Raw genomic sequence first — 128,386 nt, 5'->3', positions numbered from 1 at the left:
CCACGGTGGGTGGGTGGTGATCACTGGTAGGTAGGAGGGGGTGAAACATTGGGACACTGAGGTGGAAATGAAGGGGTTTGGTGAATGTTCATCCTTTAAACATCTTAACAGAAAAAAAATGTGATTCCATCATACATTCATACATTCACACATATGCTTGCAGCCTCTCTGAACATTATGCACTTCTACAGCAACAGGTTGGCAATTTCAGCTTGCTCGGTTGCCCCTGACGACATCTATTCTTGAGCTGAAACCCTAGAGGTTTGTGCGTCTAACCACCCAGGGTGCATGGTGCAATAAACACTTAAACCATTTCAACACCACCACCCCCTCCCCCCCCTCTCCCCGCTCATTTTAACCACTAACACTCAGCTGCAAAAAAGAAATGCGCCATGCCTCTTCTCCCTCCGTTCATATTTGAGTGATAATTATGAGCAGTATTACAGGTTGTGAGCCTGTAATAACTGTTGTGAGGTGGGCCCCTAGTGAGTAAGGGGTCAGTGTGTTTACAAAGCACATGGTATAGCACAAGATAAAAACTAATTATAGTGCAATCTTAACTTATCTGCCAAATGTTGCGAATGGAATTCATGAAAACGAGTCAGGAAAATCAGGGAAAAAAATAGAGATGACACCGCCTCGCTGGGCAGTGCCTGTTTACGAAACATGCGCACTCTCCTTCAGAAACTACACTGTCGTTTTGAGAGTTTGGTCACCTTATTAACCAGCATGTGACAATGGAATCAGCACCAAAATGTGTATGTATTCTCGGTGTAATGAACTCTGGCTGGTGTGCATGCTAACAGTTGAATATATAGCATGTTGCTAACTGCATAATTACTGTCATAATAATGTCCTGCAGGGTATTTGTAAAAGATACATAACATCAGAGATAGAAAAATGCTATTTGGATTTCTTAAGATTTGGTAAGTAGGTATCCTCCTATATAAGTTGTTGCTTAAACAGGAGGTGAGCAAACCGCGGAAGACTTTGATCCGGTGATTTGTGATGGACTTAATGAAATCGATTCCGTTTACAGAGATGGATTTCCATACACGATTAAAAACCAATACCAAGTTTGGTTTGGTAAAAATCTTCATATTTTGGATAATATTCTCCACAGGTTTACTTTGATGAAAAAATATCAATTTGCGAATATAATTCAAAATACAGACTTGTTTATGATAATAAACCTTGAACTGCATCAGAAAACATTTATAATTTACATGTAATTGATGTCTCTTGTTAGTCCGTTTTTAATAAAATTTTATTTTTTTATTTTGGTAGCTAAGCAATGAGTGTTTACAATATTGTTTGAGTTTTTAATGTCTTGTATATTGTGTTTGGTGTACGTCTTGACTCAATCCATTGTTTGTTGACATCAGAATGTCTTTTTCAAGAGAGCCCTGTGCACAGGTAAACTTATACTATTCAGAAAAAAATAAATACAAGTAGCATTCAAAATGATAATGATATAATATTTAAAAAAAAAATTTGCAAGAAAAGATTACATTTTCAAACTTTTTTGTGAGGATTGCATTGTATTCAAAAGCTGCTCTGTTTAAAGAGTCTCCGTTTAAAGTTAGTTCAAATGTCATGTGACCTGACATTATAATCGCTGCACATGCACCAACTAAAAGTATCCGCAGGGAGAAATGTGATGCTGGTTCTCTTGTAATGTTTTTGGGTAACACTTTACTTGAAGGTATCTACATAAGAGTGACATGACACTGTCATTACACAGTCATGACACATGAACCCTAACCCTAACTTGTCATGACAAAAACCGAATGACACTTACTATAAGAAGTGTTATGTCATAAACGTTTATGACTTGTTTATAAACGTTTATGACACGTTCATGACAGTGTCATATCACTCTTATGTAGATACCTTCAAGTAAAGTGTAACCTGTTTTTGTTCAAGCGATTCGAGCGACCAAACTCCCATGAAGTCAGTGTAGTCCTTGAACTCCTACCTTTAACATTGTGATATACAGTAGTTCTCCCATTGTGTAACGGCTGGAACTGTGATGAGAGACGCCACCCACCCACGTTTACGCTGGTTTTGGGAAAACAAGCGCCACCAGCTTTGTTGAACCATCATTCGGCCTCCATATCACAGCATTGAACAATAAAGCAAGCGAGCGAGCTTATGCCATTATTTTTGTTTATTTTCTTATTTTTTTTGCTCCTTTTCGTAGTCATTCACGACACAAAGCCTAACATTTCAGCCAGTGACTGTGTGCTGTGGTATTGTCTTATATAAACGCTTCCACACTTAACCACACAGCGGAGCCGCACTCAACTAAGCTTGTCATCCTGACCCAGGGTCAAAGGTCATGTCCGCTCAGCACTGCTGTCTGTGGTGGCGTTGTGAACGCAGCCCCTGGACTATAAATACATAAGTGTAAGAGACTTGCAACAGTAATATACAGTATATTATCTGTCTCTTTTCAGTATAGGTTTGGCTAATCCTCAGTATGAGCTGATTGGACTGTAGTGTTTTTATAATGTGTTTTTTTTTTCTTTTTAAAATGTGCTGCAGTGAGTTGTTCACTTTGGTTTGTTTTAGGGTTTTATACTCAAGGGCCAGGATCCAGGTGCCGGGTAAAGCAGTTTAACTTGTGTTAGAGAAGCCAGTTAAAGGATGATTCTGATTTTATTTAGTTTTTACCAGATACACCTGCTCCTAACCGCCTAAATATCCCATAAAAAAAATCAGGATTCAAACTGCATTTAATGCCAGATTTATGCATTTCTTCATGCTAAATCAGTCTGTTTAAATTTTAAAATCAGATCTGATTGATTTTTGAAGGTCTTTTGTTTTTGGTGCCACAACTTGGCAGCAAAGCATTCTGGGAAGTGTAGTGCTGCTACTCAACAATTTGATGGCTCCGCAATGTACATTTTCCCTCGGCTGAGTGATACGAGACACAATTGCCTCCTTTTTTAATGTGAAAGATATTCACCGATACGGTTTCATTTTTGGACTTTAGCGATGGTTTCTATTTGTCCATTTATGTTAACTTAAGATAATTTAATCTCCTCGTGAAGCAACCCTGTCTCCTAAGGAATTACATTCTCGTACAACAAAACAACATTCTGAATTATGTTTCTAGGGAAACATATTTTCCAGCGACCGGCACACATAGTGAAATGGTCGCTGGAAACACGTGGTTAACGATGTGAATTGAAACAAAACTACTTGGTAAGGTTTAGAAAAAGATGATGGTTTGGGTTAAAGCTTTAGTGCGCAACTTTTTGATATTAATGAACGTCTGTTACATTCAATCCGTTGCCAAATGAGTTGCTACAAAGCTAATTAAGACTATCAGCTCCACACAACTCTCTCTGTATTTCTCAGTATGACTATGTTCAGAAAATGGTGTTGTCCGGCGACTTTCCCGCGCAGAAACTCGAGTGAAGATAATCACCTCTTCTGAAGAACCCATCATGTTTTTTTAATCCTCCGAGTCCTGCTTGGTTACAAGTAACTCTGTGGAGCAGGGGTGGGAGTGGTGCGCGATCACGGAAGGCTTGTATCATGTGGATGCAACAACAGAGTTGTTGTCATTACTTAGAATTCCTCATGGGGGCGACAGAAACTACGCACTATAGCTTTAAAATAAGTGTGTTTGTTATGTAATTTAAGTACGTTGACGACGTACCCGACGGAGGTTAAGTATCTTGCGTAAACAAGTCAACGTTAACTGGTTTCACGCTGGACACAAACACTTTAGGAGACTGGGCTGCATGAAGAGGATCTGGGCAATTGTGGGAACCCAGTCCTACTGAAAAGTTTGATTATAAAGTGAACTTTTTGCCGCCAGTCTTGGCCAGGACTCCCTGGGAGAAGAGTTACTGTAACTCAGTGGGACTTCTCCTGGTTAAATAAAGGTTGAATGAATGAATATTAGCACTTAAATAATCACGAAAACAACAAAATGCTGTTGAAACAAAAAAAATTTAACCAAGTTTGGCACAATTGAACCTTGAACATCTAGATGTCTTTTGACCTCCAAATCAGTGTTAACTGGTAATCTGAGACTGTTTTGAATGCATAGTTGTTGCACAGGTTTGAGGCTTTTACCATATTGATTCGTTACAGAAAGCATTACGATTTTGAAAGGGATATGGCTCAAAAGTAGTTCTTTTGTTGTATATAAATGCCACGATAGATAGATAGACGATAGTTGAGGCAAGGGTTCACTCTGTTGAGGAATAATGGATGGATGGATTATCGATGGTTGTTCTCCCTGATTGTTTGGTATAGAATTGATGGACATTATTATTGAAGGGGAAAAAAAAGCACAGTCCTGGGTCAAATTTAACAAGATGTTATTTTTGGATCCAAGCACTTTGTAGTGTTTCCGTGTCCTAGAATATAAAGCTGTGACTGTTTTGTTGGATCTGCTATAAAACGCTGGTTCCAAATTCTCATTCACAATTTCCTAATTTGGGAGACAAATCGCATCAAAGTCTTATATTTTTTACCAGAGTCACAAAAGGCCAAGATTTTAAATCAACCTTGTGGATCTATGGCTACTGGCTTGTGAGAATACTTCATTTTGTGTTGAAAATGTGAGAAATGAATCATGTTGTATAGAATTTTGGCAGGGCAGCCTGTAAAGTAAAAATAAATTTGGGGTAATGTAACATAGACAATGAAACAAAATAAAACTGTGTATTGCACACTAAAACCAACTGTAAGCAAGTATGCATGTAACTATAGACAATAAATGGTGAACAAAATGTTTATCCTGTTTCCTCTTTTTTTTACTTCTACTGTACATTCAATGTATTAGTTATATTTTTCCCCCGTTCTTGTGGCGTTGATATTGGCAAACTGCTGAATCCTTATTTCCTTTCACACTGAGGTTGTTGAACAATAGTTGCTGTACACCCCCTAATCTGTGATACACATACACCTATAAAACATATATAATGAATACTGTATGTACAGTGGTGATGCCATATTTCTATTGATCTATATTCAAAAATTATATAATTTGTGACCCTCAAAAGATTTATAAGCTCATTTGATTGCAGCAATTTGTACAATTTCAAATATGTTGGCTGGAGACTGGTGCAAGACTCTATCTTCTCTGATTCGTAGTTTAATGAAAGAATTAGACACACTTCTTGCCCATGTCATTACATCATGTGAACTGATGCCAAGAGAAAATGCATGTTTATTTATATTAGTCTTATTTATTGACGCATTTTAAATCCAATAAAGTGTCCGTAGATTCATTCAGCAGTGTCAGTCATCTCATAACGATGACGTAAATCCAGCGATCATCACTCCATTTTCTCAGCGTTGCAACACGTCCGTCGGTGTTAACATGGTTCATTCCAGCGCCGTGCTGTTCTGGGCCTTGGCAGGGTGGAGGAAGGACCAATGGGTGCTGTTTCGGAGAGAGGAGTCATTTTGGGGCACAGATGGTGACACAGCAGAGAGAAAGAGAGAGGTCAGTGGAAAATACAAAAAAAAGAAAAACACCACATACCAATAAAGTGTTGAGAAAACATGTTCCCTAAAGTGTATTAATCAGAAAAACGCAGACGACTCAGTTTAAAAATCCAAGAGTCCAAAATATTTCAGGCTTCAGATTAGCTTTAGATGTACTTTTTTAATCTGACGTAAAGGATGCAACCAATTTTCATGATGACTCGCACATGTTTGAATTCAGATGTTTGATCCTTTTTCCTCTGGAGAGAGAAATGACGTTCACCACTGACTAAAATGTCACCTACTTTTATAAATTGATATGACTGCACAAACCTAAAGCCAGTTAATTGTGACATGACTCACTGTTGGCAAAATAATTGCATAGTACAGACTGGATCCAGAGTTTGAGAGACACTGAATAATTATAAGATTAAGATCATAACACTGGCTTGACATGGCTTAACTTAGTATATAAAATGTTTGTTTTTTTAATGACTGCTAACCCTTTTACAGTACACAAATTCATTTCCTAGCTACATTATGCAAATTAATCTGTAGAGACCTGTTACAAGCTTTGGGTGTGTAATCTATCACAGTAAACATTAATTAACCCTTTTTTTTTCAAATCCCCAGTACAGTCCCTTAACTAATGTTTTTTCACCTTAAAGGGATAGTTCGTATTTTATTTAGTATCAGCTATTACTACCTACAGGAGATGGCGATCGGCACACCCCCAGTTTAGAGAGGCAGACAGGAGAACCGACACAGAAGCTAAGCAATGTTCTGCTGTGGACGGAGGCAGCACCTAAACATATTTTAAACACCTAAAAAAGAATCTATGTAAGTTTACGTGTATGCTATATTTAGAATATTCACAGCTTTACATTGCGGTCAGACAGCCCTTTCCGACAGGGAACTAAAGCTGTTATTTATGGTCTCTTCAAAGCCACCACACTCCTTTGACAAAAACAGTAATTTTACGTCGCAGAACACGGGAGTTGCTGGTCTATTAATGCTTCGATCGGTTAGTTTGTGTTATTGTGTGACTTTGAATGAGTGAATCCGAACCCTTTTAAAACAGCAGTCACACATTAACACAAACCAACTAACTGAACTATCCTTTAATGAGAGATTTAAATTACAAATCCACCTTTGGACTTTTTAACAGTACTCCTTAACAGTATTTAAAATGGCTACTTTTGTTTGCTACCTTTTGTTGCAATGAATCCCGCAGGTAAAAAGGACTGACCTGTTGAAGATTGTACGGCTGATGAAATGTGAGTTTACATGCCATCAGTAGATCCACTATTATGACACACCTGCTGAAGTGACACCTCCCCCCCCCATGTGCTGTATACCTACCTCAAGGACTTGTTTTGTAGTGTAAGTAGGTCCAGCACGACATTTGTACCAAAGACGAGATGGTGGAGAACGTGTTGCTAAAGCATTATCTCAATGTGTTGTTTCCAGAAGTGAAAGCTTGGGTGAAATGACCCAGAGAAGGCTGCAGAGGTGGCACTTATTGGTGGACATTTGCTGTGACTACTCACTAGGAACCAGGATCCTTCCTTTATGCAGGGTAACTCAAGATCACAGGGAGGTAAGTCAAAAAGGTTGACTCGGGTTAAGATTTGAGTTCATGATTGCACTAAGATTTGACTTTTTTTTTTTTTTTTTCTTAAGACAAATTATCAAGATGAGTTACTCTTGGTGATAGAGCAACGTCATTTGCATAATTATGATTGTAAAGTTAATTCTTTTGCACAATTTGGCTTAATAGAAGCATGTAAAGGCTAAATAAAAGAAGGCCAAACATTGAGCCCTGAGGAACTCCACATCATGTTTTTTCACTTGGACATAGGGCTGGGTAAAAAGGCCAAAATCTTCCCAATAAAGCTCATTTCATATCTTAATAATGATATAGATAATGATATGTTTTCTAATAATTCAAAAAATAAAGTCTACATGAAATAATTACATGGTAAAGGCTATTTGTTAGACTCCTGTCTAAATTAAATACTTGACAAATGAAAAGTACTAAGTATTTTCTCATTTCATGAAGAACTTTAGTATGTAACGTAAAGCGTCTTCCAAATGACATAAAAATTGCTGTTACACAGTTTGGCCGTTGGTTTTTCAACATCGCGATAGTTACGATATAGAAAAATATATGACAGACATCTTTATATCCTTTTGACGATATATATTGTCATATCGCCAAGCCCTACTTGAATACATACTGTGTAGTAGATGCCGAATTGTTGCCTTATGGATTGGAAAGTTACCAAAAGAACTTTCTGTCTAGTATTGTATGATCAGCCATGTCAAAGGCAGCACAAAGATCCAATTGAACAAGGACTAAAATCCTGCCTGAATCAGGTTCTAAATATTCAAGTGAGTAAGTAAGAGCACTCTCTTTTCAAAGTAACCATTTGTGTTTACTTACAAAGACAGGGCTCAGTATAGGTCTGTAGGTGCTTATCACAGATGTTCGGTGAGGCTTGATGGCTGCGCTTGTCAAAACATTAGGCAAATTACATAATGGTTGGAGACCATGGTTAACTAATTGCAGCAAGTCTGTTGCCAAACAGCTGAACATGCTTTTAAAGAAGCTTGTTGGCAGAGCATCAAGGCAGCAGGTGGATGGCTAAAGATGCTGTTCAATTTCTCAAAGAACTCTGTAGTACATACTGAGGTTGTGTATTTCAGTATTGTTAACCATGTCATGTGTACTAAATCCCTTCATGTGATTTCTGAAGGGGACCTTTTTATATGGCAAAGTAGCCTCAATAAACAAGAATGAATTTTATCCATGAATTTTGATTTTGCACTAAGTAAAGGTCGGATTTTGTATTAATTGTTACTTCCAGTAGCTACCAGCTCTATCCATCTTCCTATAAAACTAACAGCTGGAAGTCTCTTAATGGGTTGTCAAGGGAAATGTAGGACATCACATTACTGTCACTCGACAACATTCAAAATAGCTCCTGGAAAAGTGTTGTCGCATGGATGATGTGTAAATAATGTCCGGTTCACATTAAGTGCGCTCATGGATCATTTCCTTGCCACATGGAGGGAAATAATCTTCACAATCAAATGTTGATTAACATTTTAGATCAGGGTGAAGAGGAGGAGGACAACAGATGCAGGAATATCACCACCTTCTGTGCAATTTATTTTTTTTGCACGTACACGGAGGTGATTTGCAGCATCCTGCAGCAGATTGTAGAGAGAGCCTTCTGACTCATAGAGAGAGAGAGAGGGAGACCGACAGGAGGGGTGGGAGAGCGATAGAGTGGGTATATGGGTGAGGTAGAGGAAGATAGAGATGGTAAGGTTGGAAAAGGGGAGAGAGGGTTGGCTTCGTGCTTCTTTTGAGGGAGCTGCTGTAATGACGTAAAAGAAGTGAGGTGGGTGTGGGTGGATGCTGCGTCTTTCCCCCCCCCCCCCTCATCTGTCTTTGCAGTACTTACTTCTGGCCATATGGTGGAGCTCTTCCCCTCCATGTAGAGACCACATAGAGGGGAGTCAAGGAGTCGAACACACACCCATGCAGCCTCGCGAGCTCATGTAGTTCACACTTTCATTGACACACAAGCAGATTTGATTGATTAAAGGTTAAAATGCTTTCTCCCACACACTCACCTGCGTCACAGATTTGGATGACTGAAATCTCCTGCTGCATTGTTAATTATTTATTAAGAGGCTTTAGTGTTAGTGTGGGCCCCAGTACCCCACCCTCACACATACCCACAGACACACTGTAGCACCCTTTTGGTAAACATACATGCACTCACATACATGGCTAACAATTGTGTGTTTGTGTGTGTGTTTGCAGGCTTCTTTGTGAAAATACAACCTGTCACTAGAGAAACACACTTTCCCTCTTCCTCTGGGCTTCATTTTTTTTACTTTACATTAATGTCATATGGATGTGTGTGTGTGTGTGTGTGTGTGTGTGTGTGTGTGTGTGTGTGTGTGTGTGTGTGTGTGTGTGTTCCTGTTTGTGTGTGTTCTTCTCTGATTGGATTCTCCCTCTTTCTCTTCTTCACCTCTCGCTCTTCCTCTTCTCACTCACTCACTCTCTCCGTTTTCTGCTGTTATGCAAGCAGGGAGTGGTTCAATAATTCAGAGGCATCTTTTTATACTCGCAAGCTTTCCTTAACACTACAATGACCTGCGATATTCACTCACACACTCACTCCCAATCTCCACACACACTCGTAAAAACACCCACACAGAGACAATGTCACGCAAACGGCCACAAAAACACACACACACACACACACACACACACACTGACATCACTGGATCGACTCCATTCCAGCACACAGAAAAACACACACTGTTACAACTTTCTTCTTTTGTTCTTCTCCGTTTATTTGGCAAATGATCCTCCACTTTTTTTTGCAGTCTTTTTTTTCTTTCTCTTCTCATTTATGTACAATAGTAAAAAATAAATCTTTCTCTTCAAGGTTTTACATTCGACATTTACAAGTGCAATGTGTAACATGTCCACCTTATAAAGTGCATTTGTACTTTTTATCGTAACCGACTGTTTCACGACACAAAAAGAGGAGAAATGAAAGGAAATACAGTAGAAATTAAAAAAAAAAAAAAAAAAAACATGATCAGGTCTATGACATCACAGTATCATTACCCAATAACACCGTCACCATGAGGATTTAATACAAGTGATGCTCGTGCACACGTGCTGCTTCCTCGTCCAGACCAACAATATAGATGCATAAAACAATGTGTTTTCTATGAAGGCCATACTCGGTCCGATAGAAAATTAGCTCTGTAATGGTTTTTTTTTTATTGACAATCTCTGCTTGCCTGAAGTTTTGCCAGGTTATAAGTTACAGAGGGAAAACGTTAGCCTAGCCTGACTGACGGTTGGGGGGGGGGGGGTCCTGCTTATTTGCTGGAGGCACTCGCCCAGGTCCCTGCTTTTAAAAACCCTTGTGTTAATACTTGTGCTCAGGAGAAACAAAAAAAGAGAAAGGGATTCAATAGGATGGATAAGGAGGTGTACAAAAAGAAGGTGAATGCATGCTTGTGCAAAGAAGATGAGACTTGAGAGGGAAAGAGAAAAAAAGGAAGAGGATGAAGCGAATGTTTCTGTCTACAGAGCAAAGGTTTGCTTCTGCGCTCAGGGAGGGAGGGTCGATTTCTTCTCCTTTGCTACCTCCCTTTCCTCCCTTTCGTTTTTTCTGCTGTTCTTTTTTTTTCGTTCTTTTTATCTGCTTTCAGGGTAACTATTTTTAGACGGAGCCTGGCCGACTCGCTTCCTGCAGGCCAAGGATAGCAAAAATGTTAGACGAGAGGAAGAGACGAGGGAGGGGAGAAGAGCTATATTAAAAAAAAAAAGAGAGAGAGAGATTCGGGAGATGAAGGTGTAGAGTCTGGCAAAAGATGTCCCGAGGGAATGACTTGAAAGAGAGAAATGACATGAGAGAGAAGAGTGAAGGGAGTAAAAAAAAAAACATGAGGATAAAGTGATGGTAAAAAGAGAGGCATGTGCTTGAAACGATGGGAAGAATGAGAAGAAAAGGGAATGGGAACGAACATGTTTGAAACGGAAAAGAAGACGGGGGAGTTGTCTGCAAGATTGAAGAGGAAAAAAAAAGTAGTTAAAAGGATGATGAGAGGGAGGAAAAAGTGAGAGGGATTTTTGTGAAAGACTGGAGAGGAAAAGAGAGGCATGTCTTTGAAACGACCTGCTCTCTGAGACACGACTCAGACAAAAATGACGTCACTGGAGACCTGTGACGTACAACGCTGCCACGCACCGTCCCTCTCTGACTGTCTCTCTGTCGTTGAGTCGTTTTATGGGAAGAAAACGGTTCAGATTACTGCAATTTAACAACGTTATCATCTCTCATGTTGCTGCTGCAAAGCCGACGTTACAGAAGAAAATATAGAGTTTGGATTGGTGAAATTTGTCTTTTTTTCTGTTGTATAGTGATATAGTCTCAGTATAGTGATCTATAATATCAAGGTCAAGTACTTTTACATAACCTTTTTTCCCTTCTTTATCCTGCTGCTCATAGTTGCTGTTTTTGACCATGCATTTTTTTGTGTTTGTTTACAGATTTACTGACTCAGACTTCAGACTCCACGATGAGAATCACCCCTCTGATAAACGTGTATGTACACAAACCAAAACAAATAAGACACTAGAAAGTCGAAAAATATGGCACTTTTTCAGCATATCTGACACACAACTCTTTTTTTTTTTTTCCAAAGAAACTTTAGACATTTGTTTATAGGAAGAACACAGAAGAAGAGGAAAAAAACACACACATACACACACACTCACAACAAACTCATGCTCACAGCAGCGACCATGTCTTGTAACTCATGCCCTGATGAACATTACAAAAATATACATTTCTGTACAGCATTGCATAATAAAAATAACACACACACACACACACACACACACATACACACACACACTCACTTGTACAATATTTCTTTTTTTTTTCTTCATTTAAATTGAATTATAGTCCTGTATAGCGGCTGACAAAACCATTCTGCGTGTGTTTGTGTTTACAGTGAGAGTTGGTTAAATTATGGTTCATTACAATTGGCTATGATCCCGGGGGGAGAACACACACACACACACACACACACACACACAGTGAGTGGTCGATCCACTCCTGCCCCAGGAATAGTTGAGTGAGTCGTGGCATATTCACAGATGAGTATTATTAATTGTTAAAACAATCACTACGTAGTTGGATGTGCCAGATGGGACCGTCAGAGACGATGTTTGAAATACAGCTGTGTAATGCTGCTGGAGTTAACACTGACTTCAGATCAGCTGTTCAGTCACTCCAGTTCCAGCTGAGCAATGCTGGATTTCACATTTCAGTCAGCGAACTCGTAAAAAGGCTGATTTGTGGTTTTTACTTTGGGGCTCATGATTCCCTCCAGACTTGGATCAAATAGAGTTTATTACCTGAAAGAAAAATCCAAATAGTTGGCATTTTACTGGACAAAAAATAGTCCCAAAATGGCCCAAAACATTTATTTTTAAGTTTATTCTCAGCAGGTTTTAAAAGGAAGACTAGAAGTCGAACATTTTTCTCATCCCACAGAGGAGTATATTATCCATTGATCAAAAGTCAGAAAACTGACTTCAACTTTAAAGGCCATTTCACACCCGAAAGTGTTACAACCAAATATTTAAGTATTTGGTTCTAGACACATGGTGAGCTAACTGCTAACTCGCAAGCTAGCCGACAACATGCTAGCGCTCGCTGTTCACAATAAAGGGCCGTCCACACCAAGAATGATCTAAAAATATATCCTTTTTTAAAATGGTTTAACCACAACACAACTATGACGACAACGGCAGCGGTGAACGATGTCGTTGAGTTCACTTTCGGAGCGATTGGATGAACAATAGAAACACTGACAGCCAATCAAAATCCATCCGAATGTACTGATGTCCTCTTTGATGATTGCCAGGATACCAACCATCACGTTGATGTTGACTCATCCAAAAGTAGGGTTGGGCATCGTTTTGATTTTAACAATTCCGATTCCATTTCCGATTGTTCCTTTCGATTGTGGTTCTTATCTACTCTCGATTACAACTCTTTGAGGGGTGGAGTAGAAACTGGTCACATGCCTATTTCACAGATTAGAGGGAAACATTTTTTTTTAAATTCAATGGTGATTTACAGTTTCACCGGGCTTTTTCAACGTAAAATAAAGCCACACTAGAGCGCCGTTTACTGTGCTCCATGGCTGCAACGCAACAAACGCCAGGAAGTACGCTGGCCGCTACGAAAACTTGCCCGTGTTAAATTTGGAACCGATAATGCGATTCTAAACCAAATTTTCCGAACGATTCCAATAAAAAAAAAAAACTAAAAAAAAAACGCTTCCATTGGAATTATGATTTTTGAAACGATTCGAAGATGGCACTGGTTCACAATGCCCAATCCTATCAGAAATCATAAATACGATTTGTCAAAAGACGACTGTAGTAACAGTAGCGTGTTGGTTTTCCCTAATTTCTCTCGCCTTTGAAGAATTTCGTGAACCCAAACCCTTCTGCTTTTCTTTTCCTTTCTCTGCACAATATACAGCAGTTACATGTCATCAATATCCATTCTGGAGCTCCGACACAGCTGGTGCGTGCAGTGAGTACTCGACGCCACTGTTTACAGAACGTTATCGTTTATCAGTGTGGATGCTCACATCTTTATTGTTTTCATTACAGTTATCATTCATGGTGTGGACGGCCCTCTTTTTCTTGTCTTTTGGATTGTACGTCATTTCATTCAATAGAGTTATTATAAAAAAGGCTTGTTAACTCTGTTTATGCTCTAACAGAGGAGAGTTAATTAAAAGTGAATGGTGCAGCAATCCTTATGAGGGAATACTCTGATCGTGCTGATTCCATTGAAATAAATAGATTTTGCTGGGATATTTTTCCATTTTAAGAGTTTGTGTGACTGAGCTTTAACTGCAGCCAAAAGCTGATGACTTCCCATGACTAAAACCTTTGACATTTGTCATTGAGATACGCTGTAAGGCACAGCCATCTGTCGCAGACAGAGGCTAAAACGAACCACGAAAATACATTTCTGTTTAATCCAAGTCTGATTCACGATCCTAATTGAATCTGAGTTTGATCAATTTTTAATAGGGAGGTAAAACAGAGGGACAGCTTGAATAGCATTAGCCAAGCTAGTGCAGATTCTCCATCAGTGTTACATGGCTGTTTTATAGAAACTGTGCCGGATGTGACACTAACCTCGTCTAAAATGTAATCTGTGTGTCCCATCTAGCATCTCCAAACACAGGTGACTAAGCAAGTGTCACACGTCATTGTGCGTACAGGAGGAGAACTGTGTGCCATCTGCATCAGATTCCTATGTGAAATGGATTTAATTATCTCTCTGGGATCGAGTAGTTTGGTGAGTCATGTCACCCACAGTGCTGCAGTTCACCAAGCTTGCCAAAAGTAGCAAACTCCATCCATCTCATGTTTTCAGCCTCAGAGTAATTGAAAGTATTTCACTTAATAATTGATGCAAGTCTTTTACCGTTAGGCAGTTCCGTCAATGCATTGATTGAGCAAAAAGAGAGAGCGAGAGAGGGATGTGGTCGACTTGTTTAACAGCTGACTTTCAGATGTGTTTTTTGTAACTCTTATATTATAAAATGAGACATCTAACACTAATGAAGCTACTGCGAACATGAAAATAAAGCTAATTTTAGTGAGGAAAAAAAGTATTGCAAGATCTCTGTATGCAAAACACCATCTATAAATGGAAATGGAGCATTTGCTTCATATTTAGGTTTGTCCTACTTCCATGATTCGCTCCTGCTGAAATGTCTTTTGGAGGATAAAAAACAGCCAGCCAGTCAGCCAGGCCACATTCCCATTAAATACAGTACAATGTGCTATTTGTTGCTTTGAAATACTGACTTTGAGTTATTCTGCAAACCATTCAGAGCCCACCACCTCCGTCTTTCTTTCTCTCTTTTTTCTACATTGTGGCTTTTTGTACACAGCAAAATAAAGTTGGACATTATTGCAAAGGAGTTTTTGTTCCAATAAGGTCAAAAAAACAAAGAAGACACAAGAGAGTCTGCCTTTTCAAATAAAAACATTGACAGAGTAAGTGTAACTGTTGTTCTGCCAACAAAACAACAACTGATTGTTTGCTGCTGCCCGAGGAAAATAGAAAACAATTCTACTCTAAGTTTTAATTTACACTATAGAAAAAATCTTAATACCTGCTTCTCCTGAGAGCCATTTTTAAAGTGTGTTCTTTGCTGTTGACTATTGTTGTGGTTTATTTGGTAGAAAGCGTTGAATTTTGAAGTGACTCTCTGTCAACGTGTATTTTCTTTTTCTAGTATTGAGTTGAGTGACTTTTATAGATTGAAACTATACAGTTTCTATGAACTATTTTCCCAAAGCCAGAACACCTCCCACTCATGTATATTGGCAGCATGCCAACAGCTTAGTCATGGTTCCTCTCTGTGAGGTTGTGCAGAGGAACGCAAGTGAAAACTATCTCCGTAGATCATTTCAATGCAGATAGAGGTTGGCAATAAATCCCCTCTCCTGTTCATCCTCACTACATCCTCTGTACATTAGGCCAATTCCCGGCGCCATTATTACCGAGTTGTTATTAACATTAGCTGGATTTAACTTACATGATGCCCTTTCAGTGGGAAATGACTTCATCCTGATTGGGTGTGTGGTGGACGTGACCTGAGGTTAAGCTAAAGCGCGTCTCGCCTGGCGTTTTTATTTCACGCCACGTCACCTCGCCTCTCTCGCTTCTCATTAACCTGCCGAGCCTTTAGAAGGGCCCCGGGGCAGAGCTGCACTGCTTATTCGTGTGTGTGTGTGTGTGTGTGTGTGTGTGTGTGTGTGTGTGTGTGTGTGTGTGTGTGTGTGTGTGTGTGTGTGTGTGTGTGTGTGTGTGTGTGTGTGTGTGTGTGTGTGTGTGTGTGCGCGCGCGCGCGCGATTATCCAGCTACTGCCAGTAGGGAAGTGAAAATGGAAGGCGTAAAGCACAAGCCAGAGGAATTTAGACCATCTGATGCTCATGTTTTACAGCATTATTATAGATTTTTGAATTCATGCTGTTCATATCGACTTTTGCCATTTCCCCTTAATATTCCTTATAATGTGACTAAAGTACTGAATGTGTTTTTTTTTATTTCATAGCAATGGAAAAACTATCCAGTCTAGAGTTTTTTGCAGAACTATGGTAGTATCCAAGTACAACTTGAATGTACTCTAGGCAACCAAAGCCGTCTACATGAAAAATGACCTATTCAATATGGATTGTGCTCAGCTCTTCCTCTAGCTAATGAATAATCAATCGGGCAATGGAGTTATAATGCTGTCTCTAAATTTAGAGCTGAAAAGGCGTTCTGCAGATGCAGATAAACGTCCAGGTCCCCTTTGCGTCTGAAAAACATCAGCTGCTTTCACCTTGCATATGTCGGAAGGCTTGCTTTACTGGCACTCCTGGGGCCATACATTGCTTTTCTCATGCATAATTTGTGCTGCTGAGATACAAGAGAGGCCAGAGAACGATGGAGGATAGAGAGAACCGAGTCGTAGTCGCGCTATAGGACCTCAAGAGGATATTTAAGGATAATTTGAGCATGACTGGAGGCATTTTCTGTAGTCCCTTGCTTTTTTAAACGTCATTGTAGAATGATTTTCAGTGTTTTATTGCCTTCATTGGAACTGTTTTATTAGTAAAATATCTTTTAAAGAAAATATGAACCACTATTGTGTAAAATGAGGTGCTACCATTTCATTTCACATAATAGCTGGGGAAAGCATTTTGATTTGTCTTGATTGACTGTTGTTTGACGTTAGCTACTCTTTGATATCGTTCCCGGTGGCCTTGCTTACAAGCAGAAACTGGAAGCTGCTCTCTGAGTCACAGTGATAGACTAGCTTTATGGCCAAATCAGACACATCATGATGTTTTGTTTGTCTTTTCAGGACTGAATCAGGTGAATTATGCAGTTCTAGCAAAAAAGGATTTCAAAATACCTTAAGCCATCATGTATGCATGAAAACAAAAGTCAATTGACACTGAATGTATTGCAAATGAGCAATCAAACTCCACTGGAATGGCCCTTTAAAACCCATCTCACATTCCCTATCAAGATGGTGTAGAGCACAGTGTAGCCTACTTTCCAGCGCTCTTCCCCCCCCCGCCGCAGAGAGCATTCCCAGGGTAGCAGACTGCGCTCTGCAGTGGCGCTGTCCTTGGTGCTGAATTCAGCTCTCTCTGCTTCACAGTCACGGCTTCACAGTCACGGCACACTGGCTGGCTGAGAAAACCGTTTTTCTTAGACGGGGGAGCATATTTGATTTCATCAAATCAAGGAAAGACACGGTGGCCCAAATTTGGAAACCCCTCTCTAGGTTTTGCAAACTAGCAGTGTTATCTATGCATTAGGAGCCGCGTAGATTAGATTTAATTTTAGGGGGTGTGATGAGGAGCTGTTTCTCTCAATTGTGACAGATTTTTCGCCAACTTCATGCACACAAAATGTGTTTGACAAGATGCAGATTGTGCTGTTGGCGTTGGGAAAATGGGCCCAGTAGACTATCAATGTCAATGAACACCATCTAATTTCAATCTCAGCACATAAGAATGAATTATTGTTGCACTCTCTATAAACTCACTAATTACTGAATCTGCATCAGATCAAGGGGAACATCGTTGTTACAATATGTTCAAGGGAGGAAATATTCTTGTTTTTTTTTTTTTTCCTGTCAGGAGATGCCTGCAAAGATAGCTCATTGAGAATACTCAAGGTCATTCGTTGTCTATATTTAGCTCATTGTATTTTTATCCACACGCCACTTTTCAAACACATCAGTTAAAACACATACAGTATTTTAAGACTGCTTCCCTCCTTCTGATTGCATAACCATGCAGTGTTGCCCAAGTTTAGGTCCTATTGAGATTTGAGGACATTTCTTCCTAAACCCCTCCGTCACCTATATGCTACTCTTGAGAAGTAGGCCTTACTCCTCTCAGTTAAAAAAGTCAAAAGACGCACCCCAGCCTCTCCTACAATCACCATGAGGAAACCTCAATCAGGTTTTTTGCAGTTGGTTTCACGTCACATCCATCCCTCTGTTGGTTTTCTCCAAGCCACACAATCTGTATTAGCTCTATCTTTTTTTTTTTTGACCATGCACTGTCCTCGCTTCTACATGTCCCACTGCCACTTTCACTGTGGCCAGCCGTGCGTTCGCCATCAGCCTACCAGCCCTGATATGAAGAGTAGAGGAAATCTCTTTCCTCAGCCATTACCTTCCACCTCCTGATCTCTTGTTCCCAGTTCGTCCTCTCCCTCCTACAACCCTGATTCAGCAGTCGAGCATCATGCCAGACAGAAACCAACCTTTCCCTGCTACACATCACTGGAGGTCCTGGGTCTGAGCGAGAGGTTGGACGGGACGCATCCGCAACAGGCCATCCACAGCGACTTCTGGATGTCCGGGTTTCGGAACGCATAGATGATGGGGTTGATCACAGAGCAGCAGGTGGCTGGGAGGACTGTGGCGTAGGTGTATATTATGGGGTAGCTGGAGTCGGCCACGATGGAGTACATGGCAAACGGCAGCCAGCACGCCCCGAAGGCACACAGGATGGCCGACAGTGTGGAAACACCTTTGGTGGTGGAGATGGCCACAAACTGGTGCTGCACGGCGATCTGCTGCGCATGGCGGAAGGCGATCTTGCAGATTTGCAGGTAGAGCTGCATCATCAGGGCAAAGACGAGCAGGAAGGTGACGGCGAGCACCACGGCGTTTATTTTTGTGACGGGCCAGCAGATGCTGCACGTGTACTCGTCCCGCAGACAGTTCCAACCGAATGCTGGCAGCAAGCCGAGCGTGAGGCACAGCACCCAGATGAGGGCAACCATCACGTAGGTGTAGGTGACTGTCCGTTCAGTGTGGTAGGTCAGGGCGTTGTACAGCGACAGGTAGCGGTCCACCGTGATGGCGAGAATGTTGAGGATAGATGCCGAGAACGCCGAGATGAGCAGTCCGACCGACAGCAGTGTCACAAACTCCACCGAGCTGTCGACCAAATAGGTGAAGACAAAGTTCAAGATGAGGCCCAGGCCGGCCAGAAGATCTGCCACCGCCAGTGATCCAATCAAGATGAACATGGGAGCGCGGAGCGTCGGCGTGTAGAACAGCACAGCGATCACCAGAGCGTTCTCGCAGGAGATGAGAGTTCCAGTCACGCAAAGCGCGATATCCCAGGGGTTGACTTCCTGGACGGCGACAGCGGTGGTCGCTGGCTGGAGGTCAGGGGTCAGAGTTCGCACAACGGGTTCAGAGGAGGAGTTGGAGGGGTCCTCGGCTAGGCTCCAGGAGGTGGAGGAGTCGAAGGGGTCGAGGGGGGAGGAGGAGTTGAGGCTGCTGCCGCTGCCGCTACTCATGGCTGCTACTGCGGCCAGGGAGAGAATCATAGCTGGAGACACAAGAGAGAAAGGGAAGTGGGGGGGGGGAGAAAATGAGGAAAGTAGAAGGTAAAAGGGAAGGTGGGGAGGAGGAAAGAAGCGAGTCAAGGAGTGGAAGAATAAGTAAGTTCAGAGGAAAAAGAAGGAGTAATTTATCAAAGTTTGAAGAAGGAGGAGAAAAGATAAGCGGTATAAATAAAAAATAAAAAATGGATGGAAAACAGACAAGAGTAAGAGGAGAGGAAATGGAGGTAGCAAGGAGGGAAGGGAGAGGAGAAATGAAAGAGGAAGTTGCAGTCAATAATGTGTAGAACAGGGAAATGTTCCGAGAAGGAGGAATGATAAGATATACGTACAACAGAAAGCCAGAAGAAACAGAAAATAAAGATGAAGTAAGAGCAAAATGGTTGAAGGAGGAGGAAGAGAGATGCCAAGTTTTTTATATATATAAAAATTGGGTGGGGGGGAAGGGGGAGAGTGGAGATGAAGAAGATGGGAAGAGGAGGTTGTAGAAAGAAAGAATGAAAAAGAAAGTAGAGAGAGGAAGAGAGAGTGAGTGAAGGGGGAGAACGAAACAGGATGGGGGGGCAAGAGTCGAGGACAAAACAAAGAAGGGATACAGGGACGAGAAAGACAAGGAAAAGGAGGGTGTTAAAATCGAACCCCCTTTTGATAAAGGGGCAAAAAAAACCAAAAAAAAATTGTTCATCCATCCATCCACCCGCCCATTCATTCATGCATTCATGAAAACAACTATGCTCTTGACCCCAAGCACGCACGTCACCAGCAGCTCCCACGCACCACGCTGACAGGTAATTAGCAGCAGCAAAATAGCAGGTGTGAACACGCACACAAAAAGGGGAAAAGAAATCCATAAATGACTGTAATATTCCTTCCATTTTGGCTTTTAAAACAACGTAACAGACCGAGCATCCTCAACACACAAAATAAAAAACGCAATTAAAGAATCCAACAAAGCTTCAATCTGGTACATTCCTACCTAAAAGATGCCGGATACAGAAGATGTTCAATTTCATCACAGTCAAAACCATCATCAACAAATTCTATTTTTAGAACATCTCTAAAAGTGGTGCATGACGTCCTGGGGCACGGCGCGGTGGTAGCTGCTGTCCTATTCACCGGTAGCGTGTATGAGCGCGTGCCCAGACATGCGTGCGTGAGTGCGTGCGTTGAGTTTAGACCCTCGTTAATTCGGATTCTGATCCACATATGCTGCTGCCGCTTGCCGCACGCAGACAGAAAAATCCGGCACGAGGCTAATTTTAGCTCAGCCAGCCAAGCTGCCAGCGCGCGCTCGCGCCAAAAAGGATGTGGAGCTCCATTCACAAAAAAAAAAGTCTCCCCTCTCACACCTCCCACCTCAATCTCCCCACACACCCTTCCTGGCTTCACCTCCCGCCCCCTTTATTTTTCATCTCTATCTCGTTCATGCGCCATGTGCACGCACAAACACGCAGACACACACACCGCCAATGACTGCAAACGGCCAGAGAAGGTCATCACCACCACAACCCGAACCAAAAGCCCCGCAGCTCAGGGGCTCACATCCCTGCGGTAACGGGAGCTCGTGCAGCCAGGAACATCCACTTTTTTTCAAACCACCAGCAGCGCTCTGTGTGTGTGTGTGTGTGTGTGTGTGTGTGTGTGTGTGTGTGTGTGTGTGTGTGTGTGTGTGTGTGTGTGTGTGTGTGTGTGTGTGTGTGTTGGTTTTTTTTAGCGATAGAGAGAACAATAAATACCTGACTCGGTTTCATTCAGCTGCAGCAGTGCAGTCCCTGAGCCAGCGAGAGCGATAAGGAGGGAGGGAGGGAGGGAGGGAGAAGAGAGGGAAGGAAGGGAGACCACGCCACAGAAACAAAAAAAAAAGAAGAATTACCAGCGCCTTGTCTTCTTCTTCTTCCCCCTGCAGGAGACCAGGATACCTCTCTTGTCCTTTGTCTTTCACTTCATGTGTATATATATATATATATATATATATTTTTTTTAAATATATTTCTTCTTTTAGGGTTTCCCCCCCTCTCTTTCTCCCCAGTCAGCGGCGCGCGCTATATTCCTCGGTTGGCATGGTTATTAGCCTTTCTGTCGGCAGCTCCGTCCTCGCGCTGCACATCCTCGGCCTCTCATTGGACGCGCTTGTCATTCTCCTCGTCTGACGTAAGAAGTCTCCGCTCCTCCAGTCCCCGTCATCATGGTCGGTGTGTGAATCACAGAGAGAGAGGCAGAATTAATTAATAAATTCACCTTCAGTAAAGGAAACGTATGCATGTTTATAATTTAGTTGTGTTATTTTTTATGTATATGTCGTTTGTATTAGGCCTATTATTATTGTTATTATTACTATTATTAGCCTCTTATTACTGAGGTTAGAGGTGAATATATGGTAGTATTTTCATCCCACCTCACGCATGCACAAGGTCGGAGGACTGGACGTACAGCGCATCAAACTGTGACTGATTACCCACTCAAAAGCAGCTCCTGACAGACTTTGTCCTCCCCCTAAAATATTGCATCACAAGGTGAGAGGAAAAAGAACAGCTGTAAAGCGTATTTCCTAAAATGTCTGATTGATGCTGCATCTTTCAAGTGTATGTTTGCTTATTGTCCGCAGCCAGTCAAACCAGCTATATGGCTGGATGGTGGTTATGCAATCTGGCAGCGCTGCTGGGTATCCCACTGCATTACTCACGCGGGGCACACGTGCACGCGCACACACATACATCTAGCACCGGCTGGGCCCATATGTGTCGCCATGCATGAAGAAGGCTGTAGCCTATATGGAGCCGACCACCAGCTTTTTTCAGACAGCAGTGGCTTTGCTGCAGGCTGCTTTACATCGTCTGTGGCCTACATACAAAAATGTGCTGACTGGCTGAATGTTGACGGTATAATGATTTAAATGTTGGATTGACTGGATAGACTCAGAAGTGTGTGTTGCAATACATTTCGTGTTGTTTGATTCAAAATAAACCCACATAACACAAGGATAATCACATGCAAAAGCAACATTTCTATTAATATGATATTGATACTTTAAGCTAGGCTTATTATGATGGTACGTTTCAATTTATTTTATCATTACATATAATTCTAGGAAAGATGAATGGTCTTACTGTGATACCCATTAGTGTTTTTTATTTTTATCAATAACGTATAATCTCAACTGAGAACTACAGTGTCTCCATAGTGAGTAGATAATTTATGGTAAGATCTACCACATATAGGCCATATATTAATCACAATTATTTAATAACCAAATTTAAAGGCCCTGCACACCAGTAGTACATCTGCACAGGTGATTTCAATTATCTCAGCTGATCTGATGTCACCTCTGGACTGTATGGACTTTCTACTGAGATTATTTATTTTACCATTAACATATATACTCCCTGATGTAGTTACAGCATACAACAGTGGCCCCACAATCCAACATTTCCCATTCCAAACTTTTATGAAAGTTAACTTTGAGCCGCCTTTATTTTTTCAAAACTGCAACAGGAGGCAGCATGTTGTGGTGTGGTGTTATATGGTGTTCTTATGTGTTGGCTTATATTTTAACCCATTATTTTATGCCTTCGTGATTATTTGGGTATGGGTGTCTGTTTTATACTTCGTCTAATGTATTATTTGCTCTATGAGTGAGTGGCTTTACTAGTTGTGTCTCTCTGTCTTTAAGTGAGCTCACTAAGACAAATTCCAATCAATCATTTTGATATGGCAATATAGTATTGAATCTTGAATATCCTGCACCTTGTCGGCCCCTTGCACTCACTCTATCAACAACTTTTCAGCAGTAGACCTTTATTAGATTAAATTAACTTCGTAAATTCAATTCAGGTTAAAATTATTCCAGGTGAAGGTGCACAAACTGTTGATAATGTGACTAAAAGTGACAGTGTGCAGGATTTCTGGTTCCTTGGTGCCAAAAGTGCAATTTTGTTTGGAATAATTCAGGCAGAAAAACTTCCATTTTGTTTTCTTTCTTTCAAATATTTTAAGTGCAGTTTTAAATTACATTAAAAAACGTTATTGCCTTTTATACATGTACATTTATATTACATATAACAGGGCAACTCCATGTGCTGAGGAAGATCATGTCATACAGTCGAAAGCTCCAGAACTGCTCCTTAATGGACCTCATGGTGAGATTGTCTTGCTAAGGTAAATAATTAACTTTCTATCTCGATAGTTTTTTAGTCAAAAAAATAGTCAATGCCAATCATACATGCCTTATTAATATAACTATTGTGGACATGAAAAAACAGCAGGTTCAAGAGGTGGAGGTGGTCAAATTCTCTTTAAATTCCCCCAAGACTCTTGGCCTGGCTCTGCTGTTAATGATCTGCTGCTGTACTTGGATATGAGAATGGCCTCCTCTATGAGATAAATTTATTTTTCAGTTAAACGGGTGCGTGACACTCTGGCTGGCTGCCGTGATGCGAACCTTCCTTGTGTGAAAAAAAGAAGCTGATGTTTCTCTGCCGGCTATTTCTCTCTCTCTCTCTTCAGAGCCAGCTCAATTACATCATCACACCTTTAGTGCAGGAACCTCCCGAGCCGGCCCACACGCTCTGCCCTCCGCCAACCTTTCTTTTCTTTCTTCCTTCTTATTTAGCTCTCCTCACGTCTTTTCATCTCTCTTCATTCATTGTTAAGCCCACAAGCCAAATAAATAAATAGAAAAGGAAAGAAGCTTTTCATTTTATTTAATGCACAACAAACACACACACACACACACACACACACACACACACAATCTCTCTCTCTTACTCCCTTCAGTTAAAGCATCTTTATTTTTGTGGACAGCGTTATGTATGAATCACTCTACATGCTATGAATACAGATGAAATGCGAGTGCGTCTTCATTGACATCCTCTCCATGTCCGACTTCATTCATCTTTCCAGCAAAGCACCATGGGTAATTGAGAGCTATTACATCATCTTGCTGTTTCTGTATGCTTTGTAGCAGAAAGCTGGACCCGACTCATTCGTTTCCCTCCTTCTTTTACATTCCTACTACTACTACACACACACACACACACACACACACACAATTTCTCTCTCTTTTATACAGTGATGACAAAGCATGCCAATGTCAAACTGTATTACATCACTAATGCATTTCCAACACGAGGCTCTGTTCGTTTCCTCCTCTGCAATGAAAGTCACAAGAGGACATTGAGGAGATTGAATTGTGTAACTCCTTTGTATTTAGGGCAGTGGTGGATGCTTTCGCCTTATGAACACAGTCATGATGTAGTGTTATCTAATGTGAAAATCGACTCCTCGTACAGAGAAAAAATGTGCAAGGAAATGAGAAAATATACGAGGTGTTGATGGTGCTGTAAAAACAGGATAAGCAGGTTTCTGCTGGGTTAAATCCCCATACACACATTGGCTGGGAATATCTCAGCAGTGAAAGTGGATGACTAATACTACTCCACCCCCTCCTCTCCTCTCCCCTCGCACTCATACACACCTACACATTCCTTCGTGAAACAACCACTGGGTTTCCCTTGAGTATGATGCTTAAAGGAAAATCTACCTAAAAAATGCTGGGACTTGTGTTAATATTGCAACACATTCTCACTCCCAACTTGTCACATATACGGTAGCTGGGTCAGGACCCCATGGCGTCACGTTTTTTTAACGCTCTGGGTACCCCTTGGGCGTAATTTTTCAATGTGCAGGGTGGGGTTAGATTTAGGCAATGAAACAACTTCGTTAGGTTTCAGAAAAGATCGTGGTTTGGGTTAAAATGAGTATGTTTGTTACATAATTAAAGCTACGTATTTAAGTTAAGTATGTTACTTACGTGACAGTGGTTTGCTTTTGGTTTCACATGGTTTTGGTAGCGAGGGACATGAACAGTGGTCTCTTGGGTGAAAGTCCTGTGTTTGTTTGACCCATCAGACCTCCTCCCTTGGCAGACTTTGATTAGAAACATATTTGTGATGCATCAAAGACAAATGTAATCCAGGACAAAATACGTTGCCCTGATAACGTCATTGAGAATGAAGTTTAATTGTATGAGAACCTAATTTTTAGGAGACAGGGCTGTATTTCACACATTCTTCTTCCTTGTCAAAGAATAGCGACTAGATTACCCACAATGCAACTTGACTGCTGTTAAAGCTTTAGTGCGTAACTTTTTGATATTAATGAATATCCATTACATTCAAACGATTGCCAAATGAGTTGCTACAAAGCTAATTAAGACTATTGGCTCCACAAAACTCTCTCTGTTTTTCTCAGTATAGCTGTGTTCAGAAGATTGTGTCATCCAGCGACTTTCGCGCTGAAGAGTCCATCATGTTTTTTTAATCCTCCATGTCCTCCTTGGCTACCAGCAACTGCATGGAGGAGGGGTGGGGGCGGTGCGCGGTCACGGAAGGCTTGTGTCATGTGGATGTGCCTACAGTTTTGTCGTCATTACTTAGAATTCCTCATGGGGGAGACAGAAACTACACACTATAGCTTTAAAATTGTTAAAATAGGTCAGTGTTGACTTTTGGTTTCACACAGGACACGGACAGCGGTCTCCTGGGTGAAAGTCCTGTCCTGTGTTTGATCATGGTTTGGGTTCAAATAAGTATGTTTGTTAAATTAGTCAAGTATGTTATGTAGGCTACGTAACATAACTTGGTTACGTACATAACATAAGTTAAAATAAGTCAATGTTGACTTTTGTTTGTTTAAACTTTGAAAGTCTATAACTGCTGCATCACCAGATTTGCTGAACCAGAGCAGTGACGCATCTTGACGCTGAACTTGTCGCACTGAGGGGTTCCTGCATCATTCACAGAGTGCGACACATTTTCCTCATTTCCTCTTGTTTCAACAGAACTCAGGTCTTAAGAAGCTGTGTTTGAGATTGAATCACACTACTGAATCACGAGCGGCGCTGTAGTCTCTTTCCCATCGGAGAACAACATGCATTATTCAGCGCGCTGCTGTAGAATTAAGAGGAGGACACCGACTTTTTAGACCCACTAAATCCCCGCAGCACTGTCAGGATGTGTGATTCGATAGTTAGCGATGGCTCTGGGGAGCCATAGCTCGGCTTTGATTAAAGGTCTCAATAAAAGGTCAAGAGGGAGAGGGAGGCAGAAAGAGAGCAGGAGAGCAAATTGAGGGACTACAGAGAGCCTTTGGTTGATGGAAATGTAAAATGTCCCTCGTCTCTGTCGAAGCAAAGCTTGAAATAAGTGTGTGTACTGCTGTGATGATGATGAGTTGGACTGACTGTGCTGTAAAAAACATGGGCGGGCGTGATGGCGTGTGGGTGAGCGTGTGCAGACAGTATGTGATAAAATGTGTGTGACATCTACTGTTTTATTGATGGGGATTCTGCACTTGTTTTCTCACTGATGTTCAAAACTGACACTAAATTGTATTTGTGTCAATGAATGACAACTTTTTTCAAAAAATTTTTTGAAAATCAAACAAGTGTGTACGCATACTTACGTTTATACAGCGGTTTGCAGAGGTTAGGCAGTAGAAGTAGTAGTAGTAGTAGTAGTAGTAGTAGTAGTAGTAGTGGTAGCTTGGGTGGATATACAGTAGTTTCTGTTCAAACTGTATTTTTTTGACACTTTAACTGGGGGATGTCAAAGTTGTACATTTTCAAATTCTAAACATAGTTTCTTTAATCGCAATAATTAACCGTATCAGTGTAATAAGTCAACACTAAATCACTTTGGAGAAAATATCACCATACATTGTTGAAACAATTGTTGAGGAGATGAGTAAATTTGTTGCTACAACAGCTGTAAATATAACCTTTAAACAGCTGTGCTCCTGCAATGAGCAAAGCAATCAATAGCCTCACTTTAATCTCCTGTTAGGATTTTCATTTGTTAGTCTAACCCTCGTCTTATTGAGATGGTATATACATACCTGACTAAGAGTCCACCTGCAGGAGTAGGAGTGAGTACGCTTGTGTACACAGGCAGGTCATGATACCACCATGGTGTGTTGTTGCAGGAGAGTGGTCTTCAAATGGGCTTAGTAATGATGACAACAGTATCCACGCCATGAAACTGCCCTGGAATGATTCAGAGAGAGAGAGAGAGAGAGAGAGAGAGAGAGAGAGAGAGAGAAAGGTAAAGCGATCTAGTGCATGAGAGGAAAAAGAAGAGGGGAAACAGGAAAACTAGAATCAGCTTCAATGTCATCATTTTTTATTTTATCTCTTCTTATCTCTACATTATAAAATTGTTTTTTGAAATAATAAATGCCAAATGTGCCCAACGTTTAGTTGATTAAACAATAATACAATAGCATCTTTCCTCTTACAAATAAAAAGTTAAATTCCAAAACACACTTTTCCTTATTTCAATACACTCTGCTGTTGCAGTAAAGCCTTATTTGGTCTGGTATGGCTATTCGCTTGTGGTGGCTAATGTTAGCTAATGTTAGCAAACTGTTTTAAGAGTACAGACTTCAAATTAAAATTATCCAAATGTGTGGCTTCTACATTTTAACAAAGTTGTAAGACACCGTCACCGAAGACACTGGTGGTGGCCCACCTGACGTATTTTTTCACATCTCCTTCGGAAATTGTCCAAATCTGACCATTATATTACATATTTTTTTTATATATATATATATAGGGAGAGAGAGAGAGAGAGAGAGAGAGAGAGAGAGAGAGAGAGAGAAAGAGAAAGAATACTAAATTAAAGAGAATTAATAAAGAAATCATCAATTTACTGTATCTCTCTCTGAATTCATCACACTGTCTATTTTACCCAAGCCTTAAAAAAAGTGCAGTAATACTTTCATATCTTGGCTTTGTCTTCCCTTCCTCACTCCTTATGGCCATCTGTCCACAAAGTGCAACATGCCCTGTGATCCTGGCTTCTCTTCTTTTTTTCCTGGCCACTCTTTTTCTTTCCACCAACTATATCCATCCATCCGTCCATACTTTAGTCACAGCAGCTGGACTCAGACCCAGGCATTTCAGTGATTTCCCTCCAGTTTCTGGCTGAGGTCCTCTGGATGTTGCCCAGGCGGCCAGAGTGACCAGATGCTGGCCAGCTGTTGTAGCTCTTGTCTGGGCCACACAGTCAACAGATGGCCTCTCACCTCTGGACCCATCTGAATTGTCCTCATCATTCTCCCTGTCTGGCTGGGAAAGCCATCAGTCCATCAATCCAGAACTTTTTTTTGGTCTCCCTTGTTTGCTCACACAATGAGTACAACACAAACCTTCTGTTGTTATTTTGCCATTTTTTAAGAATTAATGAAAGCTTGCACAAATTGTTGATTTTTCTCAGGTAGCATCAACAGGTCCGTGCTGATGTGTCTATAGGAAAAAGGGGCTGGAAAGAGGAGGAAGTCATGTCATAATTACATCATAGCCATGAGCCATAAACACAGAACAATTGTGGGATGTTAAAACTATTGTTAAAGATAAACATAGTTATTCAACACATCATCATCCAGAGGTAGAATACAGATTAATTATTGGGAGACTACACAATACATATATACAAATACATACATATACAGTAGGCATGTTGCATATGTGGTTTTAATGAAACATGAAATATCCATCTCATTCAATTAGGCCTGCAACTGACAATTACAGTATTTTCATTATTGATTAGTCTTCCAATTATTTCTGTGAGTACTTGTTTAGTCTATTAAATGTCCCAAAAATATTCAATTTATTATCACTTGAGACAAAGAAAAGCAGCAAATGGTCACAACTGCAAAGCAGAAACTTGGGAATGTTTGACATTTTTGTTTGGAAAAAATGACTTAAACCATTATTTATTTATCCAAATATTATATTAATTATATAATATTATATACAGATTATTTTTTAGGCAATTAATTGACAAATTGTTTCAGGTTGATATTTAACCCTTGGGGAGAAACCGTGTTAAATATCCACTTGGCCTCCAGTTGTAAATGCTTTTATGACCTTTTCTGATATTGTCAGTGTTTCCTTTGTTTGTAAGATCCCTTTGTCTATGTATTAAGTAAAGAATAAATTCACCCTGAAATCTTACAGATTTGTACACACTCTAAAGAAAGATTGCCCGTGAATTTCATAGAGCCTTGAGGAGGAACTCATGTGCTGTTGGCTTATTCTGTGCTGTGATTCATTACAGTGATGACTGCTGATGACATATTTATTTAATAAAATGGAAAATGTACAATAATAATGGGAAGTATCAGTAAAGGTTATATTGTCTGCAGTGCACTAATGAGAGAAAAGGACTAGACGAGCAGCCAGCTGAGGTGGCAGCCATCCCACTGACCAGTCAGCACTAAAGGGCTGTGAGCATTAAGACACACACACACACACACACACACACACACACACACACACACACACACACACACACAGCCTTTAGTCTATTCACTCACAGCTTTATTTTGTCGAGAGATTTAAGACTGTGAAGTCAGAAAGAGGTACTCACGCAAAGCCCAGTGATATACTGTACACACACACACACTCATGTCTTCTTGCCTCGAGGTACTACTATTCCAGTCAGTTCCTGTTGAGACATGTAGCAAGATTGAGTGTGTGCGTGTGTGTGTGTGGCCCCTGTTGTGAGGGATGTGTCTGAAGGAGTTTCCAACAGAGAGCTGCAGTGGTGTTTTGTCACCAGTCGTGATGCAGCAAGGAAACCCTACTGTGTGTGTGTGTGTGTGTGTGTGTGTGTGTGTGTGTGAGAAGAGTTATTGAGAACAATATTGCTCTAAGAGATAAAATAAAAAGTTCAGGATAAAAATGGACCGAGACATAAAGAGCTATAAATAAAGGATGAGAGAGGCATCATACAATAATGCCTTTCTGAAAATACAATAAAGACAATATAACGCCGATAAATAAAAGGGGAGACCTACTCACCACTTACAGACAGCAAACCGTAACTGCCAGAATACTCATCTTTTTCCTACAGAAACAGACAGGGTGCAAAGTAATGGTTTTCACTGCACGAAATGTAACCATATCAGAGAAATATGTTTCCTGATATTGGTTGAAACAATACTGAACTAAGCTGTAAGAATCAATTTTGCATCCTGCTTTGTGAAAATTGAGAATCAAGATAGGCCTAAGTGCAAGTACATCCTAGCCTTCTATCATGCTGCAGGTGAAATGCACAGTAGGAATTAACAATAAAAGAAACGTTGGCACTGAATGTTCATTGTCAATCATTGTCAGTGATCCAGCAGCAAGTGACAGAATAGGTTGTTTGACTTCCAAAACTATATATATATATATATATATATATATATATATATATATATATATATATATATATATATATATATATATATATATATTACTGGTACAAAAGGCCTTATATATGGGCGTTTTCTGATCTACCACTTTTGTTAAGGTTTCATTTCGTTTAGGCAACTAAAACTACTTGGTTAAAGTTTAGGGAAATGTATGATCATTGTCAAAAGAAACCGGGACAGTTAAAAAATGGGAAACTAGTCAATTATTAGTTATTATTCAAAGGACGACAAAAGATCATTTGTCAGAAAACATAAACACAGGTCTTTTTAAGCATTAGACAAACAGCTTTTAAATCCAGAGTTGTACAGAATCATACAAAAATCAATGTTCTACATAGGTTTGGTGTTGTTGTTTTTTTGTTTTTTTAGCTGTTTTTATATTTTTAACTGTTTATAACTGCTCTTTAATGTTGTATGTAGCCTAAATCCCTTTGAATTGCCTTGTTGCTGAAATGTGCTATGCAAATATAGCTGCCTTGCCTTCAAGTCACTTGTTAGGCTACAATTGAGTGGTGTAACTGTGTTCTTAAAAGCAGTAGCCTATTAATAGATTTGTTTTGGCCACTTGGGGGCAGCAGACGTGATATAAACAGTCCACTATTTACACATGAAGCAGGCATTGGACAACGTTAACAACATTGCCACATGAGGAATGTAAGTCCAATATTTACTCGTGTTTTAGCTCTGGTTTGGTGTTCACAAACTCCTGTATGCGATATCTAGCTAGCTGTTTTAGCTGCTAAATGTTCCGCTTTGTTCACATGCTAGTCGCTAACTTTGTCTGCTAGTTGATGCCATTGATTGTTGCTGGGCAGTGGTAGCGTACAGTGGGTTTTTTTCGGCAAAACATCGGCCTGCTATGGCTGGAAAGTGATGAGGTTTAATGAGAGCGGTGAGACTGAGCCAAAACAAAAGCTGCAGCCATAAAACCAAAACAATATCAGATAAATAAGATGCTAAATAGATGCAGAGTTGGGGATAAATCTCTGTTAGCGACACCTTTCACACTACACACCATTGTTGACATGAAGATATTGATTAAGTGCAGCATTGAATGTGCTTGTGTAGTTAGCGAGCTACAGTAACTAGCTTGTTAGCACACTAGCAAGATATTCATCTAACTAACTTAACTGCTTATGCCTGTAATCGAAGGAAATGTTCAAATGAAAATTGAAGTGTGTGCGCGCGCGTAGGTTGGTCAGAGAGAAACAGTGATGCAGTCGGACAGGCTGTTGTCACTGTGAGCAGCTATGGGTTAGGACCCCACTGTGCCACACCACTGCTGTCTGACAGACACACACACACACACACACACACACACACACACACACACACACATACACATACACATACACATACACATACACATACACATACACACACACACACACACACACACACACACACACACCTGTCAGTCCACATTACTGTTAACATGGGTGACTTGAGAGCCACACTGGGGTGTCATATAAAAATAGCACACTCTTCTTATTCATAGAATGAACAGCTTTGATGCTGATCAGAGAGGACAGTGTGTGTATGTGGTAGTGTGTGTGTGTGTGTGTGTGTGTGTCTCTCTATTTCCTAAAAATCAAAGCTACGTGTCAGTTGACATAAATGTGGGCTACTTGGGGTCTGGCTCGTGCAAGCTATGAATGTCCTGAAACGATTGGCATTTCATACTCAAGTATATATATATATATATATATTTGCCCGACATTTAAACATACAGCAGCTGCTATTATAAAGTCATTGATCTCTAAAGGTCATAGAGTTACATTCATACTGTATCAGTATGGTACTGTATATACTGTACCATCCTCAGCAGAGGACCATGTTATAGGTAACAAAAATCTCACTGATTCATATCATTGACATTTCTATGACAACATGACAGAATAGCTGGGTCCAAAATCATTAACTATTCACTGTATATATAGCTAGATAGATGGATTAACAAAATATTGGACTTTAATCCCTGTTTTTAACGATGTTTTCTTATAACCGTGATCATTCCCAAACCTAATAACCCAGTTTATTATTGTAACAATGGTGACGAAGGTCCCCTAACCTTAATGAAGTAGTATTTCAACCCACACCAAGATGTTTTTCTAACACAAAAAGTAGTGTACAATGGCCGCTAATGCCTGGATGACTTGCACAGAGACAACAAAATGTAAATCTAGATAATTACTGGATATAAAGAGTGACATGTACAGTCTGAAATAGTTTTGTGACTCATTATACAGTCTGCTACATAGACTTTCCTTTTACAGTGACACTTTCTTGTTTGAGATTCATGTGCATTAGAGCTGTCCATCTTCCTCTCTAATACCATTTCAATTTTCATTTATTTTTATTATTTAATGCTCAAATGCAGCCTGTTATTAATATGTACTTTCTCACTCCGCTAATTGGTGTGTGACATGTGGACGTACACACACATACAAACACACACACACACACACACACACACACACACACACACACACACACACACACACACACACATACATGCACACCCCACTGATCATGGTTACATAACACAGATGCATCAGCCATACAGTACACCTACTGTACTGTGCTTTGGAACTTGTATAACACTAAACAACTAATCATCCACATAAAATCCACATAGCTGGTGGATTTATTAATATTCCATTATAAGTTCTTCTTTTCTCTGAGTGTGGGTGTTAAGTATTCAAATGCTGAAATGCTTTTTCTGTTATATGAGAAGGACTTCCAGTTCATTCCTTTTTAGAAACAGGCTTAAAGGCTTTCCATCTGATTTTGGCTGCAGGGATTTGCTCCCATTCAGCCACAAGAGCATTAGTGAGGTCCGACACTGATGTTGGGCGATGAGGTCTGTCTCACAGTCTGCATTCCAGTTCATCCAAAAGGTGTTGGATGGGGTCGAGGTCAGACATCTGTGCAGGCCAGTCAAGTTCCTACACACCTCGTCACGCATTGCCAGACATATATCCACAGCGCCATGTCAACGCTGGAGTATGGTCTGGCTACACTGCCTATCTATTCAGGGATAAGGGAAAAAATTTTTGTAATCTATAGTATCCTACCCCATTTCTTGTGTAAATTAATACAATTTTAACTTGTGTCCGAATTAATTCCTTAGATCCACAGACGATATATCCTACTGAAGTGCTAAAGTGGCCCGGTGATGGAGAAGATAATCCTTATTTTCAAACTGTACATCCTAAAAGATTCACTCAAGTGCCCTTGCACATGATTCTTCAGTCCCAGTAGCTTCAGGGCTGCTGTTCAGTCTCTATCAGCTGACTGTGTCTGTGTGAAGAGTGTGTAGTTATTAACCCAACAGCATTTACTGAATACAACTGGGACTGCGACTGTGCCGCAAACCCAACTGCCCCACGGGGACAATAAAGTTATCTACTACTACAAATCATAATGTATGTCAGTCTTATCCTGTAGCACTCAAGCAACATGCATTAGTCGGCTGGCACTCGTTGCATATCCAGCGCTTAACTCACTGGTACCAACTCATTTACAAGACCTGACTAGGCAAAGCCCCGCTGTACCTAAGCTTACTGATTACTATAGCTCTACCTACCCCGCAGCGTGCGCTCAAGCAGATACAGTATATCTCTTTATTCACCCCAAAAGCCCACTCCTCCTTTGGCCGCCATTCTTTCCAGTTTCTAGCTGCCAATGATTGGAATGAATTACAAAAAAGCCTAAAACTTGAAACACTTAGCCTATTCCATTCGTTCATTTTAAAGTACTGCTGTCTGGGCTTTTGTCCGACCGCTGCACGTGTTAACTCTCTTCTATCATTCATGCATGTATTGCACACGTTGACTTTATTGTCTCTTATGCACCAATGCACAGTGGCACAATCTTACCTGTACTGCTGTCACATTTGTTTAATATCCGTTTAACGTTTCATGCACTATTCCATTTGCACAAACTGTATACAGATTCTGTACTACACTCTGTATTTAAATTTGACCCATATTTTTTCGTAGACTCTTTGTTTTATTTTGTGTGTTCATATTTTTGCGTATTTAATGTGCAACTCTGTGTTGTCTCGCACGTTTTATGCCTTGTCTTGGCCAGGTTGTCAGTGCAAAAATGAAAAAAAACAAAAAACGTTCAGAACCTTTGAACGTTTGGTCAATATGTCTGGTTTTGATGTTTTTTTAATTCTGTTTTCCATCTCGCAATTTGTAAAGTAACTTCAATTTCCATTGTGCATAAGCCTGCCGTGTGCTTTAGTGTTATTTCGTGTGCTGTTACTGTCTGGATGCTGATTGTTTAACCACTGACACATCTGATTGTTTGGCGTTTAGATGAATGTAGTTTACCGACACTGTCACAGTTTCACAATACTACAAAGTTATCTTGATTTTTACAATAAAACTAAGATCAAACAAAAAAAAAAAAATCAATTATTGATTAGATTTTTATAATAAGGCTTTATGTTTTTCATGTTTCATTCAGACCAGCTAACACAATTATGCTGCAATGATGTTAGTATTGTAAAAAGGAAAGCTGACAAACGTAGAGAATGCAGGCAGAGCATGTGTGAGTTAAAAGTTGTCATTTTCTGCAAATGTAATGACGTTTCAGAGGAGAGATTGGGATGGACCGTCGGATTCCCATTTCTTATTAATGCCACTGACTGTGGTGCACTGCTGCTCAGACTTTTTCTAAAACCATTTATTGTATCATTTGGTTAATGAATTTCCAACAAGAGGTTTAGTAAACCACTACAACTCTTTGAGGTTAACACCTCTGTGCTTATCTTGCAACCACTGCAAGTACGTCTTCTAACTCCCGTTTCAGTACTCTCATTGGTTCACTGTGTTGTTCTCATTGAGAAAAAAAAAAACAGATTTGTTTTCTCACCAAAACACATCTTTAGAAATATGAAAATGTTAGTTTATGCAACTTGGATGTTCAATGTTTTCTAAATGATGTTAACAAAACCTTAATCTTCTAACTTTTTGTTTTGCTTTTGGTTTCACAGGGCTTTGGTTTCTTGTATCTAGTCTATGCACAGGACACAAACAGTGGTCTACCCTAACCCTAACCCATGGGTGAAAGTCCTGTGTTTGTTTGACCCATCCATCCTTCCCGACCTCCTCCCTTGGCAGACTTTGATTAGAAAGACATTTGTGATACGTTGAGAACAAACGTAACCCAGGAAGAAATATGTTTCCCTCTAAACATAATTGAGAATGCAGTTTCATTGTATGGGAACGTAATTTATAGGAGACAGGGCTGTATATAGATATATTATTTTTTTGGGGCATTTTAGGCGTTTATTAGACAGGACAGCCGAAGACAGGAAAGGGGGAGAGAGAGAGAGGGGAAATGACATGCAACAAAGGGCCACAGGTCAGAATCAAACCCTGCGGTAAGGACTGAGCCTCTGTACATGGGGCGCACGCTCAACCAGGTGAGCTACCCAGGCGCCCCAGATATCGTATTTTTTGTATTTCTTACATTCGTCTTCCACGTAAAAACCTATCGCCTACATTACCCACAATGCAACTCGACCGCTGACAGGATGGATGGTCAGAGATCCGGGTGTGTTAGTGGCAATTTATTTAATTTGATGCAGCACTCCAGTAGGATGAAATAGTGCTCTCTTGCTGGTTGCAACCAATACTACTAGTACTACTACTTCAAGTATACCTTTCCTTCTCATATAGTACAGTGTATTTGCTTGTGTGTGTGTGTGTGTGTGTGTGTGTGTGTCTTTGTAAACTGTCATTGCAGCATGTGGCTTCATTAGCAGCTCTGTGTTTGCGCTGCGTGTATACAGCCTGGTTGTAAAAGCTAACAGGATGTGTTGCTGTGGCTCTTTGAGGTTACCACCTGTTCGCTCACTCCGTCTTGTGTTCTCATGGAAACCAATATGGTGAAACGCCGGGCCAATCAAACACACAATGGCCTCTTTGTGTTTTCCCACTTGTGTGCTTCTCCATACTGTGTTGTGTCCATCTCAAACTCACTTTTTTTTTTTTTTTACCTCCTTGGCTCCATCACGCAGTGCACTCGCCTCATTTTTCCTCCCTGAGTTCACCTGTAATATTCCATCAAAGCTATTAAAGTTTGACGTGCAGTCTGGCACTTGAGGCTGTTCAAAGCAAGCCTCCTGCATTAGGCTAGACTTCAAATGGCAGATGACTCAAATGTTCCTGATCTATGTATTCCAGAAAGGTATTTATAGCTTCAATAGATTGCAGAAGTGTGGAGGCACTCATTTTTTTATCCTCTTTCTTTGTCTCTCTATATACTGTACAACCATTTCTCTGTTTCTTTTCTCTTTCTCCTGCTTTTTCCAATATGTGTAATCATTCATGCTTTCTCCCCCTCTTCCTCGTTTTTGTCTTCTTTCTCCTCTTTTCTCTACAGAGTAAGGACTGTCTCACCTCAAGGTCCAATAAGTAGCCGTTCTGGAGCTTTCAATTAGGCTATACGCATGCTGTGTCTCAATTCGGATACTTCCACGTAGTACACTGGGTACACATGTACTTACTTGCGTAACTGAAACTGAGTTTTGACAGGGTAAGTGTTCTGAAATTGCACATGGCCGTATCACTTACATTTTCTTTAAAAACAACTGCATAGTGGTACTTTGTGAGAAGAAACACATGTATAATTTGTACATTTCGGTGTTCCCAGAAACGACTGCGACCGCTGCAGCTTCCTCGACTGCTATTTTTCACACTATTCCTTTAACCCATCAGTTGGTTATCTCCATTTTTCAATACAAAACCCCAAATTCTGGACTCTTCCAACGATAAAAAAATAACACTATATTAAGATTGAATAACAGCTGATGGATCTTCCAGCTCAAATTGTTCAAATTGATTATACAGTACATCAGAAAAAAACACTTTATGTGTCATCAGGTCTTTAAATTTGAGCATTTCAATGCAAGAATGTTCAAATCCTTAATAATTTGTTTGTTACCCATATGATATTCAGGTTTTCAGATAGGTTAACCAATAGAAAGATCTTGCAAATCACTCACAGACAGACGTCATGACACTGAATAATTAAAGAATAATTGTCACCATCCTCTCCTTTAATCTCTCTGTCTCACCCTTTTTTCTCTGAGGCACTTTATCTCTCTCTCTCTCTCTCTCTCACCCCCATTGAAGTGTTTCTTTCCCCCTTGTTCTCGCGTGCTGCTCTATAACTCTCTTTTCCAACCCTCCTCCCATCCCACGCCTTATCAGCGTTACCAGTAATTATCCGGTCTCATTGATCAAAGGGGAAGTCGCAGACTATGCTTAATAATTGATGCTCTTAAACAGCTTATCATTTGAGTTCACCACTGTTTATGATGCCTCCAATAACTGGTCTTCCTTTTCATTTTTTTTTTTTTTTACATAATTTTTTTTAATGGACGAATAAATCACTAGGTGGCAGCATAGTAACACACGGTGCATACATTGACAGAGGAGGAGATTGGTATATAAACTAAACAGACTGGGCTGCTGATAGTTAAAGTCACAGAACTGAGTGGGACAGGCTTGATCCCTGATTGGTGGCAATGTGGGAGAATTGCTGCACTGTTCATCTTTTCATTTATTGCCCCAACTCCTCTAATTACCCGATCGATAAGCCCCAGGTCGATTCCAGATCAACTGAAATAATGTTCCCCTGACCCATTAGCGACCTTTTACAACCTTTTAAAAGCACATAGGTTCTATTGCCAAGTCTGTGAACCTTCAGTGTCTCACGGTTAATAACTAGGGCACTTCCAAAACAATTACTGAAGTCACATTTAGTCATCCTTTTTTTGTATTCAGAAATGTTTTTTTTAAATGTATTGTTGATAGTTTTTTTTATTATCAAAAGGCAAGAAACAAGTCAGTAATATCTGAAAGGGTCAATATCAGAAAGAATTCTGAAATATTAGCTGTATTTAGGCTATTATTATCAATGCAATTTCAATTAGAGTTGATTGTCAATTCAAATTACCTGCTATTTTAACCAACAGCCACCTCAATATTTGGGCTTTGTTCTTTGTTATTTGGGATGGCATGCAGTTGAATCCTCTCTCAACCTAAAAAAAAAAGTATACATCATTTAAAAAGAACAAAGCTTCACAATTCTTTTTGTGTAAACCATTGTAAGATCCCCAAATCACTGCAACAACAGTTGCTTATTTTGTAACAAGCTTGCTTAAAAAAACAGAACAATAACAAAAAAAACCTTACATTTTACCATGTCTATGCCTCAGTAAATTTGTTTGGCTTTTTGGTAGTAAAATCCAAAGAGTTTTCTTTCAGAAGAGTCAAGAATCGTGACTGTAAACAAAAGGGCGCAAGTGCAGTGACAATTGTATTTTGGGGTATTTCAAATATATAATTTTCATGCTTTTGTACAAAAAAGGAAATGCTGTTCTCTTTTAATTTTGAGCAAAAACTGATGGGATTAAAAATCTACCCAATATGTCACTAATAGAAAAAGAGATTTAATGATTGTGTGAATGTAAGGATAGTTTTTTTGCACAAATAGCTGCTAACCGACATCTGTGAATGCACTTAAATGACTCCTTTTCTATATTTGTGTGTAGGCTCATTTTAAGATGTGATGTAACCATTCCTTGTGCTGTTTCAGGCTGTGTGTGTGTGTGTGTGTGTGTGTGTGTGTGTGTGTGTGTGTGTGTGTGAGAGAGGTGTGTAGGAGCCTGGTTTGGTTGTGGGTGGTGAGAACATGAATGCCATTAGTGGAATTAGTGGAATTAGGACTGGGATTCGGGCATTTCCCATCTGATGTGTGTCACTAAGTTTGTCTCATAACACCAAATAAGCCTGTCTGATAATATAGTTTATCATAGTGATGATTTGGGCAGAGAATATAAAGGAATAGTTTGACATTTGCCGAGAGTTCGATGAGAAGAATGATACCACTCTCATGTTTGTATGGTCGACATGAAGCTGCCGCTAGCTATCTTAGCTTGCACAAAGACTAGACAACATGTTGTTTTTACACTTTTTTCGTATTGATTAAACAAACAGTATATAACATGTTAATTAGTGAGTTTAAGAGTTGGTAGTAGGTGGCTTTTGTCACCTTTGGACAGAGCCAGGCTAGCAGTTTTCCCCTGTTCACAGTTATGCTAAGCAGCTAGCTAAATATGAAGATACAGCTAGTAGCATTAAGACTTCTACTATTAGGGGAAAACAGCTAGTTTGACTCTGTCCAAAGGTGACAACATCTGCCTAATAGCAATTCTTAAACTCACTAAATAACATACTCCTGTTTGTTGAATCCATACAAAAAACACAGTGTCTTTGTGCCAAGCTAAGCTAACTAGCTGGTAGCAATAGCTTCATATTTACCACACAGTACTCTAAAGCAAATAAGCATACTTCCCAAAAATGAACAATAACAGTATATATGCCTATGGCCATTTAAGCGGCATGTAGTGGTTGCTGGAAATTAATCGGATGGATTTAATGAAGACAAAAGAGGTTTATGAACACCTACATGTAACCAGAAATTCCAAAATACATAATGAGCGAAGAGGGTCCACAGTAGAAAATTAGAACGAAGAACTATTAAATAATGTGTATTTTCCCTGCAAACAGCAGCAGCAACAAGTGTATGAATATAAAGCAGAAGCTTTTTCTACATTGTGTTAGCTGCACATAATTAAAGAGATAAATATGGCGGGTACGAGGATAACTGCTTGTGAAAGATTAGTACAGGATGTGCGACAGTATGTTCGTATTTGCATGATGATAATGACGGCGCAGTAATTTGCCCTCTGTTTGATATGTAACACGGAGCCGTTAATTATCTCATTGTTGTTAGTTTCTTTTATTGCTCAGCTCCGATTGTGGCACCTGCTGTGCTTGGATGGGGAAGAGAGGAAATTTGACAACCTGTGAGAAGCTCCCTGGGAGAGCTTGGAGGTGTGTGTGTGTGTGTGTGTGTGTGTGTGTGTGTGTGTGTGTGTGTGTGCTTCCCTTTCCGGATTTGAGTTATATAATGTAATTTATTTTGTTTTGTGGGGCAAAATAAATGGAAAGAAAATCACAGTCATCTTGCAATTTAATAAAGAAAACAATTGATAGAAATATAACTTGTCGTGAGAAAATATACCTTAAAAACTGTGTGCGACTCTGTTGTTAGAACATACTACACACAGGCCTGAAATACACACACAGGCTCAGGTCTTCAACATGCACAAATGGAGATATGTCAGAGTGAGGGGGCTGTGACTGCTGGACAGGTGCCCTGAGCAGTTGGGGGTTCGGTAATTGAGCTATTTTTCAAGCAAAAATGCAAAATATTCAGATTCCAGCTTTTTTTGGTGAGGATTTGCTGCTGTTCTCTGTTTTACATCGTTTTATATCGTCATTTTTGTGAGAAACAAAGTTACCTGAAGACATCATTTTGAATTCTGGGTAACCAGGATGACATTTTTCAAAATAATTGACATTTCATGGGCAATTTAACAAGAAAATAATCAACAGATTAGTTGGAAAATAACCTTTAGATGCAGCCCTATATATGTCATTTTTTACAAAGTGTATTTATGTATAATTTTCACCCATGGTCATCTTCCTCCCTCCCTCCTTGTGCTCCATCCCCTAGCCCATACCTCCGACCGTTGTCAAGGGCAACCAAAGGAAAAAGAGACGAATACAGTAACACTATCACCTGATCGGTGGGGGAATCCAGCAGGTGTGTGTGCACGCCTGTTATTGTGCACGTGTCTGCCTTTTCCATGCCACGGGCCGACAGTTATGACCTCACAGAGAACACACAAATACAGGAGGATACACACACACACACACAGTGTAAATGAAGTGACTGTTGGCAGGCTCACAGCTAATTCAGCATGAATATTTAATCAACTGTAAACAAATTACTATTGCACTGAGCGGTGCCAGTGTGTGTGCGCTATGTTAGTGCATATGTCTGTCTCTCTGCCCTTGTTTCTGTGTCAGTGTGCACTCTCTTTCTCCTTTATTAATGTGGATGTCTCTCTCCCTGTCCAACAGAGCTCTATCTCTCTGTTAGGTGTGGACTTTCCTTAACATCTTCTAGTACAGTAAGTGAGCTATAATCTGAACATAAGTCAAACTTCAGGTTACGATTTAAGAGTGCAGAAGTACAGATTCATAAGTATGAAAAACAAGCTTTGAGATCATGTCTGCACAAAAGTTTGAGATGTAATATTGCCAGCAAGAGGAATGTTGTGTCACTAGATCTGAGCCAGCAGCAGGGCTTCGTCTTCAGTTCATATCCCTCACATGCAGAATCAAACTATAAAAAGCCATCAGATTTGAATCCCCCTTCTCTCCAATTGGCCCTTAAGATGCTTAATTCATTTAAAAGTGTGTTATGGCCTGTGATCCCAAACTCAATCTCATTTGAATTCTTCCCAAAAAGTTAGTTCTACAAATGTAAAATATAACTGAACAGATTAAGTCAACAATAACAAGAAAGAATTCTGACTTTTTTCTCAGAATTCTGACTTTAAACTCATGAGTTTCACATGTGGCCCTAATCCTCTTCCGTAACTGTCTGTATTAACATATTTGTTAGCATCTTGGTGTTAATTGGTGTTAATATTATAGGCCTGTGTGTCTCTCTCGCGCTCTCTTGCGTGCGCGCGAGCGTTATTTGCTCTCCGTTTAACCTCAGAACAGCGATTCGAGGCGACTCAACACGGCCGCTTTCAAATCTCTCTCTGTCTCACTCTGTCTCTCCTCGCCCCTGCTCCCTCCCTCCTTCTTTCTACCTGATTCAGATCCGCTCCGACGCTATGCGTATGACCGCGTCTCTCTCTGCAAGGCGAGCACCACCGGAGAGACCCGCACGCTGCTGCTGCTGCTGCTGACCGCGAGCACCTAAACGCCGGCTGACGAGCGACCCAGGCCGGGCAACAGGAGCGGGAGACGCCGCCGCTGATTAACCTCCGGCGGAGGAGAAGGTGGACGAAATTAACGTACGAAGGTAAACACTAGCCACATTTCATCGACACATAAAAGCACATAGGGGGTGTATTTGTGCAGAGGAGGTGACCGTGCGGTAACGGTGGCCGTCCAGGTCACTCATAAATGTTTTCGCGTTTGTGACAGCTGAGCCGACTGAGCCCATTTGACGAATATGCACGAGTTACATTGAACATTGAGATTTATTTTGTAGCTATAACAGCGATATGGACGGAATGGATGAGCAAGCTGGCTGAAGCGCGCGGCAGCCTGTTGTGCATCGGTTTCTGTTTATAATTATTTATTTATTTATTTTTTTTTAGACCTGAAAGCCACACAAACATAATTCAACAGAGTGAAAACCTATCTGTGCATGCAGTGTTTTTTTTAGTTTTTTTTTTTTTTTTTTTTTTTTAAATTCTGGTCTGTTTTCAACATTCAGTGTTCAAGTTTGGTGTCAACGGGGGCGGCAGTGAAGTGAGATGCAGACAGTTTTTTTTGAATAACGTGTCCACATCGTATTCAAAGAAACGGACACACACACGTGCGCGCCCGCCTGCACACATGTACAACCTACACATCGTCACTTTTTGAGTGTCGATACTGCTGCATGCTCAGTCAAATAATATATCATGAGAGAACGCATGTGAGAGATGGTCCTATATCTGGTGTTATTGCATGTAAAATGTCATCATGATCATCATCATTACCATCATCCACTGTATTTGCCCTTGTCACCTCATCATCTTCACCATGGTTTTAGCTATGTGTTTGTGTCAGGTGACTACCGGGCTCTATTTAAAAACACACAGGGCTAAACTGTAAAACCTTTAAGTGTTTTCTCACAAGCCCAGGAAGTAAAAGAGGAACAGAGAAAGAGAAGTAGCCTTTATTGTCTCTCTGAACTGAACTGAAAGATTGCGATGGAGGAAGAGGAATAGAAATGAATAATAGTAGTAGACAAAGAGTTTGAAAAGTTGTTCCAGCGAGGGAGCTACACCCCCCCCCCCCACACACACACACACACACATAAAAAAATAAAAATAAAACCCCAGGGAGATTTTCTCTCCTAATCAATAATTCATTCCTTCATCTTTTTCAGAGTTGGCGCTGGATAGAGAGATCGGCAAGAGGACGAGTGTGGCGTCCCGAAGCCTGCTGTCCCATTCATCATCCTCTCCTCTCTTCCTCTTCTTAGCCAAGCTTTTACCTCGCCAAACTCCACTCTTTCATCTCTTCTTCCCCTCTTTTATTCCTCCTACTCTGCAACTGGCAAACTTTCCATTCACACCTGTGCCTTCTCTCTTTCTCTCTGTCCTTTTTTTCCCCATCTTCCATCTATTCTTCCCTCTCTCTTCCTTTGCTTTTGACTGGGAGCTCGTCATGGCCTCTAAACTGAACCCCAACGTCCTGTATGTGGCGGAGCACGGCGAGTCTCTGGGCTCACCCCAAGCGGACTCTGAAAACACTCACATTGTAAGTACTGCTCAATCTATGTTTACAGCTGATTTAAAATATGGGATATGTGAAAACTCTACTGTGCAATTTACACTTCTAAAAAAATGCATGTTAATTGCACAACGTAAACCCTGCAGAATCAGAAAAAGAATCCTTCATGCTTAATAAAATCACTTTTGTTGCATTTTTTAAGAGCTTAATTTGACCTGAAGTCTAAGGAGAGGGGTAGCAAACTGAGGATTCACAAGACTTGTTTATTTCTATTTGACATCATCTTAACATTGGAAATCTAAATCTTCAACACATGTGGCCCAATTTATATAATAACTTAAATTTTGTAAGAGTCAGTTTGAGTTTTTGACTATAGGCCTACAACTGTGCAAGACTGTTTTTTGAATCCCACACCTGCATGTTCCTACATCTAAACTCAACTCATCCTGCAGGTGAAATAAGACACGTACTGTAAAGCCCTTACGGGATGTCAGCTGCAAAAACATTTTTAGAATAAGTTATTTGAAATGCATTTGAAATAAAACGGCTTCATCTTGAGCAGCATCAGCAGGTACTATCAAAGTATGGACTCGAATCTTCTCAGCACACAGGAAGTGATGAATCAAAACGTAACCCATGTGTGCAGATCACTAAACAGATCAAGCTGGTTAAATCGCTCACAGTCATCGGAATAGCAGCCCATCAAGCGAATCACATGCGGTTTTAACATGGAGAGAGAGTATGCGACAAAAATCAATCATTGTTTAAAAGTAGGACATTTAGGTCAATAATGTCCTCTGTCCTGGGTAGCAAAGAACTCAAAATTCAGTAAATGTGTGCTTTAAATTGCTCCAGTTGTTGTATTCTAGTAATATGTGACATTTATCCAACATCAATTTTCAGCAATTATTCTTTTTTTCCCCACTCTCTTCTTCCAGACTGGAGAAGCTGGAGAAGAGTCATCAGACAGCGACGGGGAACAAGAAGAGACGTCGCACAAGTTGATCCGCAAAGTGTCGACCTCGGGACAGATAAGGGCCAAGGTAGGAAAAGACAGAGTCAAAGGGAATATGTGTATGTGTGTGTGTTTGTGGAGGTGGGATAAATAGCCTCGGCAGAAATTGTATTTGTTATACAGGGTCTCCAGTGAAGTGTCGTGTCATATCAGGACATTTTACAACTTAATCTTTAACTTTTCATACTTCTTGTGTTATAGATGTTGGTTTTCAACATATTTTGAGAGTTTTTTTTTTTTTTTTTTTTAGCTTCATACATATTAAAACAGGACTTCTTCAAGGTGAAAACCAACATTAGCAAACCAGGGAGTGCTCTTAACTTAGTTTGGGAAAGTCATGGAAAAGTCATGGAATTTTTCATCAGGGCCACGCTGGGAACCCTGATTAAACATTTGAGCTGCTCATTTATTTAAGAGGTAATATTAAGATTTAAACATCTCACCACACTTTTTTGACTTTTCTCACTTTTATGTGACGCATTACTCTCCTGTCACATACACTTTTTTAAAGAGGATTTAACTTGTTTTCTGCGTCAGTTGAAGTGTCTTTTCTGTGTTCAGTTGTCTCTCTCTAGTGTAACTTTATCAACACTTACATCAGACTTTTATCTTATCCGACGTGTCTGTGTCTGCTGAGGTCAACTGACTTCCTGCTCAGGCCTTGCTCACTTCCTGCTGTGCTGTTTTCCTCTCTTACTGCCACCATGATGACAAGTTATGTTCAAATCTCTGATTGCCGATCTGACGCAATCACACAGTAACAACTCTCTCTCTCTTTTTGGACTTGTGATAGCTGCTTATTGGCCTTCTGCACTGTGTTTTACAGGAAGATATTGATGGTTTGATATTAGCCTCTTACTGGGAAATACACTCACACACACCCAAACACACAAATCTGCCTCATTAGTTATTGATGAACTAATATCTGCAATGAAAAAAGCTTTATTTTCACTGCAAACACACAGATGACAACTGTCCCAATTATTATTATACGTGTGTGTGTGTGTGTGTGTGTGTGTGTGTGTGTGTTAAAATTGTTATCCATCGCCAGCGTTGACCGTCAACTGTAAATCATGCGCCGATCAATAGGAAACACAGGATAACCGGCAACCCCTGTTGTCATGGGGACGGCATCCCATAATGCCATGTTTGTTCCTGGAGCAGATAATGGTATTGGATATCAGTCTGGTATTGATCGCCTAATCTCATCGGACACCGCTGTAATGTGGCGTTGAGGGTGATGTGCACGCCCGTATAAGGGCATAGGAACACCATAGAGGGTTGCCATGGTTTCAGGGTCTCGGGGAGGAAGTGGGGGAAGAGATTTATAGAGAAAAGCTGTGACCACATAGTAATATTAGTAGTAGTATAGACAAAGTAATAATTATACCTTTTTTGTGTGTCACCTGTGTATTTTTTTCTGTGTTTATATCAAGTCACCCAGTAGATTATGACTTGATTTAAAAAAAACGAAAACTTTATTAATCTACACAAATGCATTGTTTTCAATTTGTTAAACTGTGTTATCTACAAAAAAGTAATAGAACTATAGAATAATAATCATTTAATAACATAAAAATATATAAATTATATAAATGTCACGAAAATTGACAGACAATAATGAATAGAAAAAATAAATAGAAAGTATTTAAAAAAAATGTAGTTATAACATTTAATTGTGTCTATAGCTTTTTGTAAACAGAAATGATGAGGGAAAAGAGTAAACAGGTTGTTTCTTCTAGACATTTTTTATTAAAGTAAATTCCCATTAACATCATCTCATTTATAATAAAATCAATTTACACTGAACATGTATTGTGACCTCTTCAACAGAAAGTTTACAGTTGTATTCTATATATGTCTTGTTGAAAATGACCACTAAAGTCCGACCAAAATTTCGCAGTAAATTGATTCGTTTTTATTTCTACAAAAAGTACAGCTGACGTCAAACATCAAACATGACACGAAACCATAAGTGCCATCATATGTTATGTAGGATTTTGAAATATATTTCTCAAGCCTTTTTGGCTATACAGAATACTGTATATGTGGAGGACAGACCATTTGGGATAGCTTTAAAAACAGAAGCGAGTCTGGATATGTGACAGGAAAGTTTCTGTAAAATGAGAATTCAGTCCTCGGTTTCACTGCGAGGAAGTCATCATGCAGCTCTTTTCCCATTGGCCGAAAGAGGCTGCTGCTTGTGGTTGCTAAGGATCTTGCATTCACCATCTGTCAATTAAATTTGACAGTGCTATGGGGTGTGTGTGTGCGTGCGTGCGTGCGTTGATTAGACTGTACCTTCAAGTCATGTGACTTAGATTAAGCTAGTCATCGACTCCAGGATTACGCTGTATTGACAACAATGGTCTGAGAAGATTAGTGTGTTTGTGCATCCATTTGTTTGTTTGGGTACATGTGGGTGAGCTCATTGGTGTATTGATGTGTGTATGAGAGTGTATTTTGGGTTCATTAATATGTCCCCGCAGTGCCTCCCCTCATTTTGGCTCCCGCCTGTTACCGTTCATAATATCGCAGCAGTCTGTTGGCACACTTATTAAGAAGGTGCTAATTCTTAACAACTGTGACATGACATCCTGATACCGTTGGATTAATTCAGTCCCTCGGTCATAAGTCCCTAAATAATTGCACAGATGCAATGATAGCCCTTGGTAGACGAGGCGTTTCATTTCCATGTCACTCTGGAGACGCTCGTGTTGGCTGTAATTAAATATCTTTGGGTTTAGATAAAAGCTTTTTGATACTGGGGCATCAGCAGAGCAAAATATCTCACTCCTCGTAGTTAATTATTTTAGATTCAAGAAAAATAGCCATGATTTCAGACTAAATATTTATTTTTTGGGTTTGATTGGATTTCTTGATGCACATGTACATGAAACGTTTTTGATTTTTTTTGCTGTGTCATGTTAAGCCGTCAGGAAATGACTCACCTACCCTGCCAGGTGTATGTGGTAGGCAAATGATCACACCGTGAAAGTTTTGTTGCTGCCGTTTTGTAATCAAAGTGAATGGGACCTTGGAAATTTGCTAATTGGCTGACTGCAAACGTCAGCCTGCAGACTCTACTGACTGAATTGGATTTTAAGACTGATGGCGATTGATTTGCTGTATGTGTGTGTTCTTTTTTTGTTATTTTTTGTGAGAATTAGTTTGTGTTGTTGACCACGAGGTCTTAAACTGTGTATGACTAGTTTCTTATAGTCTTGCACCAGCCTGTTTGTGCAGAGATTGTAAGAACTCAACCCAACCCATCCTGCAGGGAAATACACATAGTATAGCCCTTATGTTTCGTGCCCACTGCCATAAATCCAAAGAACATATAACAGCCAATCAATAGCATACATTACATCCAGATATATGACACGTTAGTGTAGTAGAACACAGCATAAATCACAGTCCAGTGCAGGTAATCAATACCAAGTAATGCATTGGATCTTGAAAAACCGATTTGTTTTGTCCATATGTATTAACTTAATCCATTTTAGTTAACCATCAATTAACATTCCAAAAGGATTTACACATTAAATCTATGACATTTGCATGTAGAGCCATGGACTTGGAAGTCAGATGAGTTGGTTTACAGAACAGAGCAGGAACCTTTCTTACTTGATCTCAGTTAGTACACCATGCTACGTCACATTATCTCAGTCAGACATTCACTGCTTTCTATGCAACTACTGTATTTACTGAGCAATTTTGCTTTCTTAAAGATTTAAGACCTAAAATGTCAAAGTTTGTTCGACATCTTCGACTCATCTTAGACATTCTTTCCACATTAGGACTCAAAGCTAATGAACAACGCACCGAAGTCGGAGGAACGACTTCCCAACTTGGCAAACGGGACCATCCGAGTAGCGCGTGAATGCACCATTGGCCATGGCCGAGGTCTGCGCTCTCCAAGTGCTATTTTACGTTCAAAATATCAACATCAGACCGATCAAAGCTTGTCGCACACCAAAAACTTGGTTCTAGACCAACTTAAAACTTCAAATATGAAGAAGTTGTAAGTTGGTCCGGAGTTGAGTCGTTTGTGTGTTTCAAGCTTTCTTGCCATTTTAAATAATTTTGTATGTTAGCTATCTTGGCAGGTTCAATTCAGTGTTGTTTATAATGTCAAATCATAACAGCAGTTATCTCAGGACACTTTACAAATGGAGTAGGTCTACACCACACTCTGATTTTACAGAGACCCAACAATTCCCACAAGAGCATGCATTTGGTGCGATTGGTTGTAAGTTGGTCCCTAATGGTAGACTACAATAAGTTCACACACTCCTGTCTCTTAACTGTCTGCAAACCATTTCTCTTTTGTTGAGCAGTTCATACTTCGAAGGGCTAGGCAGCTAAAAAAGCCACGACAGCTCCATTTCCTCTGCCTCCCCGCTTGTCAAAGTTCACGACAGTTGAACTTGCCGTTTAAATACTGGTGTGACTCTGCTTTTGTACTGTCATCCATGGACTTCTGAGTTTCTAATTGATTTGTATGGCTGATCGACAGCCAAAACTGAGTGTGGTGTTTTTTTCATATCTGTCAAGCAGCAGCAGCAGCAGCAGCATCTTGTTTGCCGCCGGAAGCAGTTGGCAATGAGAAATTTGAGAAACAAAAATTGCTGCACAGAGTAGCTTTTATGTTTTGTGCACTCAGTCATTTTAAAAGTGAAATTACCATCTTTGTCACAAACTGTAACCAAGGTCTGGAGTTATGTCTATAACTGTATGTCCTTTTTAATAAGCGACCTGTGACCTCCTCTGATTTTGTCTTTCCTTCTCTTTGTCGTTCTACCCCCAGGCTCAGTTACATAAGGTTTCCCACTCTTTCTTCTTCCTCTTTTTTTCTCATCCTCCTCTTCACCTCCTCCTCCTGTTTGCCTTGCTCATATTTACTGTGTGGAAAATAAAGGAGACACCAGGAAGAGAATGAGGCGGAAGAGCAAACAGCTCCTGTGAATTGTGTGTGATTATGATTTGTGTGTGGCTTTGAGTAGGCCGATCATGCAAGCTGTAATGGATGTGCACATAACACACAAACACAAAAAAGGGCAGTCTCTTCATCATGTTTATTTCCATGTATACAAGACATCTCCTGTGCCTTCTTTCTTTACATTTCTATCTCCATCTCTCCTCCAGGCTCATTCCTATTATTCCCCTCAAACCTCTTCTTCCCTCCTCCTGTTTGTTTTCTTTCTTGGATGCTGCCCTGCACTCTTTTCTCAATTTATTTTTTTCATTTCATTTTTTCTTTTTCTCAGGAGGACCCTCCAACAGACTTATTTCTTCCAATTAAAAATATAAATTTAAAATAAACACCAGCAAGCTATTCTCTATTATACTCAACCTTCTTTTCCTATTTCTTTCTTATTATGTTTCCTGTTTCCTATTACTTTTTTACATTATTTTTCCTGTTACCATTTTTTTTGGAGCATCTGCACCTTGATGTCTGTTTTAGACATGTGCATGCAATAAATCTGAACATTTCTCTGCCTCCTAAACAAACCTTCCTAAAATAGCAGCACCACTTCACTTTATATAACCAGTCGTATTTCTGTCGTTTTGAGTGGTGACCAATAGGTAACCACTTTTTTCTTTTTCCATTCCTATGGATTTCCTGCACGGTGCTTTGGAATCAAACCCCCACTATATTTGTTCTTTTTTATCTGCATCTCGCTCCCAGTGCAGAAATCTGTGTGGGTGTTCACTGCAATAGAGACGAGGACACGTGTGTGTGTGTGTGTGTGTGTGTGTGAGTGAGTGGGACGGTTAACTGAAATGGGCTTGAGGAGAGTGCATGAGTGTGTGGGATGGCCAGTGATGTGTGTGCGCTGTGATTTATGCCGTTGGCTTGATGTGATGCAGCTGCAATAGTGTGTGGGTCAATACTGAGAGAGATGGAGAGAGAGATATAGGTAGACAAAAGGGAGAAAATTAGTAAGTGGAAGAGAGATGGAGGCAGAGTGAAAAGTAGCAGAGAGAGGCAGATCCAGAGTCAGTTATATAAGACGTCCACACAGCGAGCAGCAGGCTCTAATACCCATATTTACCATCACAACAGGTTGACTGTAGAGGAGGCGGCCTGACTATTTAGGACGTGTTGTTCAGTTGCTGGTACAAAGATTGCATAAAACACATTGTTTGTATCCTTAAGGTGGAACAAACGAGCTTGGTAAACCATTTGAGAAGCCATTTTTGTGAAGGTTTTGAATTGTTTAAAATTGCTTTCTTTCTTCCTCTCCTGTTTTATTGGTGCATTACAGCCTTTTACAGTACTTTACTGCAGCAACTTGCTGATATGTGGAGTCAAACCAAATTGATTCTTTAATGTTTGGATCTCCATTAGATTCCACAGAGTGGATGCTAGTGTTCCTGGGGTCCACACAAAATGATAAGCAAACACTTTTTGAAATTCAGACAGTATCAATGATACAAGAAAAGGTAGACCACCACATAGATAAAAACAAATGCATGAACTAATTTAACATTTGAGAAGGTCAAAACAATGTACACCGAAAACAAATTGTCAGAATAACCGGCGTGGGAGCTAAAGTAGCCATGCAGATGAATATTTAAAGATCAAAAGGTGTAAACAAATTCCCCAGTAAATTCTCAACACAGCTCCTCAAAACACTACGCAGATGAATCGTTCTGTTCACTCTGAAGCTGCCAAAGAAATCGTGTATCTGCACGTAGAACAGAAGATACAAACAATATGGGAACCACTTATCAAAACATTGCACCTTGAAACGTTTTGTAAAGTTTAGTGTCACATGTTGGTAAAATAACAGGTTAAGCTTTGAAAACCCCAGTTATCTGCAGTCTTTGGTCTTTTGACTGTTTGATGTGTGACTATGAGCTTATCATCTAAAATAAACAGTAATGCTCTTTCAACCAGGCTCCTGATTGGCTGCCAGTTTATAGAAAGCGGTGTGACCTAAATTAATGTTATCTTAAACTTAATTGTGTTCCTGTGTGGGGAGTCTTTTTATTATGACCTGGATATGCTATATATCATGTAAAAAATTATGTTTTATGATTAGTGTCTATTGATTATAGTTCTGGTTTGAAAATGCCTTGCAAATATGTAGCCGTGAATGTAGCATGAAAAAAATCACAGTTCCAGATCATCTCCAAATCAAATTTTACTTTTCATTATTCATTCACAAAAAAAAATTGGTGTCCTTAAAAGGTCAGATTGTTCCTCATTTTTTTAATTAAGGCATTAAGATCAATTTCCAAAAGATGATTTTTTTTATTCCTCTTTTTAGTCAGCTTTAGCATGGGTATGAATACTTATGAGCAGCACTGTATATATCTGTCTTTCTGTTGACTTATTCTGTACATAGAGTAGGTTTGTGATAGTACTTAAAAAAGCTTGTTGATTAAAAATGTTTCTTGGCAGGTACAGTAGCTTTGGCAAGTGAGCCAAAAGGTTAATTTTGATTTCTCAAAGTGTATAAGTACAAACCTCCAAGCAGCATTTAAAACTGTAGCTGCTGCTTTTGGGGAAATATGATCGTCTATTGCCATTGTAGTTTTCTTCAACACTTAAATAAAAATATAATATTTGCAGTTCTACACGTTCACCTTATTCAAACCAGCGTGTCCCCACCTCCAGTATCACTGCTTGTACATTATAGGTAATCTATGGTAAAGCAGCTAACTTGCCATGATCCACAATGAACACAGCGTATATTATTGATTTGCTATAATGAATGTACATAAGTACATAAGCTGTTAATCATACATGAGTATATTCAGCCATGCACATCGACACACAGTCTAAATGCTGAGTTGCTCTGTCTCCCTGACAGTCAGACTGGTGTTTGTTAACTGGAGCCGTCCTACTCAGTTTCTATTGATTTGACCTCATGTTCCCCCGAGACGTCAGACCATCCATCAAGGGGATTCTTTACAGTCAAAGAAAAGCAGGAAGTCCTCGAACTCCACTTTACATACAAGGAAAGGAGGAAGTCCTTAAAAAGCTCTGAAGAAAAGAGATTCTGGGAGAAAAAACATTCAGATTCTCAGAAATTCTTTCAAAATGTGTTTCCTTGACCAAAACAACCAACAATTTCTTAAAAACTTTAATTTTGTGATAAGGAACATTTTCTCAGACATGGTATCATTTTCAAATCATGAATATCACATTTTGGAAGAGAAAGTCACTATAATATAGGAAATTTTAGATTGAATCTTTTCTCTGATACAAAAAGTAAAATGCCAGTGTAGATGATAAACCACAACTGAAACAGGGTTTATATACTAAATTAGCGCTGACTCTGAGAAAACTGGATCTATTAGAAATCATTTGTATAGATAAATGTTCAAATAATTTTTTGTCCATCAGGGTTGAGAAGTTTGTCAAAAACATGGATAGAAACTGCAGAAAAAGGTTCGATTTTAAAAGTAAAATGTCCTTATTTGGAGCATAGATTGTATATAAAGATGGACAATAAGTCTCCACTTCCTCCCACTGTACAAAAGTGAAACCAAAATATCCTGGATACGAGTGCTGCCATCTTGTAATTTTGGAGCCAGAGTCTGCGCAGTAGTGAGTCAAGAACAGTTGTCCGTAATGACGTTTCACCCCGTTTTTATAGAATAACAAATAACTAATAAAACCCAGGGCTCCAGACTAACTTTTTTCACTAGGAGCACAGTGGCCCCCAACTGAAAATTTTAGGGATGCAACCAGAAAATTTAGGGGCACACACCGTAAATCAACATGCTAACCAAATATTCACATTTCTACAAATTTCCACTGTATTACTAATAAATACTTTGATAATAGATGCAGAAATTACAATGTGCTGTTTCAAATTCAGTGTCACTTTTGAAGATGCAACATAGAAGGTTAATCGACAGCACCATCGCTGTCTTGGGGAAAAAAAAAAAAAAAAATATATATATATATATATATATATATATATATATATTTAATTATATTTTATGTATTTATTTCAACTTAAAATTAAACATGCATTGTTTAGGCTACTACTGAACCAATATTGGTACCGATACCTGAAATTCTTTTTTTTGGTACTTTCCCCCTATAATTACAAAACAATTATTTCAGTTGTAAAAATGATTGTCAAACCTATTTATCCTATGTACTTAGAACATTGTTATTTTATTAGAATATGTTACACTCTAAATAAATTAAACAAAAATAAAAATAAAACCCCTCCCTCTCTCCTCCCAAACCCATCCCTACAACCTATTAAATTGAATAATTATTAATTTCTTACTCACTGTAACTTTTATTCTTGTATTTGTATATTCTTTTTTAGTCTGTTTTATTTTCATGACCGTTTTTAATTGCTCTTTAATGTTTCATGTAAAGCACTTTGAATTGCCTTGTTGCTGAAAGGTGCTGTAGAAATAAAGTTGCCTTTCCTTACAACCTCAGCCTGTCAGTCATTCACCAGGGCACAGAAACCACTGTTGTGCCTGCTTAGGAAGTGTAACGTCAACAGCACCCCGACCGCTTTCGCTTCTCCATTAATATCATATCACAGCAAACGCTATCTGCGTGAAGTTTTGAAAAACTGTAACCACACTTGAAACCACTTTATCGGCATTTCCGTGACTCACTGTGACTTCAACAAAACTGCAGAACCGACGTAGTTTGCACCGTCCGCAGCTATGCGTGTGTGTGCGAGTGTGTGTGTTTGTGTCAGAGCTCCGCTCTCAGTCAATTTTCAGAGAGGACAGATAAGCTTGAGCTTACGCGCTCTCATGTACCGAAATTTCGACGTTTAACGTGTAAAAAAGGGGGCAAATTTACTGGTCGCACATGTGCGACTGGATGTAAAATTCAGTCGCATACTCTCAAATTTTGGTCGCAAATTGCGACCATTTGGTCGCAGTCTGGAGCCCTGAAAACCAAACTTATCAGAAGAAAGGAACACTTGAACAAACATCGGATAAGAACTACCTAAAATGACAGAAACCATCTTTAAGAAAAAATGATTTGACGGGGTACTTAGATTTTTTTTGTTTGGCCCATGTCCCATCCGCTAACTTGGAGGGGCGGGATTCATGAACTAAACTGCAGCCAGCCATCAGGTGGCCATCAAGATGTATCGGCTTCCCTTTTGGGGAGCTGTCAAGCTGTCCATCTTTATAGACAGTCTATGTTTTGAAGCCTTGGAGTATTATTTCTTTCAAAACGGAACATGGTTTCACTCCTCACTTCACTTCCCGTCTCTATTTTTTTTACTCTCTTTTCAGTGTTTTTTCTTTTGTGACCTGTCTTATTTCAATTCCTCGCTTTCATGGCTGCCACCTGGTTGTGCTTTATTCCTCCTGCCTTGATCTCGACATGCTCCCCCTCTCTCTCTTCTCTGACCTCCATTGTTCTTCATCCCATCCTTCCTTCCTTTCTTTTCATCCTGTCATCCCTTCATCTATCTACTCTGTTGCTCAATACCTTTCTTATTTCCTTCTCAGCGGCCATCTCTGGGCCTTCTATAAGTCTATAAACACAGAAACGAACTCCCTTGATTAGCTGCTGTAGCTAACTGCATCGCTAACAGGACTAACTGCCTATTGTAAAGTTAGTATGATCTATTATCAAAATGGACTCTATTAAGAGACTAATATCTGTATTTATGATTATAGTCAACTTTGTGTTTGTATTGAGGTACTAATGGTTAGACCTGTACCTTCTATCTATTCGTAGTATGTATTACAGATAAAACGGGTAAAAAATAGCCAACAACAGCAGATCATTATCAAATACAATACAACCACATTTGCAAAAAAAATACTAATAAGCCCCAAAATGCAGTTTAAATAGTTAGGTGTGTAAAGGTGAGTTGACTTCACATCCTTGTATTGATCTCGCTCCATCTCAACATTACTCTAGTTTTCCCCTCTGCGGTGTTTACGTTTTTCTCCCTTTCTTTTTTTCTTCCTCTTCCAGTCTGAACGTCCCTGTCTTAGCCCTCTCCATCTTGCCCTGTCATTCCTCCTCCCTCAGTGGCCTGCTGCAGACTGAAGGAAAGTGTGTGTGTGTGTGTGTGTGTGTGTGTGTGTGTGTGTGTGTGTGTGTGTGTGTGTGTGTGTGTGTGTGTGTGTGTGTGTGTGTGTGTGTGTGTGTGTGTGTGTGTGACGAAGTTGATGAGTTATCTAAAGCGGCTGTGTCTAACATAGTGACACTCACTTTGGAAATGTGCTAATGATGAGGAGACAACAATATTTTGTGTGTGTGTGTGTGTACTCGCTAATGAACTAATGTGCGCTCTCAATCAGTAACAGCTGTGTTTGTGTTATCTCTAATGAGCGATCACGTTTCAGTCTTGACAGGTGTGCATTGTCTGCTTCTGTGTGTGTGTGTGTGTGTGTGTGTGTGTGTGTGTGTGTGTGTGTGTGTGTGTGTGTCTCCATAGGCATGTACTGTTCATCACTTGACTGTCTCTTTCTCTGCAGTCTGCTGGCTAAAGGAGACAACAGAAAGCATGAGTTCTGGTGTGTTTGTCTCATGGATCTGAACTGATATCTTTTCTGTGTCAGAGTGATGCCATTCACTCAGCTGGTTCAGTAAGTGTCACGGCACTCACACTCGTTCTTTTCTCTACTTTTGTTTTTCTTCTTTCCCAGTTTTTCTTTGTTTTGTTTTTAAACCTCTTTGCACCTCTTGTTTTTTCTTTTTTTAACCCTGCTTATCTCTTCATCTTTCTTTCTTTCTCAGTGGCCAAAAATAGACTCACTCATGGTTTTTGTCAGCCTCCTTTGCTTTAACAGGAAGCAAGAGACAGTCACCACAACACAAAACGCTCATGTAAATACACACACACACACACACACACACACACACACACACACACACACACACACACACACACACACACACACACACACACACACACACACACACAAACATGCTGCTTCTGCAATAATGCTGTCCTGAGAAAACATTTTATGATTCAGTTTATTCTTTTTGACTGCAGCTTGCAAAATTGTGTGTGTGTGTGTGTGTGTGTGTGTGTGTGTGTGTGTGTGTGTGTGTGTGTGTGTGTGTGTGTGTCTGTGTGTGTGTGTGTGTGTGTGTGTGTGTGTGTGTGTGTATGTTCGTTTTGTCACAACCCCTGACTTGGAGTACAGCATGAAGAGTAACAGTCTGAGTCAGCAGCATGAAAAAAAACCCACATCTGTTAATGACACTTGTAGAGACTGCACTGTGTTCACACCAGCTCTATTCAGTACACTTCCGCTAGTATATTTCCTGCAATTAGAGTTATTATAGTTTTGCAGCTACCGCGTACCTGCTATTTCGATGTACAAAGTTCATCAAAGTACAATGGGTAAAGTTCCCGGGGCCTGATTGTGGTATGTCTGGCTTGTGTGGAGGAACAGGTGACGGCGATTGGCTGAGTTTTTGATAGTAAGAAACTAGCCCTTTGAGGAGACGCTGTATGAAAGTGTGCTCCACTTTTCCCTCCACTTTTCTGTCCCCGTCTCTGTGAATGCAGACTTTTCCCCTCCATCTCTCAAGTGTAGCCATTCAGAACAGCTATAAACACTTTGGCCTTTAAAGGTGACACTTTGTAAGAACCAGTTCATTTCAAGCATACCCCCCATCCTTATAGCACATCTCTGTCAGCATTGCAAGCACTTTAATGACTTAAAAATGTGAATTTTTTTTAATGAAAGAAAAAGTGATCTTGTGCAGTTTCTTCTGTTCACTCTTTTCCTCAGCTTTTTACACCTCATTCCACAATGTACTCTCTGACCAGTGCCGGTACAACTCAGTGCTCCCCTCTTGGAGATACGATGTTTAAGTAAGTCAGACAGGCAGGGCTGTGGGGAAGTGTTTGATGCGTTCTCTCTTTGTGAGAAGACACCTCTTGCATGTCATGAACCTGTGTTGGCGTGCGTTTTGCTTCCTGCTCAGTGGGTAGCGCAGGAGGGCTCCCCTTTGTGTTCCCTGTTGATTTCTGTGAAAGTGGCTGTAATAAACACTCTAATATTATTCAGCAACACTTGTAGATAATAATTGATCAATATATTTTAGGGATCGACCAATACTGTTTTTTTTTAAGGCCGATACCGATTATTAGTAGTTAATGAAACCAATAACCGATATTTGGAACCTATTTGCTTTTACAGTGAAAATGAAAGTCTTTAAGTCAAAATTAAGATTTTGAAATGTTACAAACTCCAACACAAAACTTTGTTTAAATATTTTAAGCAATTATTTAATAAATTAGAAACTTTCAAGCTAATACACAGTAAAAGACAGTCAGAGAGTGTTGTGGGCGGGACATTAAGTCAGACTCAGTGGTGAGTGAAACGGAAGCAGAGGGACAGACAGAGCTGTAGCCGAGCCAAAGTAGCACACTTTTTAATTCATTAACTTTATCGGTTATCAGGCAAATAAAATGCTCATACAGATAATCAGCAAACTGCCAAAAAACTCACCGATAATCGGTCTATCACTAATCTATTTAGGGTATAATATCATTACTTTACAACTATTACTGCTAATGCTAATTCTGTTGCTACTAAGTCTGACTAATGGCCATACGCGTGTATGGATATACAGTCATTTACAATGAGTATGGTTAGAATGATGTTTAGACCTTGCTGAGTCCTGATTCATGATTTTAAAATGCAGTTTGAGTGTTAAAAGGACCTCAGCTATGATTCAAAAGCTGTTGCCAAATGATGTTGCAATTTACTGTGGCGTGCTACAACATGCAAATACTAAGACTATCTGACCTGCACCGTGACCACGCACTAAAACACAATCTAAAACAGGAACCTTTGCCCCGCCCAGGCCTTTAATCAGTTGCTGTTCCCCAAAGTACTTCATGAAGATATGGAGATATATTGTATTTATAGGGTTTTTATAGCTTCTACGGAGAAAAGGTCGATTTGACAACCAGAAAACCGAGAGCTGGGAACAAAAAGCAGCTAAGAAAACAATTCATTTCAGGGATTTAATGGGTCAAATGTTTTTCAAATCGTTGCCAAGTCAAAGACTGTCACTGATTGCAGAAACTGTTATGAGTTATTAGTGATTCTCTCTCTCTCTATTTGACTCAGAGAACAGCAGCAGGGTGACTGTACTGGAAGGATGTGGCTTCCCTTCTAAAAACAACCCATTTTATTTTTACACAGCTGTGTGTGTGTGCGAGAGGTTTTTAACAGGAAATCTCTAGTTATAATGAAAGCGAGTGATACAGATAGACAGAGATATAATCGGACACAGACATATAAATAGTATAGCATGGGTAGATTGATTGATAACAGAGCAGAAGAGAGAAGTTGACTACAAATGCTAGTTGTTTTTTGTGACTTTCTGAAGACTGTAAAAGAGCAGGGGACTACCCCCCTCTCTTTTCTTCTCCCCTTTCTTCTTCCATCCCTCCATCACATCTCTGTCTTCTCTTCTCTCAGTGTTTTCTGACTCTGCTATGCAAAGCAACAGCAATTTACTTAGAATATTTTTATTATGACTTTGAAGATGCATTGAGCATCAAATTAAAAGAAATTCTAAAGTGAAATGTACGTCTGGGAAATCCAGATCTGTGACCATCAGTTCTCCTCCTTTTAAAAAAATTAACAACTGATTTGAATATTATTTCACAACAGAGAGACTCCACTTACTAGCATTTCCCCCCAGTAGCTTTCAATTGTATCGCATGGTCTTCATTAATGGATGAACTTTTCTCTTAGGACTTAATTCTTGACTTAGGTAATAATATAGTAGTTTGGCAAAACGATACTAACTTAAGGTCCACTTACTAGCTTTTTTCAGACCTTTTCAACAATACGGTTAAAAGTGATATGCTCAAAAGCTCTAGAAAGAGCGAGTAAGAAGACACTGAGTTGGAATCGTGCTGTCAAACTACTATTGCCAAGGTTAATAATGAACATTGATGCTAAATTGAAATCATAACAGCTATTGAGCTCACATGTAAACACCGATATATGTTGACATGGTTGAAAGCTCCAGAAAAAGCCAATAAGCGGACCTTCAGTCGGATATTTTGGTCAAGAATGAGCTTTGAAGCTTAAAGTGCCCATATTATGAAAAAAATCACTTTTTCTAGGATTTGGGGTGTTATTTTGTGTCTCTGGTGCTTCCACACGCATACAAACTTGGAAAAAAAACCATCCATGCTGTTTTGAGTGAGCTACTGGTTTATGAATGTATCCTGCCTTCAGTCTCCGGGTGAGCTGGTCAAAATCAGCAGGGCCGTCTACATCATTGGCCGAAACATTTGATGTGTGCTAACCACTTTAGCTAATACCACATCAGCTAGCTGTTTCTCCAACTTCAGTCAGTACAAGGCAGGATTAGCAGGGATACTTCTTTTAAACGAGGGCGCACTTCCAACTTTGTGTGGAATACCTGCAGACGAGGGACATGTAAGTAGTTCTTTTGTAGATTAGGGTGAACCTTGTTCTCAATGGCAAAACACTAGGGCTGTCAACAAATATTCTAAATTCGAATATATATTCGAATAGTTTTTAAAAAACGAATTTCGAAGGTGAAAATTAATATTCGAATTAAAAAAAAAGAAATCGCTCGCGGTAGCAGAGGCTGTCTGGCTGTCTGCTTTGCGAGTGGGCGCGCTAGCACGCCAGAGGGTTCAGGGACAGGTCACAGGAGTCGCACTGTCTGGCACAGCGTCACTGCTGAAAGTTGACTTGTCTTGCATGGAAGATGGCAGAAAGTGCAGAGCCCAACTCGACCGCATCAGAGAAAGCGATTTTAACCCCCCAAAATCTAAAAAGCCATGTCTGGAAGTACTTTGGATTTTGGTCGGTAGGAGGTAAAATAGTTGAGCCGCGAGATAAAGTTGTATGCAAGCTTTGTAAAATACAGTTAGCATACCATTCGACCACTAGCAACATGAGGTCACATCTCGAAAATGTGCACCCAAATGAGCATGGCATAATGTGTGGAACTCCAGCTAAACAGTCACGTCTTGACATGTATTTTGCACCGCCTGCCACAAGCTCTTTGTCTGCAACACGACAAGAGGCCATAACGGAGAAATTAATTTCGTTCATTTGTAAGGACATGAGACCAATCAGTGTCGTGGATGGGGCAGGCTTCAGGGAGTTCTGTCAAGCAATGGAACCGAGGTACCGTATCCCTATGCTACGACTGAATAGATATGCATGAATAAAGGTTAAATGCACTGCTTCCACTGGTTTGATTATTTACCGTTTCATGTCAAGGAAAAGCTCCATGTTTACCACAACACAGCTCGCTCGGAGCGTTCAATGTCGGTTCTATATAGGCTACTATGAAACTTCAATTAATGTTAATAATATTTGTTTCAATCACTGAATGAAGCCTGCTATATTTGGGACAATAGTCGCGACCTTAAATTGCTTGCACAAAACTCTTGATCAGCACTCAAAATGTGTTTATTGTTGTTCATTTTAAACCGTTATGCGCACAGCCGCACATTGCGCCGAGAGCGTGAGGGCGAGAGAGAGAAAGTGCTCGAATGAGTGAGTGAGCGAGCGAGCGTGAGGTCTGCGGTCTTGGCCATCATTTGATTTACTTGTTTTTGTGTAGGTAATACGTTGTCAAATATGTTTAAACTTAAATAGACTATTAATTTGTCCTGTTATTGACGTAATGCGCGTCATTGACAAAATGTGCGTCATTGACAAAATGCGCATGCGCAACCAGATTCGAATAGTTAGAATATTCTGTGTTTTTTTTAGAGGGAATATTCGAACGTCATTTTTGAGCAATTTTGACAGCCCTACAAAACACTGCTACAACACACACGAGTTCACCCTAATCTACAAAAGAAATTGTATAGAACTACTTACATGTCCCTTGTCTGCTAGCGCCGCTAGCTAGCTAATAGTAGTAGCTAGCTAGTAGTCCTTACCTAACTACTGCACATGTGCGACTCCCAACAAAGATGGAATAGAAGTGTGATGCCTCACTCTGTAGCTAAAACAGAGAGCTATAATATGGGCACTTTAAAAGTTTAAAGGGAAAAAGTTTGGAATTGTAGCAAATTCAAAATGCTGGTGCAGCAACAAGTCCTTGCAAGCAAAATAAGTATTCTTCATGTTGTTTGCGTACACAACATTACCCAAAGTTGCTGTTGTCTGTGTTTCAGGTGCACATGTTCGATGCAAATCATTTTAAAATTAACACATTCAAATAAGGAGTAGGCCCGAGCATTTCCAGTCTGTTACACAGCTTATCAGGTTATATACAAATAAGGTTTTATTTATATTATGGTGCTAATTTAGCCATCGTGTTGACTCACTCCGAAAAAGACGAATGGCCTTTTAAAGCTGATACTGATATAATACTCTCTCTCCGTAAAGTGATCAGTGACAAGCACAAGTGATACAAATACAAAACTATTTAAGCAAGCAGAACATAAACACACACACACACACACACACACACACACACACACACACACACCCCACCTGTAACCAAGAGGGGTCTCAACCTAGTACTGCACACGTTTGACAACATTGGAGACGCCTTTTTCTCCATGTTCTTTCTGCAAACATTGGCCAAAATATTGCCCGTCTGTTGGAGATCTGACTTTTATAGCTCAGACAGAGCTGAAGAAAAGTGCTCGATGTTGCCTACTCTCTGTGTGCAGAGACCTTGTGTTTGTTATGACGCTGTGTTGGCGTGTGCCTCGCTTGTGTTTACACTCTTCCAGTACGTCGGCGGTGTGAGGGAGGGTAAGTGCAGTTTGTCCTGAGGGTGAAGGAGGCAAACCGAGTCATAATCTCTGCATCAGAGATGGAGAGTCCAGCTTTCTCTGGATGGAACGATCACCTGCTGCTCGATTAGGAGACAAATGTGTTGTGTGTTGTGTTTTGATCTGATGTTTTGATTGGCTTAGTCTCTTTTTAGGCCCATTATCTCAAGATAAATGTGGAGTTTTGTCCCAGGATCACTGACTCAGTTGTAGATTCATCAAGCATAGTTTCTTTTGGATCATGAGTGAAATATCTCTTTATTTTGTATAAATTCATGATTGATTTTCCCATTAGTGTTGCTGAAGAGTCAACAAACCCTAGATTAATGCTGAAGAGCTAATTTATTTATTAAATAAACGATGAATCAATTATAAAAAAGTTGCTGATCAATCAGTTACTGATTCCTTCTTCTCCACCTGCAAAAATATTTTATATGATAATGACTTGGAAATGTGGTTGTTATGGACTAGTCGTAAACTGAATTACCTACATTCTGATGGACATTTTTCACTTTTTCTGAGGTTTAATAGACCATAAAAAGGACTGCACGATATGAGGAAAAAATGCGATATGTTGAATATCGCGATAACGATATTACTTGCGATAAGTGTTTTCAGTTCTGCTGCTTCAGCATTCTGCTAAAATACAACAAATTGGAATGAGGAAACTATATATTGTGCAGCCCTAATAAAAACAGTTATCAGACAAACAGTTATCAGCTAACTAATAAATGCATTGGTGGAATAATCACCAATGTAAATATTCGTTAGTGGCGGCCTGAGATAAAAAGTATTGAAAAATGGCCATCACAGTTTCTTGGAGCCCACAATGACTTCTTCAAATTGTTTGTTTTGTCCGACCAAATGTCTAAAATCCAACGTATTTTCCAACGTTTCGTATGAAATCTTAAAAATATGAAGTTCTATTTAAAAGGAACACGCTGACTTATTGGGACTTTAGCTTATTGACCGTAACCCCCAGAGTTAGATAAGTCCATACATACCCTTCTCATCTCCGTGCATGTTGTAACTCTTTCCGACGGCTCCACCGGTAGCTTAGCCTAGCACGGATCCTGAAGGTAATCGGTTCCAACTAACCTACTGCTCCGAATTAGTGACAAAATAACGCCAACATGTTCCTATTTACATGTTGTGATTTGTATAGTCACAGCGTGAACAAACAACAAGGTCACATGAGACACAGCCACTAACTGACCGTATATAAACTGGGAACTATATTCTCAGAAAGGCAAAGCAGTGCTACTTCTGCTACTTGGGCGGAGTGATATGCTTTAAAGCACCTGAGAAGCCCCGAGCAGAGAGTAGAAATGCTTCACCTTTCTGAGAATATAGTTCCCAGTATGTATACGGTTAGAAGATGGCTGTGTCGCATATGACCTTGTTGTTTGTACACGCTGTGACTATACAAATCACAACATGTAAATAGGAACATGTTGGCGTTATTTTGTCACTAATTCGGAGCAGTAGGCTAGTTGGAACCGATTACCTTCAGGTTCTGTGCTAGGCTAAGCTACCGGTGGAGCCTTCGGAAAGAGTTACAACACGCACGGAGATGAGAAGGGTATGTATGGACTTATCTAACTCTGGGGGTTACGGTGAATAAGCTAAAGTCCCAATAAGTCGGCGTGTTCCTTTAATGCTGTGAAACGGCAACCGGTACGCAACCAGTTACATTTTGCCACCAAAAGGTGACGGTTAAGTTTAGGCACCTAAACCCCTTGGTCAAGATTATTAAAAAAACAATTGTGGTTTGGGTAAAATGAGTGCTTCTGCGACACGAACACCGATCCCCCGGGTAAAAGTCCTGTGTGTTTGGGACCCACCCACCACCCCGACCTCCAACTTACTAATGACACTAGAGGGTGCTGTCTTACACCAAACGTCAATGTTGGGTTTGCAGTAATAAATACGTGGATTACATACAAGTTATTTTTCGTAGTTATATGTGAAAATGGTGAATGAGGACAAAACCCAAATGTATTCAATTTACAATGATCCAAAACATGGAAAAGCTCACACTCGCTGTCCATCGGCTAATTGAATTGATTCAGGTTTAATGTCAGCGTTTTTACTCTAGTCAGACTTCCTGCTGGCGTCTGTCCTCAACACCTTAATTTCATTTAAGCTGTCAAATCTAAAGCATCTCAGTGAGTGACTCCTTGTGACTCAAGCTGATGAGGTTGTTAGATGTCATCACACAAATCTTGCAGCTTTTAAACGCTGCATGCTGTTGATACACCCCGTTGCATTTACTCCAATTGCTGAGGCCTTCTTTTTGTATTTAAGTGTCCTTTTATTTTTTCCCCACTTGGCGTAGTTGGCCTGTAGAGGCTTTCCAGGCTTGGAACGGACTTCCTCCCCCTGCGACTCGGGCCAAGGACACAACTGGCACAAAAAGATGAGGACAAGACGATTTATAATCATATTAGGAAGGAGCGCTTACCCAGCCCGAAGTCGCACGAATGCCAATTTCTCTCCATCTCGCTCCCTGACTCTGCCCTTTGTCTCTTGCTGCCTCTGCGTCTGCCACTCTCTCGTTCCTTAGTCATCAAGCTTAAAGCTGAGCCAGACAGTGAATCATATTAGAGTTGGAGGTATTGGCAAGTTATCAGAAAGACAACAAATACCCTACCAAATTTTTTACATTTTTTTTGCACTCAAATATACACCAAATACACACACACACACACACACACAGGGTTTTACCAGGAAAGAAACTGATGTTTGCACACAAAAAAAGCCACATCCTTTGAAATGCTAAGCGGTACCGAGGGAGCTTATCGTTTTCTAAACAAAGAACTGATTGAATGTCGCTGTAAACAATGAGAGAAGAAGGGGTGGACACAGGGAGAGAAAGAGAATAACTGGGGGAAAATTGTGAGTGTGTGAAGGTGAGAGGTGTGTGTTTATTGGGCGTAATGGAGGGGGATAGTACTGTTTAGTGTGTGTGTGTGTGTGTGTGTGTGTGTGTGTGTGTGTGTGTGTGTGTGAAAATGGTCAAACAGGATTGCCTGCTGGTATTCCATTTGTAACACAAAGAATGAAGTGCCCTACATATATTCTTGTTTGTCAAAATGAGGGTGCAACACACACACACACACACACACACACACACACACACACACACACACACACACAAGCACCTTATTGAAAGAGCTCTTTGGTAAATCTGCTTGTGAAGAAAGAAAGAAAGAAAAGATTGCAGCTCGGGAATCCGGCCTATATGTGGCTTCCTGAATGTGTTCACCGTGGAAGTGTGTGTAATGTGTGTGTGTGTGTGTGTGTGTGTGTGTGTGTGTGTGTGTGTGTGTGTGTGTGTGTGTGTGTGTGTGTGCGTGTGTGTGTTTGTGTGCAGCATGTGTATGCAAACAAGTGTGCAAACATTCAAATGCCAACATGATTTACCTCAGGCACGTGTATAGTGTATAAATAGCAGCATAACAAACAGTATGTACAACAAAGTAGTGGCATCGTTTTTATTAGTCAGTACATGAATCATCGTGGAGTACTTTGGTAAAATCACTGTTGGATATTTTTATATTGTTTTGACGATATACACTGTTATTACTTGTTGGAACCCCATTTTTAAAGTAATCGTTGACACTCTGGGCTGCCACTAACGATAGTTCTTTTGATTATTTATTCTGGAAAATGTGAGAAATGTTCATTACAATTTTCCACAACCCAAGATGACATCTTTATTTTGCTTATTTTGTCCGACCAACGCACCAAAACCCAGATATATTGAATTTTCAAAGAAACAAATATTTTATTACACTGAAAAGCAGAAAAGAAAAACTCTTCAACCAAGGCAACGTTTTTTTATTGTCAGTCACCTAGCAACAAGTGTTGTCACGACTACACTGATTTTACACACCAATGTCAGTTAACTAGTTATGACGTGGGTGTTTAGCAGGCAGGAAGGGGCGAAAAGTTGCCATCGAGTTGCATTATGGGAAGTGGAGGCTTGACCCCAAGCTAGGGCATGAAACGTTTGGATATATTGGCTTTTGGTGCTTAGATTTTTATGATTCTTCTTTTAAAATCGGTCTCCGCTAGTCCCCAAACTTAATGAAGATGTTATCGCTTTAAAATACACTTTTAAATCACTTAATTCCCAACAAATACTTCATGAGTTCCCTCTGAAGGTCGGCAATAGCTCAGATGTTAAAATCATTGACATTTGCTGCATTTAAAAAGCATAGATTGATGTAAACATTTATTTTTTATTTTTAAGATAATTCTTTGTTTTTATATGTAGTAATGTCTAGCTTTGTAAGTATGCCGTTCATCTGTGTGACTACACTCTCTCACATTATAATTAGACAGCCATGGATAACAGTAAAGCAACGAGTGTTTAGCTTGTGCAACGTGTCTGCAGAACGAGCAAATGTATGCACATGATAAGATCATGATTAAATTGTGTGTGTGTGTGTGTGTGTGTGTGTGTGTTGCAGTATGTTAATTTTGCTCAAGCGCAGGATTCCCTTCAGTCTGACGAATAGACCGAGGAATCACAGACTCACAGATGGAGCGCTCACACAGGAGTTTGTCATGCTTTCTGCACCACCAGCTAACCACCCAGTGAACTCCTTTGTAGAAAGTCTATTTTTGTCGCCTCATGTCTATGTTTGAGAAACCGAACCTATTCTAGAAACAGGCTGTAACTGTATATGGTAAATCCCCAACCTTCCTCTCTCTTTGTTTATGCATCAAGTTCCTTTTCTTTCTACTTCTCTCTCATCATTTTTTTCTGTTCCTGTTTTTGTCAACCCTTGCTTAATTTATTTGCTTTCTCTTTCGGTTGTTCCTTTTTCTTTCTTATGTTCTTTCACTCTTTTTCGCTCTTTCTTGCTTCTCTTATGGTTTCTGTTTCTTTCCGTCTTTCTTTCACTCCCTTGGTGACTGTAGAAGTCTGTCAGTGTGAGTGTACAGACATGCTGTGTAGCAATATGTTGCCTGTCAGATTAACGGGCAACACACACAAACTGGCATTCACACAAATACGCAGGGATACATCCTTAAAGGATAATGTTAGCATAAACGCATACACCCACCTCTGTTATGCAAGCAACAGAGGGGAAGCAATCGTGTTGTTACCACACTGAGGCCAACGTCAACACACCATCTGCCTGTTAGGCTTTTAGTTTACCTGTTATACCTGGTTAAACCTTGTATATTAGTGCACAAACCAGTGTTTGTCCACTGGAGGCTTCAGGTTCCCACATCACACACTGCAAGTTGCATACTTGACCGCGATTGGCTCCAAACTACTTGTGATGTCACAAAATCCAGCTCATACGTACACGTGTTAAACTCAGATTGAAGGTGCTCACACACAAACTCTCCTTCAGCCGATGAAAGTGAAAACATCCTTCAAATATCATACATCATTCAAACATCCAAATGAAGTAACAACAAGTAAAACCTATGTTTTAGCAGAGGGGGGCTTTAAACGTATCGTGATAGATACAATAAAACTAGTTTTAATTATGCTTCATATTTTCATATTTGAATGCAATGAAAATCAATTTGATTAAACACGACACTTTTGTTAAGTAGAACAGGCAGTGATCACTTCCTTCTTTGGTTACACAACGTGTTTCCAATTCACATGATGTGACCATGAAAAGCTGATAAGACTGAAACCATTCCAGTTAATGTACAGCGGGCGCCCACCCACAAAAACGCACAGAATAACCAGCCTATGTATAAACACACACACACACACACACACACACACACACACACACACACACACACACAGCTGTAATACCTAAGCTTTCTACACCTCCACTATCAGAGCACACGCCGCTGTACCTGATCCAGTTAGAGGAGGAAGTCAGAAATGAAATATTCATGTCAAAAGGTGTGCTCTGAAAGCACACTTTCACGGGCACATACACAAACACTTGAATCAGAGGAGGCTTTTTTCTCACAGTCCAAAAAAATGACCACAGACACTGCTGTTGATTTCACCCTTTACGAAAATACTCCAAACCAGAAGAATTCCTCTTGCAGCCACAAGAATTCCGACAGTGCAGACGTGCACACGTTACACATGTCATAAAAACAGGCACATGCACACACACAAGTACTTGTCTCCATTTTAAGAGCCTCCTCGGGGATATGGAGACTAAATTTAGGAGGTCAATTTGTTAAACAAATAAAGCATCAGCATGTTGGAAGATTGTCAAAACACGCTGGCCATGTGTTTCCGTCAGCGTGTGTGTTTATGTGTGTAGATTTGTTTTCTTGTGGACACTTACACGTCAGCGCAGAGTGAGGTTATTTTAACTTTGTGTGTTTTATATAAACACCAAAACCCAAACGGGGGAGTAATGGGAGGGAGAGAAGAAGAGGTAGAGCTGAGGGAAGAAAGGTGAGGTGAAAAGGAGAAGAGTGTAGGAGGAGAGGAGTTCAGTTTCATTAGCTTGAGAGACTAAAACCACCCAGAGGGTACACACACAGACACACACACACACACACACACACACACACACACACACACACACACACACACACACACACACACACACACACACACTTTTGCATGAATACACATGTATTGAGCAATAGTGCAGCTACTCTGTTTGTGCAAGTCCCCACAGTGCAGTATTTCAACACTTTGCAGCATTTTCAACAAGCTTGGTCGAGGTTCATTGTTTCATAATTCTTCTATCTGGTCGGCATGTATGCAGAAGCTTACACATTACTTGGTAACAAAGTTGCAGCATTGTGATTTGACAGGCAGTTAGCCTGCACCAAGAGCGGAGAAATGAGCCCCTTGCTTACTCTAAAGTTGATATATTTGCATGTTATCTTCTTGCTAACGTTAGCCACTAGTGAACCAACATTCAGAATCAGCTAGTTTTGTTCAGAGTTGCAGGGTGTGTGAATCCCACAGCTTAGGTCGAAACTTCTGGAGAGCTGAGTTTAGCCACCGGTTAAAGCATGTATTCAGAACAGATCAAACAGGCCGACAGAAGTTTGTAAAAGTCTAAACTACGAGCAGCATCCCACCTACCGTACAAAGCTCAGATCGCCGATGGCGCCTTTAATCCTTTAGGTCAAGCCGTTTAGACCAGCAGACTGTGCAGGATGAATTTTAGTGGGCAAATCACCACAGAAAGCAGATTATTGTGGTCTAGACACGCGGAGGTCTGCTCCATCCATCACATTACAGAACCTGCCGATAGCAGAGACAGAGGAGAGGAGTGGGAGAGCAGAGTCACCTCAACTCAGTTTATCTCCCTTTTTATTTGACAAATAGTCTCCCGTCCTTTAAGTCTGACACAAGTTGAGTTGTGTAACTTCTGTGAGCCTACAACCACACAAGTGGCCAAATGTAAGGCTCAGTACACGACCCTAATGTGGGTAAAATGTACATTTTGACTGTGAGGGTGGCACCATAGGAAAGGATATTAACTTTAATAAATTAGTCAGTGTGGTTTATATATATATATATACCCCGGTGTGGCAAGCTATTCACCCAAAATCTAATTTGATAGGATTTATTTTTGTAGAAGCCCCTGTGCAGGATGAGTCATCAAACATTTGAAATAGTTGGGTTCGTAGGAAGAGAAAAGACAGGGATTTGATTTTGATGTATTGACATATATTTGGCATCTATGTCAATATTATGTCATATTATATCATGTATGGCATATTTTCTCCTCATTTATTCAAGAGACACAGACACAGTATTACAACTTAACCTGTGTTTAAGTGTTATATTTTAACCTGTTGGTGGATGAAGGGTCATTAGGATTCATTCTGTGGAGATCATGGACCTTTGTGCCAAGTGTCAGGGCCATACATGACAGGATATTTCACTCTGGACAAAAGTGTTGAACTCTAGAGCCACACTGCGGATAGGTATTACAGTGAGATTCACCTTTTCTACATCTTATGTCAAAACACAGACAAAAACAAAGCAAATTAACAAATGACAGACAGCCTCATAGTCCATAAAAATAAGAAGAAGGTGGAGCAAAAAAAAAAGACAGAGAAAATGTTTTAGGAGGTAAAAGAAAGGAGAGATGACATAAAGAGGCAACATATTAATAGAGGGTTGAATGACGACAGAAGGGGGCGGACAGTAGAGATGCAAAAGATGAATCAAAATCGACTGAGGACGGTAGGCGGTAAGAAAAGAGGGTTTAAAGAAAGGGGAGAGGAGAGCTGGAGGATGAAGGAAGAAGAAATCACAGTGAAAGGAGGAGGAGGAGGCGGTAACGATCTGGGTAGTAAACACACAGCCTGGATAGGGGAAGACTGTGCAGAGGGATGAGATGGGAGAGTTTTATTGATCGGAGGCTAAATATGAGAGTTAATGAGGGAGAGACGGGAAGAAAAAGAGAAATGAAAAGAGGGAGAGAGATTGCAATGGAGAAAAGGATAGAGGAAGAAAGAAAAGCTATGTTTATCAGCTTTAACTCCACCTTACCTCTTTACATCAACACACTCTGACTGGACCTTCCACTACACTGACTCGTTTACACAAAGTTATGATGACAGAAATGTATTGCAAAAATCACGCACGCACGCACGCAGGTACGTCTGATTTCTAGGGCTGGTCCGAATACCATTTTTTGAGCTTCGAAGCTTCGGTAGTAATGAGCATCGAATATTCAAAGCTTCAGAGAGAGGACATATTATTATCTCTCTATAAATTGCAGGAACGTCTTTCTGTCTGTCTGGGTTTTATGCAAATATCTCTCGAACCGTTAGTCCGATGGATTTCAAACTTGACGTGTCTTGCTACGGGCACGAGTAAGTGCAGTGCCAAGTTTGACGTTGTTTGGATTATAAATGCAAAAGATATCGTTAAATATATATCGCTAAAAGAAGCACACATTGGCTTTTGCCGCTCTAGCCGCTGGCCGCTCCCCCTCTCACCCTGAGGACCAGAGACAGAAAGCAGTGGAGCTTTGGCAGCTACAATGTGGCATACACCTCAGACCCACAAAAATGGCCAAAGTTGCACTACGTCTTTGACTTTGAATAAACAAACAACAATTCCCGAATTTAAGGACGTATCAGAATCCCACACATGCAAAGCACAACCACACAACAAGTGCAGACAGAGCGTGATGCCACTTATAGGCAGGCTATTTATCTTATAAAGCGAGACTTATCTGTATATCTTATATGTGTGTCCGTGTTTGGGGGGAAGGTAACCTGCACATCAGCAGACACCACATGCAGAACGCTTTAGAACAGCGGGGGGGGGGGACTCTTTTCCTGCTATTGTATTAAATTGCTGTGAGCTGACAGAACATAACGTAGCCTAATCTTGGAGATTATTCCTTCACATAGCGGTGTAATGCGAGAAAATCTCAGAGTTGAACCAGGCAGATACATCAGTTTTCATCAGACTCACCCTGGGTCGGGTTAATTAAGTCGCCAAAATAACTACACCCGCCAACCGTATCACTGCACAGGAGGAAGTGTACTCTTGGATGAGAGGCTCGTGCTCATGACAATGGGAGATGTAAACATTAATGGCATCCTCCTCGGCTGAGCTGTAGCGTTAGCTAGCTCAGGTGAGCTAACGGTCTCGGTTAGCTACAGTTAGAGCCTCTCCATGAAACTGCTCACAACCAGGTCTGTGGATTGTATTGAGTAACCGGGTCCTTATTTCTGAAAATAGACAATGTTGTTCAGTTTTTCAAATGTATTTTTTTGGCACTTTGAGCACCACAAGCTAAATGTCAACTACTTGCATTATATTGGAGAGATGGAAAACATCGCTACGGCCCATATGTCCAACACTGGGCAACTCACATCAAAACAATCTGGATTGATAAATAGCACTACAGGTAAGAGGAAATATATGTATTTTTGATTTTGGGGTGAATTGAAAAATGAGAATTTATTTATCTTAGTTTTCCATGTAAATCCACCTTTTTTTAATATCTGCCACAAATTCCATTTGCCCTGTAATAATAATTCAATTTCTGCCATAAAAGGTTCTCCACAATATCCATTATCCTTATTATCTGCTGTGTGTGTTTGGACGTGTACAGTACGAGTGTGTTTAGTCATGCATAGATAAAATATACTTGTGTTAGTGTGGTTCTAATTGTATCAGCCACTTATTCTTGACCTCTTTGGTGAACCATTACTATGCTGATGTAAATCTCTCATTTTTGAACAGGATTACTGTCAGTTCACTTCCAGTTTAAATACTGGAATAACTAGAAACATTAGAAGAAAGCTCTGATAACAAACTTTTACCAAGGTTAGTGAAGTAAAAAACACTTTGTGCTGATATTTTCATTATCTAATAGGCTTTTTTTCCCACCGTTTCTTGTTAAATAGTAATCAGGTGTCTTTGCTATACAGAAATTAAGTCTCCATCACCGCCGCCAAAACTGTATCGATTGAGATGAACATGTCGCCACTCTGAAATTCATTTTTATTACAAGTAAGGCGACGAAAAGCAGTGTCCTTTTTATAAAGCCAGTGAATCCAGCTGCAGAGACACTGCCGCAAGTTGCAGCGACAAGAGAAATCCTCTGATTCAGACTGGATTCAGAGTGACTTGACCCTGGTTTGCAGTCCCAAAACCGATCCCCAGGCTCCTAGCTCTTTTCTCACATTTGTAGTGCTGAGGAATTGGAGCTGCACAAACGCTGGAGCCTGAAGCTTTTCTTCTTTGTGCTCTAATCTGTCAGTTCTTACAGCCTGTGTTTATGTGGTCGAGCCACCTACCAGTTCACAGCTGCAGGCACTTTGTATTTAGGCAATGCAGTTAAAGCATACAAAGAACAAAATGTTACAAATAAAGGGGGCGTTGATCTGCTGTACAGTATGGTTGCCGTAACGTCTTTAGATATTTTTATTAAATACCAGCTAATGTTACCTCCCAAACTACGTGTTTTTCAATGTGTCTTGTGTCTAAAATGTATTGATATATCAAATCTAAAAAGACATAATTACGCTAATACAGAGTTGTTAAGGTGTTAAGTTGTCTATGTTCAGTTTACATACTCTGATTTTCAAAAAAAGAACGTATGTGAGAGCAAGAAAAAAAAGTGCAGCTTTCCTAAAATGCAAAGGAATGATGAATGAATGAAAGATTATATCATTGCTAATAGAAAAGGAGAGACACATTTTAAAATGTGCTATCTTGGGCACATACCTGTTTGAGAAATCTCAGTTTTGATTTGACCATACTCGTGAAATTAAGGGGATTTTTTAATAAATATAACGAGCGCAGCTAGATTCAGTTTACTGCAGCAATTATGTTCAGAACGAGACTGGCAGGAAAAGCCCCCACAGGTTGCTGTGGAAATTACTCTCATCTCCCATGACGACAACGCGACCGATGGTGGTATTGTTTCTGCCTCTATGTCTATCTGGTTGGTGTGTGTGTGTGTGTGTGTGTGTGTGTGTGTGTGTGTGTGTGTGTGTGTGTGTGTGTGTGTGTGTGTTTGTGTGTGTAACAAATTCCATGGGGGAAAGAGACATTACAGCTTGACCACAAAATATTGCAAAGCACACATATTTATGTCCTCAGAGACTTTGTTAAAGTTGCACATTGTCCTCTCACGCACGCACGCACGCACACACACACACACACACACACACACACACACACACACACACACCGGGATCCACCACATCTGATGTGTGTGAGAGCTGGGAGACGAGAAGCTTAAACAGCACAGTGTGATCATCGGGGATAATCGCCAGCCACAGCGCGTGCTTGCATGCGTGCACACACTTCATCTTCCCTTATCTCCTACCATCTTCACTCTCCCCTTTTTCGGCCCCACCTGCATTACATCACACCCTCTCTTCTCCTTCTCTCTCCCCTCTCTTTTTCCTCCTCTTTCTCTTCTCCCTTCCTTTTCCTGACCTTAATCTCTCCATCTTTTCCACTTGTCTCCTCTCTCTCCTGCTCCACCCTATTTTTCGATTCATTATAAATGTTTATTATCAACTCACCCTCCGTCATGTAAATGTAATGTAAAAGCTTTTTGCTCTCTGAAAACCAAAACACGATTAACATCACAAATCAACAACAGGGACAGCCTGCTAATCACATCAGCACATTAAGAGAGCCTTTATTTCACCATCTATCTCTCTCTGGCTGAGAGGTGTGTGTGTGTGTGTGTGTGTGTGTGTGTGTGTGTGTGTGTGTGTGTGTGTGTGTGTGTGTGTGTGTGTGTGTGTGTGTGTGTGTGTGGATTATGCAGCATCAGAGGCAGATTTGGTCCGTATGCTCTAAGGCACCCCTCCTCCTCCTCCCACCCACTGCCACCAGCAGATTATGTGTCCTTCACTGCACAAACCTCACAGTCACAGACAGAAGCCAAGAAGTGGATGATATTTCCAAAACACATTTTACATACAAACATGAAATGTGTGTATTGTTTGTGTGTCAGAGATGTGAGGTGTGTTGTTTTGTCTGGCCGTCTCTACCCATCCGTCCATCTAAAGCACGACAGAGTGTCATTACATTCTCTCTGGCTGTTTTTTTGTATTTTTGCACATTTAGTGTGTGCGTCTATTAATAAATGCACAGAACGCACAGGGACAGGATGTGGTCGCCAAGGTGCAAGGTCCTCCCACGCCTTGTTGTGACACTGTGTGTGTGTGTGTGTGTGTGTGTGTGTGTGTGTGTGTGTGTGTGTGTGTGTGTGTGTGTGTGTGTGTGCGTGTGTGTGGTCAGACAGCTTGCCATGTTTCTTATCGTTTCTTGCACAGTTTAATAGAATTTCTTAATAGAAGTTGTCAAGGACAGACGGGTTGACACATGCAAGACACACACACACACACACACACACACACACACACACACACAACTGGTTTACTTTCTGTATGATTAACAGAAGAGAAAATATTCAGGTGAAAAGACTACGTTTTAAATATTTGTGTGTGTCCTTACATTTGCAAGCTTGGAGGTTGATTCGAAAGTCGGGCTGTTACCATGACAACGCTGCATGCCTTTGCATTACCAAGTTCAAACACCAGGAAGCAAAAAGAGAAAATATTTGAAATAAACAACCACAGACCCTGGGTCAGCTAGTATTTGCAAGTGATACTCTATTTGTTTTATCCACCTCCCGAGTGCCAGATGGATGGGGTTTGCATCAGGACGATCCAGGTGGCGTCTAATTGTGTCTCGGGCACGAAATAGTACATTAAACACGTTCACAGATGTTTTTTTCTGTGCTGCTTGAATTACGTTGGATGTCTTTGGTGTTAAACAACACCCGTGTGGTGTTGCAAAGTGTTTAAAACGAATGCAGACACATGAGCTTGTTACTTTTTGAGTGTAGAGATGGATTTGTATGTCCACAAGGGGAACCCAGAGTGTGGTGCTATTTATTAACCCACACACACACACACACACACACACACACACACACACACACACACACACACACACACACACACACACACACACACACACAGAGCTAGGAGGCTGTAAGGATTTAAAACCATGCCAAATCTAACAGATATAAATTGCTGCACCACTCCTTCTTTCTCTCCTTCTTTTTATCATTCCCTTTCATGTTTCTCTCTATTTTTCCTTTCTTTACTCTCCTTCCCAAGCCCTTATTTCATTTCTGCCTTTCTGTTTCACTCCCTGTGCACCCAATCACCTTGCCACTTCTCTGTTTTTTCCCACCCCCATCTCTCTCTCAGTCCGCCATCTGCTGGAGAAAATGAATAACCGCAGGGTTTAAAAAAAGAAAAGAAATCACAGCTGGTGACATTGGGCAAGCTTCATCTAGCATTCCTATGATGTCCGTCTGGGGACAGCTTGGCCTTGTGATTACAAAAACACGGCCATATTTGAAAGGTCAGGGGGTTTAGTGTCTGCAACAGCCAGCGTGCGTCTGTTGTAATTAGTTCTGGCAAGGACGCACCTGAAAGTGTCAGTGTCTCGTGTCGTTTCCAGTAACTCATGAATAAACAGCTGCTGTCCATTGTTTAGGAAAAACTCCAGCATAATACTGAAGGTCTTTATATTTAGTATTTCATAAACCTTTCCCATAAAAACATGATTTAAGATTCATATTTTCTTTAGAAAGATTTACTGGCTCAGATACATATATTTACTTTACATTATTTTCATGTGTTAAAAGCAGTCATGATAATGGTTTTGCAGCATTTACAGCACTATTGTTAAAGTCAGTGTGATACTGCACAATTATAACAGTAAATAAGCCCAAAAGGAAACATCTACAGTGTTACCTGTCATGTAATACTTCTACAGTCTCAAAATCCATAAACCCAGATGGTTTCATTTGATAGACTTTTTTTTTTAAAGACAAATGGTTTAAAAAGACCCATAACTGTCTTGAAAGTAGTCATGTTAAAGATGCTACAGAAAACTTGCAGCATTTATACAAAATATTATTGTCCGAGTCATTGTGGGACATATGGAAAATATGGAAGTGGGTCTTCAACCCGAAAATATTACTGCATTTTTAAAAAGTAAAGCAAGGGGCTGCATTGGTGGGGGCATATTGGTACTGGTGAGAAAAACACACAGGAACTAATACAGGAAATAAATGAATGAGTTTTAAGGCTGGTGAAATGCCAAAACACTGCAGAGCAGCTACTACGAGAAAATATTTTACAACTACTGTATGCCTGTGTGATAACCAGTGGTGGAGGAAGTACTGAATTTCAGTACTTAAGTAAAAGTACAAATAACCAGAGACATATTTACTTTAGATTAGAAAGTAGAAGTACCACAATGACAACCCTACTTAACTAAAAGTAAAAAGTACCTGATTTTAAATGTACTTCAAGTATTAAAAGTAAAAATACTTGCATAACGATTTATTCTCTTAATCTTATTTGCATATTACCATTTTATGTGGTAATATTACAGTTATATACAGTTATTTTGATGCTAAGCTTCGACAGTATCCATACTGTTCACTACCACAAACAAGGCCTGGCTTTTAAAAAAAGTTCCTGGGCGCCCAGATAGCTCAGTTGGTAGAGTGGGCACCCATATATAGAGGTTTACTCCTCGACACAGCAGGCCCGGGTTCAGCTCTGACCTGTGGCCCTTTACTGCATGTCGTTCCTCCCTCTCTCTCTCCTTTCATGTCTTCTGCTGTCCTATCAAAATAAAGGCTAAAAAATGCCCAAAAATAATATCATAATAATAATAATAATCTTAAAAAAAAAAAAAAAAAAGTTCCTATCCTAACCAGTATAAAACGGAAATATGTTGTTAGAATCGGAATGTGGTTGGTTTTACTCATGGATGTATTTTAAGACAGTTTTATTTCCTTTAACCATGGGAGCGTAAGCAAATAAAGTGTGTGAAGCAGCGGGAACAGGGAGGCGGATGTGAAGAGGTCCAGCCAAATAAATGATATGAACGCGTCTTACGCAGTCTGGCGGAGAAGTAAACGATGCTGTGGAGAGAAATAGATGGCAACTATGATTTAAAAACGGGAATAATAAAAAAACAAACATTTTAATTTTCACTTTTACCGGAGGCTGTATTACCGAGGGTCAGCGGCGCTGCGCCCGGGCTCTGGAGCACCGGAGCCGGCTTGGAAGCCGATTAAGGATCGGTGGTGCCCCATATCTATGGCAACCAAACTTCACTGGTGAGACAAAACGTGTGCGGTCAGGAAGACGTTTTGGCAGGGGGAAAAACTGATCAGAAAATGTAACGGAACGTTGTAGAAATGTAGTGGAGAAGAAAGTATAGATAATTGCTGCAAAATGTAACAAAGTAAAAGTCAAAAGTATACACTACAGTATATGATTCTATTTAAGTAAAGTACAGATACATGAAAAATGTATTTAAGTACAGTAATGAAGTATTTGTACTTCGTTACATTCCACCACTGGTGATAACTTAATGGTCGTTTGATCCTTCGTCTCAATGATTCCAAAGTAAACAGTAGATTGACCTTGTTCACGTTACTTATAACTCTTGCATAATTCCTATTGGCTGATGATGTTGGATTGTTTGCGGCAAAAGAGCCAGGTTTAACTTTTTAGCAGAACCACCTTGTGTTTTTGGCTGGTCTCATTGAAATGACGGAAGAGACGGCACTTTTTGACACAGTGGTAATGTTGGTCTGAACATGATACTGTTTTTTTTTTTTTTTTTTACAGTTTTACTGCTTTTCCCAAAATTTAGACCACATTCCCCACAATATGTACTAAGCAAAACTAATATGTACTAAACTTGTCAGTGCTCTCAGGAGGACAAGCTATGTAATGGAGACCCAGTTTCTAAATGCGCTTGACCTTAGACTATCTTTGGCATTTCTGTTCTGCAATTTCTTGTTACTTAGCTGTCTCGATATATGCAATAATCGAGGATGTTTCTTTTCTTTCCAAGCCGTTTACTCATCGAGTATGAACATGGAACATTACAAATAAACAACTTGCATAACTTACCTTTTTCCTGTTAACCCAATTAAATAGTTTATAAGAGTTAGGAGCAGTTACAACAGTCTCTGGTTTCTAGAAATAGACAGAAAAGGGCCCCAAACATTACAATCTATTTCACTAACATCACAAATGGTTTTTGAAGTCTAAATTCAGCTCAGGAAGGGCACGACCGGAACATGTGAAGGAGTAAGGCAGGGGCACGTTTGCATTTGTCACAGATAGGATGCCCTTTCAGGTTAATTCTAGCTGCTGTTGTTTTGACATATGGGTATGCTGTACTACTTTGACCTGTAGAAGTGAGATGTGTATCTTGCTAAGGGCCTAGTCCCAAATGCCATCTAAAAAATGAAAATGCTGAGAATGTTCCTACTTGTCCTGCTCTTTCTTCTCCTTGATTTTTACAGTATTTCTTCTGAGAAAACTAAAACAATTCCATCTGCATTTTAGCTCCCTGTGCTACAGAAATACAACCAGGAATCCCAGTGGCACGTAGTTATGGCTTTAATCATGTTCACCTTAACATATTCTGCTTTGTCTGGCGCAAATAAGCTGACAAAATGTGTAAATTAATAACTTTTTTGTAACATTAACACGTATAAAATTAGATCGTGATCACTAATGAAGCAGCATGGACCCTGGGTGGCCTGCATGTTTCTATCTGCCCTTTTTCTTGTCAGCAGCACAAATGGACTAGACAGAGATGGCATGCCTATTATCAGAGTCATTTCACCTCAATAGCTTTTGCTACATGACTCGCCAATGAATCTTTGACCTGATTCTGAATTGATTTTAACCATGAGGGATTTGGATGGAGAAAAAGATGGGGGTGGGAGAAAAAAAAAGTTTTTGGAAAGGAAAAGCGAAAGGGGAAAAAAAATGACTGAAGGGAATTGAGAGAGAGAGAGACAGAAGGACAGACAGGGAGAGTGAGAGAGAGTGTTGGTGTCAGTGAGTGAGTTTGCAGGGAACAGCCTGTTTCTGTGTATAAAAGACGGAATGATATGCCGACTGGCAGAAAACACACACACACACACACACACACACGCATACATACACACACACACACACACACACACACACACACACTTTCTCTAATTTGCCTTGGCAGATGAGACACTGATCTGACACTGAAAGCAGTCCGATAACGGCCCGTAGACAGCAGACGTTAACACATACACACACCAACGCACGCGCACGCACGCACGCACACACACACACACACACACACACACACACACACACACACACACACAGTCAGGGCCAGCAGGACATGAGTTTGTGTGATCACAGTGACGTTTCCAGCTCTCTTAAGCAGAGTGGGTTGCCATTAACCTTCCGATCAATTTGATATGATGTGACTTGGCTGTGTGTGTGTGTGTGTGCGCGTGCACATTCCTGCATGTGTGAGTGTGTTTTTAAAGTTATCTCGTGCCCTAAATCAGCATTCAAGCAGAAGCAGCCATTGTCCTCTGTGTGTGTGTTTGCTTTCATTGCCAAACAGACAGGTTCTTCCAGTTCTATTTATAGCCTCAGGGAAATAGGCTTGTTCTTACATGAACACACAGACACACACCACTCCTCTAAGGTGTGTGTCATGTAGAAGAGCTCATTTGCATGCTCCGCCTTATCTTCTGTGTGTGTGCGTGTGTGTGTGTGTCTGTCTTACTGAACACCTGAGTGGGTGTGGCTAACTGACTAGGGAAGTTTGAGATGGAGGAAGTAGGATTGTATTGTCTGAGGAGCTGCTGCTGTGTTACTGCTGAGGCGTGGGTGTGTAAAGGAGCGATATAGAGAGGGGTTAGAGGGAGGTTTTGTGTAAAAAGGTAGAAAAATCTTTGTCAAGAAGAAAAAGATGGGTGGAGAGCCATCCAAATAGCATCAAAAAAGAGCAAAAGTTGAGAGAGTCATTGTGCCACTGGAGGTAAAGGCTTTTCATTGGACTATATTAGTATTGCGTAGCTAGTACAGACAGCGAGGTCATCAGCAGGGGCTGCCAATGCTGGGGTTGTGTCAGGCCAGTGGGTGCTGCCTGGCACCCCTGTTGTTTCGCTGTGAGGGAAGAGGGCAAGGGGACGACGACCAGCTCAGCCATGAGGACGAACTGGAGTCCAGTCACATCGAGAAATCCCTTAAGAGTCTCCAGGTGAAAGAGGTCAGTGTGAGAGAAACAAAATGTTGAACCCAAAGACCCCTTCGAATGACACTACATTTTGGACAGACGATAGAGGATATTATGAACCTGTTTTAAAGGTGATGTTGCTAGCATACACACTGCAGGTAACTTGGCTTATTGGTTTTGTTCTAACAGACTTTGGGAAGCACAGGAAGCTCCAGCAGTGTGTAGGGATTTTGTGTTGGTTCTAGGGCTGAACGATTTTTGAAAATAATCTAATTGCGATTTTTTCCCCAAATATTGTGATTTCGATTTGATTATTTTTTTAAGCTCTTTGTCTTCTGTATTCAACAAAGAATAATATAATAATGTATAGTATGAACACACAATTACACACTAGACAGTTAAATAATTAAAAATATAGTATATATACACACACACACACACACACAATTTTTTACAGTGCACAGAGAGGAGCTGCCTCCATCCCCTCCCCCTCGTGAAGTTGCGTGCTGCCGTGTGCACTTGTTCAGAGAGGCTATCGTTAGTTAGCTAGTTTCTGGTGTTCTTGCCGTGGGATTAACTGTACTAATAAAACCGTTGAAACACCGCGGCCGCGCTGCTGTGAAAGCTCCCCGAACGTCATTTATCAGAGTCTGATTGTTACCCCTCTCAGTGGCAGCTCCTCCACTCATAATCTTTATAACGGAGCTAACCGCTAACCGCTAATCAGAGCTAATCGTTGCCAACCGAGCCTTGAGTTCTGTGTGCCTGTATCCATTAACTGCATGTATAGACTCAAGCCCAAATAAAACCCTTCATTTTATTAAAATGGCTGTAAAAGTTTTAAACTACAACTCAGAGTTGTTTGAATGACAGAAATCAGCTCAAGGTACGGCGTAGCGTTAGCATGCTAGTTGATGCTTTCTCTACAGAGTGCAGACTGATTGCTCTCGTGAGTCATGTGACCAAATCGCAGCCTTTGCGATTAGGAAATCGCGTTTTAACATATCGTGATATTATCGAAAATGCAATTAGTCGTTCAGCCCTAGTTGGTTCAAAGTTAGTTTTGGGCTGGCAAATGTGTGGTCACCCATGTGCCATTTTATGAGATAAGGATGAAATCATGGTGGTATAGAAGAAACTATTTACTTTCACCTTTTTTAGTTTTCAAAGGATAAGGCTGGCTTAGGTTGTATGTTTTTGTTATTGTCTTAAGCCAATTTGTTCTTACTGAGGATGTAAATCTTCACAAATAGGTTCACAAATATGTACTTACTTTCATATTAAAGGCTCAGTAATTTCCTAAAACAGCTGGCACTATAGTTTTTAGCCCACAGTACACATTATATAGTAAATGGGTCTTTTGGGGGGACCATTTTCTTTGTATCTCATATATGAGTTTTAAATGGAGCTATGGAGCACCGGAATAAGGTATATCAAGCTTTGGCTACACAGACTGTGCTTGTGAGTTTGATCAATGTATTGTTTGTTTTTGATCTTTTCATGGGATTTGTTGACAAAAAAGACAAATATTAAGATTATCTCCCTGCCTTTTCCTTGAGGGTTGATTTAAGTGTTTGATACTAAAAAGACTCTGTCAATATTTGTGCCAATTTACAGACTGTCAGTTTATAAAAAAAAAACAACTAATAGATTCATTGATACGTAGTCTAAAGCCAGACTAGATCCATGAGCAACGCGTCACTCTCGATTTCTCAAACAAAACAAACAATAAATGTACATACAAACGCACCATTTTTTTTGATAGATAGACATGTATATTACTTTTCATAACTTGATAACGTAACATTTAAATACAAAACGGACAGCAAGAAATAACAAATAATGTAGTGAAGTGCTTCGTTTGGAATGGCTGACTTCATCTTCCCTGTTATTCTGCCCTTATCAGTGGCAGCTAGTGTTCATTACAGTAAATCACCTTCAACTCCTGATGGTAAAGAACCACATGAAGCTGTGCTTTTTCTCAGCCAACAAACGTGGTTAGATGTCCACATATTAGTCTTCAGGTCACTCGGCTTGTCAAGGAAATAATTTAAAAAAAACAGTGATTTGTTGATCAGTCATGCAGGACTGTGTGTGATTTGTTTGTGGGTGGACTTCGGAGCTCTGTTTGACTGTGTGTGCATTTTGCAGATGAGTAAGTTTACACGTTAATGTGCTTTTGTGTGCATATCTACTCCAGCTTGTGTGTGTACTAGGTCTGATTGTTGTGATGGATTAGTCCTGCTCTAATGAATACACTGATGTGTCTGACAACATCTCTCAGCTGGAGAGGAGAGGAAAACACCATCAAGGGTGTGGCGACAGTATGACGGTAAGCTGGTGCAGAACCTGCCCTTTGCATTCACTATAGTTTTGTTTATGCAGGCATATGCACAGTACACGTGTGCTTCTTATGCTTTGCTGATATGCCTCTCTGCACAGTAGCCAATCCGAAGGAAGCCTTAGTCTTATTCAATCAGGCTGCTTGATTCAAATTATTAGTTACTGAAATGGCCCAGTGGAGGTGTTGTGAGAAGGTCACACATGTTGCAGCATAAAAATATGTGCATAATAATGTGAAAGTCTAGTTTATTCTATATCACCTGTCTCAGTAGTAATCCTGTGTTCGTGGCTAAACTTTGCACCCAGATTGTGGCAGAGGAAGGTTTTATTGCCTGCAAAATTATCTCCAAAGCTCCAAATGCCATTGTTACAGGTCACGAGCATACCAGTAATGCAGATTACAGCGTTGTTAACCAGATGCTAACTAAATCTACCCTCCTCAGTTTTTTGATAACGCTCCCCCCAAAAGTGGCACCATAAAAGTGGCTACAGCCATCCATAAACACACTTGCAACACACATAATTTAACCTTTGTCTCTCTAAACTCCCAGTGTTCATTCTTGCTAGTTACCATCTTGGTGGCGTTCAGTCCACATAACACTTTTCGTTTGTGCATCTTTAGCATGTGTCATGAAGTATGACTGAAGTGAATATATGGTGGCTTTGATCCTTTGAACGTAAATAAGATTGGATTGCTAGACATGTGATTATGCTTACTTTACCTTTTGGTATTGCTCAAGGCTTGTGGGTTACTTCCCTATATGTTATTCATTATATTCCAGTTTATTACGTACCACTCGCTAAATCTAATTCCGTCTAATACAACAGCCCTGCTATAAATCCTCCCTTCGTGAAAGTTATGATGTTCTGTTTTTGTTGAACAGTTGAGAGGTGTTGATTCAACTTAATGGTACATTCTGAGGCTGTAGTTTGTGCTGCAGGTTGAGTTGTATTCTGAGAGGTGTTTCTAATATTTAGGCTACCCGCATTGATATAAATAGGGTGGACAAAATATTAGAAACACTCATATAAAACAGTTTGTTTGTACATGTTGTTGTATTAGACAGTAGTAGTTTTAACTAGATGTAGACACACACACACACACACACACACACACACACACACACACACACACACACACACACAAGGCAGTTCAATAGCATTGTATTAAATCTGAATGCTTTATCAATTCAATTTAGCATTATCTTTAACAACAAGCAACTTTTTAAATATTTTGAACTCAAATACTCAAGTGTTTCCATATGCATTTGTTTTGTTCTGCTAAATGGCTCAAATATATTTCCACAGGAAAGTAAGCTAGCCTAGCCAGATGTTAGCAGCTGGGGATTAAATTGCAGCCAACAGCCTTTTTAAGTTTCAAGCCTAGATTGCAATATCCTAAGTTGGGTCCTTACTTACAGTGCTGTACATCCCTTAGCTATATCAGTGGTTGCTATGTCATTAGCTGCTTTTGTCAATCAAAAACCACTCTGATTAGCTTCTTGACTGACGGCTCCTGTTAGTTTTGCTGTGGCAACCACTGATAAGCCCGATTCGTGGTGGAAGAGGGGTGTTGCACCTCGCCGTTATCTCTGACGTGTCAGGTGGTTCAGTCAGAAGAGACCATAACACCTTCTTGTATGTTTTCTTCTTTGTTCTTCCTCCTCAAGGCATTGCCTTGTTCTTTTGTTTTATTCTCTTTCATGTCGACTCGCCAGAGTTCCTGTTTGTTGTAATTCCTGCATCGTACCTTTTTGTGTTGTTTCCCTTCGCTCCTCGCCACTGTCACATCTCTGTTTCTTTTTCCTATCTCCCCTCACTAATGATCCCTGCCATTGGGCTATCTGTCATGGTTTCCACCATCAATCCTTCCCCTTCTTCCTCTTTCTCTCTCTCTGGAACATTGTGACAATATGAGATTTGCTCTCCCTCAGGGTACAAACGCACATTTATTCTAAGAAAGAAACATGTACTGTGGGAGCACCAGAAGCTCTATTTATGTCATTACAAGCTGGGATATCTCATGGACACACAAACACACGCAGACATGCGGTTGGGAAATCAGATAGGGATGGAGCATTGCATTAGATTTGAACACTGGTTTCGGAGGTGCTTCTAACCCTGTATTACTCCGTCTGTTCAGACAGCCAAGGCCATTACTGCAACAACAGACTGCCAGAGAAAGTGAGACAGAAAAAGACGAAGAGGACAGAGAGAAAACCAGAAAGATAGATGAGGGAATGAGAGGTGTAAACAGAAATAATGCAGCTGAAAGAGAAACGGAAAGAGAGAGAGAAGTAAATAGATGTAAAGAAGACACATTACAAAGGTGCAGGGATCTAAAGATGGGGGGAGATTGTAAAAGAGGGAAGAAAGAAGTGAAAAAACCTAACCTCTAACTGCACCAACAGCAAGGCCACTGATTCAAGATAATTGGCCCTCATAGTTACTGTAGGATAACATGCTCAATTAGTCAACTAACTAACCACTGTGCAAGATATAGTAATGCAGGAGATGCTAGCAACACCGCTTACAAGCTAAGACAAAAAACAAAAACAAAATAAATATATAAGCATGTTTTTGGTGTCATTAATCGCTAGCTTAACCAAATATTACAAACCGCTGTCGGTGTTAAATGAATAGATAGAAAAGTCTCACGTTATAAAAGTTTCATGATTTAGATATGGGAAAATCTTATCAAAGAGTAAGTAAAGAAATATAATAAAAAAAACAAATTTGACAACATTCTTTTGACACTTGAGATTTGATATCCTAGCAACTTTACAAGTTTATGCTCAACACACTCACTCGCTTCATTTAGCTTGAAAATGCACCCTAACTGAAAAACTGTAGTGTTTTAATAAGACTACTTAGAATTAGGTCATTGGGTTGTGCCACAGCGAGCATAAGAGAGAGCTTTATAGCATACTTAATTAGCATTATGTTTATGAGGAAGTAAAAATGTGGAACATGCATGCGTGCTTGTATTAAGGCCAAACCCAGTGATGTATTTTTTTGTAGAATAATGTTAACTAAGGCCCCATTTACTCCTGTCATTTGATGTGTCTTGTATCCAGATAGAACCCAGATGAGATGGAAGCGTGATACCATTATCACATTGTGTTTTTTGCTTTGTCACTCTCACACACACACACACACACACACACACACACACACACACACACACACTTTTAGTTTCTGCCCTCCATTTAAAAAAAAAAGTTTACACACTTCATCTTATCCTGCTGTTGGCTTGTTGGTAGTTGTCATGCAGGTGGCAAACCTCCCGTCTGAGTCTTGGAATTTTTTCCTACAGGGCAGATTTCCCAGATCATGCACCGATCCGGAGACCCTGCCAAGTTATTGCTTAGCCAACAGCCCTGGGTCAACCTCGTTGAGAACTCTGGTTGATTGCGCTAGATAAACAACATACCTGCGTTGTGGAAAGCAGGGAGTCTTTTGTCATTGCCTGTCCTGTCTTTTTTATTACAGCGCAATTTAGCAGTTTGCTCTGATTTGGAGATAACAAAAACAATATCCGCTCCACCTCTCTCCTACTTTCCTTTTAAGCACTTCTTTGTCATTTCATTCTGTGGTTGTAAAATAGTGTTACATGTCAATAAATGTCTCACCCTTGTACTCCTTGACATTGAGAGCTCTCTATGTTTATGATATAGGAATGTTGCCCTATTTTTCTGCTACATTCAATGTAAAACAAAACAACCAGAACCAGTCACAAGTTTACACAAGATATATTTGGAGACGTTATTGTACTCAGTCTGAACATTAAAACCAAATGGCAACGCTTATGATTGCAATCACACCGTTACAGTACTATTTCAACATCATTGACACAGTTTACCTTTGCCCACAGTTTGTAGTTGCAGTGCCGGTTTAATTTCAGATGACGTAAATAAAACTGGGGAACCGGGTGATAATTAGATGACCTTACTCACTGTGATTGCTCAATACAGCATGCAGGTATTTGTCCTGAAGGCTTTTGCAAAAGAGCAGCATGATTAGTCATTTCCTGTAAGTCATCCTGATAATATGGGACACATTTTTAAGTTTTTACAGAAATATATTGAAAATGTTTATTATTTTCTCTTAAATGGTTATTCTAGCACAGGTTATTGTATTATTTTTTTAATCGTGTTTTTTTTTTTTAAGAAATGTTTTAAGCAACCACATTCCTGTTTTAAGGAACTATAGGATGGCACTAATTAAAACATTCCCAACTAAATCACTCCGCTTTTATGCTGTGTGTGTGAAAACCCTGGGGAGAGTTGACATTCTGTAATGAAAGTATTATAGACACACAGCGGGCACACACACATGGGCGTGTGTGCGTGCGTGCGTGCGTGCGTGCGTGCGTGTAAGGGCCCTGACACACCAACCAGCCGTCCCCGACTGAACATGTTGGGTCTGCCCAAATGAATGCTGACGGCTCCTCGGACGGCCGACGGCACAGGACACACCGAACAGACTCGAGTCACGGACCTCGCCAGACGGCCCGACGCCCACTTATCGGGCTGGTGTGTCTTCTCTCTTAGTATGTGTATGTGCCTGCGCCAGCACCTAGGCCTGGGTAGCCTCTTGTTTGAGAAATGAGGATCTCCATGGCGACCCTCTGATGTCCTATCTCACATTGATTACCCATGATGCATTCTATCCTCTCAGGGCACGTACTCATGAATGGAGAGAGAGAAAGAACGAGCGCATGATGAGCAGAGACGCAGTCAAACATGATATCCATGGTATCAAATCAAATCATGCGCTTGCCGTGTTAACAATTCTCATGCAGACACGGATGGCTGCACATCCTACTTACTGCATCACACCATCACTGTTGCTCCTATAATCGCAGTACAGAACAATACTTCCTGTGTTTTTGCTGTATTTACTCTCTTATCGACACACACATACTGCACGGACACCAAGCCAACCGTAGCTTCCTCCTTTTCTTATTTAACAGATAAATTAACAACATATACGTTCGGTAAATGACTGGCAGGGGTTTGAAACTGCACAAAAACACAGGTATAGTCCTTTCAGTAAACATTTCTGAGTGTCTCCTATCTTGACAGATTCAATAAGAACCTCTCTGCAAAGACAGAAATGAGCCATCCTAGTGGTACTATCCAAACTCCAGGAAGAATACCTGTCGCTTTAGTTATTCACAGGATCTGGATGCACTAATGTCTGTTTTTTTTTTTCCTCCTCCAATCTCTCCCTCTTTTTTTGTCCTTTCTCTGTCTCGCTACAGAAAAGTGTGAAGGAGGGAATCCTGTTAAAGCAGACCAGTTCTTTCCAGAGATGGAAAAGGAGATACTTCAAACTCAGAGGCAGGACCCTCTACTATGCCAAGGACTGCAAGGTACAAGAATGTGTGATACTTCTTACAGCAGCACAAAATGTTTATGGCATTTGTAAGCATTTCGGATACAATTCAGTAAGCCGTGAAACCAAAATCACAAGTTAGAAACAATCATGAGATTACGCATCAAAGAAGGATTTACATGTGATTACATGTGATTTTGACAGGTGTGAGGGGAAAGACAATGTGTGATTGTATGTACAGTACCTGAATATGCTACAAGAAAAGCAGATGAAGCTGATTTTTGCATTGTTTTGTTTTTCCTCCCATCAGTCTTTGATTTTTGATGAAGTGGACCTATCAGACGCCAGTGTGGCCGAGACCAGCACCAAGAACATTAACAACAGCTTCACGGTAAGCAACAAGACTGGTCTCAAAAATGTGGAGTAAAGCATTTAAAAACTGTACAGTTGGCTTAGATTTTAATGGCAAGTTACGACAAGAGTTTGGTCCAGACTGAAAAACCTTGACAACTATTGGATAGATTGCCATGCTATTTGGTACAGATGGTCATGTTTTTTTAAAGGCACAAAGAGTAGGATTTTCCCCAAAAAGTTTTTTGACTCAAACTAAAATAGTCTCTCCCAATCATCACGTATGTACGGAGTCTCTAAAGGGACATGGGAATTTTTTTTTCTGGTGTGCACAAGAAACCAATCTGAGTAGTAGTCAGAATGGCCGCCGAGGAGAAGGTATTCATCTTCCTTAAAACGCAACGAAATGTACTTGATAGTGTCATCAACAAACTTAAAGATGATAAGGCAACTGTTAACTGCTGTGAATGTGAAATATTAACTTTAGCCACATAACGTTAGCCTTAGATCGATTTCTTGTGAGCACAAGATTAGGGTGAACAGTCGTCCCGGTTTGACCGGGACAGTCCCAATTTTGAATTGTGTGTCCCGAGTCCTGACAAAAGCCTGACGGGACGCTAAAATGTCTTGTCACTATGACATTGTCCCGGTTGTCAGCGATTACATAGCCGACATGGTCTTATTATAGCCCGGTCATTAACTAAACCCATGTAGAAAGACTAATTAAGCGTCCAGCCTATGATTTTAACAATGTGTGTGTGTGTTGTCAGCCAGTCGTAGCGGTCTGCATAATCTGTGCAGCCTGTGAGCGGATCTTTTCGCTCATGAACAACACATGGACTGACGAGAGGAACCACATGACCATTCCCACCTTAAAGGCGCTACTCGTCACATGGGCCAATTTTGCTGACACCTGTGCACAATTTCACAGTAGGCTTTCAGCCAACAAATTGATTCTTGAGCAAATTCACTCCTCTAACAAATATACGGAATGAATGTTTCCAATAGGGAAGCTATCTGCTCTATCAAATGAGATTACATTTGTGTGTGTGTGTGTGTGTGTGTGTGTGTGTCGTTGGTTAGAATAGCACTGGTAACACTTTACGGTAAGGGTATCATGAATTCATGCATGAATTAATTGATGTAGGCTATGTATTATTATGCATTATGTAATTAATGATTTATGTGTTACTGCATTCCTTAATATCCCATGAATCATCAGGAATTGATTTTGTTTATAGTCTCTCATACTCATACATGAACAACACTACTAAAGCATTCACATCATTAGGAATTATGATTTATTAAGCGTGATCATGATTATTTATCACCTTTTAACTGGTCTGCTTTATACACCTTACCTAATGCTTTAGTTGATGTGTTGTTCATGCATGAGGTCATGAATGAGAGGCTATGAACTCAATTCCTGATGATTGAAGTAATGCACAAATCATGAATTAATTCATGCATGAATTCATAATTCATGTACCCTTACCATAAAGTGTTGCTATAACTTTAGTTCAAGCCTGTGGCAGCAGTTCCAAATAATTTGTTAAGTGCCATGCAATGAAAAATACCTTTTCACAAAGTTTTTCACAAGTTCAGTGGGTTCATTTTCCAAAAGAATGCTTTAATTCTGAAAAATAAAGTTAGTCCCACATGAAACTCACTCAATGTCTTTTAATATTATTTCTTAGATAGGCTACATACCAAGAAAATGTATGTGAGCAGTAGGCCTATGTGTGCTGTTGGCCAATTTGTGTCTAATCTAGTCTGTGTCTATGTCTGACCTGGGCTGGCACGTTAAAAAGTACGTGCGTGCACGAGCACTACGGTCACGCTTAAAGTGTCCCAGTTTTAGTTCCGGGAAATCTGGTCACCCTACACAAGATACTTTTGCCTGCGCACCAGAAAAAAAAAGTTATGTCATGTCCCCTTAGGGGCTCCATACATATGACCCACTATGATCCAAAACTTATACTGTACCTGGAAAAATAAAACCATTTCCATGAGCCTCAGCTGTACTTTGTGTTTAGCGCTAATTAGCTAATGTTAGCATACCTGCTCAACATCAGCATTGTCATTGTGAGAATGTTAGCATGCTGACGATAGCATTTAGCTTCACAGAGCTGCTATAGCATGGCTGTAGAATCCCAATAATGTGATGTGATGTTGACAAATGAATAAATTAGGTGCATAGATTTGGCTGCAGATGAGATATAAATAAAATATTTCACTTCTAAGCTCAGACTTTCATTCTTACGCTTTTCCATTTTGTTTTCTTAGCTGATCACTCCATTTCGCAAACTAATGTTATGTGCCGAGAGCAGGAAGGAAATGGAGGACTGGATCGGCGCTCTTAAATCCGTCCAGAAATGGGAAACCTATGAGGTAAGTGTTTTTTCATCTCTCCAGCAGTCTCTTCATGTTCTAATATTGTTATTTATTCAGAAGGCTGAAATTAGAAATTGTTATTTATTCTGCAGGCTGACATCAGAATATTAAATATGTGCCAAGTTGATGATCCTTTGATAAGAAGCTAGTGTTTAATCTATTTTAATGAGAACAGGCTTCACACATCACTTCTTAATTCTTCTCCCATCTGTTCTTTTCTCAAAGTATCCTCCTTTTCATGAAGGGAAACACTCTCCTGATCCCTCATTTCTCTTATCTACTTTTCATTTTAGCTGTTTGCCAGCAGATTAATGTTGCTCATAAAACCACACCCTCTGCTTTTAATAGGCTATAAAGAGAGCTAAAGACTGTAAGCTGCCATCCTAGCTAAGCTGAAATTCTCTCAGGTTTTGGGCTTTTATTGTTCCTCACTTTCATTTAGGGTTTTTAATTTATGTCATTGTCATATACCTCCATTTATCCTACTTGATGTGGTGTTCCTCCCTATTCTGCAAGTTTGTGAGGGTGCAGATCAAAACGTGGATAGCATCTTCTCCAAATGAATTCTGATTGGACATTTTGATATCTCTAGAGCTGTGAACACTTTATGAAAAGAAAGATGATAGAAAGTGGATTATTTTGTATTGAAAGTTTGGTTTAACACCACTGATGTCACAGTTTTGAAGTGGAGTTATATGAGGTACTTATACATATTTAGTGTGTTACCCACAGTAGATGGTGGCCGGCACGCCCCCAGTTTGAAAAAGGCAGGTAAGTGTACCAATACGGAAGCTAAGCAATGTACTGCTGTGGACGGGGGCAGCAGCTAAACGTACAGTATTTTAGCTGCTGCTACAAGGGCTGTCTGATAGCAAGGTAAAGCAGTAAAATATTCTAAATATAGCTGATTTTAACCAGATTTTTTTAGGTGGGCCTTTTTTAAGTGGCTGAAATATGTTTTGCTGCCCCCATCCACAGCAGCACATTGCTTAGCTTAAGTGTCAATACTACTGCTTGATCTGCTTCTGGGGGCGTGCAGACTGCCACGTACTGTAGGTAATACACTGACAATGTAGACGTACCTCATTCAACCCCGTTTCAAAAGACCCGAACTATAAGGCACCGGCTAACGCCTAATTCTGCCTGTATGGACCTCTTTTGCTCAGGCCAGTCAGCCGTAGCATTAATATTGTCAATCCTTGTTTTAATCCCGGGGCCACAAAGTTTAATATGTACAGTTGATGTCAGTTTCTTATCCATGTATCCATGCTTAATCTAGCTGTGCAGTTAACCATGAAATTTAAAAAGTCATTGTCCCATCCTGCAATATCTCTCTTTCCCCAGGCTAGATTTTCTGATGTAGCACTCCGATGATTTCTGTGTTTCCACCTCTGAAAGCCCAGCCAGTTTAACATGGAATTCTGATGTAGTTGTCCTCTCCTTCCATATCCCCCCCCCCCAGGCCAGCCAGTTCAACATGGAGCATTTCTCTGGGATGCACAACTGGTACGCCTGCTCGCACGCCAGGCCGACCTTCTGCAACGTCTGCAGGGAGGCTCTGCCAGGCGTCACCTCCCACGGCCTGTCCTGTGAAGGTACATAAGCAAACACACACACACAAATACCCACATTTAAAGACGCACCAAGGGCCAATACCAGTAGTTTTGACCTAACCAAATATTCTGACGAATATCTTTAAATTTGTTCTCCCACGTAAATGTCTGGGATTTTTTTGTGTCCTCTTAACTGACTGTCATTATAGAAAAGCATATAGAGCAGCTGACTGTGAAAGTACAGAAGTAGGTTTATTGCTCCTTATTGCAGGGCGAGGCAGGTTTCATCACGGGTTTGATACACTGACACCTTAGTTACCTCCTCTCATATCAGCAGTAAAACACACACACATGCACGGTTTTTAGGTATGTTGTCAGTACACATTATTGGTAAATTTCAGAGCAAAATCTTGATGTTGTCTGTTATGAATTATAATGCTCTACTAGGGCTGAACGATTTGGGGAAAAAAATCTAGTTGCGATTTTTCTGCCAAATATTGCGATTACGATTCGATTTGCGATTAAAAAAAAAAAAGTTTAGCTTAAGTTTAATATTCACTGTGTAACCGATAAAACATGTCATGGAGCATTATAACATGAGACCATCAAAACGGCTCTATATTCTTATGCAAGGATGAGCACATGGATATGAATTGCCAGCAATAAGTGTTTTTCTTTTAATAAGCATGGAACATTGGCCAGTCAAACACAGAACATTTAACACAAAAGCTAAAGTTATAATAATAAAAACAATTCCAATAAAAAAATAATCCTACTTTCCTGTACACTAAAATTTCTGATATTCCTCAGTTCAATAGCAGCATCGACATATTGCACCTTCTACGATCATGTTAAATAAAGTTACAAAAAATAAATGAAAATTCCACTGAAAATACAACATTTCTGTAAACAATCTGTGATATGTAACATTATTCCAGCATTTAGATTATGAAAAAAAAACAGTAAATATAATAATAAAAAGAGAAATAAAAAATGGTAAATCAAATGTTACACCAAACATTTAAATAAATATTGCACATTTGATTAATCGCGGCCATCACGATTAGCTAATCGCATTCTTTCAAATCGCGATGTTGATTTGAAAACGATTCATTGTTCAGCCCTATGCTATGATTTGTCATGTCATTTTACTTAATTCCTATAGATGGGAACAAAATAATTGGAATGAACAAAAATATAGAGAACCATTTATAAATAACATCAACATCAAAAATTTATCTTGATTCATGTGAATGTTATTGGTACCAAACCAGAAGTTTTAATGACAGCAAAGCATAAACATCAGCCGATTAAACGGTGAATAATTGATCCAACGTTCATCCAAAAAAAGATTTTTCTAATTTTCGAAATTGTCCAACCACTTCTGATTCAGAATAAATAGTAGACATTTGGTGGTTAGATTTATCACAGCACAGAACCACAAGTGCAAACTTCTTGGCCCTTGTCCATCTTTAAGTTGCAAAAAATGCTAAATTACAGTGTGAAAAAAGGGCCCAGCGCTTTATGTTCATATGCTTTTTGGAATTTTATTGCCAAGGGTATTTATTTGAGTTTGTTTAACATGACATTTATTGATTTTTCCTCCACAGTTTGTAAGTTCAAGGCTCATAAACGCTGTGCAGTTCGCTCCACCAACAACTGCAAATGGACCACACTGGCGTCAATAGGAAATGACATCATTGAGGATGAGGAAGGGGTGAGACAAAACATGTCAACAAAAACAATGTTGTGAAAAAGCTTCAGTTTAATTGACTAGGAGTTTAGATTGTGTGCCAAAGCTAAAACATGATCACTTAAAAGACTGAATATAACTGTTAGTATACAGTACGTTACCCAGGATGGAAAAGCATGCAAATTATAATACACAATTTTTTGGATTTCCATAGATCTTTGCATGCAAATAGCAAATAATATATGCCCGATTTATCATAACTTCAAGTCAAATGAGCTTTGTCTCAGGGCAGTTGATGCCTCAAGTTCTCAGTATTTTTGCACATTTCCCCAGGTGTTTATGTCCCACCAGTGGCTGGAAGGCAATCTGCCGGTCAGTGCCAAATGTGTGGTGTGTGACAAGAACTGTGGCAGCGTGCGGCGGCTGCAGGACTGGCGCTGCCTCTGGTGCAAAGCCATCGTAAGTGCGATTAAATCATGGCTTCCATCCTGTCAGAAAACTGTCTTGTCAAATCAGTGTTAGTGTTTATTTAGGACATCACTACTAGCTGATAGTTATTTTCAGTTTAGATCTTACCCTAGACAGTTTTTACATGAATTTTAAATCAAACATCAATGCTATAAATTGACTGATGTCCATGGTACTAGAGTCTGTGCCAGTGGAATTGGTCTTAATTAATTACTTTTCTGGTGGGAAGAAAAGCCATGTGTGCAGTAGGCAAAAGTTTTGATCTACATGTCCCAAATATTGACTTCCAGTAACTCTCTAACTGCCAAAGCAACTATCAAGGATAATACAGGAAGGGTTGTGATACTACCTTCAAAACAAAAGTGCAACATTTGTCACTGGAAAACAATATTGGAAAAGAAAATGTTTTCATTTACTGCAGTTTCCAATATACACAGTATATTTCTTTTTGATTTAAAACTGTATGAAGTAGAAGTTGGAATATCTCATTATTATTAATACATAAGATAACATTTTCTTTCGTTTGTTCTCCAAACAGTCTGACATGTTGATATACGCACAGGAAATTGTGACTTTCAGTGCAGTCAGAGTGAGATCTGCTCCCAAACTTTTTTTATTGTTCTTAACTCGCTCTCCAAAGTCACACAACACAAACCAACTAATTGATCTAGGCAGCGGTAAATCAGCAACTCTCGTGTTTTGCGAGGTAAAATTACTGGGGCCGTGCAATTGCCATCTACTGTAGGTAATACACTGACTCTGGTTAAGTTTTAAGATGGCAGCCAGATCCCCAAGGTGAAGAGGAGGAGGACAGGTTAGAAATGAGGAATGAAACAGGGCGGATGAATTTCTGTCAGCTTCGGGGTATCTCAGTCTGACCCGATGCTCTGACCGCCTCCTGCAACATCAAGAGAAAAATGTTCCTGTGCAAAAGACAGACCAAAGCACTACTCTGCTATAGTTCATATAATAAAAGACAAAATAAAGTTACATTTTATGGCTTGAGCAACCTTCACTTTACTATGAGTTAACAAGACAGCATTCATTTCAAAATCCACCAGAACAGTCCAGTAGAATTGTCCTTTAAGACACAAACAGTCACGGAGATGTAACCTTACTCTGTCTTGCAGTTCCGCTTGGCAAAGGCTGAATTGCTTTTGAGTGTTAAGAGCAAGTGTATGGAGCAAATTAACACACATTAATAAGTCTGATCTTCAGCACACGCACACAGAAACACATGCACAAATGAATCAGAATGGTATTTGTAAAGGTTACAGAACTGACATTTGGTGGGTTTCAGAGGGATGTAATGACCTTTCTGCTTCTACTGAAATATAGAATTAATATGGTGACCACTGACTTTGTGTGTGTGTGTGTGTGTGTGTGTGTGTGTGTGTGTGTGTGTGTGTGTGTGTGTGTGTGTGTGTGTAGGTCCACAACAGCTGTAAAGAACAAATGGGTAAGGTGTGTCCCTTGGGTCAATATCGAGTGTCAATCATCCCTCCCACTGCACTTAACAGCATCGACTCCGATGGTATGACACCTCGCACACACACACACACACACACACACAGGCTCTTTTGTTCATAGTACTGCATGTACAGTAGGTTCAAAGATCAGGAATGTCACCTTTCACCTCCAGTGGTGTAAATCCTTTGGATGCAGAGGGCGTGACATTGCAAATTACCCTTTGATTTTTTTTTCAACTGTATAGCAAATACAAAAATACAACAATTTAAATGAACATTTTAAATTCTATCATGCTTGGACAAACCTTTCTAGTAGAAATTTGAAGAAAAGACGAATATTTGCAACACAACAGCCAAAGAATTACATCAAATTACACAAAAAAAGGTATCTGTCATTAGAAATGGACAATTCTGACATAATCCCAGGTCTCCAGCATCCAGGATCCATCAAATACAGCTTTCTCAACATGAACAGTACGTGATTGCCAACATTTGGACTTGAATCTGAGAGCTAGATAGTTTTCTAGTTTTTCAAAACCTGTTAATTGATTTCCTTTCAGGCTTCTGGAAGGCCACCTCAGCATCGTGCTCCAGTCCTCTCCTGGTCCTGGTCAACTCCAAAAGCGGAGACAACCAGGGAGTGAAGTTCCTCCGCAAATTCAAGCAGCTCCTCAACCCAGCTCAAGTCTTTGACCTGATGAATGGAGGACCAGAGCTCGGGTACTTACTAAATTATAGTACTTCAATTATTAATGAAATAATAAGCTTAAATGTAGCAGAAAAGTCTTACATTTTACTTGTTAACAGCCCTTTTTTCTACTAGTTGATTGCTTCACTAGTGGGAGTTTCTAGTTCGTCACGACTGGTTTAATGCATGTACTGATGCTGTACTGTTGCTGCCTTTTCATGACATCTACCTCTTAACATTTTGTGCTTTTTGCTTCCTTCCTCTCCTCATCCTCCCATCCCATCCCACTTTCTCCTCCTCCCGCAGCCTGCGCCTTTTCCAGAAGTTTGTGACATTTCGTATCCTGGTGTGCGGAGGAGATGGCAGCGTGGGCTGGGTGCTCTCAGAGCTGGATAAACTCAACCTCCATAAACAGGTGAGAGCGACGAGGAGGAGGAGGAGGAGGAGGAGGAGGAAGGATGATGATATAACATTGAAGGTAACTGTGGAGAACGCTGTTGGGCAAGAGGAAGTGAAAAGCCACCTCTTGTGCTCATGTTGCAAATGATAAAAAACCTAATGGTGTTCCTAAACCTAAAGTATTTTCCAGTTTTTGGCATCATTGTTGGCATCCCCCAAAGAGTTTTTAGCCAGCCCCAAAGGAAAATCAACAGTGCCAAAATGATAAGCATTGAGAATAAAAATAGCAATTCAAATCCTCTCTAAATGTGTTTAAGAGCATTTTACCAAACAGCCATTGAACAAGCACAACATAAACTTGAATATATCAAGTATCAATAATAATCTCAGTTTTAGAGTCAGGCTGTACCGGACTCCCCTGGTGATTTATTAAAAAATGATATAACTTTTTTAACCAGTTTTGTTAATTGGGGTTACAGCATTATATACATTTTTTTGTTTATCAAATTGTCAGAAATAACAGGCACATGCATAGATTTACAGACTCATGGACTTTACTGTTACTGCTTACTGCCGTAAAACCCTGCTTTTGCTGTCCGTTGTCCTCAAACCTGAAATGGAAATAGTGTTGAACATGTGGCGAGTAACATTTGGACAAGACTCAAAAGCCAACAAGGAAGTGAATTAGGAAATAGAGAGAAAGAGAAAGGACACAATAAATAAAGAATGTCAGGGGAGGACAGGGTCAAAGAGAAAGTGAGGGTGGCAATGGGTAAAATGACCAATGATACACTGATTAACTAAACTAATTCATTAATGTCATGGAAGTAATCCAAATCAATGAATGCCATGTCAGATAACGTGTTTTTAATTTTCAAATTAGTGTTTAATTTGGATACTTAAGTGGCATTCAAATCAGTTTAAATAATTTTCAGGTAATTTAACACTTTTAACGACGTGTCAGCCAGTGTAATGTTTCTCACATTTTTTCCTCAAGATTTTCACATTGGTATGCCTTGCCTCTATAATCACAATCTAAAGACTATTTGTCTTTATGTTGCAAGATGTTACAGTTCAAAACTATTTTTTTTGTCCTTGAGGAGGAAATTTAGGGCAGACTAATAATCATCTCCATCCTATACTTGTGTAACAAACCCATTCCTCTAATTTGTAGGATTCTGACAGAAGTGATCAATTATATATCTTACCATTTTTTTTTTCAATTTCATAATTCAAAAGAACCTTTTTTTTATCCGTTTCTTCTGATTGGCACAGTAGACGCCTGCATTACTTTAATGCTTGTCTACTGTTGTCAGTTGAAACCCAAAATAAAGAGAACAGAAGATTTTGATTAATAATAATTTAAATTATTAATTTAATTTAATTTATAACTGTAACTTTTCATATGTGTCCCTAAATAGCAGTGTAAGGACTGCAACTAGTGTGCTTATGTTTACCAAGAGAATAAAGATCTAATGTTTGGATATAAATGTGTTTGTTTTAGAGTTTTTAGAGAGTCCATGTTAAACACCTGCATTTTATTTGTGCCCACAAATCTGTAGTATCTGACTTACAGTGGTTCCCCACTCTCTTTGTGATTTAGAAAGATGAGACATAAATCATTTGAAAATTGGATTCAATCAATTTGTTTGCAGATGACATATTGTCTTACATTACAGTGCCAGCTGGGCGTGTTGCCTCTGGGCACAGGTAACGACCTGGCTCGGGTTCTGGGCTGGGGAGGCCTCTGTGACGACGACGCTCAGCTGCTGCAGATCCTGGAGAAGCTGGAGAGAGCCACCACCAAAATGCTGGACCGGTGAGAGAGAGAGAGAGAGAGAAAGAGAGAGAGAGGGTGGGGGGCAACAACGTGGTTAGCACTGTTTGTTCCCAGCAAGGTACAGTGTCTAACCAAGTTTGCCCATCCATTGTTTGCTTTGCTTTCCTCTTAAGGCTTTCTTATTATGTTCTTCAGTCCATTCCAGGTAGACTGAGGACTGGATTCCTTTTAAGCTACAGTATCATAATGACTGAGAGGAAAACTGGCCTGGATGATTTTTGCAAGTTAGACAGTGTGCAGGAGTTTTTCTTTGCAACACTAGTGAGCAATAGTCGAAGCAACAAAGATAATTACCTAAAAGTACTACAGGCTGTTTATTTCTATTTATACCTCTAGGAAAGATTCATAAGCAGCATTAAAAATAACCTGTCATGCCACATTGTTGAACATTAAGTAGCATTAGTTCATAATTGGCTGAACATCTAGCTGCTTCTTGCTGCAGCTCCGGAAATTCATCCCTCCTTATTTTTCCACAAGCTACATGATCAAAATACTGAAGGCCCCCATTTAAAACTGTAAAGTCCATAAGCTTAAAATTATTGATATGAAAGAAAATTTGACAGAATACAAGTCCTGACATTGATGTAACACAATCGGGTACAACCACACAAGTGGTTGTACCTCTGTACAACCACTTGTGGTTGTACAGAGGTGTTACAGAGTGGTGCTTCTTTTACCTCATAAACAATCTTTGGCAGAGCTTAACGCTGCTCCCTGCCAAGAAATAGTCCGGCATATAACCCTTTACTGTAGAGCTTGATTTATGCTTCTGCGTTAAATCGACGCCGTGGCTACATACCTAGGTACATGGAGATACAGACCCTATGCCGTAGCCTGACGTGCACCTCTCGAAAAATGTGACTACACAACGCATGTCACTCGGCTGTGGCCTGGTAGCGTTGCATTTCCCCCGACTAATTTCCTGGTTCTCCTTCTCCATAAACAACATGAAATCAAGGAGAGGGATAACTTTTCCAGATTTCCCACCGTGGTCAGAAAGCACAGGGAGACACTTTGTTTCTCTCACTATGACTCTAGAGTCGGTACTCTAGTTAATCGCCGTCACTCTTTCAATTGCTCTACCATACACTCCCCACACACACACATGCTGGCCCTTCTAGTCTCCGAGATCGCCGCACACACCAACGCACAAGTATAAACTTCAGGCCACTTACGTAGGCTACGGAGAAAGCTCTATATGGAGCCTTCGCAGAAGCATAAGTCATACTTTAGAGTTGCTGGTAGGCACATTCGTTTGGACATAGCCAGACTAACTGGTTCCCCCATTTACAATCTTTGTGCTAAGCTAAGCTAACCTGGCTGTATCTTCATATTTACTGTACAGACATGAGAGTGGCATCAATTTTCTCAGCTAACTCTTGGCAAGAAAGTGAATAAGCGTATTTCCCAAAATGTCAAACTACTCCTTACTTTAATTAAAAGTACATAATTCAAATAGGTAAAAAAAAAAATAAGCTTACATATGTTTTGGAGGTGTTAACTGACTTCTTGATCCTTGAATTATATATGGATTGTGGTGTTTTTTTATCAGCGGCACAATCACAGTTAGGAAAAGGACATACACGCTGCATATCTTAATTCCCTGTGTCCTGTCCTTCTATATTGATCTGATTAGCTGATAATAAAGTTTATTCTCCAATGCTTGACTTCGGTGTGTGTCTTTGTGTGTCTTTTTAGATGGAGTGTGATGACGTACGAGGTGCCCGCCACCACTAAACGCACACCGATAGTGAAAGAAGACGACAGTCTTGATTCTCCTCTGCAGGTAAATTACTTTCAGGAAGCTGTTTGCTTTTTGACAGATGGTGTCCATAAATTAGCCCCACACAGCCAGATCTCGCAAGCTCCAAGAAATTATTTTCGAAAGCATTCACTGAGAATCAATTGAGTCTAGCAGCTGGCAGCTAAAGCAATCAGACCTAAACCACAGGGAGTGTAGTTTAAATTTTAATCTAAAAGCTGCTTCTCAACTCCCAAATCTGTCTGGTAGTTAAAGCGCATGCTGTAGTTTTAAAATTACAGCATGATTCTGCACCTGCATAGCCAGTTTCTCACCACTAATTCATTCATTACTCAGATGGATAATTTAAGTAATATTTGCCAGTGGAGCGATCAGATTCTTTCCAGTTTAAAGACTTTAAGGCCCTCATCAGTCATTTGTCACTAAGTTAAAGGCTGATCCAATCAACTGAAAAAGCCAATGACAGCACCCCAAACCTTCACCAGTCATGTCTTTTGAGCATGGGCAGACCACAATAGTCTTTTTGTTGGCTGTTGGTTTGCAAGTACATAGAAGGTGCTATATTGACTTAGAGTTATTCTGTCTTTTATTCTGTCTCCAGTCAACGTTTTCAAGTGACTGATGGGTAAAATCACATTATTTGAGTATTTTTCCTAAAGTCATGACTGAAAAGTTAAGAAATGGTTGAATGACAAAGGCACATTATAAATGGGGGGAAATAAAATGTTTTTTATACATAAACAGGGTAGAAACCATACAATCTAAAATAAATAAATAAATTTTAAAAAAAACACTACCTACAAAATAAATATCTTTGATAAAATATATTTCTTGATAATCTAAGAATTAAACTAGAAGGGCACTCGGGAGAGCGCAGACCTCGGCCAAGGCCATGCACTATCTCACAGTGTTAGTGAAAACCAAAAATGATTTGTGTATCCGCCCCGTGATGCGGATCAGCTCCAACATTGTATGGGTTCTTCCTTCGCCCATGCTACACCCTTCAACCAAGATTACATTTTACTTAGTTTTTTAGCAATAGGCTCGTTCAAAATCCCATTAGCAAACCTTGTACAGCAGGGGTCTTCAACGTTTTTTAAGCCAAGGACCCCTTAACTGAGAGAGAGATGGAGCAGGGACCCCCTACTACACATATTGTATACAATAGAGTTGCATTTAAACTGGGCCTCAATAACACGTGGGGCGGCCTAACACCTTTTTGTATACCTTTTTAGTGCATAAGATATTAAAATAATAATTGTCGGCATGATTTTTTTTTTTTTTCACAAGTAAGTTGTTTTATATTTGCTACTAATATATTGGATTCATGTTAAGACATTTTAATTTTCAAAAAAACTTAGAATAATTTGGCGGCCCCCCTGCAGTAAGTCTGAGGACTACCTAGGGGTCCCAGACCCCTTGTTGAAGATCTCTGTTGTACTGTATTTAAATCTCATTAAAGATTGTGAATTTTCAGCTGAGGGCCGCCACACAGCTAAAAAAAAAAAAAAAAAAAAAAGGCTGAAATCTAGTCTAAAATTTCAAGACCAACTTAAAAAAGGAATCATTCCTATGTGAGGTTTGACTGGATCCAAAAAAAAAAGTCTGAAGTTTCTTTCTCTCTCTCAGGTCCACATCACTCATTATGCAGACTCTGTGGCCTCCCACCTCGCCAAGATCCTGGACTCAGACAAACACAGTGACGTCATTTCCTCTGCCAAGTACGTGCCACGAATGCCTTCAGAAACAGGGACAGGGGGGAAGTAGGAGCCAGGAGAAAGCAGGTGAAGGCTGGAAGATGAGAATAAAGATGGCAGGGTGAAAGTTAGGAGGGAAAAGGAGAATAAAGAAGAGAGATGATGAGAGAAAGAGGCAGACAAAAAGAGGCAAGTGAGTGTCTGGTCAATGAGTATTGATTTTTGCTTTGCTCCCTAAGGACGGGCGGACACACATAGACACACACACACACACACACACACGCACACACGGAGGGGACAGTAAGTGCTGCCCAGCTGTAAATGAAAGAGACAGATGAATCAGTATTTAAGAGTCATCTTTAGTGCATTAGTAGTCTTCCTTTGGGAAGAGTCGAGCGGCCATTACAGAGCACTTTTCTCCACTGCTCTGTGTGTGTGTGTGTGTGTGTGTGTGTGTGTGTGTGTGTGTGTGTGTGTGTGTGTGTGTGTGTGTGTGTGTGTGTTTTTAAACCGCTGCCGATTGTAGTGGAGACCTGCAGCACACTTCAGGGACTTTAGGACGCACTCTGAGCCAGTTTTTATTTAAACATAACTCCGGTGTCGTCGGAAAAAGAAAATGTGTCTTTCCTACTTCGAAATGTTTACTTTTTAAAATCATACAGTGGAATTTTAACTGGTTTCATTTAGCTAAGGGTCAAGAGAAACATTCAACACATGATGGAAATCAAAACAGATATCAGTTCAAGTACAAATTGAACTGTAAGTAAGTTGCAGTTTCACTGGAATCTTAATAAGTTGTTATATTAAGAATGGCGGCAGTTTATACTAAGGTGTACAAGGTGTAGGCAGTTGCACTCCAATCGAAATCAAATTTTACACGTTTTCAGAGACAAACCATTGTAAGTTTGCAACCTAAACAACACCCTGCTACCTGTAACGCAATTATATGATTGATTCCGTTTCACTTTTGCCACGTCAAGTTGAAGGGACATTTGCACAATGTTCAGCAGACTGAGCGCACGCCTTTCAAAAACTACCATAAACTAGTTAGAACAGTGCTATCATACATCTGTAATTTCCAGATAATTAATTTGGAAATAAACACCTACGAGAGCACACAAGAGGACAAGGCTCATATATAAGGGACATGTTTTATCTGCAGCAATATTCATTTTAAAGGAACCAATATTAACCAAGTGTCCGAGGGCTGTGTACGTTTGGAGAAACCTCCCCACTGAGTCATGCAGCAGCAATGTAACAGCTATGAGTAAATACTGACTGTGTGGAGGCGATGTAGCTGACAGGCAGGTAGGCGGCGATGAAACGAGTGTGTGTGTGTGTGTGTGTGTGTGTGTGTGTGTGTGTGTGTGTGGTATCTCCAAACACAGTGACTGCACGGTGAATCACCAAACCTGAAATGTATTACCCTGCTGATTTGTTTAATTTTTATTGTTAATCAATCCCCCCCACACTCTGTTCTCCTTTCACTCTCTCCCCCCTCCGTCAGGTTTCTGTGTGGGACGGTAAATGATTTTGTGGCGGAGGTGGGGAAGGCGTACGAGAGAGCCACAGAGAACAAGGAGGAGGCAGATGCCATGGCAAAGAAGGTAAATGGTTTTGTGTGTGTGCAATCGTTTTATGTAAGAGCTTGTATAACCGTAACTAGTGGGCAGTGTAGGTGTGTGTGTGTGTGTGTGTGTGTGTGTGTGTGTGTGCGCGTGCGTGCGTGCGTGCGTGCCTGTGTGCGCGTGTATAATAGAGAGTGGGACAGAAATAGTTGTGTTGAAAGCCAAGTGTCACTATTCACTCCATATTTTCTATTTATTTGACACATAAGAATTCAGTTAAAAGTGCAGTTGGAGCTGGAAGGCTAAACATGAGTGTTAAAGTAGAGGTGTGGATGTCGGTGAGAGTGGAAGACAGCCCTCTGGCTAAAATGCTGCCATTTCAAAACTCATTTGAAACCTTGTTTTAATGCAGCCGCACCGGCCATAGCCGTGGCTGGAGGCATTATGTTTCCGAGTTTGTCTGTCCGTCCCATTTTTGTGAACGCGATCTCTCATTAACATCTTGAGGAATTTTTCGTGGACTCAAAGATGAACTGATTAGATTTTGGTGGTCAAGGTCACTGTGCCTGTGGACTCGCAAAATGTAACTCAACAATTCCTACGCTTGTTATGACAACATTTCACACAAATGTCTGATAGGATAAAATTATGAAGTGATGACATTTTATATCAGAAAAAGGTCAAAGGTCAACTCCACATCATATCATGCTGCAAAAGCATTTTCCTGGCCATATTTCAACACCATAACTCAGAAACAGAAGGGGAGATTGTGGCCATATCTCACATTTTGATGATGATGAATAATTAGATTTTGGTTACCATACATGAAAGAAACAATTCATTCCCACAATTTGCCACCGTAGCTAAACCGAAAAAGGAATAGGCTGAAGCTAAGGCTTATTTTTGCCTGTCCTATAATCCCCATAGTATCACCCAGAAATCCAACAAAACTAAATTAAACTAAATATTTGAGTACAATCCTAGTAGTTTCACATTTTAATTAAATTACTTCATAACCCTTAATTATTTTAAGATTTTACAACTTTTTTGAAACTCAACAGACGTACACACTTTCAACTCATCATTAAGTTCATTCCATAATTTAACCCCCAAAACTAAAACACATCTAAAATGTACATTAGTCCTCCCTATACCAGTTTCAAAGATAGAGAACCGTCTGAAATTATAATTACCTTCTCTTAATTTAAAAAATAATAGAATACCGACAGGAAGGCCATTGTTCACAACTCGAGAAATTATTTACAAAGTTTTAAAATTTACAAAATCTTGAATTTTTTGTCGGATATTGAATTGGCATCCCTGTTTCACCAAAAAATACACTTGTACCTTTTATCAAATTCTTTCAAAGTCTACACTACATGTATTATATGAGTCTTGACAGACATTGATGTAAACTGCAACTTGACTGGTTGGCGGAGGCATACAACCAGAAGGCAGTAGTTCTAGTTTTTAATTCTAATGGAGATTCAAAAGTAACCAAATGTACTAAATCTGTGGAAATGTGCATAAAAGCATCTAAAATATTTCCATTTGATGGAACGGTGCACCATAAACAACATGGAGTCATTGGGTTGTAATATTTTACTTTAGTAAACATCGTGTAGTAAATGGAACAAGCTGATTGTAATGTGATGCTGTCGGACATGATTTTTCCAACCTTAAAGCTATTTAAAGAAAAAAGAAGTGAAAACTGGGATGTCAAGGGGTTTTAAAATACGTATTTACAGCAGCTGTCGGTCACCAGCATATAAAGGTCCTACAAGTTTGAAACTGCAAAGAGAGTCATGCTGGGAGGAAGAGTGGTTTGCCAAATGTATTAGCTAGTGAGACATTTTCAAGAAGAGAAAATCTTTTCACTCACAGAGGCGTCTCGAGTCTCCCCCAAATCCCTCCTGTTAGAGCGCTTTGAGCTCCGTCCTACTTATCTATCTTTTTCCAAATAGTGTGATGCTTTATTGATGCCTGGAGGAGAATTTACCTATTGCTTCTGTGGATAAAAGACCTCTGTGCGCTGTATAGGTATTGATTTCATGCTGGTTTGAGCGTTAATGTAGCCGCACAAAAATGAGAATTATGAACTTCTGCCTAGCATTGGTGTCTATTTTATCTCCCAATTTGCACCGCTCATATGATTTGGAAGTGAGCAAGGGAGCCATAGAAACTATAAAAATTATCTTTCTGTCTGTCGGTCTGTCTGTCTGTCTCTTCTCCCAGTGTGCATTGCTGAATGAGAAGCTTGATTCCCTCGTGAAGGCCTTAAGTGAGGAAGCAGAGGCTCAGGTAAAAACAATATGAATTCTATACATTCTATAATATAATATTATAGTCTTAGCAATCACTGCAGTGTAGCCTGGAAATCACCTGAAGTGTTGTGCACCAAATTTAGATTTGAGCAGTCTGGAACAAGTGACAAAATGTGTGACTAACAGCACAAAACCTGCTTGTTTAAGGATAAAATAATGAAAGTTAGACTGATCTAACACTGTATGGATGTATGAAATTTGTTTAAAGCCTAAAGGCAAAAGATGGATTTCTGTGTAAAACTGACATTTTTCTTATCTTTTTGACTTGTTAAATACTATGTAGTTGTACCTCTTTAAACATATTCAGATTATCTCAGAAGGTAAACATCACTTTTCTTTTAAGTGCTCATAGAAATATTTCAACTTTGATGAGGAGTCGTGGCTGACTCTGTTTTTGTTGTTGGGGACTATTCGGTCTATAGGAAACCATTATCCTGGAATTTATTTATATTATCTGTATCAACCTGTTTTAAAGGAGAGTTTTGGCGTTCATTTAAGCTCATTAGTTTTAAACTGTTTGGCATCATTGATCCAGTGTAAGGGTCATTAATAAGGCACAACATGTCAGTTTTAAATATCTTCCACTTAACGTGATAAGGATGAAGTTGAATAGTTTTCTAGTGCACTATATTTCTGAGATACTGAATGGTTGTTTGCTCAGAGAAGATATAAAGTGTTCCTTCTCAGTTGAACCACTAAAGAGTTTTTAAATCCCCCCCATTCAACCTGAGCCTTTTTAAGGAGTAGTAGTAGATGTTTTTTCACACATCTTAAGTTTTCTCACAGGAGCTAAAAAAACAAAATGGCATACAGCTTTTTGTGTCTCTGCTCCCTTTGGAGTCTTTTATTCACAGATTGATGTCAGTACTCTAAAGGAAATAACACAGCCCTTAAAATTCCAGTATGATTTCTACCTGCTGCTCACTAAAAGGGGAAAGGCACTAAGCTTTGCGCCGACCATCATTTTATATCTGATAAATAAAATACAGATATATCCTACCCCCTCAGTATGACCTGTAAATGATTATTATTATCTATTTGCTAAGAGTGAAAGATGTTGCACTACTATAAGGCTCCACAGAGCAGGGATAGTAAGGATTTATGAATAAGGAGACATTTTCAGGTTTAACACTGATGCTTTAATGATGATGTGACAATGCTTCAGTGTTCCCACAGTAAGAGGATGTCTCCTCTTCCTTTTCCTGTCACATCCAGGTGGTGCCAGCTGGTTCGGTGCCCCGCCAGGAGAGCGGCGGCTCGAGCCCCGTTGAAAGTGGCGGTGAGTCGGGTTCAGAGGTTAAAACATGCCGGTCCAAGGAGCAGCTGATGCTCAGGGCCAACAGCCTGAAGAAAGCCCTGAGGCAGATCATCGAACAGGCCGAGAAAGGTAACCTGTTTGTTTGTTCTTCTTTTGGTATCATTTTGACACACTCATGCCTCGGGTGTTTTGTGTTAAGTTCACTGGCGTCATGGTTTCAGTGGTGGATGAGCAGAACCAACACACGCAGGTCCAGAGAATGTCATCCTCGTCCTCCATCAAAAGAGAAAACAGCGAGGAGCTGAAGGATGCTGAGCCACGTAAGTGTCCCTTTGGTCTGAACTCAGCAGGAATATGAGGTGAAGAAATATACGCCAAAATGTGTACATTTTGGAAAAACATCAGCATTTTAAAACCTCTTCTGCATTATTTTGTCTAAAGAAACATTGTTTTTAGAAATTTTAGAAATTTTAGAAATATAGACAATAAGTTAGACAATATATTGTTTTTGGAAAAAATTTTATGGAAGTGATTATTATACCTCTGTCTAGGTCAAGGAAGCTTAAGTCCCACCTCCCCCATTGTCCTTGAGAAACCAGAGAGCCTCCACACTGTCACCTTCAGCGAGGATACTGTGTAAGTCTTTGTCTGCATCTCATCTGTTTGCATGCATTTCTACATCTGTGTCCTTCAAATGCCAGCTGTGGCTGCATAATGTGCTCTTGTTTTAATGTATTATTATTATCACATTTTAATATACAATCTACATCTTTTCTGTGTTTGCAGACAATGCTCAGAGAAGTGTGTGATGAACAACTACTTCGGCATCGGCCTGGACGCTAAGATTTCCCTCGAGTTCAACAACAAGAGAGATGAGCACCCTAAAAAATGCAGGTATGAACACACACACACACACACACACATACACACACACACACACACACACACACTAATTAAATGTGTTTAAAAACTCTCCAGAAGAAACTGGTTTTAACAAGATTATCTTGGGGGTGTTATTCAGTCAGTTTTAAGACTTAATTTGTCATGTCACTTTTTAATTTACGTTGTTTTCTGTTGGAGTTACTTCTCTTTTATATAACATATGATTCCATGCTATTCACAATACTACTGGTTATACATGAAACAGGGTCAGAGACATAAAGCAGCAAATCATCTGCAATTAAAGAAAATTGATAATGATGAAATTGATGAAATCAATTCACTTTTGGGTCCATTTTTGACCATTTTTTTATAACTATGGTGCTGAGTTTTGTTTACAAATTCTTCGACAAAGCACTGCGACTTTGACTGGCTTCTTCTCCATGGCAACAACAGCCGAGGCTCACGGGTCTTGTATTATGTAGAGCTGTCTGCCATGCCAAACTGTTGACCATATCATAAACCCAAATGTTTGTTTCATGATGTGTTTCATGTTTAGTAACATATAGGACCTATTTCAAAGAGAAATGTAAATACAGAATGGTGAAAACACAAATCAGCGGCTCCTTCCACTTTGCAGCTATTCTCAATTAAAGCTTTAGTGTGTAACTTTTTGATATTAATGAACGTCTGTTACATTCAAGCCATTGCCAAATGAGTTGCTACAAAGCTAATTAAGACTTTCAGCTCCACAGAACCGTCTCTGTAATTCTCAGTATGGCTGTGTTCAGAAGATTGTGTCGTCCTGCGACTTTCGCACGCAGAAACTCGAGTGAAGACAATTACCTGTTCTGAGGAGTCCATCATGTTTTTTTAATCCTCCGTGTACTCCTTGACTACTAGCAACTGTATGGAGGAGGGGTAGGGGCTGTGCGTGATCACAGAAGACGTGTATCATGTTGATGCGCCGACAGTTTTGTTGTCATTACTTAGAATTTCTCATGTGGGCGACAGAAACTATGCACTATAGCTTTAATGTCCATTTTCTGTCACCAACTATAGGGACTCAGCTTAACCTCATTGATTGATCATTGATCGATACAGTTTAATTCTACGGTTGTTTGGTTTCTTCCTTCTGTCTCCCCCCGCAGCAGTCGCACCAAGAACATGATGTGGTATGGAGTGCTGGGGACGAAAGAGCTGGTCCAGAAGACGTACAAGAACCTTGAGCAGAGGGTTCAACTGGAGGTCAGACACACAAGAATGAGAATGAGGAATATATTGGGAAACAAAATGCCAACAGCTGTTTTCATGTTGTTTTTGCTTCTCCCTTTTTAACCTCCGATCCTCTCTCCCCTCTCTCTTTTCAGTGTGACGGTGTTCCCATGTCTCTGCCAAGTCTGCAGGGCTTGGCTGTGCTCAACATCCCCAGCTATGCAGGCGGTATCAACTTCTGGGGAGGCACCAAAGAGGATAATGTGAGTGTGCATCTACACCTCCAAAGAAATTGTGTAAAAGCTGCACGCACAGCTACATTCAACAGCATTTTCAGTCATTGAACTTTAGTAACAGTATATTGGTCGCTCTCAACTCTTATGTTTAGAACTTTGGCGCTCCGTCATTTGACGATAAGAAGTTGGAGGTGGTGGCGGTGTTTGGCAGCATGCAGATGGCCATGTCCAGAGTCATCAACCTGCAGCACCACCGCATTGCACAGGTAACACACACACCCCTGCGTATACAGTACTGGACACACCTTTTTTATCACAGTTGCAGTCTCAAAGGCTTGCACAACATCCATTTTAATGGAAACATTGGCTGTTCTTCCATGTCTTTGTACAATACTTTGGTTTATGACCAAATACCTGGAAGCTGTGTTTACTGCTTATTTGTTGCCACGCTAACACGTTAAACTAAGATGGTGAACATGCTAATCATCAACATGTTAGGTTTTCATTGTGAGTATGTTAGCATACTGACCTTAGCTTTTAGCTGTCTCACAGAGATGTTAGCATAGACACCTAGGCCCTGTTTACACTTGGGTTTAAAATGTGTTTCGGTAAAGCAAACACAAATGGACAGCCGAGACACATCATCGTTCACGCCTGTGTCTATCATGCGTTTCCAGCTGACCACTTGTGTTCAGATTTTGTTACTGCCTCCGTCACTTCTGCTAGAGCAGGGGTCTCCAACCTTTCTTCATCAGAGGGCTACTTAAAAAAACTAAAGTGGCCAAGAGCTACTTGCATCACATCGCTTACCTTTTATTTACATAACACACATAAGCGGAATGAAACTACTGTTTGTGCACGTATAAAAATTGCAATACCCAAAGCTAATGAAAAATCTTCACTTCACGTCAAAGTTCATGACTTTTTTACACTTCTTTTAGCCCAAATAGTTAGCTACATCACTGAAAATATTTCCATCAGGGTCCAAGAAAACATTACCACTTTACACTTCTATGGCCCACAAAGTTAGATACCTCACTTTTAATACTGTGGTAATTTTGTGTCTCAGTTTGTCAACCTATTGGCGAGCTACGAGCTACTTGTTGGAGACCCCTGTGCTATAGAGTCAAAGGGCCCCACGCACGGTTATTACGTCCGCACTCTCGCCAGTACGTTAGCGGTTGTGTCGAAACAGCTGGAGATATCGCTGTTGGCAGAATCCAACACATCTTCTTCCATAGGGCCAAACTATGGACGGTCACGCAACACTTCTAACTCGTTGTAAAATGGGCGCTTATAGAGTGTCGGCGGGCTGTCACCAAAACAATTACCACTTCGTGCATTGATGACCTATTTTCCTGTTACATTCTTTTCAGGGACACATTAGCATTTTTACACTACTGGTTAAATGCGTATCAGACCACTTCGGCAAGTGGTTTGAGTGATTGGATCACACTGCGTCGTTTACACGCCATATTTAGTTCTGCCCACTTGTTATCCAAACGCCCATTTTAAAACCAAGTGTAAACAGGATCTTAGTCTTCAGTCAGTCAGATATTCTGCTGATTGTCTTAACTGAAGTGATTTAAAATAAATACATTTAATTAAACCACTTTAGAACAACAAACTGATGCCTAAAATGTATTTGCTCAAGGATATATTTACACATACTGGTGTTTATTTTAATCTTCTAAACCTGAAGTGAATGAGAAACACTCCTTTCCCTTTTAGTCACAAGGACAAAGTGTTTCAAAAGCGGCCCATCTGGCATTTCAGCACCGACAGTACAAGTACTTCATGTATAGGTTGGTGCTATAGATGTAACTTTTAAAGGTGCAGGTTTTACAGGACCACATGAAATGCTCAATGTCGAACAGCAGAGGACAGAGGATGTCATGCAGGGAATAGCTGGTAAAAAAAAAAAGCACTCTATGCATTGAAGGAAAAAAGAACAAGAGGTCTCATCTGACAGCTGCTGTTTTCTGCTCTGTTGCGCCTCAGTGCCGCCAGGTGAAGATCACCATCCTCGGGGAGGAGGGGGTCCCTGTGCAGGTGGACGGAGAGGCCTGGATCCAGCCGCCGGGCATCGTCAAGATCGTCCACAAGAACCGAGCGCAGATGCTCACCAGAGACAGGGTAATGTCCAACTCAAATATGAATTCTGTACACTTTATATAAAAAAAGGGTTTACTTTTACAGTATAAAAATTAGAATTGAGAATCAAATGTATCTTTTTTTTTTGTTTTTTGTTTTTTTGCGACAATTTTTAAAATAAATTCTTTTCCCTAGAAAACCATTGATTCACCTAAATATTTTCTGTTTATACGGTACCGCTGACGGCTACTACATCATACAGTATACGTTTCCAGCAAAACAGACTGAAAGCAGAACATGCAGAAAATACGTTATATACTTCTTTACAAATGAAACAAATGTCAGACTGACTGACATGTGATAGATAGATGTGACAGTTAGTTTTTAGAAATGTCTCATGATATATTGTCTCTAGAAGTTTTTTATTCCACTTTTGTTTTTGTTAAAGAAGGAAAACAAAATCGCAATTCGAATCTGCACCCATGTATCGTGAAAGAATCAAATCGAGACAAAAGCATGTAGTCCCAGCCCTAATAAAAATGTATGTGTGGGTACTGTATGCAACTGGTTTTCCATTTGCATACGTCTACTATATGCAAATGGGAAACAACAGTATTGGCTTGAAAAACTTTTCCTTTCATAAATGTTGCAGGCGAAAAATTTCCATGTTGTTGACTCTTCCTATTTCGGGATTTCTTAAATCAATTTCATACCCACTATGTTGGTTCTCTTTTCACGCTGCTCAAACCTTTTGAGAGCTCTCTTGAGCCAAGCACATTTGGGCAGTTTGTTTCCATGGTTTCCCTCTGTACTGCCGAGAGAGAAGAATGCTGGCTCGCTGGTTTTATCCTCCTAAATATGTCTTATTCAGTCAAATGGTAAAAATAATGTTTCAGGTTAGCGTTGTCCCTGCTAGAGGATGTTTTTTTGACAGGTTGTTAAATTAAATTCATATCTGGATGTAATAAAAACTTACGTTACCTCAGATTTACAGTTAGAAAGATTGCTTTACAATACAACTACATTTACTGGAACCTTGAGTTCAAACACAAACACACAATAGTTGAAGAACCACATTGAATCAAGTGGCTCTTGGTTTTGATGGCTATTTGCGTGAATGAATGAAATCTTTATTTGGAACAATTTTATTTTTATATATATATGTATATATATATATATTAGGGCTGTCAGCATTAACACGTTAATCGCGATGCAATTAGATATTATTAATTCATTTTACACTTCACTCGGCTTTGCGTCGTGCCTATCAGGCTACTATTTTGACCCTTTGCAGCACCTTTACTTATCATCAAGCTGTCAAACTTCCTCCTGCTTCAGGCTACAGGCATGATGGAGAAAAGACAGCAGCAACACAACTCTGAATGGCGCTTTTTATTTTCCAAAACTCCCGGACGGCTCATAGACAAGTCAAAAGCCATATGCACATTGTGTAAAGCCGAATTAAAATATCACTGAAGCACGTCAAGCTTGAGCTACCACCTACGAGCTAAGCATATAGTTCAGTTAACATGATGCTACCCGCTAGCATGCTACCCACTCAGGCAAAGCAGTATTTTGGAGAGTGCTACTTGCCGACCTGTGGATGAAACTAAATCCCAAAAAATTACTACAGCTCTTGCGAAATGGGTGGCAACTAACTGCAGACCTGTCAGCATCGTAGAAGACTTGGGTCTTAAAGACGTACTACGGTTGGCATGTTCTGACCCGTCTCATTGCCGTCGAGGGGGACAGCTGCCCCACACACAAAACAAAACACACAAACAAAAAAAATGATCAAAGTTGATAAATGACTCGTTTTTTTATACTACCAGGCGTTTGAGAGCACGCTGAAGTCATGGGAGGACAAGAGGAAGTTTGACAGCTACCGTGACAGCAGACCCCGCCTTAACTCCCAGCAGTCCATGGAGTACCTGACGGAGGAGGAGTGCGCTCAGGTTCAGCAGCTGGGCGTCGTGGCTGACACGCTTATCAACAAGTAAGAAGCACTTCACAGTTTCTGTAGCATGTACAGGAAGCAGGTTAAAGTCTTGTTCAAAGACATTTTAGCTGCTTCAGACCTCAAAAATTCATCAAGTAAAATATTTAAACTGATGAATGTCTGAGTTCTGAAATGTCATTAATAAACTGTGTTTTTGATCCGACAAACCTGTCAATACAATTTCTGGTGTGCATGAACTTACTGCAAAGACATTTTGACTGGATTTAGTCTCGCTTTGCCAGACCATCCACACGCTGCGGAGCCGAGGAGGATCTGGCTGGTCCACATAGCATTCGGGGATGGGAGAAAAACATACTCTGGTTTATTGGCATTTCTTTAAACCAATCACAATTGTCATGTGCGCTGCTATATATATATATATAGCATATTTGAAATCTTCTGGGTTTTTTTTAAGATACTGTTATTGAGTCTCAACACTTCCTGCACAGCAGTTGTATCACAATAAAAGCCTACCAGAAATGAAGGAAAATGCCCTTTTAGCAACTGAAAGGATTTGAAAGTGAAACATCTATGCAGGAAGTGTTGACTTTTATTGACAGTAGCTTAAAAACAAAGGAAAGAACAGCAAAGTACAGTAGAAGTATTCAAAAGTAATTAGTGAATGAGAACAGCGTTTGTTTTGAATGTTAAGTATGACATGACTCATTTGTTACATAAAAATGCTGGGTAAGTGTACATTATACTGAAAACAATTTAAAATGGGAGCAGATCAGAAAATGAGGGAGACCTCTTACTAAAACATGATCAAATATTTTCATGAAAAAAAAGAATCTTGGCATAGGAGTCATAGAAACGAGTCAGGCAAAAGAAAGACAAAGGATCTTTTGTAATAATCTTGCCTTGTGTTTGTAATTTCATCCAGCATCTGGAATTCTTTTTCCGGTGTGCACTCTTTACTCTGTTTGTCTTCAAAAATTGGTATAAGGGCCTCTTAAATAAACCTGTTTCAAATATGTGAAGGCCTTGTTGAGAATTAACAGTATTATAGGAATATTTTTCTAACACTCCTATAGATCACTATGATCAAAGAAGCACACTTCTTACATACGCATTTTTTTTTCAACTTTACAAGGTGATACATTTCTGCAAATTTCAAATAAGCAAACACAGTATAAACCTTTTACAGTGTACACACATAATACATAAAAGCAAGCTTATCTGCAACCTTCTTGTTTGGTGATCAGCGTCTTTGTGTTTCTGTGTCAGGAAGATAAAGGGGTCAAGGGGGAATTTTGCCAAACATTTTGGGATTCATTCATCCCACTGCAATTAGCTCGCTTATTTGCTACGTTTTTCTCTGTTGCACTGATGAGCCATTTTATTTCTCTTTTTTGCGCTTACAAACCATTTGTGTCCCTCTGAGGTCTTCTCAGCATGTCTCAGTATGTCTGGCTTAATATAATCTTCCCAATCATGTTTGCAAAAATAAATTCCCTTTTCAGGATGATAAATATTTGAATAACATTTGTAAACTAATCTCAGAAGCTAAGAAATAGTAGGGGATTTCTAAGGGATTTGATATGGGGAATTTGAGAGGACAATAAAAGGTGTGTACTTTCCACCTACTGCCAACTTGAGAAGTTGGCAGTTTCAAAAAAAAAGAAAGAAAACAGAGAAAGGAAAGGAACCAGGCTTTATTCCCATCAACAGGCTGAGACAACTTGTAGGAGTAATGACCATAATTTTATAGCTTGTTGAAATAATAATTACAGCTCTTTCAAGTCTGTAATTTCTTCCCCCGTCCTGACCGTAGGATCCGTGAGGCAGCCAAGACTCACATGCTGGTGGAGCAAGAGTTGGCTCACGCCGTCAACGCCACCGCCCTGGTGCTCACAGAGGCCAAACTGTCCAGCCCTGAGGTAAGACACCGAGGTGGGGGAATACGGGACAGGCGGACGGACAGATGGCGGATTTGACTGCGTAGATTGTGCAAATTTTCAGCAATAAGCTTTGGTCTCACGTCAGTTTACAGGCTGTTCATTTTGCAGCCTGTTAACCTGAAATGCATCAGTGACGTCACTTTAAGGATACAGCAGGCTTTTCCCCTTTCAAAAAATTAGAGACCCAAAGTGTTCAAGCGTAAGTGAACCAGATATTATGACATCATTTTAGGAAAACAAACAGGGCAGGGCCACTTATGTGATTGGCTGCTGCTTTGGTCAGAATAAGCTAACAGCCAACTTGTTTGTCTTAAGTGACAGAGAAATACTACAGCTGGAATGAGCTGAATTTTAAACATGTATTGGCTTATTTTATTGGTATATAGTTTTCCTGTATTTAGTCATATACTTATTTATTCCATAATACATTTTTATTAAATTCCTTCAAAGTCTTCACTACATATATTATGAGTCTGGACAGCCATGGATGTAAACGACAACTTGACTGGTTGGCGCAGGCATACAACTTCTACATGTGAAAGGTTGTGAGGTGTTTCCTGTTGTAGTAAAGTCAAGCATCAACTTCACTTGTTCTGATATTTTAGTGATTTGCTTACTTGTGTACAAACTTGAATAAATGGGAATGTATTATCAATACAAGTATTTTATCTGTATCCTTATCTTTAGGCCATATATTGCACATGGTATTATTGGACATCTTTGCTTTTAATGATGAAAAAAATCAAGCAATTCCTTTGTATTTTCAGTGTCTAAGTCGCAGCACGGCGGTGGAAATCGTCAACAGCAGTAAAGTTCTCCAGGTTGAGACTAGGATGCTGCTCGATGGAAAACTACTGGTACAACTCTGGGATTTCATCCACGTCTTCTCTCTGTTGTTGTCTTTGTTTCCCTCGCCTATTCTCTTCCTCTCTCGCTGTCTCTGTCTCTGCTGAAGCCCTTCAAGCCTTGACATCTCACATTTCAGTTTCTGCTGTCTATTTATTTTCCTTGCTCCGTTTTTGTTTTTACCCTGTGAGGAAATGTACCTTTACTCACAATAGCCCTTTGTGCAGAAGACGAGCAAATATTATTGACAACGCTAGTGTAAGCCATGACATGACAACGATGCATGTAACAATACTGGAGTCATACTTTCATTTTTATCCTATTTCATGTCTCTCTCTGTTCTGTTCTGTTCTTATCTTTTCTTTTCTCTGCTTTGCTTTTTATCCTCTGTTTTGACCTTTCAGACTTAATAGATTGGGCTTAACTTTCACTGATTTTAACTTATGTAATTCTGAGACATAAATGTTGAAGTTCAGGTAGTGATTTGCTTCCATAAACTTACTTGCGATGAGAAAGAGACACGATTAAATAGAACTGGTGATTAGAACATGAACAAAGCAGCAAACTAAATTATTAGAATAATATGCAAATTACTATTAGTCTGGAAGAGGTTTTAATATGCCTCAACTGTTGACAGAATTATAGGTTAACAGATGTTTAGTGTTTACAAATCTGTGAATTTGCATAATATACGCAGGGTGTCAAAATGTACATCGTCTTCACATGGAAGAACAGAGCAGATGTTAGCATTTTGCATTTTCAGATTTACAGATGGAGGATGTTTTTCAAAACATGGCAAGCTATTGTACATTCTTATCCATCCCCATGGTCAAAATCAAATATCACATTGTAATTAGAAATCGCATTTAAAAAAAATAAATAAACAATGCATTTTATTATCTCTTCATCCCCCGCAGTCTGACTCGCCAGAGGAAGAGGAGCTCCGGTCGACCCTTAACATCCTCAGTGCAGAGCTCCACAAGCTGGACGACATCCACTGGATCTGTCCGCTCATGCAGTGCTCCGAGGAGGTGAGGAGGGATGCAGTCTGTGTTCGTATGTGTGTTAGGAGTAACGTGTTACAGAAGAAACGCAATTACAGTATTGTATTCCTTTTTGCTGTAACGCAGTAATATAACGCATTACTAATACAATTTCACTAATATTATACCTGTTACAATCTCAGTAATGTGAGTTACAATGCATTTTAACCCGACATTTAGTGGTTTTATTTATTTTTTTAAGAATTCATCAAAACCGCGAAAACATTTCGGCACAGAAAAAAAGTCTGAGTGTTATATCCTGTTGCTGGAATTCAGTGGCTGAAATGACTGCAGAGACAGATATATTTGCGAGATGGACATTATTTTCAGGAGTTATTGCGCTGCGTTGAAGCGAGGTGCTGTCCCGTCGCTGTTTCCGCAGTCAGAGCCAGAACCAGAGACGGTAGGCTCCGGACAACATCTGTGTCCCAACAGGTAATACGTCAGCGCGGACAGCTGTGTGTCCGAGCAGCTGACAGATATAAACATGTCGGGAATTAATGTTAAGGCTTGCTACATGTAAATATTAGCATTAGGCCTACATTGTATCAGCAGTGGAAAGTAACTATACCTTACTTCAAAACAATTGTCGGTACTTTTAATTGAGTATTTTTATTTTCTCCTACTTTATACTTCTACTCCACCACAATTCAGAGTCATGTAGGCTATTATACGTTTTACTTCACTATTTATTTTAAAGATTTAGTTACTTTGCAGATTAAGGTTAGTAATACAAAATATTATGAATAAACTATGATGTATTAAAGTGGATAAAGATGAGACTTTATTGATCCCGTGGTGAAATTCACAAGCTACCTGCCAAGTCATACTACCGCTGTTATTTTGGTGAAAGTAACTCAAAAGTAACGCAAAAGTAGTGTAAAGCATTACAATTCAGAGATAGTAATATTGTAATATAACTAATTACTCTCAAATGACCGTAACTAGTAATCTCTAATGTATTACATTTTGGAAGTAACTTACCCAACTGTGTGTGTGTGTGTGTGTGTGTGTGTGTGTGTGTGTGTGTGTGTGTGTGTGTGTGTGTGTGTGTGTGTGTGTGTGTGTGTGTGTGTGTGTGTGTGTGTGTGTGTGTGTGCAAATCCATTGCATTATCACAGTCTGTCCAACAACCAACCCAGTGTCGTTGCTCAGTTCAGACTAGTCGCAGCCCATCTGCGTAGAATAGAATATCTCTTGGTGCATTTCCATGTGCCCAATGATCTGCGCTTCTTTTTTCAGGACTCAGTGAGGGGCAGCAATAAGAGCAGCAGCAGTATAAAGCTGAAGCTCATACCCAAGGTGAAGAAGGAGAGAGAGAAGCTCCACAAGCAGAAGTCCAACAGCTCTCTCTCAGGTAAGAGATCAGGAAAGAGCCAGGATTCAAAGCTTCAGTCCCACAACATCAGATATGCAGTCATGCCACAGTATGCGAACCATATTAGTTCCCTTTGTCTAGAAGAAGAAACTACAGTTCGGTTTAGGGATGACCCTTACTGATCTTCAGGATTGGGATTAGGCCCGATCCAGACATTTGTTGATAGATTGGTAACAGCTATATAGAGCGCAATCCATGTCCAGTTCTTTTGGTTGCCCTCGGTGTTGCCGGCTGTCAAACACTCCTCATTGTGTTCTGCAATCACGCCTCAGAGTGACAGTATGCAAACCATATAAATTCATTTGGTTAAGAACGACTACATTACAGCTCAGGATGTTCCTGAGGTGATCTGCAGGATCAGGATAAGGCCCCCTCAAGGCATTTATTTAGTTTATAAAAACTCCTCATATTAGTTCTCTTCGTCTAGAACGAGAAACTAGAGTTCAGCAAAAGGATGTCCTGATCCAATTTCCGATCCGGGATCACAGCCGATCCAGGCATTTGTGATTGATAGTCGGTTATATAGAGCCTGATCCATTTGCGATCCTATGTTTGTTTGCTCCTGGTATGACAGTTGTTCAAAGCTCCCAATTGTGTTGTACAATCATGCCTCATAGTTGTCTTGAGAATGAAAAACAACAGTTCAGTTTAGGATGTTCTGAGCTGGGATCGCGATCAGGCCCGATCCAGGCATCCGTTGACGGATTGACTACAGCTACAGTACAAAACTAAGCTCTGATTTCTCTGGGTACATCGAAAACTTATGTATTATAGTGTTTGACACTATAATCTAAAACTAAAGAGCTGATATACTAAACTACATTTGCAGCATCTCTATCATCTTTTCTTTTGCATATTGGTCATGATATTCATATTTATTTATTGATTGTCAACAAACAAAGAGGTGCACAATATGTCATTTACATTTTTACTTTCTTTCCCGCAGGAAATTGGGAAATCAGAGGTGGGACTGGTGAGGCAGATTCCTCGGGCAATTGAAGTCCTGCATAAGGTGCTTAATACCGACCCCCTCATTACCCTGACAACCGTGATACCCAGTGGCCTGACAGAGGTGTGAGGAAGAAAAGGAAAACCATCTTTCCAACGTTTATGCTATTTCCTCCCTGCTTCTTTGTCCTCCATTTTGCAGGGGGGATTTTTGTTCTATTTCTTGTTTTCTGTTGTTGAAGGGGCCTGGCTTTGCATTGCATTGCTTCACCATTGGCGTTCTGCTTTTGGTTCTGTTTACCCGCTTGAGTTTGGAAGTCGCCGTGGCCAGCAGCGAATCAAACAAAGGACAAGGGAGGTGTGGAACGAAAACGTTCTCGCAGATGTTTGTTTTTTTGGACAAAGAAATGTGTTTACGTGGTGCACTCCTTGCATGTCAAGTGCAGCCATATTATTTTATATCATAAGTTGTTACACTCTTTTAATTCTTTTCTCTCTAACTTCAATAATTTTATTTCTGAACTTATGAACAGCCTTTAGACTTTGATTTTTTTCTCCAGACTTTTTGAGGAGTATTTATTTATTGTTGCTACTGCCATGAGAACTCAAACGGCAACAAAATGAACAAATCGAAACATCTCAACTTTATCGTCTACTGAACTGGGGAATATCTTAAATGTCGCAAAAAATGTACTGAGGAATGTACTTGTGGACTTCTATTAACCTGTGAATAATGTTAAATGATAAATAATATAAGGTTTCACAAAGGTTCTACTGTGGTGGTTCTAAAAGTGGTTCTTAATGGGCTGTTGTCTGACTTGTGTGATCCGAGGCTATGCTTTATGATGAGTCATTTCATCTGGAATTCAGCCTTATGAAAAGATCTGACTGAGGGATTAAAGTACGGACATCACTCAGTTATTATCAAGGTCTAAAATTTGACTCATGGGAGTCAAAAAAAACTCATCCCACTGATTTTAAGAACCAATAGGAGGTACAGCACCAGATGAAATGACTCAATAAGTCTTTTTTGGCAGTGTATGGTGAAGGTGTTTACAGAAGGAGGAAGCATCAAGGACACATTAACAAAACATTACAGCCACTCAGTATATTACTCCTACTTTGCCATACTACTGATTGTATATGTAATATAAGAATAAGGGTCAGTGGATATTTGGTTTCTGCCTTGTCTGTGAAAAGCTTAAAAGCTATTGTTACATTATTATTATTGCAAATATATTCTCTATTTTTTTGTATATCTTATTTTCCCAATGGTAACCTGTGAAGCTGTCCTGGCTTTGCTGCTTCCCCCTTTGACAAACTCTTTGGCCAAAGTGCATATAATCAAAGTCAATTAATGCTGTTCTGTGTGTCCCTGCATGCATACTTAGCCTTCCTTCACCTCACAGTGTTAGGCAGCAGTTGCCTCAAAATAGTGAGTTGTAGCTCGTTTGTTCCGACCAGCAGCATTTGTGGATTTTTATTTGTTTTAACCTGCTTGATGCACCATTTAGTCTAGGTTGTACTGCGAGAGGACACTTATTTAGCCAAAACACTTAAATGTCTGCCAATACTGTACTGTGTTGTCCAGACTTCAAGAGTGTATTGATTTACACCCACAGGGTTCTCCAAGCAGGTATAACAACAAGGTTTCATATATCTTGAGTACATGAAACGATCTTGGATTCATGTGCTGCTGTTAGGCAACTTCTATCAAGGTTTACATTAATGTTTTTGAAAGGAATGGTTTAGACATTTAGATTTGCAAATTTGCTGTTACTGCAAAATAGATGGGAAAATGTATGTCTTCTTCATCTCTATGCAATCAGTAAAACGATGGAAAGAGAAAGCTCCCAGATGTGCTTAGCTTAGTTTAAAAAGGACAATTGGACATTCTCCGTCAAAAGTAATGTGTTATTTACACATAGCTTAGTAGCTAGCAAATTAGTTCCAAGGTATCTTAGTCAACTGGGGGTTTTCTTGCGTTACGAAAGTGTTCAAAGCTTGCAACTCCAAGTAAGCTCCAAGCAAATCCTGTCCTAGCAACAGCTAGGCTTAACTGTAGGTAGTCAAGAAAGCTCCAATGTGTAATCCAATTAGTTGTTGAACAGCATTTTCTTTTACTAAAGGTGTTAAATTTACACATACAGTAAATAAGAGGAATAAAGACATAACTCTGATAGCACTAAGCTAGCTGTTTCATCTGCTTCCAGTGTTTAGTCATAAGTTAGGCTAAAGTGATGAAGCTAACTCCCTACTGACTGAACAGAGGTGAATTTTGACATATTTCTTCTGTATTAATGTAAATTTCTTTAAATGTCTAGCATTACTACTAAGTTTTAATTGCCAGGATGTAATAAAGAAAGACTAGTCAAGATTAAACACGAGTCAAATATTAGCTACAAATGTCCCATAGGTGGAGTTAACTGCATCACGTAAAGGTACTACGAAGAACCATAGAAAAGTATTTATTTTCATGATAGACAACTTGCCTAAAGTTGATTTGTTGTGATGCATCTCTACCACTTTCAAAACTACAAAAAAGGGATGTAACAATGTTAAGACACTTTGACTCGCGTCTAATCAAGGCAAACTACGTGATTTTTGAGCGTTTACTTGGATATTACATCCACAAACAAGGCTGTAAACTGGTAATGGATCATTTCTGTTCTTTTTTTCACCAATAATGTAAAGGGTTAGTTCTTGATTTTTTTCAGTTATTTAAATTTTTTTTTTATGGAAATAACCCAAACTAACTCTTGATAGGACAGAGTTACTGTGAGGCGTTGTAGATGTTCAGCTCTGGTAGGATTGTGCTACTGTTTCCATAGTGTGCCAGCTATACGCTCTACACCTTAGAGGCTTAAGTGGTGTCGTGCCAAGTTTGTACTGAGTTCAGTGGGCTATGAGACATACAAGGTGTGTGTGAAAGTTCAGATGCGAAAGTTGTATGTCGTACATTTCAAAGTTTACTGTATCTTGCCTTGCACTTTACGAAGAAGCAAACTTAATGGGGAAAAAAAGACATTTGTGTGCATGTGTGCGTGTGTTGAAGATTTCAAGTGTTTACGAGTGTTGTTTTTTTAAATTGATTTGTTGACAAATCTTTTATTTATGATAAATGTATACGGACAAAAGTGTGTTGATAAAATGTATATATCTAACTAAACGTAAAAGAGTGATAAATGTATAGAGATGTATACACATGTTTATTACATCAGTGGTTGTATAATTACTCCCACAGCAGCTTGAGATCTCCCAATTAACGCCAATGTTATTACATGTGATTATGTGTCATTCCACTGCCATAGCAATGTCATTGAAATGTCTTTCCAATGTTACACCAATTGGTATTGAAATAGTATTCTCCAAATGTAACCAAGGTAAGGTTATTCTAACTTTAAGCCAAAGTTATTTGAATTCTCTAGTGTTATTACAGACTACTAATGAATCGATTAACACAAAAAAGAGATGTCATATTCAGCCTATGTTTAACCAACATTTGGGTGAACTTTTTGTGTATAATTTTGAAAATTTTCAAACTGTAAAACTATTAAGAAAGTCTACTTTATGCTTTAATTTGCATTTGTTGTGCTAAAAATGAACGCAAAGATGTGTCCAGTTACGGAACACACATTTGTGGAAGCTATTTCTGGGATAAGAATAACTAGTTGCCTATTTTTCATGGTCTTTTAACCAAGGATTTCATATTTTTTCTTTTAAAGCATCATTTTTTGGTTATTTTGTATGAGTGTCATTTTTTTTTCATACAGCAAAAATGTCATTTTTTACTGAAACCCTTTCAAAGAGTTGCATGGAGCGGAGAAAATGAAATCAACCCACACATTACAAACACCCCACCATGTTTGTGCAACAGTATTCCATGGACAATATTTGTGAACGCAACACCTGATCTGAACAGCCAAAATATTTAAGACTGTGTGCGCAGTGCTGGAAGCCAGACTAGATGTTGCACGACCTTGTACGTTGCGAGGTGTTTTATTGTGTTATCGTGTGCAGTGTGTAACAAAGACAAAGTCAGCGCAACCCTTTGGAAATTAAATGAATTATTGAAGTGTGAAGCTGGTGTCCTTTGGTGTTAATGTGTGGATGATGATGATTGCACATGCTGAGAAAATCCAGTTTCAGCGTACATTTAACTCTTAAAGGTACGGTCACAATACACTTCCGAAATTGCCCCGACGGAATTTGAACAAATATTTGCAGGATGGAAATGTAAAGTGACCGTACCTTTTGTAAATTTGTTCCTACTTCCCTATTACCTATTGCAATTCAGTTTTGGTTTACCTTGCAGATGGAGAGAAAAGTAAAGGCTTTGCTTCAAACCAACTACGTCCCACAACGTGTCATTTGTCCAAATCTAAAGGTAAAATGTTTATAGCTGTTCTCTATTGCCTGCACTCAAAGGCTTACTTACTATACTGCCTTTTCAGTCTCTCTCAAAGAGAATATATTTTGTCTTTTGCCGATATATATAGTCTCGACGTGATGAACCGTACAATCATGCTTTTTGGCTACTTTACATACAAAGGCATTCCTTGTGCTGCGCTGCCAGCAGTGGTGGGAGAAGTATTCAGATCCTTAAGCAAAAATATCAATGCCACACTGTACTGGATTAAATAATCCACTACAAGTAAAAGTCCTGTATCCAAAACTTTACGTAAGTAAAAGTATTATCAGCAAAATGGGGCTGGGAGTTTAGGAGCTGGACAGCCCTGGGGACAAAGGTCACCTTCCTCCTCTGGGTCTTACAGCCTTGACAGCAGAGTCTGCGCCTTGAGGGGAGCCACTCAAACATTGAAAACATGACATGTGATGCATCAGGAAGGATCCTACAGGCAGTCTTCAAGGTCTGCTGTTCACAGACTACTATGACTTTTTATGACTTTTCTTTCGACATACTATACTATTACTTTTTATAACTTTTTTCGACATGCTATACTATGACTTTTTTATGAATGTTTTTGACATACTATACTATGACTTTTTCGATATGCTATACTATGATTTTTTGTGATTTCTTTCGACATACTATACTATCACTTTTTTCAACATGCTATACTATGACTTTTTTCAGATTTGTTTTCGACATACCATAGTATGACTTTTTTCGACATGTTATACTATGACTTTTTGTGATTTTTCTGACATACGACTTTTTCGACCTGCTATATACTATGACTTTTTATGACTTTTTTATGACTTTTTTCGACATACTATAATATGACTTTTTATGACTTTTCTTTCGACATCCTATACTATGACTTTTTATGACTTTTTTCGACATGCTATACTATGACTTTTTTCAACATGCTATACTATGACTTTTTTCGACATGCTATACTATGACTTATTTCGACTTTTTTCGACATACTATACTATGACTTTTTAAGACTTTTTCTGACATGCATAAAAATAAAAAAGGGGGAAATGGGATGGGATGAGTGCATCAGATTTGGGACTTTTTTATGACTTTTTTCGACATATACTATGACTTTTTGTGACTTTTTTTTTGACATACTATACTATGACTTTTTTCGACATGCTATACTATGACTTTTTTCGACATACTATACTATGACTTTTTATGACTTTTTATGACATGCTATACTATAACTTTTTATGACTTTTTATGACATACTATACTATGACTTTTTTGACCCACTATATACTATGACTTTTTATGACTTTTTTCGACATACTATAATATGACTTTTTATGACTTTTCTTTCGACATACTATACTATTACTTTTTATAACTTTTTTCGACATGCTATACTATGACTTTTTTATGAATGTTTTTGACATACTATACTATGACTTTTTCGATATGCTATACTATGATTTTTTGTGATTTCTTTCGACATACTATACTATCACTTTTTTCAACATGCTATACTATGACTTTTTTCAGATTTGTTTTTGACATACCATAGTATGACTTTTTTCGACATGTTATACTATGACTTTTTGTGACTTTTTTATGACTTTTTTCGACATACTATAATATGACTTTTCTTTCGACATCCTATACTATGACTTTTTATGACTTTTTTCGACATGCTATACTATGACTTTTTTCAACATACTATACTATGACTTTTTGTGACTTTTTTTTGGACATACTATACTATGACTTTTTCGATATGCTATACTATGATTTTTTGTGATTTCTTTCAACATACTATACTATGACTTTTTTCGACATGCTATACTATGACTTTATATGACTTTTTTCTACATACTATACTATGACTTTTTGTGATATTTTTCAACACACTATGACTTTTTTTTCAACTTTTTACAATACACTATACTATGACTTTTTGTGACTTTTTTTCAACATACTATACTATGACTTTTTTTGACATACTATACTATGACTTTTTTCAGCATGCTATACTATGACTTTTTTTTTACATACCATACTATGACTTTTTCTGATTTATTTCGACATACTATGACTTTTTATGATTTTTTCGACATACTATACTTTGACTTTTTATGACTTTCTTCGACATACTATACTATGATTTTTTGTGATTTTTTTTTACATACTATACTATGACTTTTTTCGACATACTATATTATGACTTTTTATGACTTTTTTTCGACATACTATATCCTGGCTTTATTCAAAATACTATACTATGACTTTTTATGACTTTTTTATGATTTTTTTTCGACATACTATACTATGACTTTTTATGACTTTTTTAGACATGTTATACTATAACTTTTTTCGACATACTATAATATGACTTTTTATGACTTTTCTTTCGACATACTATACTATGACTTTTTTCGACATGCTATACTATGACTTTTTTCGACATATACTATGACTTTTTCGATATGCTATACTATGATTTTTTTCAGATTTGTTTCGACATACCATACTATGACTTTTTTCAACATGCTATACTACGACTTTTTCTGATTTTTCGACATACTATACTATGACTTTTTGTGACTTTTTTTGGACATACTATACTATGACTTTTTCGATATGCTATACTATGATTTTTTGTGATTTCTTTCAACATACTATACTATGACTTTTTTCGACATACTATACTATGACTTTTTGTGACTTTTTTTTGGACATACTATACTATGACTTTTTTCGACATGCTATACTATGACTTTATATGACTTTTTTCGACATACTATACTATGACTTTTTATGACTTTTTCTGACATACTATACTATGACTTTTTATGACTTTTTTCAACATACTATACTATGACTTTTT

The 128,386-nt window shown here is 39.7% G+C and overlaps 3 protein-coding genes across 9 annotated transcripts in view; 2 read left to right on the top strand and 1 right to left on the bottom strand.

Annotated features, from left to right (window-relative positions):
• Positions 1–327, top strand: part of zgc:109889 (uncharacterized protein LOC553542 homolog) — a 39,542-nt gene extending 39,215 nt beyond the window's left edge. For all 3 annotated transcript variants that reach the window (XM_035993781.1, XM_031304144.2, XM_031304143.2), the window contains one exon: positions 1–327. This exon is cut by the window's left edge and continues 184 nt beyond it. The gene's annotated coding sequence lies outside the window, so the exon portion shown is untranslated.
• A 9,938-nt stretch (positions 328–10,265) lies between these two features.
• Positions 10,266–21,666, bottom strand: gpr185b (G protein-coupled receptor 185 b). Of its 2 annotated transcripts, none has more exons than XM_031304145.2 (2): positions 21,353–21,666; positions 10,266–19,466 (listed from the first exon to the last, which is right to left on the bottom strand). In XM_031304145.2, the coding sequence occupies exon 2, from the start codon at positions 19,462–19,464 to the stop codon at positions 18,394–18,396; it is 1,071 nt and encodes a 356-aa protein (XP_031160005.1). In that variant the 5' UTR covers positions 19,465–19,466; positions 21,353–21,666; the 3' UTR covers positions 10,266–18,393. The 2 variants fall into 2 exon arrangements, with proteins under 2 accessions (XP_031160005.1, XP_031160006.1); XM_031304146.2 differs by lacking the exon at positions 21,353–21,666 and adding an exon at positions 20,456–20,811.
• A 20,708-nt stretch (positions 21,667–42,374) lies between these two features.
• Positions 42,375–125,459, top strand: si:dkey-172j4.3 (diacylglycerol kinase eta). Of its 4 annotated transcripts, none has more exons than XM_035993803.1 (31): positions 42,375–42,711; positions 44,067–44,165; positions 45,077–45,181; positions 89,033–89,143; positions 89,417–89,497; positions 91,744–91,848; positions 93,314–93,446; positions 95,015–95,121; positions 95,431–95,556; positions 96,997–97,099; positions 97,595–97,754; positions 98,029–98,137; positions 99,801–99,940; positions 101,660–101,747; positions 103,353–103,444; positions 104,928–105,027; positions 107,224–107,289; positions 108,528–108,699; positions 108,792–108,890; positions 109,122–109,206; positions 109,357–109,464; positions 110,601–110,697; positions 110,820–110,927; positions 111,053–111,166; positions 112,902–113,036; positions 114,827–114,990; positions 116,768–116,873; positions 117,662–117,751; positions 118,658–118,771; positions 120,026–120,140; positions 121,108–125,459. In XM_035993803.1, the coding sequence occupies exons 2-31, from the start codon at positions 44,073–44,075 to the stop codon at positions 121,158–121,160; spliced, it is 3,279 nt and encodes a 1,092-aa protein (XP_035849696.1). In that variant the 5' UTR covers positions 42,375–42,711; positions 44,067–44,072; the 3' UTR covers positions 121,161–125,459. The 4 variants fall into 4 exon arrangements, with proteins under 4 accessions (XP_035849696.1, XP_031159989.1, XP_031159988.1 ...); XM_031304129.2 differs by having other exon boundaries at positions 42,376–42,703; positions 43,792–44,165; XM_031304128.2 differs by having other exon boundaries at positions 42,376–42,711; positions 43,792–44,165.
• Positions 125,460–128,386: the final 2,927 nt, after the last annotated feature.

The sequence above is a fragment of the Sander lucioperca genome, chromosome 17, assembly GCF_008315115.2.
Source record: "Sander lucioperca isolate FBNREF2018 chromosome 17, SLUC_FBN_1.2, whole genome shotgun sequence".
In the NCBI taxonomy this organism is placed as follows: Eukaryota; Metazoa; Chordata; class Actinopteri; order Perciformes; family Percidae; genus Sander; species Sander lucioperca.
This window is presented reverse-complemented; position numbering and strand designations above follow the sequence as displayed.

Coding starts and splice junctions, on each gene's coding strand:
- gpr185b (XM_031304146.2), bottom strand. CDS start 20,510: ATGATGGTTTTGACTGTGATGAAATTGAACATCTTCTGTATCCGGCAT. Junction 19,467..20,455: donor CTGTATCCGGCATCTTTTAG/GTAGGAATGTAC, acceptor TTGTGTCTCCAG/CTATGATTCTCTCCCTGGCC.
- si:dkey-172j4.3 (XM_035993803.1), top strand. CDS start 44,073: ATGGCCTCTAAACTGAACCCCAACGTCCTGTATGTGGCGGAGCACGGC. Junction 95,122..95,430: donor TCATTGAGGATGAGGAAGGG/GTGAGACAAAAC, acceptor ACATTTCCCCAG/GTGTTTATGTCCCACCAGTG. Junction 95,557..96,996: donor GCCTCTGGTGCAAAGCCATC/GTAAGTGCGATT, acceptor GTGTGTGTGTAG/GTCCACAACAGCTGTAAAGA.